The 144,179-nt window shown below is 34.8% G+C and overlaps 7 protein-coding genes across 9 annotated transcripts in view; 3 read left to right on the top strand and 4 right to left on the bottom strand.

The window, feature by feature from the left end:
- LOC138335869 (uncharacterized) overlaps positions 1 to 55,371 on the top strand; it is a 75,258-nt gene extending 19,887 nt beyond the window's left edge. The window contains exons 2-20 of the mRNA XM_069285037.1: positions 16,962 to 17,865; positions 19,392 to 19,579; positions 21,267 to 21,304; positions 26,815 to 26,928; positions 28,318 to 28,397; positions 34,098 to 34,264; positions 35,855 to 35,895; positions 36,745 to 36,843; positions 39,012 to 39,164; positions 41,200 to 41,295; positions 41,882 to 41,983; positions 42,976 to 43,092; positions 43,987 to 44,161; positions 45,371 to 45,486; positions 46,154 to 46,247; positions 47,276 to 47,358; positions 48,000 to 48,135; positions 50,755 to 50,852; positions 51,861 to 55,371. Coding sequence (XP_069141138.1) covers positions 16,962 to 17,865; positions 19,392 to 19,579; positions 21,267 to 21,304; positions 26,815 to 26,928; positions 28,318 to 28,397; positions 34,098 to 34,264; positions 35,855 to 35,895; positions 36,745 to 36,843; positions 39,012 to 39,164; positions 41,200 to 41,295; positions 41,882 to 41,983; positions 42,976 to 43,092; positions 43,987 to 44,161; positions 45,371 to 45,486; positions 46,154 to 46,247; positions 47,276 to 47,358; positions 48,000 to 48,135; positions 50,755 to 50,852; positions 51,861 to 52,067 — 3,008 coding nt within the window. The 3' untranslated portion in view covers positions 52,068 to 55,371. The remainder of the gene's footprint in view (positions 1 to 16,961; positions 17,866 to 19,391; positions 19,580 to 21,266; positions 21,305 to 26,814; positions 26,929 to 28,317; positions 28,398 to 34,097; positions 34,265 to 35,854; positions 35,896 to 36,744; positions 36,844 to 39,011; positions 39,165 to 41,199; positions 41,296 to 41,881; positions 41,984 to 42,975; positions 43,093 to 43,986; positions 44,162 to 45,370; positions 45,487 to 46,153; positions 46,248 to 47,275; positions 47,359 to 47,999; positions 48,136 to 50,754; positions 50,853 to 51,860) is intronic.
- Positions 55,372 to 55,446: 75 nt separating this feature from the next.
- Positions 55,447 to 70,358, bottom strand: LOC138335870 (uncharacterized). Its single transcript, XM_069285038.1, has 5 exons — positions 70,207 to 70,358; positions 61,934 to 62,187; positions 59,382 to 59,505; positions 58,290 to 58,488; positions 55,447 to 57,390 (listed from the first exon to the last, which is right to left on the bottom strand). The coding sequence occupies exons 1-4, from the start codon at positions 70,298 to 70,300 to the stop codon at positions 58,295 to 58,297; spliced, it is 666 nt and encodes a 221-aa protein (XP_069141139.1). The 5' UTR covers positions 70,301 to 70,358; the 3' UTR covers positions 55,447 to 57,390; positions 58,290 to 58,294.
- An 8,740-nt stretch (positions 70,359 to 79,098) lies between these two features.
- On the bottom strand, positions 79,099 to 101,719 carry LOC138336612 (host cell factor 1-like). Its single transcript, XM_069286132.1, has 21 exons — positions 101,519 to 101,719; positions 100,324 to 100,545; positions 99,975 to 100,062; positions 99,371 to 99,579; positions 98,768 to 98,959; positions 98,133 to 98,278; positions 97,474 to 97,507; positions 96,579 to 96,806; positions 95,710 to 95,787; positions 92,995 to 93,122; positions 92,572 to 92,743; positions 92,257 to 92,438; positions 91,622 to 91,786; positions 91,092 to 91,308; positions 88,099 to 89,955; positions 87,575 to 87,687; positions 86,869 to 87,039; positions 86,292 to 86,480; positions 83,688 to 83,988; positions 82,560 to 82,641; positions 79,099 to 82,207 (listed from the first exon to the last, which is right to left on the bottom strand). Exons 1-21 carry the CDS (start codon positions 101,676 to 101,678, stop codon positions 82,135 to 82,137), a joined length of 5,007 nt encoding a protein of 1,668 aa, XP_069142233.1. The 5' UTR covers positions 101,679 to 101,719; the 3' UTR covers positions 79,099 to 82,134.
- A 162-nt stretch (positions 101,720 to 101,881) lies between these two features.
- On the top strand, positions 101,882 to 104,154 carry LOC138336594 (transmembrane protein 187-like). Of its 3 annotated transcripts, none has more exons than XM_069286109.1 (2): positions 101,882 to 102,017; positions 102,798 to 104,154. In XM_069286109.1, exon 2 carries the CDS (start codon positions 102,876 to 102,878, stop codon positions 103,689 to 103,691), a length of 816 nt encoding a protein of 271 aa, XP_069142210.1. In that variant the 5' UTR covers positions 101,882 to 102,017; positions 102,798 to 102,875; the 3' UTR covers positions 103,692 to 104,154. The 3 variants fall into 3 exon arrangements, with proteins under 3 accessions (XP_069142210.1, XP_069142212.1, XP_069142211.1); XM_069286111.1 differs by having other exon boundaries at positions 101,966 to 102,013; XM_069286110.1 differs by lacking the exon at positions 101,882 to 102,017 and adding an exon at positions 102,024 to 102,162.
- Positions 104,155 to 113,957: 9,803 nt separating this feature from the next.
- LOC138336402 (uncharacterized) lies at positions 113,958 to 118,678 on the bottom strand. The gene is made up of 5 exons (XM_069285889.1): positions 117,280 to 118,678; positions 116,332 to 116,554; positions 115,962 to 116,044; positions 114,709 to 115,083; positions 113,958 to 114,195 (listed from the first exon to the last, which is right to left on the bottom strand). The coding sequence occupies exons 1-5, from the start codon at positions 118,189 to 118,191 to the stop codon at positions 114,145 to 114,147; spliced, it is 1,644 nt and encodes a 547-aa protein (XP_069141990.1). The 5' UTR covers positions 118,192 to 118,678; the 3' UTR covers positions 113,958 to 114,144.
- Positions 118,679 to 120,812: 2,134 nt separating this feature from the next.
- On the bottom strand, positions 120,813 to 128,488 carry LOC138336000 (uncharacterized). The gene is made up of 6 exons (XM_069285256.1): positions 127,265 to 128,488; positions 126,442 to 126,622; positions 125,876 to 125,959; positions 124,652 to 124,909; positions 122,987 to 123,084; positions 120,813 to 122,766 (listed from the first exon to the last, which is right to left on the bottom strand). Exons 1-6 carry the CDS (start codon positions 128,174 to 128,176, stop codon positions 122,554 to 122,556), a joined length of 1,746 nt encoding a protein of 581 aa, XP_069141357.1. The 5' UTR covers positions 128,177 to 128,488; the 3' UTR covers positions 120,813 to 122,553.
- A 109-nt stretch (positions 128,489 to 128,597) lies between these two features.
- On the top strand, positions 128,598 to 142,569 carry LOC138336001 (ubiquitin-like modifier-activating enzyme ATG7). The gene is made up of 19 exons (XM_069285258.1): positions 128,598 to 128,796; positions 129,455 to 129,509; positions 130,055 to 130,172; positions 131,898 to 131,975; positions 132,354 to 132,470; positions 132,856 to 132,996; positions 133,538 to 133,626; positions 134,296 to 134,417; positions 134,612 to 134,702; positions 135,077 to 135,221; positions 135,914 to 136,072; positions 136,273 to 136,324; positions 137,624 to 137,760; positions 138,138 to 138,302; positions 138,455 to 138,570; positions 139,157 to 139,241; positions 140,010 to 140,090; positions 140,789 to 140,911; positions 141,387 to 142,569. The coding sequence occupies exons 1-19, from the start codon at positions 128,658 to 128,660 to the stop codon at positions 141,432 to 141,434; spliced, it is 2,061 nt and encodes a 686-aa protein (XP_069141359.1). The 5' UTR covers positions 128,598 to 128,657; the 3' UTR covers positions 141,435 to 142,569.
- The last annotated feature ends 1,610 nt before the right edge of the window (positions 142,570 to 144,179 follow it).

The following is a 144,179-nucleotide window of genomic DNA, read 5'->3' as shown; positions in this document are numbered from 1 at the left end:
ATTTTTATTGATCTGTTTTTTCTAATAGATTGAAAATATTTTAATTCATACATTCTTTCTCGTGGCTTTTCAAAAAATGGCATGTGATAGTTATTTTTGTTTAAAATAAAAACCAAAAACAGTAAAATTGGATTAACAAAGACACTTGATTTATTTTATTTGCTAAATGATTTCCCCACACTCACATCATAAGTTGATACTGTTTGTTAAACTATCGAAACGAGACTTAAAAGGAAGCAACATGACCCTAAATGAATAATACTGCCAATAATTGACATGGTATGCTCTTGATTTCAGCTCTATGATTATCGCCTCTTCCCATTAAAACAGCGTGATACATATAATTTTCATAGTGTTATATACAACATTATGTGGAACATATAAATAATATAGTTGTTTTATGTTTAGTACTTCTAGAGACGTAGTGTTTTCTCGATTAATGATTCAGCTAACCGACGTTTTGTATGCCAGTGTAAACCGCTTTAGTTTTGCGTATACAATGTATTCTGACACCCATACAAATTGCGATCAAAAACTCTTAATAACAATTGTGCGTTCATATGTAAGTTTTATACGATTATTCCCGTAATACTTGAACTCGCGTTCGAGCACTTTCGCAAGATTACACTGTACGCGAAAACGTCCATCTCGCGAATATAAACTCGTTTACAATTATAAATGATATATATGTAGTGGTGTTTTTTTTATGCCAGGAAACGTGAATTTCATGTATTATTAACATTCATTGAATTATTTTTTGTAATAAATTCATAATCTTAAGAAATCGTTTCATTAATTGTTCCGCCATGAACAATGAGTTATTAATGGATGGAAGAATTGTACCTGTCACTTCTATTGCATAATCATGTAAGGTGATTAATTAAGTAATATAATTTTTAAACATTCGACTAAATTACATCATCTCTCTTCTTCCTTATGTTTCGCTCAACACCGGTCCATCTTTGACCTTTCATTGAGCATTCTTCTCCGTAAGAGATAGTTAAGTTTCTTTCTTCTGACAGTCTCGCTCTGTAGCAATGGACAATGTATGAATGTCATAAAAGCAACAAGACAAAGAAATTACGACAAGAAGAAAAATAGTTTGAAGAGTTAGGCAAATCTTAAAACACTTATCACCCTTTCTTTCTACATATCATACAAAAATAATAAAATCTGTTTTAGTTTTAATAATGACGTTAAAATAAACTTCATTGCATTGTGTTTCTTTTCCTACACACTGATTAAAGAAGGTAGCATCAGGTACTGATAAAAAGGAACTTATATCAATCCGTATTATTTATGGAACGTGCATGATGTTGACTGCAAAAATTTGATCATTAGTTTTAATCAGAACTGATATTTTTTCCGTAAAATACAACACTGAGAAAGTATCTGAAAAATGTTGACAATATGATTTGTTTAAATTACAAGACCCTTACAACAATCACTTGACCTATTTATTTTTTATGGGAAATTGTTCCCCCTCGGGGTAGGTCGACATTTTGTAAAAGTCGTTGTTAGTTTTAGTATAAAAAAACATTCTATGCTCTTTGCATCTCTGCATATTTGCCCTGGGTGCCCTGAGGGTATGCAATCAACTTGTAGCGTTTCCTTTTGAAATCCCAAGCTGATCTAGTGTTATTTCAGTTCTCGTTACAGTATTGTACGCATGCCAAAAGCTGTTTGCTCTGACAAGTTGTGTCAACACAAAACAATCGAATGTGAAGTACAAATACCAGAGTAAATACACGAGATGAGGGGGCTTATAGTAATAGTTCGTTGATACCAATCTCGGTCTCCGTGCATGACATTTCTATTATATTTCTACATTACGTTACGCACGAACTTCTATCGGAACAAACCGAGAATATTCAAACTCAAATCTCTGTCCTTTGAACAATGGTACTCCATTTTCATCATCACAGATTGACTGTGATATTATTAGTTTTTTCGTATGCGCATTTTTCTTGTTTTCATGGCTTGTTGCGGGCGTTAAACATGTAAAAATGAATATCATAATCCTAAAATATAACCCGTGACAACATTATTTGACATCACATTGCATTTACGAGACTCGATTTCTGTGATATGTATACTGACGGTATGTCCTTTCTGTATTGACATCTTTGATGGGTAAGCGCTTGTGTAAACACATGGGTCATCATTATAAACACTGTTGATAAGTAATAAGTAATTTACATTCGATCCATGCTCGCTCGAATCAGCTTTTTCCCTATACACCCAGTAAATACGGAATAACAAGATTATGATCTATGAACAATAACATTTAACATCTCTTCGGGTTAAAGGTCATGGACACTCGTGGTTACGTGTACTCTTACTGATTGAAGGGTAGATAACTCGTGCGAGTCATGCCTAGTTGCTAAAAAGGGATTATCGCCAGGAAAATTATTATTTCTCATTTCATACTCTGCATGTAAGTATATTTACACTTTTATAAATTTATATCCAAATAAGCTGGTAAAATGACTGTCAAATTCCATGTATCTTTGTTTGTAAAATCATGCTATATTGAAGACCTACTACTGAACTACACGATCATTGAAGGGGATATGGGCTAGCGCAGCATTAAATTGACAGAGATGATAAATACAGATCATGGCCACTCACCACTAACTAGAATAAGCAAGCTATTCGCAAAATCAGATCTAGGTCGAACTGAGAGCAGTCTTTCTTCTCTTTGCCTTTGTTTGTTGAAACGTTAGATCAAATGTACACACTTTTTAATGCACATTTTTTAATTCAACATATCCTTCCTTGACCGATATTGCTTTGTGAATTAGTTAAAGATCTGTATTTATGAAAACCCAATCTCTATATCTTTGTTTTGGTGATATTAAATGCCAATGATTGCTTACTCTCGTGGAGCTCATGGTCCATGCATCATTGTACTTCAATATGAGTTTCTGTACAAATCAGTAAATTAATATATTTGTCGACGTTTAATTCTTAAGACATTTGAAAGATATTTGTCTGTATATTAGAATTAATAATATGTTTATGACTATGATGATATTCAATCATCTATATCACTACACCATATTAACATTGTCATGTAGATGTTGCCCGCTGGTCTGTAATTCTTTCCATTTTACCACAATGAAATGCATTGATGATTATAATATCAGTTTTTGTAAATTGCTAACATATGTTTTGTCTGCAATATAATCAAGAAAGTGTATTGAAATTTTTAAAATGATACCCTACGGTATTATTCTCCTATCAGATGCATGAAAACAATTCTGTCACATTTGTGTTTGTAGATGGATAATATAGATTTTACATGATGTATAATCATTTTGCACTTTGTGTTGCAAAACAATTTATTGAAAATTTTGATGTAATACCTGGCGGTATTATTCTGCGATCAAATGCATGAAAAAAATTTGTCGCGTTAGCTTTTATAGATTGCTAACATATATTTTGCCTGATTCATAATGATTTTTCACTTTTAGCAAATAATACTTATTGAAAATTTTAAAATAATAAATGACGATATTATTCTACTATCAAATGCATGAACACAATTCTGTTACGTTCCATATGTTTTTAAATAAACCACAATCTTACATGTCATTGACGTCAACACCAAAAACACCAATCGTAGGAGTATTTTGTCGTTTCACATCGTAGCAAAATAACACACTTCATTTCCCATTCTGACGATCAAATTAACACAGATTTGGCTAATCACTGTCGTTGGCATTCTATTGTTATTTTTATTTCGCTAACGACCTTGTTATTTCTAACATACACTCCCATTTGACGAAATGTCAATGTGTTGACAACCCAGAAGCATTGCTTGTTAACTCTTTAGAAGTGGGGAAAACTCTTTATTGTATCCCCGAGGAAGCTTCTCTTCTATACTTACTGAAGAGATTCTTAAAATGTTTCAAGAAAATGTTATAGTAACGAGACTTTGGCGACATGTTGATTGCAAAAATGTTTCGCCATGCCTATATATAGTAATCCTCAGACATTTTAACCAATCAGAACAGGGAATTGTCAACTTCCGGGTATACTTCATGTAACAAAACATGACCTAAGAAATTTGAACCAATCACAGCAGAGAAAATGTTTCACTTCCTAGTATAAATCATTGCAGACAAATTGTGTGATAAATACTCAACTAATAAAGTTATTACACAATTACGAAAGAGACACAGGATGTGTACAGATATTCCAAAAAATAATGATTTGTTCCCAACTCTATAAATATGTTATGGTGGCTTTTATTTCTTATTGCTCTGACAATAATTAAGCCTTTTTTAATCAAGGATAAAGGATCACCTACGTTTGGATGCTAACATCATAGTGATAACATTTCTCATGGGTATGACACTTATATGTACGGTCACTGTGACTCTGTGACATAGATTCTAATTATGTTGAGGTTTAGATTTTTGAAAAATGTTATTTAGTTATGTGACACAAGTTCCAACCATAAAGGGGCCGCGGTGGCCAGATAGCTCAGGATGTATCATCATATTATCACAAGCCCTACACATCTGGATCGCGAGTTCGAATCTCATGTGGGGCAGTTGCTAGGTACTGACCGATGGTCGGTAGTTTTTCTCCGGGCACTCCGGCTTTCCTCCACCAACAAACCTGGCACGTCCTTACATGACCCTGACTGTTAATAGGACATTAAACTAATAAAACCCTACCATCAAAACAAAGTATGGTAAAGCACACTTTTTGGAAATTTCGATTTTTGTTCTTTTCATTGAAATAGAAAACAGATGATTTACATGGTACAAGCAAATCACAATCTTTTCAAAAACTATCATTAAAACTCATGCCACGAGATAAGATGTAAAATGCCACCTGAATACAGATTGTGTTTTGGGAAAGACTATATACTGCTTTATTTACCACGCATACTTTCCAAAAAACACAACCTTGAAATATTATCCTTTCGAACATAAAGTGCTTTTTGCAAAGATAGCATTATTTTTTTCATGGAATTTTAATTTTATGTAAAATAGATAGGCGTAGTCACAGTAAAAATAAATATGACGATCTGTACCTTACACTCCATTCCATTATAAAATATTTACTTATCGTATTCGCTTTTAGAGCAGTCGCTCTTCAAACGTCATGAACTTTTGAGGTTCAACCTGATAGTTTGATTTCATACCATTTCTATCAGTGTACTTTTTAATGAACCGTTTGTAAGTATACATTTAAAGCGATATATTAGTGTACATTTAAGTCACTGTTCATTATAATTTTAAATTACTGTTATTATGGTACTTCTAAGGCATCGCTGATAGTACAATTAAAAAAGGAACCGCTTAGTTCATTAGTTAGTATACATTTAAGCGCCATTTGTTAGTGTACTTTTAAGGCATCATTTGTTAGTGTACTTTTAAGACAGCATTTATTAGTGTACTGTTAAGTATCATTTGTTAGTGTACTTTTAAGGGAACCATTTGTTAGTGTACTTTTAAGGCATCATTTGTTAGTGTACTTTTAAGACAGCATTTATTAGTGTACTGTTAAGTATCATTTGTTAGTGTACTTTTAAGGGAACCATTTGTTAGTGTACTCTAAAGGCACCATTTGTTAGTGTACTTTTAAGGCACCATTTGTTAGTGTACTTTTAAGGCATCATTTGTTAGTGTACTTTTAAGGGAACCATTTGTTAGTTTACTTTTAAGGCACCATTTGTTAGTGTCCTTTAAGGCATCATTTGTTAGTGTACTTTTAATGCACCATATGTTAATGTACTTTTAAGGCATCATGTGTTAGTGTACTTTTAAGGCACCATTTGTTAGTGTACTTTTAAGGCACCATTTGTTAGTGTACTTTTAAGGCATTATTTGTTAGTGTACTTTTAAGGGAACCATTTATTAGTGTACTTTTAAGGCATCATTTGTTAGTGTACTTTTAATGCACCATATGTTAGTGTACTTTTAAGGCATCATGTGTTTAGTATACTTTTAAGGCACCATTTGTTAGTGTACTTTTAAGGCATCATGTGTTAGTGTACTTTTAAGGCACCATTTGTTAGTGTACTTTTAAGGCATCATTTGTAAGTGTACTTTTAATGCACCATATGTTAGTGTACTTTTAAGGCATCATGTGTTAGTGTACTTTTAAGGCATCATATGTTAGTGTACTTTTAAGGCATCATGTGTTAGTGTACTTTTAAGGCATCATTTGTTAGTGTACTTTTAAGGCATTATTTGTTAGTGTACTTTTAAGGGAACCATTTATTAGTGTACTTTTAAGGCATCATTTGTTAGTGTACTTTTAATGCACCATATGTTAGTGTACTTTTAAGGCATCATGTGTTAGTGTACTTTTAAGGCATCATTTGTTAGTGTACTTTTAAGGCACCATTTGTTAGTGTACTTTTAAGCGCCATTTGTTAGTGTACTTTTAAGGCATCATGTGTTAGTGTACTTTTAAGGCATCATGTGTTAGTGTACTTTTAAGGCACCATTTGTTAGTGTACTTTTAAGGCACCATTTGTTAGTTTACTTTTAAAGCACCATATGTTAGTGTACTTTTAAGGCATCATTTGTTAGTGTACTTTTAAGGCATTATTTGTTAGTGTACTTTTAAGGCATTATTTGTTAGTGTACTTTTAAGGCATTATTTGTTAGTGTACATTTAAGGCATTATTTGTTAGTGTACTTTAAAGGCATCATTGGTTAGTATAGTGGCATAGTGTAGGTTTGAGGAACCACTATTAGTGACTTTTAGTGTACTTTTAAAGCACCGATGTTAATTATTTTTAAGGCACCGCTTGTGGTCGCCGCATCTAAGCTAACCTTCCGGTATCGTATCGATTTTTGTTTATTCCTTTTGTTGTTTTGTCATCCTAATTGTGTTGTTTTCTCACTAACGTCGCGCGCTGAAGGTGTTATTTCTATTTTTAGCCGTTGGACATAATCTTCTCTTCATCTTGTTTACGCATTGTTGAACACGTCCAGTTTTTTTCCTCGGGAGTCTGTCCACCCACTGAAACTGGTGATAAATACAATTTGACCTATGCGTCATAATACAATATTCTAAACTTTTCATTAGTGTTATGAGCGAACGTGACTTCATCATTGTCATCGATTTGCCGGAGATAATCGTGACACTGTGTATTGAACATAGCTTCAGGTACCCAATCATATAGCCGTGGTGGTGAAGCTGAAGCACTTTTTGTGGCTAATCACATTTTTTATATATATATATTTTTAATAACAGAAAACAAACAGGGCTGTACACTTATTTACAACCATTGTAACCTTTTTAATCATGGTAATATCCTGGGAGTATTGTTTAATTGAATATATAGTGAAAAGTATTTCAGTCCCAACAAATCACCTAAAATATCTAATTGAATATTATAGTGAAAAGACTTTCAGTCCTAACAAATCACCTAAAATATTTAATTGAAGATATAGTGAAAAGTATTTCAGTCCCAACAAATCACCTAAAATATTTAATTGAAGATATAGTGAAAAGTATTTCAGTCCTATCAAATCACCTAAAATATCTAATTGAAGATATAGTGAAAAGTATTTCAGTCCCAACAAATCACCTAAAATATTTAATTGAAGATATAGTGAAAAGTATTTCAGTCCCATCAAATCACCTAAAATATCTAATTGAAGATATAGTGAAAAGTATTGCAGTCCCAACAAATCACATAATCTCTTTGTTTATGGATTTTTCATTTTTGACGGGACATTATTATAAAATACGGTTATCTTAATGTAATTAAGAACTAAATTAGTTAAACTTCCTTCTAATGCCCTGGAAGGAAGTACAAAATGTACATTAGTGATCTTAAGAAAACCGGAGTAGCCGGTGAAAACCAATTTAGATTAAAACGTTCAATGAATTGATGTTGTCATTAATTCTCAAAGATGTTTGATGTTTTAATGCATATTAATCAACTAAATAAATCTATCGTTGAGATGAGAGTTAAGACATACTTAGAAAGCTAGGTGATTGAAAAAGACACATTTGTGTATCTTTTTTTTCAATATTCCATAGACATTAAATTAAACTTCAGATTTTAACTTTACATCGATGTTTCATTAGCTTAAATATTAAAATAAGAATTTTAGTAATGCTTATTTATATCACGGAATCATTAGTGAATGTTTGATATTTTGCAGAAAGTTTGTTTCTCTTTCAAAATTTAAAACACGATCGTTTTTAAAGCTTTTACTGTTCCTTTACCTGTGTCCGATATCATATCCTATGGAACGCTGAAAACGAATTAGCTAATTCCTTAATTAAAAGAAAGTTGCGTTGAAGAAATGTTAGACAAAATCCGTAGACAAAATAATACTTGTTAGTCTTTGAGGGTAAATAAAACTGAAGTAGCAGAGTGGAAAACACGCTTTGTCCATTATCTGTTGATTCCCTCCTGAAGGTTATCAGCTTCTGACCCGCAGGCAGAGGTCTAACATTCGTCGTATATCAGACAACTTCATCACTTGTTCATGGTTGCCTTATAAAAGAGAAAACGCAATAATAATACATGATATATTCGGTTACTTTTGTCAATATTATGGAGCCGAGTAGTTTTATGTCTCGACATGTTATCACATAAGCCATCCACCCCTGAGTCGTGATTTCGAATCTCATGTGGGGCAGTTACCACGTACTGGCCGCCGGTTGGTGGATTTTCTCCGGGTACTCCGGCTTTACTCCACCAACAAACCTGACAAGGCCTTACCCATGACCCTGGCTGTTAATATGACGTTAAACTAATGAAAACCCCAAACCCTTAGATAATATACGCCTTACTGGGTATCTTAATGTGGGAAAGGAGACAACCATATCGCCATTTACAATGGGAGAAAAGTAAGTCAGCTCTGACATATCAATTATATAGGTTCGTCACAAGATCCGACGTCGAAGACCCTTGAGTCGTCTTTATTTGTCACAAACGACAGATTGGTGACTTGTGGGTTTCCGATGATACACAAAAAACATACCATATATCATATATGGGGCTTCTGTTAATTAAAACTATGAAATGAAAGGATAATAATATTTGCGAGTCCAATTTACATGTGATTTTATTTTCTATTTTGTTCATTTTTGCTTGATTTCAATACTTGTTGTGCGTTGTATGGGTGATGTTTCTCGTTCGTTGGCGACTGCTCTGAGCCTAAGCGATACTGCTGTAGAATGTCTCTGGCATTTCAGACTAAAGGTGATCACACCAGTGTGCTGTCTACTGTCTCTAGTATAAACGCCAGTATTAAAGGTGTTTATTTAAATGTATTGTCATGTCGGCTGTATGGCAATTAAATTCTAGAATGACAAAGACGATTTTATGAGATTTTCTGGACAATTGGCCGATCGCCAGACAGCATGTTGTCATACGCCTCGTGCTCTAACACCCGCATGTACCCATTTGATGTCGGAGCAAATAAAATGTAAAAATCACGTTTGATTGGCAGCTGGTTGTCCGACAATTGTCATATCATAGAAAAACAACCCTAACATATAAATCGTAAACTGAGTTCCAAATGTACGAGTTCAGTGACATATGTCATAAAGTGTCAAAACAGTAATTGTAAAACTGTCGAGTCTAAGAAAACCGAAAATAGCATTACTTTAATAGTAGAACTGACAAATCCTAGAAAGCCTTAAAAGATTGTATGATTTCAATAATACAAATTAAAGTTCTTAGAAAGTAAAACAACACTGAATGATTTTAATGAAACAATTGACTACAATATTAAAACAACGTATTATGTCATTTCAATACTAGGTAGTAGAAATGTAGAATAATTCTAAAATTGTTTTTAATAAACTGCATGATTTGAATGTATAAATGACGAGTCATAGACAGTCAACACAACTGAATGGTTTCAAAAATACAACTAATGAATCCTGAAAAGTCAACTCTGGTGTGTTTGTTAAGTCGAAGAAGCATACAAATAGTTTCATTTTAAAGACATAAAATGTTACAATAAATTAAGAATGTGATAGACAATTCTGGTGTACATTGTCATCATTATCTTTGAATAGTGTCAAGCAGACGATCGAAACGGACGCCTGATGTCTGGGACACAGTGAACCAGTTAGTCAATAAGGCTTAAACAGCTTTTGGTCATATATTCAAAGTTTATAGAAATAGTTTCTATTTGTTCTCAATGTGTCATCGTACGTTTTTTCGATATATGAAATTGAATGAAATTGTTGATATGCATATTGTGTACAGAATATCAATTTTGTTTTTGTTTGTGTGGACTATGTTTTTTTTTTGTTTTTTTTTTGGTTTTTTTTTGAGGGGGTGGGGGGGCGGGAGGAGTGGGGCGGAGGGGAGGAGAAGAGGTGGTTTATTTTCATAAGTATCTATTTATACCCACAACGATTTTTTGGGTTACAACCAGTTGGTTTTTTACATTCATTTCTTACTAATGACAAGATGAATATTCATCTGATTCATATCTTGACCTAATTTATTACATCATAACTATATTGACTATACAAGTTGTTTGATAGGTCCTCAGATGAAAACCCGTCAAAGCTTTAAAGAATGTAACATTATAAACATTAAAACTAAATGCTATTGTCTTTAAATCACCGTGAGTGTGTTCATCAATGATTAATTACACATTAACATGAAATGCACGTGCATATCAACAGATAGACCTTTGAGTGGTTTACGTCAATATTTGTTTTCCACTGTATGCTCGGATGATGACAGTTAGCACAGATTTGTGTATTTGCCTGATCTATCGGTTTACACACGGCTAATAGCTGCCTAATGGAAATGAAAATCAATAGAAAGCGGACGGAACGTCGACAGTTTAATCATCTAAAGTAAAAGACATCAGCAATAGTAAAGAGGAGATAGGAAAGGAGTGAGCGTGATCTCCGTACAAATGTGGGCGGTTTTAGGCTGCATCAGGTGCTGTTTTCGATTTGCATTAGATCACGATGCTTTCCCCAGATAATCTTTTTCTTTCCATTACTGTAGATTTACATAATTTAAAAGTTAATTCATTTAAGCATTGATATCACTATTTTTTAACTTCTTCGGGGTATGAAAGAAATTTTGTTTGCAAACTACGTGAATCCACATATTTTTTTTTTTTTTTTTTTGTAATAAGTAATCCCGATAATTGTAATTCTTTCACATTTCTACACTGTTAAAACATAAAAAGAAAAACGCGAAAAACAAACCTAACCAGATCGTTTTGTCAGTATCTTATTTTAACTCTTTTATCTTTCTTCTTTATCTTTTATTTTAACCAGAAACTGTAATCCCAAGTCGCTATTGCTTGGTTTTGAGAAAATGTGCTCCTTGGGACTCTTTGTCGGTTTTAAATTGAAAAATATGCCCGTTGTTTTTGTTTTTATGGTTTCTCATAAAACAATTTTAAAGGATTCCCATAGCAACGATCGGCTTTAATGGTGGCTATTTTGATCCAAGGGACCATTCGGATGCCTCATACAGCCCGTAATACTAAAAATGTAATCATGTTAAATATTTAGCAAACTTCCACCTTGTAGGCTGCTTTATGCTTTGAGGATTTTAAATTATCTTTAATTCAATGTTATATCTGTCATCATGTTGTAAACGATTTTTTTAAATCCAGTAACGATATAAAAGAAGTTTGGAACGGCACCCATATATTTCAAACAGTGTTCCTTAAGTACCCGAGTGTTCAAGAATCTATATCTGTGACAGCGTTATACCAACGGTTGATCTTCCATTGTATCGATTTCTGTTAATGAGGTCAACCACTCATCAATTTATTTCTAATTACTTGTTTGAATACACTTATATGGATTGAGGAAAGAAAAGGTCATGTGATTTTTCTAAATGTCCTGCTATTTCTTGTAGTTACTATAAATAGGTCTTACAGGTAAATTGTCGATTTCAGTAAGAAGGTTTAATATGTGTAAAGAAATGATCGAGTTTTAATTAAAGAATTAGGATTAAAGTTGGCACGTCATATATATATTTCATTGAAATTCGCATATTCCATATGCATTCAAACTTGTCTGTATCTATTACATACCCAAGTGGTCTTTATAGATAGTGAAATGTACTGATATTGCCCAAATGGAACCCACAGAAAGAGTAGGTATTGAATAAGTGGATTTCGTACAGAGACTCTTTTTCACTGTACTTGTTTCAGGAATGGTCGATGTATACATTGAAGCACGTGTTTCACTGCATGTGTAATTCCGTGGTTGTTAATTTTGTTATAAGTAAATTATATCTAAGGAAATGATATCTCTGTGTCAAAAAGCGAAGGAAAGATATTTACAATTTGTTTTCACACTACTCATAATACAATGACGTCATTATTTTATTATACCACGTCATCCATATCAAGATCGTCATCAATTCCATATGGCATTGTGGTGTATATGACGCAATGGCAAATCTTCCGAAACTTTTCGTGGAGAAAATTATCAACTATGAGTCTGTCTCATGTAATTCCTGAAGTATGAGTTTTGATTGACTGACGAAGCTTCCCATGCTTATTTACAAACCAAACATTAAAACGATTGTGAATTTTTCACTCAGACAACCCCATGTCAGGTTATATAAATCCGAAACCTCTACCCTGTGTACCGAACGACACCAAAACCCGTCGATGCAATAATCATCATATAAAATACTATGACACCTCCCCTTTGGGCAGCAAAGTGCGTGTGTTCTATCTAAGATCAGACTCAGCATTACGTTTGAAAGAAACGCTGTTTTAGTTTCTGGTCTGTCAAGCACACTTGTAACACTGACTCTACCCTGTCAAGTAGTCTTGAAACATAGTAAACTAATCACCACGTCAAAGTAAGCCTTATCTATACAATATATAAATGTTTGTATAGTATTTTCATGTCATTTGTGTGCAAACGACCACGCGTTTATTTCCAAAGTGTTGTGTGGTAACAACTTAATCCATTAGTTACTTACCTATGGTTTACTGTTGAAACATTTGACAACGAAGCCATCATTACAGTAAAGTTGATACAGGTTGATTGGATTGACAGTATTGATAATGATAAATTGAGGATCTTACATGAGTGGCTATGTGATATGAAATTTATTTAACGAGTTTGATAAATTTCATATCACATTGTCACGAGTGATTTATCACATAACTTTTATTCATAGAAACATAAGCTAAAATTAATATTTTTCTTGTCTATGTCTCTATGTAAAACAGTAGAAATCCGGCTCGGATATGACGTTTGCGTCTACTCAAACAATCATGCGACGTCATATATAGATTATGACGTCAAAACTACATGTGACGTCAAAATATTGTTATTACACATGTGTCTTACGATATTTATGACATGGCCGTATGACAAGGCTGGACGGACCAGTTATGAGATAGATAAATTTTGTTTTGGGGTTCAGGTGTTGGGATTATGCGGAAATGTTGATTAAAGTACATATACAAAATGTCTATATATACAGTAAATAGCATGTGAAATATAGGCAAGCAATCCAATATCTTGGTACTTTGTACTACAACAAAAATGCAAGGCTTCAAAATATATTTATGTTTGAAGCCTACCAAGATTGGGGCCTTAGGTATTCATCGTTATGAACTGTTAATGTTCCATGTCATTAGTGTTAATACCAACAACGCCACGGCTAATTAACTCATCTTGACAATACCAAGACATCTCCATTCAATAAGAGATGGGAGATTGATGTAAACAATATGACGACCTAACAAACGCTCCACCATCGGTGAATGGTACATTATAGACCAATTAGCAAGGGTTAGGGGTATGAGGGTATACCATAGCAAAGTTAATACATCACAATGGTGTTATGATAAACAATATTGGATTCCTGTTTTGTGCTCTAGTTTCACAGTATGATAAATATAAAAGGAAACTAGGTCTTTATTGTAATTATAATGTTTATCAAATTCCATATGATGAGGTTATAATGATTACATATATGTGATTAAATGTTCACATAATATGCTCATATGAAAAAAAACAATTCATGCCTTATCTGACATCTCAAAAGTCCAACACCACTTACAGTAAGGGGCTTTGAGTATTTGATATTGTTTGTACGTTAGTATATGATTATAAGCGCAATTTGTAACTGTATGTAATGTTAATTAACTTAATATGTTGATGAGAGCATCTAGTAATGGTTAAACTACAATCCACTAAAAATAAAGAAAAAAATGAAATAAATACTCCAGTTATATTGCAATATAATAATACAACGAACTAGGTTGTTTCGAAAATCATCAAACAGGTCAATAGCCTTGTTAAAACATTCAGCCTTCAATCCAAACCTGGGTCATATTGACCACACTGTCTTGCCAGCATTAACGAGTATATCCCCGTATTTTGTCTAACTCGCCATGTGTTTCAGACTACTTACAGAGTCCCAGTCAATCGCCATCTGCATGTTGCAATAGCGATGGGATCCTCACAAACGTCAATGTTTAAAAATCGCTCTATCTTTTGTAACATTCTACACAAACGATTGCACGGTGGTCACTCGTGGGTTTCCGAGGATTTCCAAACATGTTGAGTTGAGGGATAGTACCAGCATTACGATTTCCTCATCACTATTTGAATGGAATGTAAAGCACTTGGTAGAAACATAATTATTCCAAAACGCAATTAGGTGACTTTGTAATTAGGTTCTACACCTATACATGTAATTAATAAACCTAAATAATAATGTATATGCATTTGCAAATTTCTTTAAAATGGTGATGACAAGAAATTTTGTATTCTGTATTTGCATATTAGAGTTATCTAGCCTTGATTGTAACGTCAAGTGTTTGCGAATAGCGTAACGTCATACTTGTCAGGAAAAAAACCGTGAATTTTGCTCACAAAATGATGACGTTGCAATCGATACCTACCCGCAAGGGGAGATAACTATGTGGTATGCAAAGACGGAAATACGCGGTCATAAAGTTGTTTACGATATCCTTATCTACTAAAGATAAACAACATACCTTTACAACATACCTTTACAGTATACAATATAATACAGTTATACAATCAAGATAATACGCTCATTTGGCATCGTTCATTTTAAAAATATAGTATTGATTCTAAGTCGTGTAAAGGAGACACAAAATATACGGTTAGAAGTTAATCTGTTTATCTGCAAGTCAGAAATGCTAAGCTAGGCATTTTAGTGACGAATGTCGATGTAACACTACCATCGTTGCCTTGAAGGGTCGTTGTGATGGTTGTCAATCCGGTCTGATTACTGGCTCCTGTGAATTTTATCAAGTTATGCAATATAACTTATTTATATAAGCTAAAACAGCGTGTAACCTATTTGCATTACCATAGTCATCGGCTGCGAAAATTGGTAAATACCATCTAATTTATATTCTGGCAGAATTTAATTAAATTATGTAGCTTCACCGAATTCTCTATTCTTGAACTTTTTATTAATAATAAATAATGAAAAGAGGATTTGCAAAATGCTAAAATAATATTAAGATTACGATGACTTAGGATTGATTGGGTTAGGAGTTTGGTAAGAGTCATATCCGTGTAAATTTTGTGAAAGTTTATGTGAAGGTTGCAATGATAGGTAGGTTGTGTTGGTCTTAATATGAAACAGGTTTTAATTAAACGGACATATGCCCATAAATTCAGAAAACATTAAAATGCCGTGTTAGAAATGCTTTACATCATCTCACAAAAAATAAATCTGTTGATGAGTATTTGACGTCACAACTTTCATCACATCCAATAAAAACAAACTTTGAACCGCTTTGTATCCATTACGAATTTAAACTTTTTTCACGTTTTGAAATAAAGTGTAGCATTTTTAAGTAATTGCTGTTAATTATGTATTTACAAAACCGAAAGTATTTTGTGTGAGACAAAAACAGTTAATTGTGTGCAAATTATGTTCCAATTCAATAGCGTTCATCGATAATCGGTTTATCAAATTGACTGTGAATAAGTTTGCTGTAGTGGAACTCGAAAGTGCAAACGAGCTCATTTTGCAGCATGCGATGTAATGATTAACACATTACGAGATGTGTCCTTTATCTGCATTTGTCACACAATTTTAAATTTTGGTCACAGCTTATTTGGGATTTTAATAACTTTGATTTTTATATTTCTCTTTTCATGTCGAAAGTGCTAATCTGCTTTTGAAAACAAAACCTTTTTAAAAACAAGATAATATGACAATAAAGAATTGGATTATGTGCTACTTTCTAAACTGAACAAGGCAAAACAATAAACACCTAAGAATAAGAAGAAAGTTATAAAAATTAATTATTGTTTCAAGGGTCATTTAAATCTATTTCAGCAAGATACGTTACCATTTTGACCAATTTTTTACAGGATTTTAGTTCTATTAAAACAAATAAAATACAAAAGTAGCAAATATTGAAAGTATCTAATTATCATAAGTATGTTGAGGCCTGTAAATTATTATTCAGAAGTGCTCTTTTCGGAAGAAAGACTAAATAAATCTAACAATATCTTTGAAAATCGATAATTTCCAAATATACATGATATGTCAGCCACGTAAGACAATAAAAATAACTCCGACAATGAAGAACTAATTTTGTTTTTTTTAACCAAAACAATTCACGAGTTATAAATCTACACAGACATTAGAATGGGGAACATGAGTCAGTAATGAAACAGGAATTGAAAACAAAGCCTACTGAATTATAAAACTAATGAGACATTCTACCATACTATCTATAGTCAGATCTATATCCCTAGCTCAGAACCATTTTATCCAGGAATGTCTCTTCCCCATCATATCTGCTCATGACAGCCATAATGAATATCTGTGATAGGTCCCTTAGATCTTGGCAATCTCAACCCCTGCGAACACTACGGCTTTATGGAAATTAATGAGAGCGAGTTTGTATTTTGAGAGAAAATGAGTTGTGCGATATAAGAGCACCTGCTGTGCTATTTTCCTTCGTTGTGCTATATTTAACCTCCCTTTCTTTTATTTGCTTCAGAGAGCGACCATTGTCATGATATCGACGGGTCCTTGGATTATGTCGACCATGTACCTCCCCTGCCCACGAGGAGAAAAACATCATCCGGTTTGGGCCAAACATTAATTAAAAGGTCAACCCTTGACAGGGATAAACGGCACAGAGCATCGCTTCCGACACAAGTCATCAGTGAATATACCATACAAAATGGAAGATCCCCGGCGAAGCGCAAAAGGGATAGTTTCTTAAAACGTCGGCATAACTCGGCGTCTGCAATACAGTTGTCGGTATCTAACAGCTTGCCATTAACACTTGGAAGCATGTCGGAATGTAATGAAGATGTTTCTGGACAGACGGACGATGTTCATATATCCAACACCAACGACCCGCAATCACAAGCTTTCATCCGCCTTCATTCCAACATGGACGACTCGACTTCTAAATCCGGTAGGAAGGAGCACCCTGTGCACAGCAACAGTTGTCCTCAAATCGAGACATCGTCTTATCAGATATTCGATATAATTGGTGATGAATCCGGGATTAAATTTCCGTGGCAAAGAGATGTGTCAACGCAATGTAATATTCTAATAGAACGAGTGCAATATTCCAAATCAAGCAGTGTGGATACTTCTCCGTCTTCTAGTTCTAGTCTTAACACCCCCAACAACCTCTCGCTGTCATACCTAGACTGTGGGACCAGGGGTGGAATAGTCCGACCCCATTCTATCGGGTGTCTGGAAGGAACAGTCCACGAGGGCGAGATAGAGAGACTTCGTCAGGAACAAGCCCGAAAGGCTAGGAAGTCCGATTCTTTCCTTCAGGTCTCTCCCAGATCATTACGGAAACGTCCGTCCCTAGCGGTGTCCGACGACCATGGATCTGTATCGGATCTTGGGTCTATATCGGAAAACCCCGATATTGAAGGGTAAATATGCTTTACATAATCGATTGTTTATTTTAAATAATGTAAATTTCAAAACTATTTTCTATTTTTTGACACTGGTGGAAAGTAACAAAAGTCTTATTCCTAATAATTTAGGATTTTAAGGGAGCTCAGTTGCCTTTTTTCATATTATTAGATCAATAATACTATATACTGGGACCCAACCAGTAGTCGTGATTGAATAGTAGTCGTAATATTGTGCGCATATTCTACTGTGTGTCCAGATTTCCGAAATCTTTTGCTACTGACGAATCTTAATGATGGTGTTTTGTTTATGTGGAAAGAATATGTTTTATGAGATGCAAGCAATTGACTTTTTCCCAATATCATGACTACTGTTCTTTCACGACTACTGAAAGGATTCCAGAGCCAAGTTTCATGAACATTCCTTAACTTTAAGAAATTCCTTAACTTGAATTACTCCATAAGAAAGCATTACAAATTTTGAGGAAGGCTCCTTAATTTAAGGGGTTTGCCTTAACTTCCGTAATGCTTTCCTATGGTAATTTTAAGTTAAGGAGCTCCTTAAAGTTAAAAAATGTTCATGAAACTGGGCCCAGTAACGATAGCAAAGTATCACATTTCATTGTTGTGATATGAGATTCGAATAATTGATATATTTCGCCTGGTCTAACTTCTGATCTATAGTAATTTAGGGACATGTTAGCCTTTTTGGTTTTAGAAAGACCGGAGTTCCCGAAAAAAACGACATTTCATGTTATGGTCAATCAGTTCTAAACAATAATCAATTGTATACGTAGAGCATTACGTGTTTATATCTCATCAATTCCATCCCATAATGAAGTGCAATACTGTGAACAACTGTATTTTGGCGAGATTCAAATATTCCCGTTCTTTTGCGAGATAATTCAAACGCGAATTCAAATGTTTTGCGAATAACTATATTTACGTAAACATGTGAATACATCATTTTAATAAGAGATCTTGATGATCGCGAATTTATGTATTCGTGAATAACGTAGAAAATAATGAAAGACTCGAAATTTTGTATCCGCGATAAAAACATGATTTGCAGTATGTCTAGATACCTTAGTCACTCGGTCACCACGACTTGAGATGTAGGACTACCTCTAGAGTATTAGGTATCAGGAAAACTTAGCCACCACGGACCAGTGGTCGATAGCTATTGGTAACATGTCAGAAGCATGTACCTTACATCAACCATATGGCCCATGTAGGGTGCGGGGGTACTTGTAGAATGTTAGACATGTACCATCCACTAAACCACCCCGTGTCTAGAGGTGCAATGCCAGAAGTCGACTGTCAAATACCTGAAACTTATCAGTTACCGCTTAGGACGCCTATAAAATTGCTATTTTTACTGTTCGCTATGATAGCTTAATTTGTGTTCACCTCATTTTATCTCTGAATTTCGTTCAAATTTTAAATACTCAAGTTCAGCACCAATATTACCAGATCATGTTCTTCAAAACACAAAGAAATGCTTTCATTTTTATGATGACCTCTTTATTTTTGCTTTCCTTAAGTCGAGATTTTGGATTGGAAGAAAGTCACATGTCTGATTTGTCATCTGAACTTCGTCGGATCGCACTGAAGTCAGCTGAACAAAGTAGAGATATTAACATTCTTCCATCGCCCCGCGTTTCACCAACAATTTTTAATGGAAGTCATTCAAGAAATTCCGGGTCGGATTCGGACGACTGTTCCGGACCAGGTAAAGTACCATATTTAAAACACTTAATTTTTATCGTTATTTACTTTTTATTCATTAGAGAGTTAATTTTTATGCTTATCTTGTTGTTGAGTTACACACTTCAATTTTATATTGATTTTCACGATGGCGTTGTCTTTTCATGATACGGGTTTGCAGAAATTTTGCACAACCATTTTACTTTTTTTGGCCAAACTGTTATGGATTTTTCGGTTCCATTCTTACGTAATTGTAATAGTGTATCCCAAGGGTATACCCTCATTGTTATTAATGATTGTAATAACACAGAGCAATCTTAAATATTCATGATCAACGATTACAATGCAACGTGCTTACATGAATTATGCAACGATGACCAGACACTGACAATTAATTGATCATAGATTTTGATGAACTATATATGACTGTTTCCACAAATCCTGCCCAGGGGACAGTAATCTGAATCTGTCTGTAGCTTATTTCAGTATAAAACCAAATATCCCCCATCAACGGTCAGTATGTTTTACATTTCAATCCGAATCGCAAGTACGCTTAGGTCTGCAGTTGAGATAATGTCACAAACAGACCAATGTTTGAATCGCAAGGGAGTCAGTATGTGAAAAAATGGTGTAACAAATATACATAACAAGATTTGGTTCCAAGGCAAATCATTATAAAGTGTAGAATAGATAGTGTAACAACTGCGTTGAATGATTTGACAAGTATTATCTTTTCATGTCAATGAGAAACTCTCACATCCTGTTTAGTCACGTGATGTAATTAATCTCTTTCATTCCACGCGCAGAAGCTCGTGGGATTATCCGTCGATGTCATTCTGTCGCTTACCTATTAATTATAAGAAGCTTATATAAAGCCAATGTAACGCATACAGTTAAAACACGATATATCAACATTTAATCATTTGCGCGTGCAAACCGTCAAGATGTGTCGATTTCATGCTGGGATAATCGACCTTCCTTCTTTATCGTGACCCACTTAGACCGACCATGATATCAATTATGTCAAAACTGTTTACTTGATTTCATAATAAACGTAGCCATGACTTACTTATTTGATTTAGAGAAGAATCTTTAGACAGATGTCGCTTTCCATGACTGGGCGTTTATGGTAAATCAATTTATGCCAACATTAGCGCCATAATTTTTAGATTTGCGAGATGTAGAAATGACAATCGGAGGAAGCAATTTTACTTCAATGTCATTTTAGCGTTATTAAGAAATGATTCTATTTTGGTCGTGTCAGATTTAGTTGATCGATGATAATTACAATATTTACCGAGGTGTATGAAAACAGAATGACTTTGACAGATGACAGAATGAGTTATTAATATAAATGAACTGAGATCTTTTAAATTATCTTTTGAATTTCTTATTCTGTATTTGCACATTCCAGAGGTATCTGCCCTTGCGGATAGGTACTGATTGCGATATTATCGGTTTGCGATCATTATGTCAGACTTTTTTTAAAAAAAAGAGTTTGCTCACAAAGTAATGACGTCACAATGAATACCTGACCGCTAATCAGGTATATTTCTAATATGCATAGACGGAATACGCAAACGAACTGAAGACATCTTATAATTTGAAAAAAATATCGATAATACTCTACATCAAAGGATATCTTGCAGTAATGATTGAATACAAGCTTACTTTTTTATTTTTATTTTTCAAAATGTTCAATTTTGTTTCAGATACACATACAAGAAAATACCTTAATATTCCTAGAAAAGTAAGTACAATTTAAATCCCAATACCTTGTCTAATTAACATTCTTTCTTTTTATATTCATTTCAAGAAAATCTCTATTTTTCGTCATGCTTTTTCCTTTTTGTTGTTATTGTTTTTTTTGTTGTTTTTTTTTTTCAATTTTGTGTGAGTGTGTGTGTTTTTTCCCTTTCATTTAAGCAACTTTTCATCCCAAATAGCATCTCCCTATACAATATTCGTGTTGTAAGTGAAACAAGAAACGTTTTTGCCAAGAGAGCTGAAAGCAATGTCATATTTGATTAACGTTTTATGCCGTATTAATGAAAAGGATTCGAGTTATTCAGAGCAATTATTATTTCTTCTTTCCGACTTTGAATATCATATTCCAAAGACATCATATATTTCTTTTGAATACATTTTACTCTTTTTAATTCAATAAAAGAAAAAGACATCCAATGTTAATATACCAATCTAATAAGTAGTGTCCTATTAAAGGTATCAGCCGTTATTTTTGTCTTTCTCACAAAATAAGAAGAACCAACCGGGGGTAAAAGGCAGCTTAAGAAAATCCACTGGTTATTTTCGAGTCAAGAACAACCCCGCGGCAACATCTGAGAGAGAAACTAACTCATAATGTTCCCATGGCGACGTTTTAAAAAGCAGTTCCTTGAACATTGTTTGTCATTTTATTGAAATCTCTACTTTCTGTTCTTGCTCGTTATACTTCACAAAGAATTTACCTCAGGAACTCTCGCATATAGGATCGTTTCGTTCGGTTGCCATGGTAACCGATTTTAGAGTTCATTCTTGTATTTTATGGCATGTTGTGTTACGTAAAATATAACAGTATTTTTGGTTTATAAAGACAAACATGAGCTTGATACGTAACTTATGACCTCAAATATGGAAAGAAATTCAGCATGATACGCAATAAAAAAAGTGTAAAACTAAACATACTAAAATGTAAAAAAATACTTGTTAAAGTGTAAAATTAACATATTAGATAGTTCAATTTACAAATTAAAGTGTGAAATTTACATATTAAAATGTCCAATTTACAAATTAAAGTGTGAAATTTACATATTAAAATGTCCAATTTACAAATTAAAGTGTGAAATTTACATATGAAAATGTCCAATTTACAAATTTAAGTGTAAGATTTGCATACTAAAATGTCCAATTCACAAATTTAAGTGTAAAATTTAAAATTAGAAACTGGATTTAAAAAATCATGACATATGGCACCAATACGCCGAGTCCGGGATACAACATTCAGTCAGTTTGGGCATGTGACTTTCATCACCACGTGACTTAATTTAGGGACCATTTGAAACAAAATGGCGGCATATGTAATGATTGAACACGGGTGGAAAATTACGTATCATGATAGAACAATTAACATTAATTATCGGAACATATTTATTAAATTTAATCTAAATATGCACGAAAATTGAATTTAGACACTTCATAAGGAAATGACATGTAAATTACGGCATCAAATGGAGCTGTCGCCTAGCAGTTGGAAATCAGCGGCATCTGACGTCTCACTCACAAATATTTCATAACTTACCTTGGTGCATTTTCCCAAAAATCAATAACAAATAAGAAACACAAAACATAACATTTTATCTTAGTTCCGTTATCGAGCAAGTATTACCGACTATGACCTTTACCCGGACATTGGTATTCTCTGCCTATAAGTGTCACTGCCATGACGGAAAAATGTGCCCTAAATTTTTCGCGGTCACATGACCAAATCAACGTTTTCTACCTCCCACCCAGAAGAGTTCCTTGCATCCCGGAATCGGCGTATTTCACCAATATGCTTCCGTACGCAACAGAAATCACCAATATGCTTCCGTACGCAACAGAAATGATATACGAATACCAGTTAAGCACCCTTGTTATAACAAGAACTGTAGCCCAATGATGACACGTCCTGTATCTTTTTCGTCGTAGATTTTAAAATACCATGTATATAAAGACCAGTTCTCGGCATAAAGACGTTATGCTTTTAATGCTTTGATCATTTTTGTGTAATCGTCAGCTACTGCCTTGCACAATGAATAGCCGCCATTCCTTCAAATTTTGAAAATGCTATGAGGTAGATTTTACGAGCAGAAAAAAACGTCAAAATATTACACCATAGGAAACTATTTTTACGTAAATGCTATTTATATCGTCTTTTTCGCTGTTTAAGTTATAAATAAATTATTATTGATTGCAGGGATAATAATTTGATATATCGATGTATAGAACGAAAAATGCACTCTTTATGAACAGATTTTAATGCACTCTTTAAGTACCAAGTTATTCTCGCGTTCAAACCTCAAGTGTAGCATCGATGTCTACTCACGTTATATGGCTATGAATAAGACAGAGATTTCTTGTTTTTGCGAGAAGTGTCCTTGAATCATCGTGGAAATCCATTTAATTTTATTTAATTATGTTATGGCACTTTCCAGTACTTATCCCACGGCATTTATTTATCAAATCATAGAAACTCAGTTTAGCAATATTCTAAAAAAAATGGACTACAAATATTTTAAGTAACAACTACGTACATGTTATAATTAAAGAAGATTCCGCCGATAAACAAGTCACGAAGAAAAAATAATAATAAAAATATATAATGTTGGCTCTGAAAAGCTTTGAACATTAAGTGCTGTTTGTGAGTATCAATAAAGTTAACATTCTAATTTTATATTGTTTTCGAAAATGTAGAAAACTAAAACTCATTTCGAGATAATTAATGTATCATCCCTTGTCGTGTGATTCAATAATACGTCAAACATCGTTTATGTCTTGTTCTCAATGTTGGTTCAATGTGCCGAGATGGTTAGAACAGGCTTATAAACCATTTGTATCTAGGCTAAGACTTACATGAATCGATGTGGATCGAAATACCTATAAAGATTGTTTAAATATTTCATTTCTCTTAACATTGATAGCCTGATAAAATTAGGATACATTGCTGTTTAGTTGATTAAAAATTACCATTAACTAATTAGCGCCATTTGCGTAAACTACGCCATTAATTTCATTAATCACGTCACAGAATGCAACATTTTACGTTTAATTTCACTCCCCATGAAGAATTCTGCGCAAGAGTCAATACAATTAGTAAGAAGCAGTAAATCAAGCGTCTTGCATACGTTCAGACTTCATAACAGTCAACGTTTACTGGGCTCTTGATATTCGGGAGATATTCTCGTGTAATATATTTTACGTGAAATCACGTGGTTTATATGCTTGGGATAATAACACAACTGCCTTTTGCAACACACATACTTGATTTGCTTAACCATCTTCATTTGTATGCAGCAGTTGAATGCGTGAAGGCGTGAAAGACGTTTATATAAAATGACATCTTTAAAGATGCTTCACCGTTGATAGTATTTTTCTGAATAAGTTACAGCAGATGACGAATAAGTATTTTATTTTTCGTCAGCTGCAAAAGTTACGTAATTAATTTACACCATTACCACCATTGAAAAATTTGAGCTTCTTATTTTACTTCGAGATACAAAAATTAAAAATAATTAATTGCATCCCGAAAAATTTCCTGGCATTATGTTCTATATATAGAATGAAGATTCCTGACTGCGCATGCACCAAAAGCAAAATACATTATTTCATATTATTTTGTGTTAATTAGACATATATATATATATATATATAGGATTAAACACCAATATTATTGTTCAAATGATGAGGATCGTTTAAGCTCTGTCGGTGGTGGAGCATCTTTAACTATATAAGGATATATGTTACGCAACCAACGGACATTACATATGTAATGTTTCGATGAATAGTACTATGCATACACTGTCACATTCATCAAATGAGAAGACATCATAAGTACACAAAGATGTAAAACGTGTATGAGTAAAGAAAATATGAGATCAATGCTCGATGTCAATTTCGCAACAGCTGACAGCATACATGGCACATCCACCGGTTGTGTAAAAAAATATCGTTACATATGTCATTATTATACCCTAGCCCCTTGTATATACTACAAACTAAATTGGTTGTGATTCGTTTGAGATGATATTAAACATTTTAAACTTCTCTCACTTGTATTCAAAAACATGTTTGACTGCGAAATGGGATGCGTTTTTGAGAAGAGCTATTGTAAAGAAAATAGGCGGCTGTGTGATAATGGCTTTGTAAAAGGATGGATTTTCTTTTTAGGAGAAACTTTTTTGGAGAGTGAATTTGTATCATATAAAAATATATTCATAAAATATTTCAACCATTTGCATTTTTTTTGAGGGGGGTGGGTTACTTTTAGTAGTTTTTAAATATTTATCAAGAACTGATGTTCGATTCCAGCCATTGTATTTTAACAATCATGCATGTCACGAAAATTGCTTATTTCTTAAAGAACGTTTAGATATTTTCTGATCGTTAGGCCATTTAGTTGAGAGTCAATTCATCATTAGACCATTGATAATTGATCAATTGAACATTAGAACCGACCCATCATCTGGAAACATGACGACCACGGATGACTAGAGGGCTTTAAACTCTATAATATACAACAGGTTTCATGGTAAAATGGCGACAATTGATTTTTCACTCCGGCGACAAGGAGCGGTACTACATTTACTGACGTTGCCCGTTCACCTGTTCTGTAGGTTCCCGGGGGCGTCTTTCCACGCTTCTGTCTCTGCGATTTCAAGCAGTACTACTCAGTACGTTTCCGTAGATCGGCAGTCACTGTCAACAGTATCCGTGTTACTGTTAGAAAACCCGTACCAATGCCATCATTTCATATTGCTCATTCATAAGCGTTTGCGCGTTGTCGTTGTCATCAATTTTCCCTCTCTTTTCTGTCAGCTATTTTGCTAATCGCTTCAATTTCGGGATGTGACGTGTGACAGCGTTCGTTTGTTCTAAACGACCATGGGATCTGAGTCCGTGATAGAACTGCTTCCATTGCGGTTGGGATTACTACACTTCTGCGGATAAGACGGTTTGACGGTTATCAAAATGTTAGCCCTCGGTGGATGACTTAAAACGATTCACAAAAGATATGCACGAGTCATTGTATTGGACTAAACAGGTCTACAAGATTTCAATATGCTGACAAAGCAAAGCAAACTTGTATAAATCATTCTCGTCAGTCAGAATTGTAACGAAGGATATTTTTCGTACAATGGTCTGACGTAAGGCTTTGGAAACATCCAGCAGAAGCGCCAGCGCAATGGCGACTATACCAAGGTCTAAAACAAAACACAGGAGACGGAGAGCCCTCTGGCGGGCTTACACTGTTGACGTCACTTGTCACGTGGCACATCTACCCGTCCTTGGCGAGGGTTCGGTAGGTTTTGGATTAAGTGAAATGCATAAAAATATTTATTTTTCCTTTACCTCAAAACAGTATCTTATATATGAAAATATCATCGATTACGAATTCAGGAACTTTTTTCCATGCTTGCAAAATCACGCTTATTGCTAAATGTAAATTGTTCCGTTCTATTGCTGCTAAAATAATAATGTAAAACTCCTCTTTTCTATTTTTAGAATTCTCGTCGGCGTTCGTCGCTGAGTCTAACAAGTGTATCGGACGAGAGCGATGTTGAACCTTCCCCTCCCGTCGCCAGACGAGGACGACGCGCTGCAATCGTCGACACTAAGGTAAGACTGATAAAATAATTAATATTTCTTACAAAGAACATTTTCATTGGCTTTTATCTTCATATCCTAAATGATGCCGACTTTTGTAATGTCGCGTCTGATTGGTTAACAAAACAATGTAGCGATATCTTTGAGATATCCAGTGGTTGGTTGTTTCAGTAGTTGGTTGTTCCAGTGGTTGGTTGTTCCAGTGGTTGGTTGTTCCAGCGGTGGTTTGTTTCAGTGGTTGGTTGTTCCAGTGGTTGGTTGTTCCAGTGGTTTGTTGTTTCAGTGGTTGGTTGTTTCAGTGGTTGGTTGTTCCAGTGGTTGGTTGTTCCAGCGGTTGTTTGTTTCAGTGTTTGGTTGATTGTTCCAGTGGTTGGTTGTTAGCAAGTTGATTGGTTCTTTGTTTCAGTGGTTGGTTGTTCCAGTGGTTGGTTGGTTGTTTCAATGGTTGGTTGATAAGATAGCTGTTTCAGTGGTTGTTTGATTTGTCGGTTGTTCCAGTGGTTGGTTGATTGGTCTGTTTAAGTGGTTGGTTGATTGGTTGTTTATTTCAGTGGTTGTTTGTTTCAGTGGTTGGTTGATTAGTTAGTTTAGTAGTTGGTTGGTTGGTTGGTTGGTTGGTTGGTTGGTTGGTTGGTTGGTTAGTTGGTTGGTTGGTTGGTTGGTTGGTTGTTTGGTTGGTTGGTTGGTTGGTTGGTTGGTTGGTTGGTTGGTTGGTTGGTCCAGTGGTTGGTTGGTTGGTCCAGTGGTTGGGTGATTGTTCCAGTGGTTTGTTGTTTGTTTCAGTTGTTGGTTGGTTGGATATTCAAATGGTTGGTTGACGATACATATGTATTGTACAGTTTGATTTATAATATTAATGGTTTGTCTTTCGTATACTCTGTCGAAATAGCAGATGGTAGATACTAGGGTGATTGAAGTCTTCGAGGTTTTACGTTCTTGCTGCGCTTTGAAGTTACATCTATGTTAATTTTTTCTTATAAATTATTTTTGCAGCTATAAATTTACTGAAACTTTTTTCAAACTTCTTTGCTTCTTCTAATTTATCGATCAAAATGCGTTGAATCTACTCAATGATCCAATGAAAGATGACGTTAAAAAGTAATGCCTAAAGTCATCATATATTTATCTTGAAAATACGCAAATGAAGCAATGAATTGTCCCTGATATCAATCAAATTGTTTTGTCGCGATGGAGTCAACCAATCGAGGTGGACTTGGGTTGCGTTGCTATAGGCAGTTGTTACTATGGTGACTTCAAACGGTTAACGATTACTATATCATAAATCAAATTTGGAAGGTCATTTAGATAGCAAGCCTTACTACAGACCATTTTTTGTAGAGTCCTTGTGTTTCTCGAAAATGAACTGATTTAAACATCCATCTTTGTATTTCCTGGTTGTAGAACTTCGGCGATGTTTCCCCAACAACGCTTTCACCGGAAGTATCCCCCAGCAATTCATGTGATGAAGGTGATAATGCAAGGTAATATTCAATTTTGTATTTACACATTACAGAGTGATCTGCCCTTGCGAGTAGTTATTGATTGTGACTTCATGTGTTTGTGAACGTAACGTCATACTTTACGGAGAGAGAAAGCGACGTAAATTGCGCTCATAAAAGAATTACGTAACGATCGATACCTACCCGCAAGGTAGCTAACTCTGTAATATGCAAAGAAGGAATAAAATCAATCTTTTACGTTTGGTAATTATAACAATCTGATTCGATGCACTATTTACTTTATACAATTACTGTAAATCTCTAAATTTTTGCGATATATTAATTTTCGAGTAATTTCGCGAGAGTACTAAAAACGCAAATTCAATTGTTTGAATGATTTTATTTTAAATGCAATCCACCCTACAATACAAAATTAGGACAGTAGATGAATTCTAAATTATTTCTCCATACTTCACATGGATATCTCGTGGTTGCTAGGGAAAAGATAAGTCTTGCTCACACAGGGGGTTCCTACATAATTGCGCGACGAAATAGCTGGAAACAAACTAGAAACTCAGCTTTTTTTTCTTAGTATTGGAGAAAAAAATCTTACATGGGTCTGTCAAGTGAACAGGGATATCTCATCCCTCGTGAAAGATCTTGGCCGTCAACCCTCGGGTTGACAAGCAAAAATCTTTAACTCGGGTTGAGATATCCCTGTTCACAGACCTATGTAAGATTCTATTAATCTATTTCAGAAATTTATCATACGAAAATGATAATTATTCACCTCAAACGTTTGAAACATTAATACCCAATCAGCAGGCTCAAAAAGATTCACCTCTCTATGAAATATTGTGCTATTTTTCCTTACGCAGGACGTTTAGGGAAATTAGACTGTGTACGTATCGGAAAACAATCTAGAGTAATGCCATTGTAATGTGTTATATGATGATCGTATTAAATCAATACATTCTTGACCAAGGCCTACTGTGTATAAGTGACTTGACCTTGAACTTAACCTGCCCTGTATTCTTGACTTCCTATGGCCATAATTTGCAGCATCTTAACATCTGACCATATTTACAAGGTCGTCGAATGATACTTGCAACAATGCCATATATTTCCAGGATTCTTGATATGTATCAATCATTTTGACGTTAAATCGATTTTCGAGCTTGCGTTAAGACCTGCGGGGAATTTAATTAATGGATATGAGATAAGCAATTCAGCAGGATATTGTATCAAAAAATTAATATTTATATTAGAATCATAGCTGCATGTTTGACCTAGAAGTGTCTGTAGTTAATGGGGGCAATAAAAGAAGTTAGAGCATAATGTATTATAAATAGCGTTCGCAATGTTGCAAAGCATTGACGTGGCCAAAATAAAATGTAATCCAAGAAATCATTAGACATTGTAAAGTACATATTCTGTTCCATTGGATTCATTAAATCACTTAAAGCTGGTGTTATACCATTGACGGTTAGGTGTTAAATTGCACAAGCTTCATATAGGGATGGGAAAATGAGTGTGAATCCGGATAAAAAAAGTTACACTTTCGTAGAATACGACGAGGGCATGCCTCATGAGAGTGATCATCATTTCATCAAGTTTTTTTTCTGTCCCAATTGCTTTTTAACTTAATTGCCAGTTTTAAGGCGTGAAACTCGTCACATTAAAATAATATCTCATAACAACCCGTTCTGTTACTATCATCTAAAACTAGCATTTTCCTAGATCTATAGCGCAGGCGTTATCAATGAAGCCGACGACGTTTCTTGAGCATCTGGCTCTATCTTGATTGTACCTTTTTTAGAAGTCTAAAAAAATCAATCGATTTTGAGTGTGGGTTACAAATTACTTCAATTTCAGTTTTAATTAGATTAGTCTGCACATTGTGTTAGCAATTCGAGGCCGTGGTGGCCGAATGGTTAACATGTCCCCACATATTACAACACGCCCTCGACCAATAAATGGTACATTCGAAGGAAGAATCAATTTCAGGTCTTTGGACCTCTGGATAATTTTCGCTGGTCAACAGATGTATCCGATGTGGGAAAGTTGCGAGCTACAGATTGGAAGTCGGTAGTTTTTCTTTTGGGTACTCCGGCTTCCTTCCACTGTCTAATCCTTGCGAGTCCTTAAATTACTCAGAATATTCATAGAACGTTGAATCATTCGAGCCAATCCAAGTGAGAGCAATTCAGTAATGAATGTTAAACCTGCTAACACAGTTTCAGACATGTTCACAGATTTTGTGTAAATGGTGACATTGTTCTTAATGAATTTGGTCAGAAACGTCCTTGGGGAGATTTGTTTATAAATGTTGACTAATTACGTGAATGGGGACCAAGTTTGGTCTAAAATTAGTCGCCATTGTCATCATTGAAGAATTAATTAATTAAAACAACATTTTTTTTAATTCTTCATGCTCTTAAAAACGCAGTCATTGCAATATCAAGGTAACCGATATAGGACATCTTGGACTCTTGGATGTTTTTTCTATGATGCTTTGTGAAACAGGATTATTCTGGAGGACAGATTTGGTGTCACGTTGCATAATCACATTGCATACTCACGTTGCATAACCTTGGTTTGTCTGTTTGTGTCAACGACCTCTACGCCCATAAACAGCGACTACGAAGCTTTATAGTCACTGAGGTCTACTACTCCTCCTCCTTTACCCCGATTCTGCCACTTAATTCTTTTATTGATTTTTGCTTTTCCTTAAGCTTGAAATTATTCAACACTAAAGTGTTAAAATACTGACAATACAAAATATAAAAAGGAAATATCGTATTTTTTAATCTAAACTAAAAGTTTGAAATAAGCAGTATTTTAAGTATTTAAAGATACGTGTAATGGAATTAGACAACTGACGAATGGTCTATATGAAACAGATTGAGGTAGAAAGCAATCGGACAACGCTTAATCCTTCGGACATACTGGTTCTGTCTCCTGTATCTTTGGAGGATTTTTAATACAATTTTATTATTTCAGTTCATTTACATGTTTCCTATATTGCATCTTCTTTGAAATTTTAAATTAGCTCTTTCGTTCTTGTACTCTTACAACTTATAATTCAAATACAAATTTGAGAACGATAAACTTTCTTTTCCTTAAGCATGTTTTTTTTTTCGCAAGCTGTTATGCAAGATTAACAAAGTGTAATGACAGTTCGAGACCTTGACACATTTTTCAGTCGATGCAACCTTGTTTTGTATGACCCGCATCTCTGTAATAACTACGGGGATGTAATTCTGAAATGCGATTTTCACTATATTTATAGATCAATAATTTGAGAACGTGACTATAATGACAAACATTTATTATGTCTGGTTCGTTGCAGGACGTAATGACGTAATACAACGATAAGGCTGTCAATATCATCAAATTAACAAACGCACTGTAAACTTCATCCGCTTAACTATTTTGAGCCAATTTACAAAATGTTTCACATCCAAAGCATTTTATTGATAATTTTGATATTTTGTTTTAATAATTTGCATTCATGTATATCCCGTAAAATTGATTTGTTTTTCCTAAATTAAATGAAGTTCCTGGTAAAAAGATTATTGAAAAAATACTTTATAGCGTCAAACTAACAATACATTGCTTCTATCGACCCTACATGAAAGGTTTATTAACTCGATGGAGTCCTCAGGCGATTAATATAATATAACACTTAGCATTCCGTCCGGATTTACATGCCCGTCACAAGGTCTGATATTAGTATGAGTGTTGTGTAAACAATTTTCATCGCAAACGGCGATTGTCGCTCTTGAAGTCTTTGCTGTTCAATTTTGATCTGATTGTTGTTTGTGTACAGTTTATAACTCTTCATTAGAATGAGAAAGACGCGGTTCAACTTCCGGGTTTCTGGAAATGGATGGAGAGTTGTGTTTTTACGTGTTTGCTTTCGGGTAAGACCCATCCCCGATACTCCAGGGGTTCCGATCACTTACGATCTCGACACCTATGGACTATCTCATAGTAAAATTGGAGGCAAAAGAACAGGATTTTCAGTCGTTTGATGTACATCAAAAGAGCCGTATAACGGTACACTGTGGTTGGCTGTGTGGCTTTGATGTTTAGCATCGCTCTCTATAGTCTTCAAATGAAATTTATGCACGCCTGTGATTGGTTCAGCTGTTTTCCACTGAACTGCATCCGATTTTTGAGATAGTCCAGGGGTGTAGAGATCGTAAGTGATCGGAATCCCTGGAGCATCGAGAATGGGTAAGACCTAGGTATTTTCTGTTGATGAAATGTTTTGCACGCATGTCGGGAATGATTGGCGATTTTTATTGGTCCATAGCTTTATCAAGTGGTGGCTTTATGCGTGACATGATGTTTTAATCGCATTTGTGTGGAAAATATAGCATGAGGTTACAGATGGCTCTCGTGTAAATATGATTTTATACTAGTATTTCATTATAACGGTAAATCGCGGTTACTTGAAAAATGACAATTATTGTAATCATGAATAATGATTAATTTATCAGTACATCATTATTTTTTCTATTAGCTATTGTTCTCAGCATGTCTTAAGCGCTATTTCACAACGGATTATCGAGACGAAAACTAATTGCCAGAGATTTTTCATTTAATCATAACCACAACACTTTATTTTATATTTGATTTTTGGAAAATGTTATTATTGCTGCTGATTAAAGATAAATTTTCACAATATTCGCGGAAGTAATGGTGAGAATGAAAGAGATATTTGAACTAATTGAATAGGCAAATATCTTAATATTTAGAAGCTCGCAACTTCAGCCGATCACATATTGTTCATATTTCGTGTAAGGCAGAGTAATTGTTCATTGTCTAAAAACAAATCTGCAACTGCTTTGCAGCAGGAAATCCAGATTGGCATTGTTTTCTGAATACGAGAATGAATATAAAGAAAAATAATTGTTTTGATATGTCGGAATGCCTGGATGTTTTATTTCATACTCTGCTGTGTTAGCAATATATATATAAATGTATTTCAGACAAGCTTTAAACCTACAGAGGGTAATTGTCTTCCATTACTATCAGTTCTAACTCTAAGTACTTTATCAAACCAGTACAAGAATAACTTCAGCAAAGGCAGAATGTAATACTGATATATAGATAAACATTTGGAAAAGTGAAAAGTTTTCACGTGGCTATGAAGTATTTGTAAAAATTCGGAAAGAATTCTTTTTAACTAGAAAACTTCAACTTCGATTATGGATGTTGAACTCTAATTTCAGTTCTTTGGAATACGATTGAAAATACGATTGATGTATTTATTACTTCGAATCGGTGGATATTGAAGCACTTTTCGGAATCAATTCATGTGGGGTTTCTTTACCAAGACTCGATGTTTTGATATTGAAATCGTTTGAATACTTGATTTATATCACTTTTAATTCTACCAGATATATTCACAATCAGACATTGTATTTTAACATTTCAGGTTGAATCTGGATATAATTGGGCCAATTTCACGAGCATTTCTTAACTTTTAAGGAATTTGAAAATCATCCATAGGAAAGCATTACAGATTCTTTGAAAGATTCCGTAGCCTTTTTCCTTAATTTCTGTCATGCTTTCCTATGGGGAATTTTAATGGACTCCTTAATGTTCAGGACTCTTTGTGACCCTGTCCTCATGGTAGAAGACTGGGATCGAATGTTATGTGTCTTTCTACATAAATGGATTTTCATATGAATCCGTTTCCTCATAATAGTTCCCGGTGATTTATTTCAGTAACATTGCGGAAAGGTTACGACGGAGAAAAAGTTCTGTTGATCTGACAATGAATGTTTATCCTGGGGATTTACTTGTGCACGATCATCATCGGAAACTCATGAAGCGGAATACAATCGCCGACCTGTATTCCCAGAAAAACGGGTCCTCGTCCAACATTGCGGACGGTAAGTGTGTCTTTCTTTGTATTTATTCATAGAATAAATATAAAAAAGTAATTCATTGTTAGAATTCGTTAATGCATCTTCAACAAATAATCTGATACACCCATGTATTTGACATTTCCTTGAATGACCGTCCATTGTGATTTATTTGATAAATATGTATGTAGGTCATCATGCATTTTTGTAACAATTCCGGAAATTTATTGATTTCTTAAGCAAGATTTATTGTCAATTTTTAAAAGCTGCAGTCATTTTTTCTTACATATTTATTTTCTTAACTTTTTCTTTAATTCCTCAAAATAGATACATTTTACAATTATAATGAAAGATGACCTCACCTATTATCAGTAGGATAACCTCAGTAAGTTTAAAGATGCTCCACCTAATTAATATAAAAAAAATATATTTTTTACATTTGGTCCATGCGCAACCAATGCTTAATTCCATATAGGACATAGTGCCACGATTTTTTTATGCAATTACTTATTTTTAATATTTTTAAATCTTGAAATAAAATTTGAAACTCAAACTTTTCGATTGTAGTAAAAGTGTTAAGTAAGTAACTTTTGTAACTAAAGAAAAATACGAAATCGTCTGCTTTTGTTTTTGATAGAGAAAAAACATCATTTGTCAGCGGTGAAGCATCTTTAAAATAGGCAACAGTAGGATTCAATCAGCATATTTTATTCTATAAAGACAAACTATCATGGCTTAATACTTTCCGTATACTGTATGGCTGTTTAATTTAGCGAGCAGAAAATTTGGCGGATTTAATGTTCGCGTATTGTCAATTTTTAACGGAGATAAACCTGGACTTTTTTTTCTTTAGAATCGATCAATTTTATTCACGGGTAACTAATTTCGCATGAATTAAACTGACCGGGAATAAAGCAAAATAAAATCCTCGCGAATAAAACCAACTATACAGTACAACGGAAGTATTTTCATAATCACCATAGCTGTCTATAAAATGCTAAGCAAAATGAAATAAAAAAAACTTGAACAGGTATAAAAACAGCTGATAGAAGACAACATTTCTCTAGAGACATAAAAAATATATGATTGATGGACGGTGGAAAAAATAAAAATATTGATGTAACATACATATATATGATTTGTTGAAAAATACATTTTTTAATAAAATACTGGTGATGGGAAGAAAGAAAAATACTGTAATGTAACATATTTTGTTGTTTTCCGATGTATTTTTACCTGTTGGGTTGGATGCGCAGTCGTCTGAAACCTTCTTAGCATGGATAGTTTGTGTTATTGTTGTTGTGTTGGTTGGGCGACCATGCGATTTAAATGTATTCTTTGACCTCAGGCGTCCCCTTGGCTGACAATTTATCATAACGATAAACGTTATTTCATCTCTATAAATTTGTGAGTCTCCTTACAAGTGGGCGACTTAGATTTCTAATTGCCATTTCTTTATTCTAAAAAGAGAGATAGAATGATCTAGTTCGATTTACGTCACCGTAATGAAATATTTCTGTAAAAGTTTAAAATTTACCGAAAAATAACAATCTTCAATATATAACTAGATCTGACGTCATGAAGGTGAAGACCCACGTATCTGATTGTTTATTTCAGAACACAAAAAAGGAAGGCAGTCGTTTTCTCTGAGAAAATTAGTAAGTAATTTTTATATAGTAAATAGTACCATTTGTGGTACAAAACATGATAGATACATTGATGGAACAACGCCATGAGGCTAATTCTCTTACATGTACATAGCCTCGAAGCGGAAAATGGCATTAATATATATTAGTAACCTTTAAATAGCATTCGAGTTACTTTTCACTAGATACATGTATATAATACTAACTTACATAGTGACAAATATATTGTAAACAAACTTATTTTTGTGTTTATTTTCACTCTTGCATACGTAATTACTTTTAAAAGCACGTGGTTTGTATATCTTCCTGAATTTTCGAATTTTTTTTTGCGGCGACTAATTTCGCGTTCAATAAGCCCCCTATAAAGGAAGATAATCGCACTCGAAGATAAGTTTACTTGTATCACGTGTCTTTTCCATTGTTACTATATTAGAATGAAGTGAAATCGTTTTATGTATCCAATAAGTTTATAAATTGCGAATGAATTTGAGTAGGTTAGCTAGCGTTTCAATCAACAAATCTAGAAGAATTTCAATCTATACGACGCATTCAAACTTTTTATTGGAATTGTGTTTCAAAACTTATGATATATTTATGCTGACGTTAAGGTTATTTATCAGTTTTATTTTGCTGGTAACTTATGTTACCAGTTTAGAAGAATATCTAACTATACCTCACATTCACACTTTTTGGAATCGTGTATCAATATTAATGATATATGCTTACGTAAAGGTAATTTATCAGTTTCATTTTGCTAATCACTTATATTACATATGAAGAAGACGCATGCACACTTTTTGGGAATTATGTATCAAAACTAATGATATATATTTTGCTGATAATTTATGTTACCTGTTTCAGATGAAAACAAGAAGTAAAGAATCCATTCCACGTCTAGAAGATGTACTTAGTCAAATGAAGCCATCAGAATTCCGAGATAATCACTTGTCAGCTTATAAGGTAGGGCAATTACATTAGTGTCATGCTTTATCGTCCACACCGGACTAATGTGAAGGGGCAATTTTATCTTAATTTGAGTTTCAGTAACCATGAAGAGTTTCCTAATGTGTGTGGCTTACTAAAGTATGATCTGTTTGTCTTTCAAAGGAAAGTGTAACTACAAAGTGAAATACGACTTTATAAACATATTTTACCTTTTTGATTCGCTTAAATAAGTGATCATTTACTCCCCGTTATTTAAAGAAGCTCCATCGCTAAAAAATGGTATTTTTCTCGATCTGTCATCATAAACAGGAACAATCGATTTAGTATTTTTCTTCAATTTCAAAACTACCTACTGTACACCATACCACCATTGAAAATTGTTAGCTTCTTATTTCAATTCAAGATAAAAATATTAAAAATAATTAATTGCGTACCGAAAAAAATCTGTGGCAATATGTTCTATATTGGATATTAAATTTATTTCACACGAGTGAGTTATTTTTCAAAAGTTAAAAATGACACGAGCTAGAGCGATGTTTTTGGTATTTTGGTAAAAAAATAACTTATGAGTGTTAAATAAATTGAAATTTAATAACCCCGACCTGTTTCTCCCACAATGAAATCATCTACAAGTAGGTCAAAATAAGGTAATGTTATTTGCCGACATATGCAAATAAGGTGTAGTGATATCATCATAAGAAAATAGGCCCTCATTAATATTCAAAAATCTTAATTGCTTAAAGAATGTATTAATAACAAATTGTTTAATTATGAACAACTATTCCATGTATTCCTACTTACCAAACGTCTTTTTGAATCTAGATTTATTTAGATACTTGAGCAATAAACGAATCGTTGTCGAACTACATGCGGACATGTTTACGGCACAGTGTTATCTCATTTCCGCCAAATAATTATCAACCATTGTAACCAAGTTCAAGTCCGGTCTAGGAACGTTAATTTTACTGAAACCTAACCCGTGTCCTAGTAAGATATACCACTGGAAAAAAAAGACTAATATTAATTTTGAGTCGAAAGTTTATGCTACGAATGAGAAACATGAACGATTCCGACACCGTTTTACGCCCGGTTTCAACAGCAGTTTGTTCTGATCGGAGTACATTGTACAGCAAGATGATGTCATTCAATATTTGATGATATGAACAATTTGTGACATCACAATGAGAAAAAAGTAGTTAGGATCAAAGTTTAAAATCTCGACCAATCAAAAGACCGGAAGGTGTTATTCCAATAGTGGAATATCAATATATTTATCCACACCCAACACATTGATGCAATGGCCTAAGAGTGGAATATCATGGTATATTGTGGTAGAAAAAATCATGTTGCCAAGTGGTTAAGATGCATCAATCGTTGATAGTTTCCATTTATAACCATAGGTCGGTGAGTTTTTTCCGAGTTCTTCGATTTTCCTATACCTTCTAAACCCGACACATCTATAAATGACCCTGAGTGTTAATAGGACATTAAACGAAAACAAGTACAAACATACTTCAAAAGAATTAAAAGAAAATTTGTGTACTAGCGCTCAGAGACACTCGTAGCGACATATTCGAGATCAATGTTCGTAAAACTCCGTGAGGAAGTGAAGGGATAATCAATTCGATTAGTGCTTCTCAGTCCATACCGTGCGAAGCTACTAATTATTATGTTTGATTGTCGGGTGTGGTATTCTCTTTGTCTTCAGTTAACCTTTACTTGAGAAAACATGGAATTTCCTTCTCAGTATTTACCAGCCGCCATGATGAATAGTGTGTGTTAACTGCAGTACATGTACTTGGTATCTTCACTGCGCGTTTGATTATCCGTTCCTATAAGTTTTACTGAATTGACATAACACTTTAATGTGACATGCTATTGGATCTAAATGAGTTCAAACGATGGCGGCACCTTTATTCAAGAAACGCTTCAAATAGCAAAGGTTTCTTCCTTCCAGATGACAAAGAATATAGCTATGCGATAAAAGCAAATTACTGTATATATATAAACGAGACAGTTTAGCCAGAAAACAATCGGAAAATATATTTTGAAAAATGTCATTTGGGTTGAAATTGCATCACAACCCAAAATAATTTGTAAAAAGAAAAAAGAAGGGGTCGAAATGAAAGGAGTTTTGAGTTTAATTAACTAATTGCTTAATTTTGTTTCCTTGTTGTTGACAGAATTTACACTGGTCAGACTTAATAGCCAGTTCAGATAAGCAGACGGATACAGTGAAGTTACCGGAAGTAGAAAGGAAACGACGTGAGGCAGTCTGGGAGCTTTTTAAAAGCGAATGTGTCTTTCTCATTGATCATCTAATGGTCCTAAAGCATGTAAGTATGTTATCTATTGATTAATGAACATTATATCATATCGGGAAAGGCCATCTCATGTTTATCTGTGGCAACACCAAATCGCTATTAGAATGACCAATGTAGTAGTTGCGTGTGTAAAAAGGAGCTACGGCCTCAGCCATATTAAATATGTGTTCATTATCGTTAATGGTTTCCATATTTCTAACTTAAAAGTTCAGTTAACTAAAAAACTGGATATGGACATAATTTAGATAACTCAAAATAGGAAACGGGATAAAATGTAAAAAAAAAAACATGTGGATTTGAATATGTATTTGTATGATTTAAAGAGTACAAGAAAACTAGAATAATGGTCTCCGGCAAATTAACCACTCACACCAAACATACATTTATTTAAGAAACAACACTTTATTTGCTTGTGTATGTTATGGTTTTGTTAATGCAATTTTAGAGTTGATTCCCTTTGGCACTTCCGTTTCCGTCGCGGTGACGATCTACCGTGTGGAGTATATTCAGTATTACATACATTAATTTAATGTGTACACTAAATAAAAACCAGAGGTTACCACTCACACCCAACATATATATTTATATTAAGGTCAAGTATATAGGTCATTTCTGCCATATTCAATCAACAGTTGACCTCTACAATTCAATAAGGAATTTAACGGGTAGGATAAAGGGTATTAATGTAATGTGTAGTACATCTTTGTGCTTCCAGGAATTTTTAGTAAACATTCAAAATTATCATTTTTACGTACAAAATACTGACCAGACTGTTGTTGTAAACTTTAAACCTGTTTACTTTTCGTGTGCGTTTTAATTTCGCGTTTTTCTCGGCCAAGTAAATATCGCGAAAGTCAATGACCGCTAAAAATGTCGAAAGAAGTTATAGCAGATCCATATATAACTCGCAATTTCGAAATCAAGTTACATCGAAAAATCTTAAATGAAAACGCGAAATTAAGTTGCCGCAAAATTTAGTTGGCTTACAGCAACATAACAGATAAATAAAGTTTCATATTGGTTCAAATATTCCGTCTTTGCATAATACAGAGTTATCTGCCTTTGCAGATAGATATTGATTGTGACGTCATGTGTTTGTGAGCATAACGCCATACTTTTCATATTTGAAAACGATGTAAATTTCGCTCACAAAGTAATGACGTCACAATGGATACCTGCCCGTAAGGGAGGTAATTATGTAGTATATATTCAGACGGAAAACCCTAATGAGAAAAAAGAGTCAAATAAACCTGCAGTTCCGATGCCGCCATTTACGAATTACTGACCTTGATCGGCAGAGAAAAAACATTTATCCCTCCGTTATATAACTGTCTGATAGCCGATTACATTTCCTCGGCATGCGTTCGTTCCACTAATAAACGCGAAGACCAAACGCCACACCACCCAAGTCAATTTATAACGCCTTCAGAGTTAACACGATATCTAGAGCTGCAAAAACAGATCTTAACGAGAAACTCGTTAGTACTGCTTTTTTATCTTGTTCATGCACTTCGTTTCTCTTTTTTGTGAGTCGGCTATTGATGAGTCCGTTGTGTACAGCGTCACTTGATCATGGGTTTTATTATCACTAGTGTTGTGTAAATCACCGGGAGATAATTGTCACTCTATTACACTTTAACACATTGATGATTTAGTCAAATCGACTTAATTCACTAAAAAAAGAATAAAATCTGGCGTATCACATTATACTGTAAACCAAGTTATGTTTTCGGTGACCCAATTTCGCGATTTTTTTTTTTTTGTTGTTTTATTATTTTTAGTAAAAACAAATTTCTTTTTGTTTGTTTGTTTGTTTTTTTGTTGTTTTTGTTTTTGTTTTTTGCTTTTTTGCCTGACGACTTTTGACGACGACTTAATTTCGTGATTTATTGTCTTTTAACGTTAACAATTTTAGCAGCCGGATTCATTTTCGAAATTTCTATTCGCGCGTAAAAATAACATGCTCACGAAAATAAGTTGGTTTGTAGCATTCTATGAGTTGTATGATATTCATTATTTACATACAGTATGCCTTTTCCCATTAAAGTGTTTTATGGAGCCCCTTAAGAAGGTCCAAGTTGAAGGTCATGTCATGTTTGCCGAACCACAGGACATCTTTGGTAACCTAGATGAGCTTTGTTATGTAAGTATTTTATATCAATATATGACATTATACTAAATATTAATATGATATATTATATAATGCTATATTATATTATATTGTATATATTAATATACATAATGTATGTTAAATATAAAGTTGTTCGTCATTTATTGAATGAGTTTGAAAATATATTTGAACAAGAAGAATACAGGGGTTTTAAGAGATATATTCTTCAAGAATCCCACTCATAGATATGGAGTCCTTATTCCTGACAATACATGTTAAAACATGCATTTGAGAATACGATAAAATAAATGAAGCAAGATATATTTTTTAAAAATCGGTCTGAGAACCCTTTGTTATGAGCGTGCCATATCTAAGGAAGTGGGTATCTATTTTTTCTTTTGCTCTGCATGGATACTAATTTTCTGACCAACCATTACATAAAGCACGTGAATCCACACTCATGCGTTCATTCTAAAACTGTTTGTTTCACCATTACTTTAAAAATGGCTAAGATGGCTTAAGAGGGATTTGTCTGATACCAACGCCATTGACATTTTGCAATAAAATTAATTGAAATTAACGTCATTTTATAAGTAACCATAATTCAATGTGTTTTCAGGTGAGTTACACGTTTTGTAAAGACTTCATCTCTGCCTTACTAAAGGATATGAGCTCCACTGAGTTCGGAAGTACAAGTGTCTTAATCAGAGCCTTTGAGCGGGTAAGTTGTAATGATGAGCTCCACAACGTTCGGGAGTACAAGTGTCTTAATCTGATAAGCTCCACAAAGTTCGGGAGTACAAGTGTCTTAATCAGAGCCTTTGAGCGGGTAAGTTTTAATGATGAGCTCCACAAAGTTCGGAAGTACAAGTGTCTTAATCAGAGCCTTTGAGCAGGTAAGTTTTAATGATTCTTTGAACGCGTTCGTCAAATAAACGGAACAGTTTACACCCTAAACATTTTCGTATACAAGTTATCGTTTCATAGTATGATAATATACATATGATGCCTGACTGAATTGATATTTGAATGTTTACAGTTTGCACTGACATGGACTCAATTACCATGTTTTTTTGTATTATTATCAGTATCAGTGTATAATGATAATCCAACACGTCCGGCGATTCTGTTGTTACGGGAATAGTCGCTGGCGTAACAACGTAGGGTCATGACCCCCTTTTGGTGGGAACATACGAATGACTCGATTACAATCTGCTGTTCAATCGAATTCGTTGACGATGACTGTAGAGAAAAAAATATGGCTTTTTTTAAATAACTGTCGCGAGAATAAATAATATTTATTTGCGTAAAAACTGTAAATATAAGGATATTATGAGGGTATAATGATAATTGACCCCGTGTAAATTTTATGTAAGCTGCACCGGAGTTACATAATTTATACGTGCTCCATTATCATTATACCCTCATAACCGCAACAAAATAAAATATATTCCTTAATTGATACTGCAAACGTACATTGTACACAGTTAAGTGGCTTTCCCATTTTAGCATTTTTCATGCGCATATTTATTTTCTATACATCTTCTTTTATAAGCATAACGATTGCGTGAATTCGTCGATTCGCTAAAATGTTATAACTGCAAAATAACTACTTTTACAGAATATCCGTTATCATCCTGATTCAATTAAAGATGTAATAGATATTGTCAAAGCTAAATGTTAATCTCAATCGAAATTGTTTGTACTTTACAGTTCACAACTCACTCACGAGATGGAGGAGTGTACCATATCTATTGTCTTAACTATGTGAATGCCTTGACTTACCTCGAACAGTTGAGACGACACGAAGATTTCACCGAATTTGAGAAGGTTTGTATCAACAAAATCCGCACAAATACAACTACCACTACCATCATCACCACTACTACAGTCATTTTCAACAATAAAACGTGTACTAGTTAACTAAATAACTTCCACAAGGCGTCTGTATTAAAAATAAAATGTTACAGACTAGGTCATTAAAAACTTGTTCTTCGATCAGAACTCGATCCGCAGTTAGTGTTAGGTTCATTCGGACGTGACTTAAAGGAAGAAGAAAGAGGAGAAAGGTTCTAAAACAACTTACCTAAATCTTCTCTACACTGAATTCAAAGACGAGCGTCGGCACTTTTAGTAGATTGCCCTGCTGATGAAACATTAACTTAGCATTCAGATATTATTAGTTACACAGTTTGTTAGTGACCTAATACGGAAAAATATTGGGTCTAAATTTGTTTGCCTCGCCCGATACATGTTTAATTTAGACCCAATATTTTTTTCCATATTAGGTCACTAACAAACTGTGTAACGAATTTATCCCGTCGAAGACCCTTAAAACTATTAAAAACACGTAAAACAATTTTCACCTCATTGAAGACTCTAATGCGTTGTCATGGTCTATTTCTGTTAAATAATCCTAAATAAGTGTTGCCGATTTCGGTTTGCTTTGAAAGTGGTCATCAGCGCTATCTTTCAAACATTTTATCTTCATCTCTTTGAGTGCCGTCGTCGCAAAGCGTTTCTTGACCGCCATCTTGTTGCTAATGACGTGAGGAGCAAAGAACGATAACTCTATCGTCCAAACCTGATACGATTTCTACTTACCTGATACGACTATATCTTGGATATCACGTGACGTCAGCTAATTAGATAATTGTTTTGATATACAAAGAATATAGCGAAATTGGTATACCCTATATTTATAAAAGTATATCTATTTTTCAGTGGTGTACTCAAGATCCTCGCTGTAACCGTCTCCAGTTGACCGACCTGCTGGTAGCTCCAATGCAGCATTGTACCAAATTTCCATTGTTGCTCAACAACATCAAGAAGTATACTGATAATAGCGCCGAGAGGAAGTTACTCGCAGAACTTATAGACAAAGTGGGCGTGTCACTACGTAAGTACATTGTAAGGACTTTATAAGTTAGTGGGTCAGTCGCAGCCTAAAGTAGATTTTAGCGGCTCACAATCATAGACAAATTATGTAGCTACATTTTAAGGACTTTATAAGTTAGTGGGTCAGTCGCTGCCTAAGTAGATTTTAGCGGCTCACAATCATAGACAAATTATGTAGCTACATGTTAAGGCCTTTATAAGCTGAGTGGGTCAGTCGCTGCCTGTGTAGATTTTAGCGGCTCACAAGCATGAACAAATTGAGCGCGTCTCTACCTAAGTACATTTTAAGGACTTATTAAGCTAACTGGGTCAGTCGCTGCCTGGGTTAATTTTAGCATCACAAGCATAGACACAGAGCACTCATTTACGTATATACATTGAAAGAAGTCGCCAACTGTTTAAGTGGGTCAGCTGCTCCCTGGGTAGATTTTGGCGGCTTCGTCTACAGAAGTAAAACATGTTGCGCTCTTTCTTCATAGACTATGCTATCATTCAGACAATGGTAATGGTTGTTGATCCCATTATAGGTAGCGCAAAACGATTCTTTCTTTTGGAAAGTGACGCATTGTAAAGGAGGATATTTTCACGCGATGGGTTTGTTTGCTTAAAAATGTTCACGACATGCTGTGGATCTAAAGTAAAATTATTAACATTTATTTTTTAACTTGATAGTTTGTTTGGGTGTTGGTATATAAGCTGAGATTTGCGAAAACGAAAATTACCACACCACCAATAATTCCACTTTTACAGTAATTTCATATTAACTATGTAAGGATTATTAATTTGAACGCAATCATAACTGAAAGTAAAACATTTTAGTTCAAAAGAAATTTGAGCGTCGAAGCCCACTGAAAGATTAAAGAAACCACTGTTTATTTCAAAACTGCGAGGAAATGAAAGGGAAATGGGATTCTTAAAGTTTCCTCATATTTAAACATTTTATCGACCTATTCTTGCAATGATCATTAAACTACCCATACATATGATCAATTACGCGTTTGTAGTATAGAAACCAGATGTCTAAGTGACACTTTCTACCTACCTACCTTTTTATCTCTTCAGGAGGTCGCCGTGGCTATTGTGGGTTTTCACGTTCGTTCCTAGACGTTGTTATTGAGAATATAGAAAATCAATTTCCATTAGAAAATGTTATTACCCATTAAGCCGAGGACAATGATCCGGTGTCATAAACTGTGTTTTACTGTTACAGAAAAAATGGAAGACAAAATGAAGTGGGCGAAAAATTATGAGCGTCTCCAAGAAATTCAAGGCCAACTTGTATGGCCATCAGTGGCAGACATTGACCCTCGAGCCTTTGTCCCCGACGTGAGTATGACGAGACACGTCATTAAGAGCACTTTTCATCTTTTATGAATAGCAGATGATTGAAAACTGTTTCAATGACTATTGTTACGGAAAAAATGTTCAGACCTGGTGGACAATTAGTTGATATTAATACGACCAGGATGTTTGTTTCTTTCCAAGAAAGTGGTTAGATTGTTTGATGATTGTTCTTTTTTATTATGGTTCTTTTTATTATTGTTTAATGATTGATCTTTTTCTTCTGATTATTAGTTCTAGGAAAGTAATGTAATATGACGAATATATAGTGCGAGTAAATTAATTGTCTAGTTTTTTTCTAACTACAGCTAAAGTAGATTATGTTTCGTTGTTCTATTAGACCATTGGTCGCCAACTCATATAACTGTCCCCGTTACAATCGGGGAGCGTTCTTTTCAGCTGCCATTAAGATTTTCGACAAATATCGAATATTCATCACTGATTTTAATTAAAACCACACCACTAATAATTTATTTCTTCAACTATTCTAAAGAATATTTTCTTTTCGGAAATATACCAAAATTAGGTATCGTTGATTAGAAACAGATAACAGAGATAAATCCTTTACGCATCAAGGGAGATAACCCTCGTTTTAGCATGAACAATTTATACTATTCATGATTTATTGAACGTTTCGGAATTCTCTTTTCAGTTCCTAAAAACTGCCTTAACGAAACAACCGTGCGAGAGGATGATATGTAGCCCCAAACGACAGCTCATGCACGAGGGATATCTGACACTAGTTGGTGAGTGAGAAGTTCTGCAGTAAATCAATTTTAGTATTGTTTCGTTGTTTAAGAGAGTTTGGCGCTTTGATACTGCCGATGCCTTTTATTGTTCTCGGCGCAGGTGGGTAAAGTGAATGCGTAAACTTCACAGTTAGACACGTTTTTTTATCTCTAAACTATCACAATCATAGAAAAATTCTAACTAATATTTGTCCCTAGACATTTCTAATTCTAAGAGTTTCAAACAAGGGGGGATAATCTAATGTTAGTATTCTGTTTATTTATCTGATCAACAACTAGAGTCTGGTTGCCAGTCTAACCTCGCAATTTGCGTTACAATTATGTGGAATTCTAAACTAAGGATACAGGGGTTTTTGTATCTGCGCTGATCCTCCAAAATTGGATGCCTGTTGGTGCTCATAAAAGTTTTCGATCTTTTGATAATCAGCCTATTTCCTACGAAACTGTGGCAATAACGCTGTACATACACTACCCCATCTGACACCAGTTTGAGTATAATGGTAGGGAGGTGCTTGTTATAGTACAGAAGGTGATTGTTTTTCATTAACTTTTGATGTTCTGTTTTATAAAAACTAATCTTAAGGGCTTGCAGATTTGACAGAGGCGAGCTGTTCCAGTAGTATGCTGTTAAATAAGCTTGTGAATGAGTTTTTACAAATCACTAATTGGAAAAAAAACTTCATGCGACTATATACAGATTTATTTGAGACCTGGCATTAGACTTCAAAATGGAACATAAAAATATTAATCGCGATGTACGTAATCAGTCAGATAATATTTTATGTATTGGTAAACGATCCAATATGTTAAAAGTTTAAAAATGTACTTCTGTTTCGATCTTCTGAAAAGATTTATTATTTTAAAATATATCGAAAGCTTGATTGTCTAATTGATAGATATTATATCTGTAAATGAAAACAGATTCCCACTTGTATTAATCACAGTTCAGTTTAAAGCCGTTTATCGGTAGATGACTATAATCACCGATGTACCTGTTGAGTATATGTCTCTCTTTTTAATTCCAGAATCTGCCAAAACTTCAGATGTGTACGTTTTCCTATTTGATGATATACTACTTATTACAAGAACAAAGAAGCCGCAGAGAAAGGTATGAAACACAAATTGTTAACGTTTATAAATAAAAATTGATAATGTATGGGTTGAGTGATTAAAATATGGTATCTTTTTCACCATATTTATGATATAATAAATGAACCCAGTGTATGATGTCGTCTGCAAATCTCCAATTAAACAATAAAAAGCAGATTACATTAAATCGGCATGCTGGAAATGATTTTACGATTGCATCTGGATGTTAACTATTTAAACATATATGAATTATATAACGTTGATCATTGATATTCTGCTGAAACTATCTCTTCAACAAACTGAGCACCAATTTCTATGAATCAGCTCTGTAATATAAGAGAGAATGTGAAAATGTACTTGTTAAGGTGACTAAGTGGACACCTACATAACCAATAGCTTATCGTATCCTTTTTACCTCATTATCTCGACCCCTTTCTTAAACCAATTTGAAAAACCCCATATTGATTGGTTGTCAAGTTATTGCTGTTTGCATAAAGCATGAATTCCATAATGGTTGCCATGGTAATGCGGGACTAGGACAAGGGTAGTTATAGTTACGGAGTTGACAGTTTCTTTGTTGCCATTTGTTGTTTTTCTTTAATTTCGGACGCTTTATCTATAGCTAATGAAGCTATATTCTTCTATTACTTATTTTGTCAGAAACATTCAATAGACAGTGTCCATATTAGGCTCCAACAGTCTGGTCAATCAGAGAAGATAGTACATACTGTCTACAGACAGCCTGTGGCCTTGGACAGGCTGAGTGTCCACGATATAACGCCATCCGACGCTACAGGTAATATAACGTTGAAGAAAGATTGGCTAGAGGTTTTCAAAACTATAATACATAATAATATATATGATGATACATATCATTATTCGTATTGCTTTGAAACGCGTTAACTGAAATTGTTCTTTTCTTTTAAATGTCATAACATGACATAAATACAAAGGAATATTGTCTTTTTTATTTAGTGTCCGTCATATTGTCTTTGAAACGATAATCATTTCCAAAATTGTACTTTATCTTCTTTCAACAAATGGTTCCTATTTTTTACAAGTTGATATGCTGTCTTAAGTTCCAAGTCGTAAATAGGACTATGCGAAATTAGAGAGAATCGAACAAAATGTCAATAAAGTAGAATGAACGTAAACATGAAAATCTTTAATGAGAGATTTCATACAGCTTCGTATATGTAATTTCGACGGAATTTTTTAGGTATATTCTGAAGTACATTATATTTTATTCAACTTTAACAAGAGATCCCAGAGGGATCTTGGCGCCCACCAAAGAATGATCTATGTCTGACAACAGAAAGAGGGATCTTTTCCCTGCTTTTCAAACTTTTACTACATACTATATATGAACCTTGAGAAAGATCCTTTCAGTACTTTCTGAGATATGTAGCAGTAACAAACTTCAATTATCAAAATTCAAGATGGCTACCTGTTGATCATCTTGCTGACCGATCTGTCCCAAAATGCAATATGCACAACTAGGGTCATAGGGGAACCTACATATGAAATTTGAGAAAGATTCCTTCAGTACTTTCTGGGAAATAGTGTTAACAAACTTTAACTATCAAAATCCAAGATGGCCGCCGGTCGGCTATCTTGTTGACCGATCACTCCCAAAATGCAATATACACAACTAGGGTTCAAGGGGAACATGCATATGAAATTTGAGAGAGATCCCTTCAGTACTTTCTGAGAAATAGCGGTAACAAACTTTAACTATCAAAATCCAAGATGGCCGTCAGTCGGTCGGCCATCTTGTTGACTGATTGGTCCCAAAATGCAATATGCACAACTAGGGCCCTAGGGGAACCTATATATGAAATTTGAGAAAGATCCCTTCAGTACTTTCTGGGAAATAGCGGTAACAAACTTTAACTATCAAAATCCAAGATGGCCGCCGGTCGGCCATCATTGTTGACCGATTGTTCCCAAAATGCAATATGCACAACTAGGGCCCTAGGGAAACCTACATATGAAATTTGAGAAAGATCCCTTCAAAACTTTCTGAGAAATAGCGGTAACAAACTTTAACTATCAAAATCCAAGATGGCCGCCAGTCGGCCATCTTGTTGACCGATTGGTCCCAAAATGCAATATGCACAACTAGGGCCCTAGGAGAACCAACATATGAAATTTGAGAAAGATCCCTTTCTGAGAAATAGCGGTAACAAACTTTAACTATCAAAATCCAAGATGGCCGACTGGATTTCAATATTATTTTTGGTTTTTGACTTTAGCACATTTACTTTTAATACAAGAGATCCCAGAGGGATCTTGGCGCCCACCAAAGAATGATCTATGTCTGACAACAGAAAGAGGGATCTTTTCCCTGCTTTTCAAACTTTTACTGCATACTATATAAATATATATGAAACTTGAGAAAGATCCTTCCAGTACTTTCTGAGATATTTAGCAGTAACTTCAAACTTCAATTATCAAAATCCAAGATGGCTACCTGTCGATCATCTTGCTGACCGAAAATGCACTTTGAGGAACCTGTACATGAAATTTGAGAAAGATCCCTTCAGTACTTTCTGAGAAATAGCGGAAACAAACTTTAATTATCAAAATCCAAGATGGCCGCCATTCGACCATCTTGTTGACCGATCTGTCTCAAAATGCAATATGCACAACTAGGGTCCTAGGGGAACCTACATATGAAATTTGAGAAAGATTCCTTCAGTACTTTCTGGGAAATAGCAGTAACAAACTTTAACTATCAAAATCCAAGATGGCCGCCAGTCGGCCATCTTGTTGACCGATTGGTCCCAAAATGCAATATGCACAACTAGGGCCCTAGGGAAACCTACATGTGAAATTTGAGACAGATCCCTTAAGTACTTTCTGAGAAATAGCGGTAACAAACTTTAACTATCAAAATCCAAGATGGCCGCCAGTCGGCCATCTTGATGACCGATTGGTCCCAAAATGCAATATGTACAACTAGGGCCCTAGGGGAACCTACATGTGAAATTTGAGAAAGATCCCTTCAAAACTTTCTGAGAAATAGCGGTAACAAACTTTAACTATCAAAATCCAAGATGGCCGCCAGTCGGCCATCTTGTTGACCGATTGGTCCCAAAATGCAATATGCACAACTAGGGCCCTAGGGGAACCTACATGTGAAATTTGAGAAAGATCCCTTCTGTACTTTCTGAGAAATAGCGGTAACAAGAATTGTTAACGGACGGACGGACGGACGGACGGAAGGACGGACGGACGGACGGAAGGACGGACGGACGACGGACCACGGACGAAAGGCGATTTGAATAGCCCACCATCTGATGATGGTGGGCTAAAAATATGGAGTAGAAGCAAGTTTTGTTGTTGCTGTTTTTTTCACTGATATTTATGGAAACGCTAACAGCTCAGCGATTGATTTCATTTTCTATTGTAGCAAATGGTCTAAAGCACGCTTTCGTCTTAGTCCAAATTAGTCGGTATCAGCAGATCATCGGCGTGTTCACGTTGCAGGCAGTAACAGAATCTCATAAGGTACGTTCACTCTTCCCGAACGCCTGGGCTGTATTTTCCAGCCCATACTTAGCTTTTATTTTCATAAGAGAAAAAACATGTTTTGTGATATGTAATTTAATGATTTGATGAGTTTCGTAGACTTCAAAAATGTTTATGATTAGAAAAGCAGCCTGAAATTTGAACCTAGTGTTTTTCTTCAGACATGAAAATGGTGCTTTTATTACGAGTGACGTCTATGTGTTACTTTCCCTCTATCCTCTGTAAATATATGTTTGTTTTCTTCCCATCTTTTATCAGATTTATGTAGAACAATGATATCGATATATCGCGTCAGATAAATGGTATTTTATCGACATTTTCAGCTCGGTGCATTTTCAAATCTTTCCTCAAATGATAACTAGTGTGTCTCTTAATTAAGATGACGTCGTTTCTGTAATTATGATATACATAATAAGCGATATTTAGAAGAAATTCAATGGTCTAATCATCTTTTTAAAATTATATGAATAACCAAGTCTAAATACTACAAGCCTATATATTTAGTATTGTTGGATTTTTAGTGCCAGAAAGGATGTATATGTGCTAAAATAGTAATACGCCAATTTATCATTGCATCAGCTTGATTTTATTTTGCCAAAATAATTGCTTTTACGCTATTCCGTCTTTGCATATTACAGAGTTAGCTCCCTTGCGGGTAGGTATCGATTGTTAGGTATCATTATTTTGTGAGCGCAATTCACGTCGTTTTCTCCGGAATGTATGACGTTACGCTCGCAAACACGTGACGTTACAATCAATACCTTCCCGCAAGGGTAGGTAACTCTGTTATATGCAAATACAGAATTGTGATAAAACAGTTTCTTAGTGATGAAGCGAAAGTAATTTCAACTGCAAAAGTCATAATGATACAATGTACATTGAGTTAGGTCAGTCGACAAAGATATATCTTGAACGCAGCAGCAATTAAGATTGTTGATAATACTTATAATAATAATAATACAAAACATTTCAATTATATAATTGCAGGCAATTTGGGTCGACAAACTATCAAACGCAAGGGAGAAGTTTAACTCTGTGCCAGATATATTAACGAATCAATTATCTTCAGAAGAAGATCACAAAGATGGACTAATTTCCTCCGACATTGTCAGAGCAACTAAAACAAATCGACGTGCTCCATCTCTTCGGAATCCTCATGGGAAATCACTGTCGATGGATGCTGTGTATTTGTAATTCATATGGATGCAGATCGTTTTGTTTTCGATTGCTTGGAGACATTGTGAAATCAGTATAAATAATGGAAAAGTTACATAATGGATATTGATAAGTGATTCGAACGGATGTAGATATACTTTCCAATTGTCTTGTTTTAAGAGCATTGGGAGGCAATTATCTATTAATAGAAACATGGAAATCGCCGTCAATAACCGACATATATCTGTGATTACCCGGATTTAAATTTTGTCTTTCTTGGTTATTCGGAGCCAATGGAAACAAATACTTATTTATAGACATGGAATATCCCTTTTCTGGACGCCTCGCTATAACGTCTTTGTTTTGAGAACCATTAGAAATCAGTCTTTATTAATAGCAAAGGGAAATCTTTGTCAATAATGAACATCTATCTGTGATTCGCCCTGTTGAAGTTTTTGTCTGTCTCAAATTCTAGAAAGGTTTACAAATATCAGCACCGATGGGATATTGTAATCCTGAATACCTATCTCTGTTATTGATGTGCCTCTCGTACTGGAGAGCTCAAATTAAGAGGATTTATAAACAAAGATGCATATATTGGAAAAAACAATTCCCAACGCGGAACCCTGAAAAAGATTTCCTCTGACATATTTATATTTATAGTAATGTAAACCAAATTCCGAGGGCATTTTTTTCATTACTATTATTAATTTATTTTACTTTTGCGATCAAAGAAAATTCGTGAAAGTCTATCTCCGCGAATCAATATCCACATCGCTCGTGCTGGAAGGTATTTCACTTATCTTTTGCGAATTCCTAAAAGCTAATCTCAACAAGCAAAATATGAAACAGCTTTTGCGAAATTCAATATTCGCCAAAAAAAACATGCTGGTTTGCAGTAACAAAAATATGTGATCTTAGAATTCCTAAAGCATGGTATGTGATACAGAAAGCAAAGCTTTCTATCTACTTTAAATGGAATATATGTAAATGTTAATTCGATTAATTTAAATAGTTTTTGTTATATTCTGAATTTACAAAAAAAGGCTATTAACTGCTTTAAGAAATTAGCGACGATATCTTATCTTTCCTTTCAAATCGATATCTATGTACAGTTTATTTGATAGATACAAGAATGTATAACTGTAAAAGGGGACACTTTCGTGGAGAGGGGGGAGGTGTACATCACAATAGCGGCATAGGGGCTATTTTAGCGACTTACCGTAAAGCAGTTTTTCGCGGGGATGATATTTTCGCGATTTTGTGGGACAATGCTATGATCGTGTAAAATCATCCGCAAAATATTGAAAAATGATTGAATCATTCATATCCAGAAAGACCGATCACAAAAATGTCGCTAAAATGTTTATTTTCTTGTTATTAATTAATATTGCGGAAATTGTTACCCGTGTAATGAGCAGCTATACGAAATACGTATATCATATTACATATTTGCGATAGAAAGAAAAGTCATCAGTACGCAATATGTAAATTTCGTAGCATTATAGTTTTCAAGTAATTAACGTAAAATTGCCCTCTCCTAAAAAATTATCCGTTAACATTATTAGCCCACCATCATCAGATGGTGGGCTATTCAAATCGCCTTTCGTCCGTGGTCCGTCGTCCGTCCGTCCGTCCGTCCGTCCGTCCGTCCGTCCGTCCGTCCGTTAACAATTCTTGTTACCGCTATTTCTCAGAAAGTACTGAAGGAATCTTTCTCAAATTTCATATGTAGGTTCCCCTAGGACCCTAGTTGTGCATATTGCATTTTGGGACCAATCAGTCAACAAGATGGCCGACCGGCGGCCATCTTGGATTTTGATAGTTAAAGTTTGTTACCGCAATTTCCCAGAAAGTACTGAAGGTATCTTTCTCAAATTTCATATGTAGGTTCCCCTAGGACCCTAGTTGTGCATAGTGCATTTTGGGACCAATCAGTCAACAAGATGGCCGACCGGCGGCCATCTTGGATTTTGATAGTTAAAGTTTGTTACCGCTATTTCCCAGAAAGTACTGAAGGAATCTTTCTCAAATTTCATATGTAGGTTCCCCTAGGACCCTAGTTGTGCATATTGCATTTTGGGACCAATCAGTCAACAAGATGGCCGACCGGCAGCCATCTTGGATTTTGATAGTTAAAGTTTGTTACCACTATTTCTCAGAAAGTACTGAAGGGATCTCTCTCCAATTTCATATACATGTTTCTCTTGAACCCTAGTTGTGCATATTGCATTTTGGGAGTGATCGGTCAACAAGATGGCCGACCGGCGGCCATCTTGGATTTTGATAGTTAAAGTTTGTTACTGCTATTTCTCAGGAAGTACTGAAGGGATCTTTCTCAAATTTCATATGTAAGTTTCCCTAGGACCTCGGTTGTGCATATTGCATTTTGGGACCAATCAGTCAACAAGATGGCCGACTGGTGGCCATCTTGGATTTTGATAGTTAGAGTTTGTTACTGCTATTTCCCAGAAAGTACTGAAGGAATCTTTCTCAAATTTCATATGTAGGTTCCTCTTGAACCCTAGTTGTGCATATTGCATTTTGGGAGTGATCGGTCAACAAGATGGCCGACCGGCGGCCATCTTGGATTTTGATAGTTAAAGTTTGTTACTGCTATTTCCCAGAAAGTACTGAAGGAATCTTTCTCAAATTTCATATGTAGGTTCCTCTTGAACCCTAGTTGTGCATATTGCATTTTGAGACAGATCGGTCAACAAGATGGTCGAATGGCGGCCATCTTGGATTTTGATAATTAAAGTTTGTTACCGCTATTTCTCAGAAAGTACTGAAGGGATCTTTCTCAAATTTCATGTACAGGTTCCTCAAAGTGCATTTTCGGTCAGCAAGATGATCGACAGGTAGCCATCTTGGATTTTGATAATTGAAGTTTGAAGTTACTGCTAAATATCTCAGAAAGTACTGGAAGGATCTTTCTCAAGTTTCATATATATTTATATAGTATGCAGTAAAAGTTTGAAAAGCAGGGAAAAGATCCCTCTTTCTGTTGTCAGACATAGATCATTCTTTGGTGGGCGCCAAGATCCCTCTGGGATCTCTTGTATTAAAAGTAAATGTGCTAAAGTCAAAAACCAAAAATAATATTGAAATCAAAAGTGCTTTTTGAGTCACGTGACCCAGGTGTGACGTGTATTGTTAACGATGTTAACAGGAACACTGGCTGGTACAGTTGTTCATGATATTAAATTTGTATATTGTTCTATTTTTGTAAGCTTTCATTGTAGAGCTGTTTGTGGTGTGGTTTCCATGGCGATGTTGTGATATTTGAATGATTACATTTCATTTTTCCCAGTTATGGTATTACTTTTAAAGTAATACTAAATGTGCATATATTATATAATTACTTAATAAATTAAAATATTAACATACAATCACATGAAATCCTTTTAACATCTAATTATATATTCACAACAAATGCGTTTTATTTATTATGTGACCAATAAAAATTTGTTACAATATTTGTTGGTTTTCATGGTCATATATACACAGACTATTTCAAATGATGACGCAATTATTCATCTGCGTGTATGACGTCATATGCGACGTGATGTTAAATATCATGATCATGATTGAATCAGCACAGGATATACAAACAATTACGATGATAGTGTATTGTGCATCAATATTCATATACAAACATTAAAAAAGATCATTAAATCAAAACACGTATTACAACAAAACAAAGCCAAAAATGTTTGCGAAAAATGATCGCTTTGATTTTAGTCGGTTCCTAAACTCATCCCATTGTATATGATCTTGCAACGTAGTCTTCATTGATAAAAACAATCCAAGTAAACAGATCAAAACATATGAAAAGTCACTGATACTTTGCTGATAAGAGAAAAAAAACCAACGAAATACCCGAGAAATCATTATTTAGATGTTTATCAATAGGCACATAGCATTAAGACTAGTAGAGAGTTTGAAAATAGAATTAGCGATAGGAACATATCTCGCTAAAGTCTGTAGGTTTTTATGAAATATATGCTATCTAGAAATGTTATACATACTAAATCATACAATTTTATGATTTAAAAAAAATGAAAACTGATAATATTTACAATGCTTCAAATCAAACTTGCAAAATAGTACTTTACAGTTCGTATTGAGTTTAAACAAGTTTTCACAATTGTAAAATATTTCTTAAAGATGCTCCACCGCCGACAGAGCATAAATGATATTCATCATTTGAACATTATTTGATGTTTAATCGTGTATGTATATGTCTAATTAACACAAAAAATAACATAAAATAATTGATTTCCCTTTACTTCATTCCATATAAGATATAGTGCCACGGAATTTTTTCGGGATGCATTTTAATTATTTTTCATATTTTAAACATGAAGTAAAATTAGAAGCTCAAATTTTTCAATGGTAGTCATGGTGTAAAGTAAGTAACTTTTGTAACTGAAGAAAAATACTAAATCGCCTACTCCTGTTTTTGATAGTGAAAAAATACAATTTGTCAGCAGTGGAGCATCTTTAATTATATAAGCAACGCGAAGAAATACCGTTACAGATATTTGCATATTACCGCGTCAGCTTTATGGTGATAATGGTGAAAGATAATACACACCAGTACATCAAATAAGTATTATAAGTAACAGATTAAAACAATGAAACAGCCAAAAACCGCCACCTTAAGTATACTTTATGTTTTCAGAAACAACTTGAAACGGATTGTGGTAGAACAACTGTTGTATCTGCTCACAGTGAATGAATCATCATCAAATAATCATATTACATATGATAATATTCATCCTTTTTACATTTCGTGCAATTTATGCTTGGGAAAACAAACATTATATTTTGTGTTACAAACAAGTGAGTGCTATTTTCGAGAATAAATAAATAAATATATATGAGGCGCATTTAGAATCTTTTGCTAACATTAGCTGATCACATTCAATATTACGAGTATTTTTTTCTCAGTTAAAGCACAAATAAGGGACATAAAAAATAGAGATTACTTATGTGAAATATATCCGATGTACACAAATTGATATAAACTAAAAATTCTTATCCATTAGAGAAAGATACAGTAAAATTGTAATTCGTCAGAGCAAATTAATGAAAAGTCATTATTAAGTATGCTCAGACAGGTAAAAAATAGGCCTGTATCACTCTCGGATGCAACTTCAGTGGATCAATTTCTGTTTTCAATTCAACCCCTGTATATATGAAAAAAATATGACTTATGGTGATTTACATATGCAGTCAAATATGTAAAAGGCACATATTGGCCCTAAAATTACGCCCAGAATGTTTTTTCCCAAAGCTGTCTGTCAAATGGGTTTTGATCAACAAGCCTTTTTTATGTGTTGACTGTTCTGAAATCCTAGAAAAAGAAAAGAAAAGAAACCTTCAAAGGTTTGTGTGTAAAATCGTGCCCAGGCCCCAGGATCATGAAACACTTTTACACTTAAATTTAGACTTATCCAATCATTAATGACATCACTTTTTGTAACATTATCTTTGATTGGCTAAATCTAAAATTAAGGCTCCTTTGACTTGAGACCGTGTCATGACCCTGAGGCCAGAGTTTATATGTGTATTGATATATCCACAACCGGACAATAACTTCCCGGGATATTCGATAAAAAATACAATCTATATGCTACTTACAGTTGGGTTTGAAGATGAAATGAGCTAATCCAAGGGAAATGAATCATACTCTCTCAGTGTTTTCAGATTCGACTTGGCGTATTCCTCTGTTATATTCAAGTTTAGTAGTGTAACTAACCACAGGGAGCCAACACAATGAAAAAGGATGTTGTCATACATTTTTTTGTATTTGGTGGATGGACTGATGAGTATATATGACAGTCATATGATGGTTTTTTTCAGAAAAAAAAACGGGATTGGAAAATTATTAAAATTCGGGATATTTACTATAAAACAGTTTTATAGTAAATATCCCGATTTTTTAAATCATTTTTTAAATCTCATATTTTGAGAAAAAAATTACACGACTGTCTTATATACTCATCAATCCATCCACCAAATACCAAAAAATGTATGAAAATATCCATTTTCATTGAGTTGGACCCCTGTGTAACTAATAACCACTTGTACACGACATCGTGGTATATGATAACTTTCAGATCCACATTCCATTTATAGTAAACGCCAATAACATTTGAAATGCTACATATAATCACATCCAAAAAATAATTTCAGTCGAAGATATTTCTATGTTTGCGGTATTTTTTTTTATATTCATGACGGTCTACTTACCTATTTTATTTACTTTCCATCTGATATTCCCCGTCGCCCGATTTTTGTAGTGAACTAGTCACGTCAAGTGTTTGTATAGAATCGTCACTGCCTGGTTTGCGCTTGCGCACACTCCATGTGACAATGATGATGATGAAGATGATGATCGCCAAGGAAGCAATACCGATACCAACACATGCTACCTTGGATAAGCTGATATCTGGCAAAGAATAATAGATATTATATTTTAAGCAACGAATACAAATATGTAAAAGAAATGAGTGTCTTTGGATGACTGCGTTTAACTTTACACGTTTAACTTGTAAATAATAAAGTGATTTTTCAAATACCGTAATGCCAAGGCTATTTATAAAACTAAAAACTTATTTTTCATTCATATATTTTTAATGATTGAAGAAAATAATTTTTCATTCATATTTTTTTTTATAATTGAAGAAAATAATTAAACATTCTGAGCGAAATTTGATCATATTTTATGTTTATCTTGCAATATTTATCGAAAAAACCTGCAGATCAACGATAGGTCGATTGGTTTATGATATACAGCATAACGTTATGTAATCTCGATACCGCTTGTGTTACTGTCACTATCGTTATATGTTAAAGCTGAAGGCTCTGTGCGTGATAACTGATGTGTAAGATGAAACATGATAAAGTTTGATCATTTGGTGTACATAACAAAAATCAGTTGATCCAAAAACTACACAGTCAAACTTTCAAAACTGAATTTCAGGTCAAGATTTCATTTTTTCGACATTGATATTAATCCCTGGATTATTAAGAACGGGCTCTATGTAACGTCAGTGATAGTAACCCCTGGAATATTGAGGAAGGGGTTTATGTAACAACAGTGATAGTAAACCCTGGAGTATTAAGAACGGGGTTTATGTAACGACAGTGATAGTAAACCCTTGAGTATTGAGGACAGTAGATATAAAGATAGAAGGAGTATCACCAGGAGTACCAAGGATTGTGTGGATATAACGACAGTGATACTAATCCCTGGAATATTGAGGATAGGGTGGGTATAAAAAAAACGGTAAAAGTAACCCCTGACGAAATACCATAAAGCGTATTATAAAGCTATCCAACCTGCATAAGCGACCACCTCGATCCTAAATGAGGTGTTTGTTACTCCCAATGTAAACAGATACAGCATGGCTTCCTCAGTGTCACTGCACCACTCGTCTGGGACGTTTTGACCGCACGTGTAAATCTGTGGAGAAAGGAAACGATTTGGTTAGGTGGATAATGACATGTTATAACGTAAGGTAAAGAGAGAAAAAACATCACGGTAAGGATTTATTTTGGTTTGTGTAATGTTCCATCAATTTTTGTGTATATGATTGCTGCAGGGACGGGGGAATAGTCATGATGGGTCTCCTTGTGATATTGGCATTCTTTGTCCACTTTACAGTGCTTCTTCACTGAAACATACGGTCAAAGATAGAGAGCAGGACACTTACTCTGTCACATTAATTTTTGATAACGAATGAACCAGTCGTCCTATTTCAAACTGTTTTCTTTTTTTTATTGTTTCTTCATACCGCCTAACTGTTAGTCTGAAGTGGAGTAAACAATTCCTTGCAGAAGGCTCTGGATAGGGTAAACCATTGTCTATAATTGCCTATAAGGTTTCTACTTTTATTTAATGCTTACATATTAAGGAAGAGGGACGACTGGATTTCCAAGCATCAACCTTTCGTTGGGATTATTTTCACGGTAGAGATACCTTAGTACTTTTAGTAAGATAATTCATACATTGAAAATCATTACGAGTAAGGGAATTTTCGCGGTAATATGGCATTCACGTAATCACAATTCTCGCTAAAATGTCCACATTTGCAGTATACTATAGTGTCAAAACACACACTCTCACCCGCGAAAATTTTTTATTATACAGTAACATCAAAACTTACATTTTCGTAACAGTTCTTCGTTTGCCTAGTTACACAGTTCACATTCGTATATAACTGCAATTTAACTTATTTCCGCGGCAATTTAAATTCGCGTTTTCATTTTCACGGCAATCTAAAATGTTGCTATTCAGACGCACATGGTTCTAATGTACCTTTGCTGAAACCTTTTTCGTAGAGATAGTTTTTCGCAGAGAATGTTTTTCGGGAAGATTGTTTTTCGCGGGAATTGTTTTTCCCTGAGATTATTTTTCGCTGTTTCCAATCCGCCAAACCGCAAAATCTAATCGCAAACGAAGATTAGTTGGTTGACAGTACACCATATAACCGGTTATTTTCGAAGCCCAAAATTCTGGCGTTTTGCTCTAAAAACGAGAAAATAGCTATTTCAAATTTTCGCCATATGGATTTTATAGGAAGATATCATTCAATCATTTTTCAATATTTCGCGGATCAAATTTTTGCGATCATAGCAATTGTGCCGCAAAATCGCGAAAATGTCATCCCCGCGAAAATAACCGGTTATACAGTATATTTGTACGTATCAATTATATATCAAGGGGGTCATAATTAGAAAGCCGTGTTATCTTTTGTTCATAGTAATAGAACAATTTCATCTTTTCTTCATAACCAATGGAGAGGTTAACACACAGACCGTTATCAGTAATATCTCCCATTCAGACTTTACCCAATCTTATATAAAGTATATATTTGCACATTTATTTCAATTATACATCAAGGGGGTAATTGTCATAATGAAGAAGGGACGTGTTAACTATTGTTCACAGTAACAGCACACAATCCTATACAAATGTATTTTCTTTGTAACCAATGAAGAGGTTAACACAAAAACCACAATCAGTAATATCTTTCATTCAGACTCTACCGAATCTTTGAACATTATATAAAGAACAGGAACTATGAGATGTTTCGTACTTAATGAACTAGCCACTTCCTGACGTGTTTAAGTGTGTTTTATCGTCTAACAAAAACATTTCCAGTTTACTGCTATCTCCTATAGCCAGCAGGGAGGGTTTCGAGAGCACTACTAGTATAGGCATTGAAGGGTTTCTGGCCATATAACCACCACTGTTTTATTTTTTATGACTTATCAGAAGTGTCCCGCTAAAGCATTATCATAATGTCCAGAAATTTTAAGTTGTGCTTTTTTGTGTAGATTTGTAAATGTCTGTTGACTTTATAATGTGATATTTGTTACGCCCCTATTCAGCTGAAATGAGCATTGTATACAAACATATTAACTTTGTGCGGTAAATGTGTTACAATCACAATCACTACATCTCAATGGTAGGCTTGGCAGAGTTATTTTCAGAGATCTCTCGAAAAACGCAAACAAAAGGATAAAAAGCATATTACCTACTCATTTCAACTTCACATTTTCCATGTGCTAAAACTGTAAACTTCAGACGCATTTAACAAACGATTTGATTTGAAATAAGAGAAGAAACGCGACTTCTTAGTGAGATCATTTTAGAATTTACTTAAGTGTGTGCCACGGAGCTGCCATTCCGGCGGCCAATGCGCTATCAGAATTAAACCCGATGGAAATCATAGGTCCCACAGATCATACTGCTTAAATCGCGAAGAAATAATGACGTTTTATTATACTTTGCCTGTTAAATAGCATTATACATAAAGCTAATATTTATTTAAGCTAACATATAATTAAGCTAACAAGTTTTGTTTATAGCGTCCGTGAATACTTACAATATCTGGTTTGTAGCCGTCCTGGTATGTGCTGTAATATTTAAGTTTGACACCGCAGTCTGTAAAATTGTTGTTCTGTAACATCCTAAAACACACTTTATAGTTCGTATCAACATTCGCAGTATTTTTGGCCTCAAACATCACCAAACATATAAAAAAATCTTCGCCATCCCACGTGACCAGATATTTCTCGTACTGCGTGAGGAAATGTGGTCCACGCTGATCATTCGCTAAACAGTCTTTCGTCATAGCAACTGTAACACATAAATAATGGCAATGAATATGTCGCCATAGCAACTGTAACATATAAATAAAGACAATGAATATGTCGCCATAGCAACTGTAACAAATAAATTATGGCAATGAATATGTCGTCATAGCAACTGTAACAAATAAATAATAACAATGAATATGTCGCCATAGCAACTGTAACAAATAAATAATGACAATGAATATGTCGCCATAGCAACTGTAACAAATAAATAATGACAATGAATATGTCGTCATAGCACCTGTAACGAACAAACAATGACAATGAATATGTCGTCATAGCAACTGTAACAAATAAATTATGATAATGAAGATGGCGTCATACCAACTGTAACAAACAAATAATGACAATGAATATGTCGCCATAGCAACTGTGTTAGAAATGAACAATGACAATTAATATGTCGCCATAGCAACTGCAACAAATAAATAATGACAATGGATATGTCGTCATATAGCAACTGTAACAAATAAATAATGACAATGAATATGTCGCCATAGCAACTGTCACAAATAAATAATGGCAATGAATATGTCGCCATAACAACTGCAACAAATAAATAATGGCAATGAATATGTCGCCATAGCAACTGTAACAAATAAATAATGGCAATGAAGATGTCGTTAGAGCAACTGTAAAAAATAAATAATGGCAATGAAAATGTTGCCATAGCAACTGTACAACTGTAAACAATAGCTGTTGGAGAACAGCAAAGCTCGCCTATTCAGAAGAAGTTGATGTTCAAGTATTTACTATTTAAACATGGAAATATGACAAATCAACAGACTCAAAAAAGCCTAAAGGGCCCCAAATTGGTTGTATTATCACGTTCAGTCTCCATACACATTAGGAAAATAAAATCATAAACATTTATGATGACTTATGCTTAAACAATTGACAAAATAGAAACTTGCTCAAAAACTTTAACATGGAAATATGACAAATTAACAGACTCAAAAACCCCCTAAAGGGCCCCAAATTGGTTGTATTATCACGTTCAGCATCCATACACATTAGGAAAATAAAATCATAAACATTTATGATGACTTAAGCTTAAACAATAGACAAAATAGAAACTTGCTCAAAAACTTTAACATGGAAATATGACAAATTAACAGACTCAAAAAAAACCTAAAGGGCCCCAAATTGGTTGTATTATCACGTTCAGCATCCATACACATTAGGAAAATAAAATCATAAACATTTATGATGACTTAAGCTTAAACAATTGACGAAACAGAAACTTGCTCAAAAACTTTAACGTGAAATGGGACGCCAACGCTGACGCCGACGCCGGGGTGACAACATTAGCTCCCCCTATTCTTCGAATAGGCGAGCTAAAAATAAATAATGACAATGAAAATGTCGCCATAGCAACTGTAACAAATAAACAATGGTAATAAAGATGTTGTAAATAATAATGACAATGATATATTGCTCTATCAACTGTAACGTCATAATTGTAATGCAAACAAATAATGGTAAAGAAGATTTAATGGCACATGGAAGTTACATTTTTGCCCATCGTCAGCCAAGACCATCAGACAGTGTGGAAGAAAGGAAGCATCTCTCTATCACCTCTTAGTCAATTAGTGCCTTTTATGTGGAGTATATAGATGACATTGTGTAAAGTTCCGTCGCATGGATTTGTATCTATTTATTTATTTGTCTGTTTTATTTTCAAGAATACACCATAGACACTCAATGCTGCATGTTTTTTAGATAATAAAAACATGTCAGATAAAAATGTATTACATTGAAATTGAGCCAATATCATTTCATGTTATCTAGTCTGCGTTTTATTCATTCAATAATTAAGTAGCATGAAGGAACCAGAGATTGATATGTAACAAAATACACAATGTATGTGGTTAGATTGAAATTCGCGTAATTCAAGTATGAAACTTGGCATTCAAAGGCTACGAATCGTACGAGGTTAAGATAGTGAGGTCTCGCTTTATCTCTGCTGTGTATAATTATCAAGATTTTCCAGCCTGTTATCACCGACTCTAACAGGACACAGTATAGTTAATTAGCTAGATATCGATATTGACGACAACCAGACCAAGTCTATCAGCACCTTAGGCAAAATTACTGTAAAGGTGGATGTTTTCGTGAGTGGATATTTTCGCTAAGCCAGCTTTCAGACTTCGTGATAATAATTCTCGCGCTGTTCATCCAAAGTTTTACTAAAATTTAAATGGATGTGTACTTTAATATACACAATTTCGTTCGCTCATACTTGCGTGTTTTTAATTTCACGGATATCTAATGAATGCAAAATAAATTAAAATTCCCTCCATGTCCCAAATAATTCTACTTTCACAGTAAATGTGGTGCAGGGGTTCGCTGTTTTGGTCCCTGAGGGCAACGACCAGAATATAAATAAAACACATCAAAGAATACGCGTACATATAGACAACTAACGGAGTCGCGTTCGCTTCGGAAGATAATTGTTTACTCTGTTCGTGAACAAAAACATCTGTATTTTAAGTAGCATAACATCAGTTTGTAAAAGTCTGCAATATGTTCTGCATAGACATTTAGTATTGATTTTGTGGAACTCGGCCGTGTAACTTCTATTAGTATAATAGACCTATTGTGTACTCAAGCGTATTAATGTTGAAGTTGAAAATATGGTTCTATATAAACTGGGTGGGTGAGGCGGACATGTAACATGCCCTATCGAGTGTGGGGGGGGAGGTAGTTGTCATGGAAATAGAGATAGGGGAGGGGGAGAGGTGGAAGAAAGGTATGAATTATTGGGTTTAGCCGGGTTTTTGTTCGGCTAAGTTGGATATATAATTTCAATTGACATTAATCATTGATTCGGACCGAAAATCTGTGTGTTCATAACCAAACGCCATCCAAATGACCACATAATTTTCAAAGACTTTGCATAGATTTGTCTATCGTCTTTCAAATCTACAGAACTTTCGGCCACTCGGGGGAAAAACAAGAGAACAAAAGAGCAAATGGATTCTATTATAGACAAGTCGATTTTCTGTCTAATATATCATTCGTGTCATTGTAGATCTATAAGGGATATTCTTACAACAATATGAACATTTAGCTAGATGGAAATGCTTACATCTAATCTAACAAGTCTTGTAACAGTCCCGGTTTTCAATGCGTAGAATTACGTAAGTACGGCTGAACAACCGTTTATGGCAGTAGTAACTTCTTCCGATGCCATCATACTGGCTGAGTGTCAGAGATACCGCGCAGCACACCCCACCCGGTCAAATTATATTGACAAAGGGTAAAAGAGACATCCAGGTCCCACTCCGATTATATACAGTAGTAGCTGGTGGCTATTTCATAAGGTAAGTTCCATGCAAACGGTGGATAACGGTGTAACACCGTTCTATATCTGGAGAAGGTCATTAGACTTTTGATGACCGAAGATATTTAGATTCTGTGCTTAGCAAGAGTTCAGTGTAAGGTCACCTAAACATGATTGACCTTGTACTGTGGCTTGGCAAACATCTGTGTACGTTATAAATAAGTTGCCTCCAGGGGTTTGCAGTGAAGCACAATTGACACAACATGTTTCATTAGGTAGGCTCTATACAATGCGTTCGTATGGACCAGACGATTCGCACTAATTGTCGTCTGCCCAGAATACTTTCCGCTAAATCAAACATCTAGCGTATATATATATATATATATATATATAACAGTCACAGGAACTTGGCACACAACCAAGACCACGTTCGGAATAATTTAGATTATTCGTTGTAGATTAGTATCAACTCCCTGTGAAATCGTCAATAAATAATGAACCTCTGTTTGGAAAGTTTATGTCCTTGCTATAATATTGATCGTTGGTAGTAAATTAATGTAAATTCCATGTTTTTGACTCAATAAAATAATAATAACTTATGACCGTGGTATTAAATTTCATGTCGAAACCCTGTGTTGACGTCAGTGCTACAATTATCACTTTTTTTTCTGCTATCACAGACACACTTCAGAAACGTCTGCCTGGTTTCGGTAATTAGACTTGTCCATGCACTGCCTTCTAATGAGCAGTATACGGCTGGTAATTGGAGAGAAGAAACGAGTCCAACCCTGCAGACAAGGCATAGAAGCGCACCATAAACTATATTTACTTGACTATGGTGTTTCTGAATGACTGAAACCTTTGGGTTTGGTGTTAGCTTTTGGTCTAGCACACCGACATTTATACCGAACTGAAACAGCAGGTGCATTTTTTTTCAATTGAATGCAACTAGTACCTGATGTCTACTTGTATCCTGTCAAATGAGACAGATTTTGCTTTCCTTTTTTTCTGAATTTCTTGCTCAATGTCAAATAGTCGATAACAATGGTGATAAGATTAAGCGACGAAAGACTGTGTTGATTTCGCATATTTGTTAATCCATTTAACTTTTAACTAATGATATAATCCCGTCTGGATTGGAGCAGACTAGGCCTATCTTTATTTGTCCTCTCTGTGGTCATATCCGTCCAACGACTTCGTGAAGAAATTAGCTAAAGATAGGTAGAAATAATCTTGTATGCGTTATCATTCAGTGGACGTCACTCCTTTATTAGTTCGCTAAATTGATTTCGATCGATTCGCTATAAAAAGAAACGTGACTACAATGTGTAGAACCAGATTTATAAATGTCCGTGTAGCTAGTATAAGCCAAGTACATGTATACCTTGCTTTATCCTGCATTAGTATTCTTTTTCTTCCTACGAAACCAGACATAGTATTATCTTTCCTCTTATGAAATCAGATACCCATCAAATGTCATTTCGTCCCTGATGACGATGAAATCGATATCACAATCAATTCCTTTTTATGGACGTGCCAGGTTTAGGGGTTGGTGCACAGGGATAGGAGAATAAGTTACAGTTTATATAATTATGACACTCTGGTGGGTCAATATTTAAACTGTAACTAATTCTCAGATCCCTGTGGGTGGAGGGAAACCTACTATCGGAGAAAAACAATCGACTCGCGGTCAATTCCTAGCGACTGCTGTCGAGCGTAGTATTCCAATGGTAAAAAGATCGAGATATTTCTATAAACGTGCATATTCATGATATATCTACTACTTTAATTTCGCAGATGATTTTTTTTTCGTGTAAAATATCATCCTTGCAAAAAATAATACCTTTGCGGAAGTTTCTTTTACGTGTTGTTGGGGTAATTTATACACGTGCATGGTATCAAAAATGAGGAATTTTGATAAAATGATTAGATGACAACCGTCCCACGTGGATTTCGAACTAATTATGACTAATTGTGATGGAACGCCAAATGTCGGGTTTCAGGACGATCTAACCGCTAGATCACGATCCCAGACTCATACAGATCGATATGTCTGAATGCCACGAATTCTCCATGATATTTGGGACTCCCAATGACGATTCATCAGGTACTGGGAGTTTGTCGGAAGATATGTACTTAAGTTACACCTGATTTTCTGGAATTTACTCGTCCTTTTGGCGAAGGGTCGCGATGGTCCAGTGTTTAAGGTCCTATTGTATCACTCGCCTTTCAGATTTGTTCCACCTACAACTAGACGTGGTGGCATGGAGGACATGTTGGGGTCGGTGGTTTTCTTCTGGATACTCCGGTTTTAAACCGCCTGATAACCACTGCACGTCGTTAAATGACTCTGGCAATTAAAGGGACTTTAAAAAAACCATCAACTGTGTAAAATTCCCTCGGCATCCCGTTGTGACTCTCCGGCTCTTAATAGTGTATGCCGTGCCAATTCTATTCCATTAGACAAACATATGGCTTGTATCGGAGCGCACGGCGAGATCTGGATCGTTCCCGAAGGAAAAATAAACTTCCCATTTAGATATGTGTACTAGGGTGTTGATACGCCGCATTCCATTGCATTAATTCTGATTTGCTCAGATAGAGAAACGTCAATCGTAAATAAACAAAACTCATCAACCGGTTCGATGTATTAAATTTTATCAATACACTTCAAAGCAGTGCTCAAAACTCAAGTGTTTAATCTTTCTGTCAATCGTTGATATGGTAACGATTCTTCATGCTTTTAGTGCAATTAATTACTATAGAGACGCGTCTCGAAATAAAACGTGATTCATTATCGTCAAATGGACCTTGACGTAGAACCCAATTATACATTTTCCTAGAACGAATATACGTACCCGGCCTACTATACCTTTCGGTAGGGTACGAATTGGTCCCTATGTGTCGTAGTGGAGCACTGCCTCCGAAAATCACTCGGGCATCGTTTTCTTTAGTTTTCTGTAGGTTTCCAATTATTTTATGCGTAAACATGCATTTACATATGTTTTTTGTCCAAAACAAACATAACTACCATTCTTAATATCTACCGTACCGCTCACAAGACGTCAAATTCAAAATTTGTGGACTTGCCGTATAAATTCCCTTCAGAAAGACCTTCATATGTATTATGTAAAAAAATAATGCCTCGATGAGAATTTCATATTTCATGGGGTTCAGTTTTATTGCCTAGAAGGTAAGCGATATCAAACAAGTACAATAAAAATGCAAACAAACGTTTTATAATGGTTTGCATAATCATTACTTTGCTCCATTAGCAGTAATAGGCACCAATTGTAGCTCTAAAGACGACACCGTTTTCTGTCAAAAAGTCTTTTGAGCTACAATATTGCAGATCCATAACATTAATTATCCGAGGTACAGCATGGGTAAAAACGCCATAAGATACCACTCTAAGAAACTGTTTTAAATAAAACAGCATTTTTAAAGAAACTATTTTTGCTGCACGTGTGTCACTCTATTGATCGCGAAACATCAGCATCCATTTCATAGCGCGGATAACGGTGTAACACCGTTCTATATCTGGAGAAGGTCATTAGACTTTTGATGACCGAAGATATTTAGATTCTGTGCTTAGCAAGAGTTCAGTGTAAGGTCACCTGAACATGATTGACCTTGTACTGTGGCTTGGCAAACATCTGTGTACGTTATAAATAAGTTGCCTCCAGGGGTTTGCAGTGAAGCACAATTGACACAACATGTTTCATTAGGTAGGCTCTATACAATGCGTTCATATGGACCAGACGACTCGCACTAATTGTCGTCTGCCCAGAATGCTTTCCGCTAAATCAAACATCTAGCGTATATATATATATATATAACAGTCACAGGAACTTGGCACACAACCAAGACCACGTTCGGAATAATTTAGATTATTCGTTGTAGATTAGTATCAACTCCCTGTGAAATCGTCAATAAATAATGAACCTCTGTTTGGAAAGTATATGTCCTTGCTATAATATTGATCGTTGGTAGTAAATTAATGTAAATTCCATGTTTTTGACTCAATAAAATAATAATAACTTATGACCGTGCTATTAAATTTCATGTCGAAACCCTGTGTTGACGCAATTATCACTTTTTTTCTGCTATCACTGACACACTTCAGAAACGTCTGCCTGGTTTCGGTAATTAGACTTGTCCATGCACTGCTTTCTAATGAGCAGTATACGGCTGGGGTTCAGTTTTATTGCCTAGAAGGTAAGCGATATCAAACAAGTACAATAAAAATGCAAACAAACGTTTTATAATGGTTTGCATAATCATTACTTTGCTCCATTAGCAGTAATAGGCACCAATTGTAGCTCTAAAGACGACACCGTTTTCTGTCAAAAAGTCTTTTGAGCTACAATATTGCAGATCCATAACATTAATTATCCGAGGTACAGCATGGGTAAAAACGCCATAAGATACCACTCTAAGAAACTGTTTTAAATAAAACAGCATTTTTAAAGAAACTATTTTTGCTGCACGTGTGTCACTCTATTGATCGCGAAACATCAGCATCCATTTCATAGCGCAAGAAACTGTGCCAGTGCTTCCTCACAAACGCTGTTAAAAACGGGCCGATCATGTGACTACACATTACTCGGCCCGACCTAGGCTAGTGAACGAATGCGTGTGCAATAAATTATATTATGTTTCAGACTGCGCTACAAACGTTATTTTTGAGGAACAAAAATGCTTGTGCATACTTACAAACATCCTTGTACTGGTCAGTCGAACTGGACTCCAAATGTCCGAAATTCACCAGGAATACTATGAATCCAGGTAGGAGCATTTCGTCTAGCATCCCGCGGCTTGGTTGGACGTACAAGGGACGCAACTCGTGGTGGCGCGTTTGAAATTGTTGAAATACGTCAATAAATATTCTATTTTATGTTTTTGCCAATTTCATGAGTTGTTTGATGGGAGCATTGATCAACGAACGGGTTCTAAATCTCTATGGATTTTATTTGACTAAACTTATTTCACCACTGTCCACTTCACGCTATGAAAGTATCTATTAAGTGGATAGTGGTCAGGGGTTAGGGGTCATAGGGCCAACAGTTATTCTACATATACTATCTTTCTTTCCAAGAGATTAAAGCTCTATGTTCAAGTTTTATAAATCTCCTGAGGTTTTTTTTATATTGTGATAGAACGGGTTTCTATCATTGTTGCATTTATTTGTACAGTATGTATATTTGTTATTGCACTCTTCTAAGTCTTCACTTCAGTGATCTGTTTATGTATCTTTGACCCAGTTCAGGGAGATACCATGAGAACAGGTCTTATCTATGGTGTGTTTGCTGTTTAGCAGTCACATTCATCAACCTAGTTGTCCTCATGATCACCCCGATGCTGACCGCTGACTGCTGGCCGGAGTACACGTGTGGTCCACGTGGGGGTGTTTATCAGTCAGTTGAGCCATGTCATGGAAGTTATATTGAGTGTGTAGGTGGGTTGTTGTAGCAACGGTTTCACCTAAATATGGTGCTCTGTCCGGACTCAGACCAATCAGTGGTCACTTTGTGGTACTGGGTTGATGAGTTGTTATAAAAGGGGCTGCTTCTAAGGAAGCTTGGGTCTTGACTAGGGAGAATGGGTTAGGGACAGAACCACGCCGTGCACTGTCAACAGTGCAACACTTGCGGGGTCTCTGAACTACCATTTGGGTTTATACTTAGAGCTACATGACCAAACAAGGGTTTGTGTCGTTCTAGGGGATTGTCAGGGGCTTAGGGCTTAGACATCCATAGGAAACCTAGTTCGCACAGTATAGTAGGGGATCGTCAGGGGCTTAGGGCTTAGACATCCATAGGAAACCTATTTACGCAGTTAGTGATGTCTCTTAGAGTTGGGAACATTTGGTAAGTCGGTTGTCTCCCGTTAGGTGTTGTTGGACTGTGTTTGGGAACACATGGTCTTGTTGTTCTGTAGCTATATAATTAGGGTTTTGCTTCATATAGGATAATTGTATACTTGTTTCTCTTACTGTAAGTTGTCTTCATCAGGCACTATTGTAAATATATTCTTTATCAATTCTGTATTACTTGTCTTTTATATAATAAATAGTTATTTGTACCTGTATTTACCTAGTTGAGTTATTGGATTAGTGTCAGTGCTTCCGCTACATCCTAGAGATCGAACCTGTTGAGATACAGGCCTGTAACCTGTGGAGGAAACGGGATCCGGAGAGGATTTGTGACGACTGTGGACTCTGTTGTATACTAAAAATACTATACGATCACGATTTGGGACTTATACATATAACGGGAGCTACAGTCGGATTGCCCCTCCGGGTCTCTTGTGGAAAACCCATTCTATTACAATATTTTAAAATGGACTCAAATTGCCAATATGACATTTTGTCGTTTAAATCGCACACTCAGTCTCTTGAATGAAGTTCAATGTTATTTATTACAAAAAATCGAGAAATCATTCAACCAAGTATGCTGCATGCCCATAATAAAATTTCATGGTATCCCAAAGAAAATCAAGAGTCCCAGAGCAATATGGGTCTGTATCGTTACGTGACATTATATTAATGAACGTTTGGTTTGGTTTGATTAGTTTAACGTCCTATTAACAGCCAGGGTCATTTAAGGACGTGCCAGGTTTGATGGTGGAGGAAAGCCGGAGTACCCGGAGAAAAACCACCGACCAGGCCAGTACCTGGCAACTGCCCCACATGGGATTCGAACTCGCGACCCAGAGGTGGAGGGCATGTGGTAATATGTCGGTACATCTTAACCACTCGGCCACCGCGGCCCCTGTTTTTTAATGAACGTAGCAATGCTATACGTATGTTCTAAAATGCTGTCAAATGATTTCTTCTTGAAACTTTTATAAGTAATCATTATGGTTATTTATCTTAACAAACCTAGATGGTCAATGATATTTTATTAAAAGTGTCACATGTTTCAAGTGTATACAAGTTAATGAGATGATTAATTAAAGTATTAGAGCTGACTGGACTCTAGTGTCCTTGTGTCCTTGGATGAAGGTCAAGATCACGACCATTCGTTTGATCAAATGTAGAAAGAACCTTGTGCATCATACTTCAGTCCTTATAATATCAAGACGGAGTGCCTCTTGGTTTTTTTGATAATTTACAGATAGACTTCAGCTGAATTCACCCCAGTGACTTGCATAAAGGTCATGGTCATTCATTTGACCATATTAGGAATACCTTTATCCCACCATGCTACAGGCCAAAAAAGTACGTTTATAGACCGTTTTTTATTAAATTAGAGATCACAGCTTTCTGCTGATGGTCCATAGCTTCCAAAAAAGCTGAAAATCCTAAATATCAGGCTGAAAGGCAGTAGAGTTTTTGCCATCCCCGATACTCCAGGGGTTCCGATCACTTACGATCTCTACACCCCTAGACTATCTCATAGTAAAACTGACTTCTTGGCAGTCCAAAGGAAAAAGAACCAATCACAGACCAGCAAAATTTCGTTTGAAGACTACAGAGAATTCATAGCCATACAGTCAACCACAATGTATCGTTATACGGCTCTTTTTGTGTAAACTTACTAAATCATAGGTGTTTAGCACGCTGGTACGTCAAAGACACACTATAGACTAATATATATTAGTCTAGAGTGAGTCTTTGTCTTAACAGCGTGCTAAACACCAATGACTTAATTACCTGTTCTGTTGCCTCCAGTTTTACTATGAGATAGTCCAGGGGTGTAGAGATCGTAAGTGATCGGAACCCCTGGAGTATCGAGGATGAATTTTTGCTTCCTTGCTGTGCGTTTTCTTTAGTGGAACGTTTCGGCTGCTCCAGTAATTCGACGTCCCTCTAAATGTTTAACCGGAAATCCGAATGGACTGGTTTGTGCGATATAAAACATATAGGATATGAATGTCAGCATGCTGCAGAACTACCCAACTGTTTTGTTTCCATGTCAGAACATTTTTTGTACTATTTAGCATTTTTAAAGAAACTATTTTTGCTGCACGTGTGTCACTCTATTGATCGCGAAACATCAGCATCCATTTCATAGCGCGAGAAACTGTGCCAGTGCTTCCTCACAAACGCTGTTAAAAACGGGCCGATCATGTGACTACACATTACTCGGCCCGACCTAGGCTAGTGAACGAATGCGTGTGCAATAAATTATATTATGTTTCAGACTGCGCTACAAACGTTATTTTTGAGGAACAAAAATGCTTGTGCATACTTACAAACATCCTTGTACTGGTCAGTCGAACTGGACTCCAAATGTCCGAAATTCACCAGGAATACTATGAATCCAGGTAGGAGCATTTCGTCTAGCATCCCGCGGCTTGGTTGGACGTACAAGGGACGCAACTCGTGGTGGCGCGTTTGAAATTGTTGAAATACGTCAATAAATATTCTATTTTATGTTTTTGCCAATTTCATGAGTTGTTTGATGGGAGCATTGATCAACGAACGGGTTCTAAATCTCTATGGATTTTATTTGACTAAACAATGTCTAGGTATAGTGTACGTAGGGTAAAGGGAGTTATTTCACCACTGTCCACTTCACACTATGAAAGTATCTAATAAGTGGATAGTGGTCAAGGGTTAGGGGTCATAGGGCCAACAGTTATTCTACATATACTATCTTTCTTTCCAAGAGATTAAAGCTCTATGTTCAAGTTTTATAAATCTCCTGAGTTTTTATTACAATATTTTAAAATGGACTCAAATTGCCAATATGACATTTTGTCGTTTAAATCGCACACTCAGTCTCTTGAATGAAGTTCAATGTTATTTATTACAAAAAATCGAGAAATCATTCAACCAAGTATGCTGCATGCCCATAATAAAATTTCATGGTATCCCAAAGAAAATCAAGAGTCCCAGAGCAATATGGGTCTGTATCGTTACGTGACATTATATTAATGAACGTTTGGTTTGGTTTGATTAGTTTAACGTCCTATTAACAGCCAGGGTCATTTAAGGACGTGCCAGGTTTGATGGTGGAGGAAAGCCGGAGTACCCGGAGAAAAACCACCGACCAGCGGCCAGTACCTGGCAACTGCCCCACATGGGATTCGAACTCGCGACCCAGAGGTGGAGGGCATGTGGTAATATGTCGGTACATCTTAACCACTCGGCCACCGCGGCCCCTGTTTTTTAATGAACGTAGCAATGCTATACGTATGTTCTAAAATGCTGTCAAATGATTTCTTCTTGAAACTTTTATAAGTAATCATTATGGTTATTTATCTTAACAAACCTAGATGGTCAATGATATTTTATTAAAAGTGTCACATGTTTCAAGTGTATACAAGTTAATGAGATGATTAATTAAAGTATTAGAGCTGACTGGACTCTAGTGTCCTTGTGTCCTTGGATGAAGGTCAAGATCACGACCATTCGTTTGATCAAATGTAGAAAGAACCTTGTGCATCATACTTCAGTCCTTATAATATCAAGACGGAGTGCCTCTTGGTTTTTTTGATAATTTACAGATAGACTTCAGCTGAATTCACCCCAGTGACTTGCATAAAGGTCATGGTCATTCATTTGACCATATTAGGAATACCTTTATCCCACCATGCTACAGGCCAAAAAAGTACGTTTATAGACCGTTTTTTATTAAATTAGAGATCACAGCTTTCTGCTGATGGTCCATAGCTTCCAAAAAAGCTGAAAATCCTAAATATCAGGCTGAAAGGCAGTAGAGTTTTTGCCATCCCCGATACTCCAGGGGTTCCGATCACTTACGATCTCTACACCCCTAGACTATCTCATAGTAAAACTGACTTCTTGGCAGTCCAAAGGAAAAAGAACCAATCACAGACCAGCAAAATTTCGTTTGAAGACTACAGAGAATTCATAGCCATACAGTCAACCACAATGTATCGTTATACGGCTCTTTTTGTGTAAACTTACTAAATCATAGGTGTTTAGCACGCTGGTACGTCAAAGACACACTATAGACTAATATATATTAGTCTAGAGTGAGTCTTTGTCTTAACAGCGTGCTAAACACCTATGACTTAATTACCTACCTGTTCTGTTGCCTCCAGTTTTACTATGAGATAGTCCAGGGGTGTAGAGATCGTAAGTGATCGGAACCCCTGGAGTATCGAGGATGAATTTTTGCTTCCTTGCTGTGCGTTTTCTTTAGTGGAACGTTTCGGCTGCTCCAGTAATTCGACGTCCCTCTAAATGTTTAACCGGAAATCCGAATGGACTGGTTTGTGCGATATAAAACATATAGGATATGAATGTCAGCATGCTGCAGAACTACCCAACTGTTTTGTTTCCATGTCAGAACATTTTTTGTACTATTTAGCCTTTTTAAAGAAACTATTTTTGCTGCACGTGTGTCACTCTATTGATCGCGAAACATCAGCATCCATTTCATAGCGCGAGAAACTGTGCCAGTGCTTCCTCACAAACGCTGTTAAAAACGGGCCGATCATGTGACTACACATTACTCGGCCCGACCTAGGCTAGTGAACGAATGCGTGTGCAATAAATTATATTATGTTTCAGACTGCGCTACAAACGTTATTTTTGAGGAACAAAAATGCTTGTGCATACTTACAAACATCCTTGTACTGGTCAGTCGAACTGGACTCCAAATGTCCGAAATTCACCAGGAATACTATGAATCCAGGTAGGAGCATTTCGTCTAGCATCCCGCGGCTTGGTTGGACGTACAAGGGACGCAACTCGTGGTGGCGCGTTTGAAATTGTTGAAATACGTCAATAAATATTCTATTTTATGTTTTTGCCAATTTCATGAGTTGTTTGATGGGAGCATTGATCAACGAACGGGTTCTAAATCTCTATGGATTTTATTTGACTAAACAATGTCTAGGTATAGTGTACGTAGGGTAAAGGGAGTTATTTCACCACTGTCCACTTCACACTATGAAAGTATCTATTAAGTGGATAGTGGTCAGGGGTTAGGGGTCATAGGGCCAACAGTTATTCTACATATACTATCTTTCTTTCCAAGAGATTAAAGCTCTATGTTCAAGTTTTATAAATCTCCTGAGTTTTTTTTATATTTTAAAATGGACTCATATTGACAATATGACATTTTGTCGTTTAAATCGCACACTCAGTCTCTTGAATGAAGGTCAATGTTATTTATTACAACAAATCGAGAAATCATTCAACCAAGTATGCTGCATGCCCATAATAAAATTTCATGGTATCCCAAAGAAAATCAAGAGTCCCAGAGCAATATGGGTCTGTATCGTTACGTGACATTATATTAATGAACGTTTGGTTTGGTTTGATTAGTTTAACGTCCTATTAACAGCCAGGGTCATTTAAGGACGTGCCAGGTTTGATGGTGGAGGAAAGCCGGAGTACCCGGAGAAAAACCACCGACCAGCGGCCAGTACCTGGCAACTGCCCCACATGGGATTCGAACTCGCGACCCAGAGGTGGAGGGCATGTGGTAATATGTCGGTACATCTTAACCACTCGGCCACCGCGGCCCCTGTTTTTTAATGAACGTAGCAAATGCTATACGCATGTTCTAAAATGCTGTCAAATGATTTCTTCTTGAAACTTTTATAAGTAATCATTATGGTTATTAATCTTAACAAACCTAGATAGTCAATGATATTTTATTAAAAGTGTCACATGTACCAAGTGTATACAAGTTAATGAGATGATTATTTAAAGTATTAGAGCTGACTGGACTCTAGTGTCCTTGTGTCCTTGGATGAAGGTCAAGATCACGACCATTCGTTTGATAAAATTTAGAAAGAACCTTGTGCATCATACTTCAGTCCTTAAGACTCAAGACAGTGCCTCTTGTTTGTTTTTGTTTTTGTTTTTTTTTTATAATTTACAGATAGACTTCAGCTGCATTCACCCCAGTGACTTGCATAAAGGTCATGGTCATTCATTTGACCATATTAGGAATACCTTTATCCCACCATGCTACAGGCCAAAAAAGTACGTTTATAGACCGTTTTTTATTAAATTAGAGATCACAGCTTTCTGCTGATGGTCCATAGCTTCCAAAAAAGCTGAAAATCCTAAATATCAGGCTGAAAGGCAGTAGAGTTTTTGCCATCCCCGATACTCCAGGGGTTCCGATCACTTACGATCTCTACACCCCTAGACTATCTCATAGTAAAACTGACTTCTTGGCAGTCCAAAGGAAAAAGAACCAATCACAGACCAGCAAAATTTCGTTTGAAGACTACAGAGAATTCATAGCCATACAGTCAACCACAATGTATCGTTATACGGCTCTTTTTGTGTAAACTTACTAAATCATAGGTGTTTAGCACGCTGGTACGTCAAAGACACACTATAGACTAATATATATTAGTCTAGAGTGAGTCTTTGTCTTAACAGCGTGCTAAACACCAATGACTTAATTACCTGTTCTGTTCTGTTGCCTCCAGTTTTACTATGAGATAGTCCAGGGGTGTAGAGATCGTAAGTGATAGGAACCCCTGGAGTATCGAGGATGAATTTTTGCTTCCTTGCTGTGCGTTTTCTTTAGTGGAACGTTTCGGCTGCCCCAGTAATTCGACGTCCCTCTAAATGTTTAACCGGAAATCCGAATGGACTGGTTTGTGCGATATAAAACATATAGGATATGAATGTCACCATGCTGCAGAACTACCCAACTGTTTTGTTTCCATGTCAGAACATTTTTTGTACTATTTAGTGAACCCGTCCAAATTGACACAACTTGATGTTCCGGCACATGTAATTATCACGGTTGTCTGTTTGAATGTTTTTCTCAATAGGCCTAAAGCCTACCAGTAGTAGGGCGACACCCACCTTGTGAGTTGTGTCTTCGGTGCAAATACACGAAGAAATGAAATGTTCGGGGGTCATGTGTTCGAACCTCCATCAGGTGTTACATTTTCTACTCCCCTGTTAAATTAGTAATTGTTTGAAATTCATCTTCACATATACATAACTCAAAAATTTCTCATTTTTTCATGATCTGATAAAAGTATTTATTTCATAATACACAATGAATATGACTGACAACTTCACTAAAACAATTACTGAAGTAAAATCGTATAGTGTTATGATTTGTATAAATTTGTATAGCTTATAGCAACAAGAGTAACAATATTCAACTTTTTACATCTTATTCAAACAGACTTTGACAAAGAAAAGGATTGTTGTCCATTTTTCCTTCCATGACAGTTTCAAAATACAGATGCACTTGACATTTAAATAACAGAATTACAATTTTTTGCTTATACAGTCGATACCATAACTGCAGTAATAGCACCTTTCTTCCTTGCCATTTTGGTATTGCAATTATATCTGAACAATCTTGACACCAGGTTTTATCTGTATAAAGGCTGCGAAATCACATTTTTTTTTTATTTCAGAAATATGAAAATCAACGTCACAGAAACGTTTTACAGTACTTTCAGAAATATTGATTTTATCTTGTGATAATTTTCAGTCCAGATCTTGAAATTCTAATAAATTCCCCATATGAATTCAATTTTAATATTTAAACACCCTGAGAACTATTAATTTACCCAAAATACACATCAGAAATAAATATTTTAGTTACGGAACTGCCTGTTATTAGAAGTTACATTACATTGAACACAGAAGACAAATATTATCAATAAATATCGAGACATTTTCAAAAATAAATATCGGAACACAGCTGTATTTCACCGTAACAGATACCTTGAAACAAACGTCAATTTCACATCAAGAAATGAACATTATTCCAATGATTAACAGATCTGGACTTTGATTCTTTGTCTTGTGGAAATTACTTAGTTGTAGAACTTTCACTCAAAGTTTCAAAATTTGTTTGGCTTAATTATTAAATATAAATACGTCATAAAAATACATTTCCTCCGATAATATTCTTTGGTATATGTAACCTAAAGCTCAGCCGACAAAGAAAATGTGTCTTTTGAGATTTCTTTCTTCATCATCAGGAATTGAAAAGATAATTTCATATGTGAAAAAAATTATATACATGAAAATTGATTACACATTGCAATAAAATCGGGATAAATCATTGCCTTATGTAATAGACTTTTTAACAGCTGCCCGATGAGCATTTTGATGTGATTTTTCTCCTGTGGATTATGTAATTATATGAAAATTTGATTTTAATTGCAGTAAAAAAAGATTTAAACTACTGTATGATATGGGTATTTCTTTCAAACATAGCTGTGAAGTTGAGCTGATGTCGCTATAGATTATATTAAATGTTCTCCATAATTTAATCAAAATTTGAAAATTTTTCTTTTATTCAAAAGAATGTTTTATTTTAAATCTTGCCAGTGTAATGATTTACTGATATCAAACCCTGGTCGATAAGTTCATAACTTGTCCAATAAAGGAATAGAATAATTATGATCAATGAAATGACAGATTTCATAACAATGAAATGACAGATTTCATGAGAAGTAGTGTCTAAATTTCCTGTGATGTTTTGTATGTCAACAATATACAAGAAATGTTTTTATCTAATATAAACAGTTTAATGGTAACGATTGAGTATTTACATCCTATAAGTCTATGACTAAATATTCACAAAACTATATCAGATCGGAAACACTATAATGCTTGTGAAACGGCAGTTTTCAACCATAACTCTACATTTTAGGGATGAAAGCAGGTCGAAAATGAAATGAAAACATTAGTGCAAAAATATACATTAACACTATCATTTTCATAATTCCATTCAATATTCTTATCGTAAATCTGCCATTATGCCATCTTTTTAACAATAATCAACAAAACTAGTCCTTCAACATCTCCGCTCTCGCCTGGTGATGTAACAGCACTATAAATGACGCACCATACCAGATCAGAAACGGTCATTCTTCATAATAAAAAAAAAAACAACAAAAAAATCTTTAGATAGCATTAATATAGGGGGCAAACAAATTGGTTAGACATCTTGTAACAAAAAAGGTCACAAAATTCGCAAAATCGAGAATTCTGTGGGCTTGAATCATCAATTTTGCGACTAGGCTGGTATTTGTATACAATCCAAATTGCTATGCGATATAATTAAGACTTAAATTCAAGTTCATGTGGTTTTTCCCAGATCTCTAGTTGTGAGTGCCCTCCAAGGTTGCTTGCTATGTGAACCATATTATTTTGGAGTTTGGTTGACATTTGAGTAAAATGTTTCTGTGAAATTTCATTAAAAATGTTCATTTTTCTGATTGAAGGGAGCAAATTTATATTTTAAGGACAGAGTAAAGAAGACTTTATCTCTGGTGACCCAATATTTAACAAAATACAGTACATATTTACTGTAAAAGTGTTCATTTCTTTAACAAGAAAAACAAATGAGTTCTTTAACAACGATACAATTATGAAAATAGATTTATAACAAAACTATGCCATTGTTTTCCTCGATTATTGCAACTTTTTTCCACAAATGGAACTGTACATCGCCAAAAATATTTGTTTTAAACAAAATTTAAGTTACTGGCAATTACAGTAAGTGAAATTTTAACATATTTCATAGTATAACATGCTTTGTGAACAAACTCTTTCCATCCCCCCCCCGAAAACTGAAAAGCTGTTGTTTTTAACCCTGAATTTACTTCACTCTTGCACCTATATCCAATAATAATACTAGCAATACAGCAGTACTCAAAATGATTGAGCAAAAGGGTTACCAGCAAGAGCTAGGTGAAAACACAGGAGAAGTTAATTAACCAATGGGGGTGTCTGTTACAGATCCAAACACTCAGATCTTATCTAAGGTCAAAGTTACCTCAGGTCAAAAGGTCAAAGTTACAAAGTTCAAACAACAAATCAATCAATCCATTAATATCTAATCGCCATAATTAGAATAATTAACTTCATAATACTGTATATTTTATAAGTTGTTTCAATAATTTTTGTTTAACTACAGGGGCAAGATTTGTTTTTATTGCAATATAAGGCAAAAAGTATTAGACTTTTCTTACGTGTTCAAAGCATACATTTTTCTGTCAATATTTTAAAATCACCTTTTGACACAAATTTTGCAGAAGTTATAATCTAATTGAAATTAAAACTAGTAATTCTGCTCCACTATCATGCTCTACGATACGCTCCAATACAAGATCTAACAACTACGTGTTTGGGGTCACCTCAGCATGACCCCTATGGTTAGCCAATCAGTTTGTAGCCTATGAAATCTTCTGTGGTTGATTCTTATGGAAGTATAAAAGGCTACTAATACGTCCCGAGATGTTCCATTTTTAGGCCAAAGGTCAAGTTGAGGTGAATAGGCAGTTGTAAGATCTTGTATTGGAGCATATGGTAAAGCAGTAGTGGAGCGGAATTACTAGTCTAATTTGAAGTAGACTGCGATAGTTATAGTACATAATTGCATCTTGAGAACAGTTGAAATTGATTCAAATAACGATAGTGAATTGATTTAGGTATCAATGGGGAAATTTAACAAATAAGTCAGTAATAATGCTACAAACATAACAGACAATCCTACAGGAAGAGAACTATTACAATCATGAATATATATTAGAGACAAAAATATTTAAGTATGGAAAATATGACATCTAAATCTCTAAACAAAATGAAGCATAATGAATAGTTGAATGCGTTACATTTGATATGTGTTTGTACAAAATGGACGAAAGATGAACTATTTACAAATGAAGAATCATTATGACAAAATGAATGATTAAAATGGCTATTTCTAATGTTGTTTATCCTTGACGTTCGTTTTCTTCTTCTGTCTTTATCTTCTTAATGGGGCCGATACCTTGTAGCTGTTGTCTCCTGCAAATCAAGCAAATACAGTTAGATATATTTCTGAGATGCAGATATGTTTATTCATTCGATTTACAGCAATAAAATTGCAAAGCATTTCTTTTGGTTTTAAGCATCCATTCCCCTAGGAATACTTAAGTGCTTTTTGCACCAGACATTCTGCACGAAACTATACTTGTGGTAAATTGAATGTTCTGTATAAAATTGATAAAGAAATTCTCATAAATCTTTTTCTAAATCAATTTTTGCCCAAAATATGATTCCACCAAAATGAGTAGATTTACGGTGTAGCTGGAAGCCTACAGATACCCTTGTTTTACATATAAACAGGAAGTTGAGTTTGTAAAGGGAGATAACTTACGCATCTCCTGCTGTAGTTGTTGCTGCTGTTGCAGGAAGCGTTCTTTTCACAGCAACTTTAGGACCTGCTGGACTCTGAGCATCTGTGGATTGGCAAATTTATATCAATATTAAAGAATATCAATGACATACAACATTATTCAAACTCGGAGACAAGACAATTTACAAGATTTTAAAATTCTATATCTTCAATCATTTCAACATGTCAGTATGCCAGTGTAAATCAACTTGTTTTCACTCCAACTTAAAGGGACAATTCACTCAGGCTAATTCTTTTACATAACCAAGAAGCAAAATATGGCATAAATGCATTGTTCTACATTTCTTATGAAACATATAACTCAATATATTGACAAAGTCCACGCTATTTTTAAGTATTTTATATTTAATTGATACCGTTGTAACTACAAATCGTTGATCAATACGATTAAGTAGGTACAGTATGTACTCTGTACCCATTCCCGAGCCAAAGTCACGCACGTTAAACAAATGAACTACATAACCACTGAGGAGGTAATAAAATGATTCTTAGGCAAGACAATTTATCTAATAAGGTAAACCACTACTGCCAGAGCGATTTGAGCAGTTCTAGACAAAAAATGCATTACTCTACGAGCAAGGAACAGGGTACGGCATATAAGATGTTCGACCACAATGTGTAATGGTGGACAGCGAGCGAGTTTGAAAGTTTCACACACATTTCACCACCATGGGCTTTTCGAGCATATCACGGTAAAACCGACTGATCTAATTTCCATTAGAACCGGTTTTTCCCCCCGATATATGTACAAGTTTTAATGTTGTCTTAGATTGAATTGTCCCTTCAACTTTGCATTTTCAAGACTAACAATGTTTTCATGACAATTTAATTTCATAATTTGAAATTAAAGAGTTCTATTGAAATTGAATCTTTTTATCTTGCCCACTAAACACTTTGAATTCAATCACATGTGATAATAAGTTGATTCAAATTACAGTATTTGAACTCATCTAATATTCTAAATTGGTAAATTGGTAAATTGCATACAGTGAATGTGTTATAAAAATTCATATTCAAAATAATTTAATATTTTTCTTACTCAAGTCCTAAATGATGAGTAAGTATTCAGAATTATGACTCATGACTCACCTTGCAGCCACCGCACTTGTGTAGCTGGTCCATATCCCTTCTCATTCCTGGCTGCGATTCTGAAGATGATGGCTGGCTTAGTTGTGTAGTCGATGTGCGCTGAAGCGAGACTTGCTGTAGTCACAGTGCATGTAGGCAGTGGACCGCAGTAGACTCGCACAAACGCCAACTGGGCGGGGGTACCGGGTTTCTGATCTGCTTGTGATGCTGCGTTACGTACGGCAAGATAGACGGAATACTCTGTGATACGACCGGCGGTGTTCTGGGGCGGCTCCCATGACAGATGAGCTCCTTCGGCACTCTAGGAAAACAGCACAAACCAGGGCATGCAACTTTTACACCAAAGAGATTTCAAAACAAATATCACAGTAAATATACAAATAGAGTGAATCTTTGAAACAAAATCTAATTTACAAGAAATAAAAATCTTTCAAAGGACATATTTTGTTACGCTTCAATATATGGCATATCAGTTCTTTAATAAATAACTTTTTCAAATCAATCACTTAAAATTACTTGTTCACTTAATATCTGAAACATACATAATTATTTGAAATAAAGTGAGAATTTTTCACTGAATTTTCTTGACATTTAATTTCTCTGTGGATTCATGAATTATCTATATAGATAGTTATTGAATAAATACATACTTATAAATTGATATTTATCTTTACCCGAATATAAAAGAATTTCTTTGCAAAGGCAAACAAAAACAACAAAATACAGATTTCACTTCAGAGCAATTTTTCCTTCCAATCTTTTATTCTGAAAGATTTTTTTCCCCAGCAAACAGTGGAAAAAAAATATAGTTCAAATAATTCAATAATTTGCCTGAAAAAGTCTGTAGACACAGAGGAACTTGCACTGAAATGTGTAATTTGTTGTTTTTAAATAAAGGTGTGTATTTAGAGGTTAGTTCTGGTATATGGTAGAACAGAGTAGAGAATATGCTAGATTATTTGTGCAAGAAGAGAATGTTTGAAGCAATTCCTAATTTTCCACTATCCAAATAGTCAATCTAATTAAAATTAGACTTGTCATTCCGCTTCACTACGAAGCTCTATGTTACGCTTCAATACAAGATTTAACAACTCCCTGTTAAGGGTCACCTCAGCTTGACCCCTGTGGTCAGCGACGTGCCAAGTAATCTTTTGTGAGGTTGATTCTCTCAGAAGCATAAACAGCTAATGGTATGTCCCGAGATGTTCCGATTCTAGGCCAGGGGTCATACTGAAGTGACCCCGAATGGGGTGTTGTTAGATTTCGTATTGGAACGTAACGTAGAGTATCATAGTGGAGCGGAATTACAAGTCTAAGTTTAATTAGATTGTTCAAATATTTTCCGTTTTACATTACATATACACATACATGGGCATATTACCCAAATAGTTTTCTTTATTTGTAACTGTAAGTCAATGACCTCTTCCAGGTCAACATTTGACACAAGTTTTAACATGAGTTTTAAGAGAAAGTGACAAATAGCAAAGCAGATGGAACCTAGAAAGTTTTTCAAAAATTAGGTCACAGTGACCGTTTTTTGGTATCTTACACATTCTATGACCTAAATAGACTGATATATGATACAGCCTGAAATGCTACTGTGTAACAAGGAATATTCATTGCCTTTATATAAAGGGTTTTACTGTTTACTAAACAAAGTTTTCTGTAATCATACTCGTGGTTGCCTAGCAACCACAAAGGCAACCACAAGACAACGCAAGTGTCTACACAATGAAAATTTTATATAATACAGTAAATGACAATAGATGAACCTGGACGGATCAAACATTATCTCAATTTTTTTTATTAGTACACTCCATGTTATGTTAGATCTGCTTTCTGAAAATTTCTTTAAAATTTCCCTTAAAACAATGCCCCCAAAAAAAACCTAAAGTCATACAATTTGTAGTGTTAGAGATTAAGACCATACAGAGTTTACCAAAGATGAAGTTATGGACAGCGGAAAGATCTGCCAAAGTTAGGAAATTTAGTGAGCTGCACAAATTAAAAGATTAAATATCAATATTAGTAATTGTTAAGTCTCGGATATTCTGTATTGCATTATACAGAGTTATCCACCCTTGCAGGTATTGATTGTGAAATAATGTATTTATGAGTGTAATGGCATACTTTACATAGCAAAATGTAATTTTTGTTCATTAATAAGTAATGACCTCACAATCAAGTACCTAAATGCAAGGAAGATAACTCTATCATATGTAAGGACATGTTATGTATAAACAAGGTATATAGTTTTGATATATGGGTGAAAATTTCCATTATTCCATATTGAATACAGTGGTTTAATATTAGATTAGTAAATATTGGTGCTTTACCATAACCATGGATTAATTAATATGCAAGTGCCGTAGATGTCAGGATTGTAAATTTCTACTCACAGACAAATTGCAAAGGTTCCATTAAACACAAGTAAATATAGGCAGACAAAACTGCGAAAAACATTAATCTTAATAGGATTTGCAATGCGTGTCTGCAGAGCAGAAATTTTCAGCCGCGGGAAAGAATATACTGTTGGTTTGTGTTAGTATAAATGTTCCCAAAATGGGGAGATAACTCTAAACCGTTCCTCACTTTTAAGCCCACCTTGCTGATTTTGATGGCGGATGGGGCACCAGGATATCCAGGTAGGCAGGTCTTGAACGCTGAAATCTCGCTGAAGGTTCCACGTCCACAGGCGTTTATTCCCGCCACGCGGAATTTGTACGCCGTGCCGGGGAGAAGCTCTTGCTTCTTCAGGACACTGTGATCTGGTATGCTGACCACATCAATATCCTACAATGTAACAAAATCTCATAATATTCCATAGATACAGTTTTATGTCCTCAAACATACCTTTTAATTGTTTGTGGTATAAGCATTTTTTATTTTGAAATATACACCTCTTGCATAGAATATTAAACTTTACTAATGTATCCTGCAGATAAAATTATTTTCATCCTGGATCTGGATTTCATAAGCAATTAAATATCACGAAATTAGTTAAATTAAACATTTAAATATAAAGGCATAGCAGATACTGGAAAATCTGCAAAGAAATGATAACATAATATTTAATGTTAAATTCTTTCCTCTGTAGAAATTAAGCTTGAAGTGATAAACTACATTAAATTCATATCTCTGAAAGATAAGTGTTGGAATTAATCGTGAAGTGAAAATCTACCTGTTTTGTATTGACGACATCGCCGTTGCCCTGTACATTGTCAGACGATAGATAATAATGTGCCACAACACACGACGTGCCTTTGATGATTCCGACGTCATACCACTGATGTGCGTCTTTTTTCACCGGTGTTGTTGGCATCTTCACCGACGGACTTTCTGTCTTATTCTCCTACAGCGAGAAATTACATAAAAATATTACAACCTTGATGGAAATTAAAAAAAACACCCATCAACCGTGAAATAATTTATATCCTATGAAATACCAGGACCAGGTTTTAGAGGTGAAGAAAAACCAAAGTGCCTGGAGAAAAACCATTGACTTATGGTCAGTACCTAGTCTGTTCTATGTGGGATTCGAACTCCAAACCTACAGATGCAATGCTAGCTTTAATATAATGAAACCACTCAGCCACCATAACTTCATAAAAAGCTAAATTTGGAATGACAGTTTGGACTGGAATTCATATTAGGTATTTGTCATTGAAATAATCTGAATTAGGCATTTGAGTAAAAGACAAGATTTTGAATTTAAGATTATATAAAAAGCATCTTTACTTTAATAACTTTGCCTCTGATTTTCATGATTAGCGTCAAAACATTGTTTTCACTATTTCTGAGGGACTACTTCTCAATTGTACACTGATAATTCATTTACCCATATTAATGTAATTTATTTGCTATTTTTCAAATGTTTTCTCACTAACCTGTTTTATATCCGTTTCTGTCTTAATTCCCACAACTCCTGGTTCAACTTTGACTTGGGGAGCTACTGGACTGGCTGAGGAAATAGCTGCACTGGCCAACGTAGCTAAAGGATCTGTGGAAAGACAAATGTAAATAAATTTCATCATTCGAATTCGAGTTAATCCCCTTACATTCACCCCTGAAATTCCATAATGGACTGTTCTAGACTTTGATTTAGAAGAGTTCAAATTTGTCTTCAGGGGTGCATGAGTTAATACTTATGAATATTTATTCACAATTCACAATGTTCAGTTTTCAGTTAAGAATCTTAACAAAGAAGTTTCAATACAAAACATTTCCATCTGATTTTCTCTCTGATCATTTGGTTTTGGGTTATTTATCAAGTAATGTTATGCCCCCAACTCCAATTTTATGGTTGGGGCATGAAAAGTTTTCCATCAATCTTTAAAATAGCTAAAAACTCTATGGGACACAATATCTTCATTACGTGCTAAAATATAATCTTGATACATTGCTATCTTACCTGATACAGAGTTGGCTACAGCAGCTAAAGCGTCCATCCCTGCTAGTGTGTTGGCAGCGGCGGCCGTGGCCAGAGACACAGCGTTGGTAGCACTCTGTTGGGACGACAACGCTCCCAGGGAGCTGGTATCCAAAATGGGAGTAGCAGCAGGCAGGGACAAGGCTGCGGCATTAGACAATGTGTCCATCGGCTCCTCTTTTGGCTCTTCAGTTGGCGGAGGCTGAAGAAGCTGTGCAGGTGGCATGGGTGATGCTTCTGTGATTGAGGTGTCCATGGCTTCAGGTTTTGTGTCGGACTCTTGTAGAAGTGCTGCGGGTAGATGTTCTGGAACATTCACTGTGGAGGCGTCCAGTGCTGCCTGACTCATGGACGTGGAAGTTTCCATTGCCGATTGGCTAAGTACTGGTGTGATAGCTGCGGGATCTGTCAGCGGAGCAGGGTTTTCTACGGGAAGGTTTTGGCCTTCCAAACTAATACCAGGCATTTGTGCTGCATCTTCAAGATTACTCTGGCCTTCCATATTCACATCTGTTAATTGTGCAGAAGGATCCTCTGGATTGCTTTGACCTTCTACTGCACCAGTCGGGTTTTCATCCCCTGGGCAATTATGTCCATCTGTGCAAACACCTGATGCTTGAGTAGGTGGGTCATCACCAGGGCAATTATGTCCATCTGTGCAAACACCCGTTGCCTGAGTTGGTGGGTCATCACCTGGGCAGTTATGTCCATCTGTGCAAACACCCGTCGTTTGTGTTGGTGGGTCATCCCCTGGGCAATTATGTCCATCTGTACAAACACCTGTCGCTTGTGTTGGTGGATCGTCGCCTGGGCAATTATGTCCATCTGTGCAAACACCCGCCGCTTGAGTTGGTGGGTCATCACCCGGGCAATTATGACCATCTGTACAAACACCCGCCGCTTGAGTTGGTGGGTCATCACCCGGGCAATTATGACCATCTGTACAAACACCTGCTGCTTGAGTTGGTGGGTCATCACCCGGGCAATTATGTCCATCTGTGCAAACACCAGTTGTTTGTCTTGGTGGGTCATCACCCGGGCAATTATGTCCATCTGTGCAAACACCCGTTGTTTGTGCGGGTTCATCTCCAGGGCAATTATGACCATCCGTACAAACACCCGTCGTTTGTGGTGGTTCATCTCCAGGGCAATTGTGCCCATCGGTACAAACACCCGTCGGTTGTGGGGGTTCGTCTCCAGGACAATTATGACCATCGGTACAAACACCCGTCGTTTGTGGCGGTTCATCTCCAGGGCAGTTATGACCATCAGTACAAACACCTGTCGTTTGTGGCGGTTCATCTCCAGGACAATTATGACCATCGGTACAAACACCCGTCGTTTGTGGCGGTTCATCTCCAGGACAATTATGACCATCGGTACAAACACCAGTCGTTTGTGGTGGTTCATCTCCTGGGCAATTGTGCCCATCGGTACAAACACCCGTCGTTTGTGGTGGTTCGTCTCCAGGGCAGTTATGACCATCAGTACAAGGTGCCTGCTGAACCGGTCTAACAACTGGGGTGGTTGTCATAGGCTGTGAGATGATAATTGGACTTGCTCCCACTTGTGTTGTATTCTGTGGTGCTGCAGGAGTAATGGTTATCTGGACTGGCTTCTGAGCTCCGGGTAAGGTGCTTGCTGCCACAGCCTGCGTAGTCATAGTAACCGGGGCATGAGAGATGGAGGGCTGGGCGATGAGAGAGATGGTAGGAGTAGATGGTGTAGCACTAGGAGTGGTTGTGGTGTACAGGAGACTCGTGGCCGCAGTTGTGGCCGAGGCTAGGGCCGCGGGAGAGGCAGTTATAGTCTTCAGTACTGTACCACCGAGCTGACTGGCTGTAAAACAGAAAATTAGCATTTACATTTCACAGTCTCATATTTCGATGGAGTTTTAAAAACCTTTATTTTGGTTTCAAATTAATGTTTCGCATAGCCTTTTGAAATGTTTCATGAATTCAATATTTTGCTTCTCATAAATGATGTGAGAAAGATTAAGAGGTTAAAGCCTTAACTACAATTGTTTGAATCAGTTTAGTTTGGACCAACATAATACTTAAACAGAATGTTTGTGTTAACTTAACATACAAGTTTACCCGGCAGTAGTTATCAGTCAGTATGTGGGAAAGTTGCAGGATAAATATATTTAACAATGTTTAAATGTATTAATATATTAACCCTTAGGCTGCTGCAATGGTTTGTATAGTAATGGCTCTCAGTGCTGCATTAATTTTGTAAAATCCAGGGAAATGATAACTTAATTTGAAATGATTATATCTTGAAAACTATTTGCATTATGTAAATAAAAGTTATATGAAAATTGTTTGTTATTGCCTGTAGTTTATATTGATGTTGTTTATTCCGCAAATATACTTCTCGTTAAGCATACAGGTAACAATACAGGTGACTAAAGGTAAAAATATTAGGTTGTATCAAATAATAACAAGAAAACTCAGTTAAAATTATGAAATAAAACCAATTTAATAGAGTAACCTTAGTATTAAGAAGCATATGACTTCATTTGGTTATTAAGTCTTTGAAAAAATCCAGGTAAAAACTTCTAAAACTAATTAATATTCACAAACAAAATCTTGATAATTGTTCATGAAGGAAAGAAGCTAGTTTCCTGTTTAATTTCTGGTCTATCGTCACATAGTGTATGCATTTGCATTATGCACCACATATTATCTCTATCTTAGACCAAGTTACCCTTAAAAGTATTGTTATAGCTCAGGTGAGTCCAGGTAAGTCATTTTCAGTCAGGTGAAAGGTTGTTTTTCTTAATTAGACAATCTATGGACCAAATATCAAAAAAAGGTGATCCTAAACAATTTCTGAGAAATTGTTTTTCAAATGCATCATGTCTTGACCAACAGTGGTGTAAATCACTTAATCTGGATAAAACCCATAGCCGTTATCAACGTAAAAGAAACACCTGCATCTCATAAAACGACATTCCCAGTGTCATTTTTTTCCAATGAACTGGGTGTTCCCTGTTCCCCCGCCGATCTTTGGTACTGATGTGATGATTTTTGTCGGGGTTGAGTGGAGCCCTCCTGTGGATCCCTTGGGGGCTGCTATGACGATGGTCTTCTGACCTGCTTGTGTTGTGATGGTAGCTGAACCTGACCCGCGAGCCATCGACAGCATGGATGAAGGGATGGTCTTTATGATAGTTTTAGTGACTCCAGTCTGAAAATCACAACAAATTCCATCTTTCATAAATAATTTAAATCACCAAACTTCTAGCAACCCACAAATAATAAGACAAAAATTTTACCTAAGAATAACAGCTCTGCAATTTAACAACAATTTATAGACATTTAAACTCTATTATTTACAAAAGCAAAAGTAATATTATAGTTTGAACTCATTCACCCCTGAAATTTCACAATGGACTGGTCTAGACTTTGATTTAGAACAGTCTAAATGTGTCCTCAGGGGTGATTAAGTTAACACTTGTAATGATATGCATATTTTGGCCCACTCATCAAGGTCGACTTACCCGTGTGGCAGTGCCCTGCGGCTGGACGCTGCTGATGCCCAGTATCGTGGACGGAGTTTGACCGGCCTGTGTAGTTGTTAGGATGGCCGTTGGTTTTCCCGTACCTCCTCCCTGTGTGGTTACTAGTTTTACAATCGTAGCTCCTTGAGGCAGTGGACCTTTTGTCTACAATATCAGATAATGAGCAAAATACAGATATACTGTATAACTGTTAATGTGTGTAATCAAACACGTGTAATCTCTTACGTAGCAACTCTTTCAAAATTAGAACTGTGAAGCTGAGGAATAGTCTATCTGAAAATAGTCTCTATAAAACTTGGAAAACCAGGAGATAGTAGATAACTACAAGGTCATCCTTAACCACAATATGAACTTTATCAACTGTAATTGTTAATTCCTTGAGTCTGGTGAAGAGGCTGAACGTGAAATTATCTATATCTATATATCTATGCTGATTGAGTACAAATGGAACAAATTTACAACTTCCAGAGATTCTTCTATTAGATCTCCACATGAATTTCCAATAATTACAGTTTTGCCATTCAGAATGTCTGTCCCACTTTCATACGCAATAGACAAATACACATTTAACTACATAAGCATTTTTTATGAAGATATGTAAATAGGCTACATACCGTAGCGACTTGCATGCCCTGGTTTGTTTTGACGAGGGTTACAATCTGAGGTTGACCAGTGGTAGTGCCACCTCCTGCCTTGTGTACTGTGATGATCTGCTTACCACCGATGGTCTGTTGGATGCTGCCAGGGGTCTTAAGGATGGTGGACCCGGGAGTGGCCACACGTACCGTCTGTGTAGCTAAAAATAAATCATTGCATGTTCATATGAAAATCAAGCAGATGTCTTTATTTTAAAATGATAAATCTTCATTTTATGAATCTTTGAAGTAAATTTCTGAATGAAAATAATTAAGTAAAATACAATACTGTACCTAGTTTTCCAGGGACTGGTGTGACCTTGACCCCTTGTGGTGTGACTATAGTTGGGGTCACGACCTTAATGCCTGATACAGGTGTTGTGGTGGTACTAGATGTCCCGGGAATCTTCTGAGTGGCAGCAGCCGCAGCAGCTAGGGCCGCTATACCCGTCATCTGTCCGCCACCCTAGGGACACAGAACAGCCAATCAGCAATCAAAACACTCACAGCCAATCAGCAACCAGGACATTTATAGCCAATCAGAAATCAAATTTAAGGATTAAACTGAAGATATGAAAGGTTGATCTCATGGACTGGCCTCACTAATATTAACAGCTTGCAGTGTTCCGGGCTGGTTATTTACCGAAGATACGACGGGCTAAACTCTCCAACTAACCTGACATTTTAAACTTGTGATGAAGTGTCCCTTTTACTTACCGTGGATACAACGGGCTGAACTCTCGGGCTGGCCTGGCTGACATTTACAACTTGTGGTGTAGCAACGCGGATGTTACTGGTTGGTGTCATGGTAATCGGTGCCTTCTGGCGTGCAGCAACAGCAGTTACTGTAGAAAAACATAATGACAATTGAAATCATACAGTTACAATAATTCACTGAAAATATGACAAAAATTAATTTTACATAGTTATTTTATATTGGTGCTTTCAAATTAGAAGCAGTGTGTACAGATATGATTTTTTTCGCTATATACTCCTTGAGGCCATAACTAAAATAATGGAAAAATTAATTATTGTGCAAATATTTTTATTAAAGGTCAATATGTGCAAAAGTATATACTAAATCATATAATTGCATCAAATTTGTTCTTCAGTTCACAGAGTTTTATCAATTCAATACCAGTCTTGCTGAAATCAGAAATCATCAAGTCTACCTGAGGCTATCGTAACATACAATCCACATTGTAGAACTTAGTTGTTGACTTCAAACTCAATTAACTTTTTTAACATCATGTTCAATTTCAAGTAATTTGTTGGTCGAGGCAAAAAGAAAAACTTTCCATATTTACATATTTTCTACACACATGTATATACTTCACTCGAATAATAAAACCAAGATTCAACATAGAGTCCTAACCCTGCTACAGTGCATTACTGAAAATATTTACTGATAATATATGGTCCTGCATATAAATATATATATAATATAGGAATATTAATATTATTTTAGATCTAATTCATCTGGACAGCTGTCTAAAAAGTCCATTCATTATATATACATTCATACATTCAAAGACACACACATTCAAAAATGGGAACTGACTCAGGATGAATATAGATAAACAACTGTCAAATAAATAAGTCAAATGGAATTACAACATATAGAAGGGTTAGTGGACAAGTCCTATATAAAATATTTACATTAATTGGTCAATGTGGTCATCTAAGTTTTGAAATATTTCAGACAATCTTAAAATAATTCCTATATCTTATTCTTATTTTAGTCATTTTGACTCTTTCAAACATGCTTTCTTGGGACTCTCGAAGTACCAAAAGCTCCATGCAGTCCACAATTTTGGTTGACCAGTGGTCTGTAATATTTTTTATTGAAGTCTGTCAAATTTTCTTTTCTAAATGAAATTGAAGGAAAGAAATAATTTATTCAAGTTTGCTGCGAAATAGTTTTTGCATATTAAGGGATTAAAAAATATGTGTGCAAAAGTATATACTAAATCATATAATTGCATCAAATTTGTTCTTCAGTTCAAAGAGTTTTATCAATTCAATACCAGTCTTGCTGAAATCAGAAATCATCAAGTCTACCTGAGGCTATCGTAACATACAATCCACATTGTAGAACTTAGTTGTTGACTTCAAACTCAATTAACTTTTTTAACATCATGTTCAATTTCAAGTAATTTGTTGGTCGAGGCAAAAAGAAAAACTTTCCATATTTACATATTTTCTACACACATGTATATACTTCACTCGAATAATAAAACCAAGATTCAACATAGAGTCCTAACCCTGCTACAGTGCATTACTGAAAATATTACTGATAATATATGGTCCTGCATATAAATATATATATAATATATTAATATTAATATTATTTTAGATCTAATTCATCTGGACAGCTGTCTAAAAAGTCCATTCATTATATACATTCATACATTCAAAGACACACACATTCAAAAATGGGAACTGACTCAGGATGAATATAGATAAACAACTGTCAAATAAATAAGTCAAATGGAATTACAACATATAGAAGGGTTAGTGGACAAGTCCTATATAAAATATTTACATTAATTGGTCAATGCGGTCATCTAAGTTTTGAAATATTTCAGACAATCTTAAAATAATTGCTATATCTTATTCTTATTTTAGTCATTTTGACTCTTTCAAACATGCTTTCTTGGGACTCTCGAAGGACCAAAAGCTCCATGCAGTCCACAATTTTGGTTGACCAGTGGTCTGCAATATTTTTTATTGAAGTCTGCAATTTTCTTTTCTAAATGAAATTGATTCAGGAATTTCAAGCAAATGAAATACATGACGACAGACAAAAAGCAGTTACAAACGGTCCCTCAAGACTTCGTCTGCGAGCAACTAAAATCAAAAGCTGGATATAAATGCATACAAAACCATACACATACTACAAACAATTACCATCTCAATCTAAAGGATTTAACACATTGCCTGAACCAGAATAAAAAAAAATCCAGCATCTTTACTCAATCCAGCATTAAAATAAATTCTTCAGATTTTACAATCTTTCTGACCTTTGACTCCCAAACTGTATGTTTCATTAATACTGTGTTATCAATTGTGGAGTCAGACAAGGAGGTGTTTTTATCCTTTATTATTCTGAGTCATAAGAATGTGTCAAGCCCCTGTGGTATCAATAAGTGGTTTTAATCAAGCAGGCATTATATGGCAAGGGGAAAATAAAATAAATTCATATCTATACCACACATTAAAAATAAAATATTAATAAATGCAGCGAAATGTCATACCAGCACCTAAAAAAGGATATGCAATGCCAAAAATTTCCCAGCAAACAAAAAAATAAAAAATAATGCAAGATAATTAATACAATATTGATGCTCTGAGAAAAATGAAAGGGGGAATTTACATCCAAACACCCTGCTACATATTTTATAACATGCTGATGAAAATTAGCGGTTCTACCTCGGATAGTTTGCGGGGAGTTGATCGCCACAGAACCCAGGGTTGATGATCCCGCAACAGATCGAATCTGGGTTATCCCTGATAGAAAAGCACAGTAAACATCAAGGAATGGTTTGCAGAACAGATATTGCGTAATCTGTTCTCCATTTCCAAGTCGCTATGAAATTAGTGGTAGTTCCCTAGCCCAAAGCTATATAGCCTAAATTTTCTTGGGTTATGAAAGAGAGCGACTTAATTATGGGGAAAATGATTATAGTAGAACAGTTGAAACGGAATTTGAAAATTGAATCAACAGCATCTTAAAGATAACCCATTTATTCAAAACAACAACACATGTCATAGAATTTAACAGTAATTGATGAAGAAAAATAGGTTAAAATGTTAGAAATAAGTTACTTTTATATGAAATGTTAGCAAGTACAGATTCTATTTTTTGCAATATTGGATCACTGCACCAAAATACTTGAACTGCAAGATAAACACTAATGAACTTATCACATAAAATGACCTTAAAAGTTTGGACCCTTTAAAACTAGCGTAAAAAAATCACTTCTTAAATGGGAAAGTTTGTTTAGAACTAAAATCTATGACTGGAAGTTTGTAAAGACATATATATACACAATCAACAGCGGATAGTTTTTTGAAAGCTAAAAAAACATCTATGCCTCATTTTTCTGAAGCCTAAAACTACCTATACAGATAAATGTATTATTTACAACTTTTGGGAAAGTTTGCTGAAGGTTATTCAAAACTTCAAGGACAAAGACTTTTCAGCTACAAGAAACCTATACATAAAAAGTTTGTAAAAGCCAAACACAACTTATTTGAAAATGTTTGCCAAAAATCTGTAAAGTATTGGACTATCTTACCATGTGTCGGGGTTCTTATAATGTTTGGAGTGGTTGGCGAGGCGATGGCTTTCACTAATGGGTTGGTCTGTGGAACGGCTGTTGGTGTCATGGCCTGGGCAGGTGGAAGATCATATTTCTGTAGTTGTAGGAGGTAGGCGTCCGCCGTTGGAACGCCACCCCAGCAAACTTCTAGGGTATTGGTGCTGGCACGGACCAACTGGACCCGAGATGGTGCTGGAGGTTTCTCTGTAAAAAATAAAAAGACATTTTAATTATTTTCCTCATCAGATACGGTTTGATGTTATCAAAGATTCTGGTCTGTATTTGCATATTACAGATTTACTGGTCCTTGCAGGTAGGTATTGATTGTGACATCATGCATTTGCGAGTATAACGTTGGACCTTTCAGAGAAAACGACATGTATTTCACTCACAAAATAATGACGTAACAATTGATACCTACTCGTAAGGGAGGTAAGTTTGTGATATGCAACGACGGAATAGTTGGTTCAGAGCAGACATGAAATAGAAATGTTTAAGACATATATTCACCCAATATGACATGACCTATATAACTACACTAGCCTTCCCAAGCCTTCCTTCTTGGTCAGGGCATGAATTACGATCTGAAAAGTCAAATTATTTTCCAACATCATTTAATTCATGGCAAGAAACTTATTTTGAAAACCACTTGCCTGAATTTAATATTTCAGTCTAATTTTACCCAAAACAGGTTAACATTAAAACTGGGCAAGTTTACAGCAATTTTCACTTGCCAGGTAGCATATTTTACTGGTCTCTGCCCATTGGACCTGGATATTTTCAACTCTTTAAACTTTTTCATTAGCTATTAAAGTACAGAAGCAGTTTATTGGAAAAAATGTTTTAAACAAAGCACAGCTTTGATAAATACCTGTTTCCAGAAACCAAAGGTCTTTGAAGCAAACCTGAAACACAGCAAACAGCAATATGTATTATTATGGATCATAAAATTCATTTTCTTATAAACATCTTTTCTAAATTCAAATAATGATGGGCTATTTAAATCCAGAATGTAAAATTTTTAATTTTTTTTTGTTATTGGATTTTATTTGTTTAACATCCTATTAACAGCCAGGGTCATAAAGGATGTGCCAGGTTTGTTGGTGAAGGAAAGCTGGAGTACCCAGAGAAAAAATCACTGACCAGCGGTCAGTACCTGGCAACTGCCCCACATAGGATTCGAACTCGCAACCCAGAGGTGGAGGGCTTGTGGTAATATGTTGAGACACTTTAGCCACTTGGCCACCGCATTAATGAAAGCTTGCTACCAGATTTTTTTTTCTTCATCTGCTTTTGCAGGAGATGGCCACCTTAATACCATATAAAATATGTCTCATCTCAGATAATTTTGTTCTGCCGTGCCCCAATTTCTCACATCAAAGAGAGATATTTCCTTATGTGATTTATTTAAAAACTTTGACCAAAGTCCATTTTTAACTTCAGTTTGTTTTTAAGATCTGGGCTAGGACTAATGAAAACTTCACATTAATATTAAACAAACTGGACATTTTATCATCATGAGCTCCTCACTTGATTATTCCACGCCTTCCTGTAGCCATCGCGTCCACTCCAGATGTAAAGTCGTGAGTGTATCGACACGGAACAGTGACCAGCTCGAGCTCGTGGTAGGGCGTCTTCAAATACTTCCATTGCTAGCGGCTCCCACATCATCGAATCTGTAGGAATATTTTCAGAATATGAGAGTATAAATTTACTGATTTATTTATATATAATGCTTTCCTTTGGAGTAGTTTAAGATAAAAACATTTGCAAGTTAGACCATGTTGGTGAAAATGGAACCAAATCAAAATTGATTAACTCTTCTATCCTTAAACAGAGATGAAAATGGAAAAATCTGAAAAAGGCTGAAATTTATGTTTTGGGGGGAAATTATATGGAATTAAATATACCAGGAACATATTTTCTGAAAGTCAAAAAGACTGAAATCAGCCAATCGACTGAACATTTTCATCCCTGCTTGAAAAACATTTACAACTGTCTACCAGGAGGTCAACTTATTGAAATTCATTTGTTAATTTGCTTTCCTTTGGCAAAAAGGAAACTTACATAATATGTAAGTATAAAATTTAATGGGGATCAGTCTTTTCAAATTGAAGAAAAAAGAAAATAATTCAGATTAAACACAAATTGAAGATTCCTTGTACCTAGATTGAGTGAGGCCAGTGTGTTTGTACATTTCCATTCTTTTTCATGTGTCGCGACTTTCACGTCGTCCATCACCAAAGGAACCCATCCGCCGAAAACAAACATCCTGTTTCCTATAACGGTAGACGAGTGCAGACTCCTTGGGAGTGGAGCCACACCTTGAACCACCGGCTTTGTCCATGTGTAAGTGTCTGAAACGGATGATGCAGATAAATTATCAGTGTAATGAATCTAATATATCAAAACATCGGTGGGTATCTCTAAATTGTGACAAGACTATAAGTTAGCAAAACATTTTACGTTGAAGTAAGAAAATCTCAAAGAACTTGTATCTCACCTCTGGATCATTAACCCATCTGAAATCATCTTACTGTAAAGTTTGTCTTAGCCAATCACTGATGATAAAAAATTACATCATCATTAATTAGCTAAGAAAGAGGTAAAGTTTAAGGTTGCCTATAATTGCAGTACCAGAACTTTTAACTATATTTAGCATAGAAAAAATCTCAAAAAATTTCTAAGACTACATACTTAAAAATGTGAAATTTCTCTTTGTTCTACACTTCTTAAATTTTCTTTCTAAAATATTTCAGTTTTCATACCTATATCAAGCTGCCACAGATCTCCCAGACGACAGCCACTCATGCCACCGTAGATTATCAGACGTGGCCGCTTTCCATCTTTTTCTGCATAGCCCACACAGGTATGAGATTCCCTGGGGGGTGGGGGCTGGCCGATTGTTACAGGTAAGTCCCAGGACAGCGCAAACGAGTTTGGTTTTAGCTCCAGCACGTACAAGTCATTTAGATACCTATTATAGATACAAAATACTGACTTATACGTATACTAGCAAATCATGTAGGTATGATAAATATATACTCATCAGTACACCAACTTGACAAAAGAAAATTTTATCCATCCATCAGATTGCATATTGTTCATTGCAATTATGAATTTAGTTTATCATCCTCGACATCAACATTTGTTGTTTTATATAACTCTTTTTCCAAAATTATCACATCTTAAATGAAACCGTCTGAAAATTGTGTTGACAAATGATGCTCCCTAGGGTTTCATTATTTCAGCTAAATGTCAAAGTAAAAGCTTGTTTGTGAAAACAAAAAGCACAGATAGATTAATTTGTTGCCATATACACGCTGATTTTTCTCAAAATTATAAACTGTATTACTTCAGATGTTTACTTACCTGGGAATATTATTTTTTGGATCTTCACTGTCATTGGCCAAGCCACCGAAAAGATACCCACTGTTTCCCAGCAGGGTAAAACAATGTCCTAAATTAAAAGACAAAGTTAATGGTAAGAAAATGTAAATTGATATAAATTCTGACATATTTGACAAAATGATAAAAAGTGAAACTTTTTATTTTTCAAAAGAAACATTAATGGAAATCTAAATTTAAATCTGCAATTAAGTCTTTCATTTTGGACAATTTGGAACAAAACACACTTAAAAGCATAATTTTTCAATAAATATTAGTGTAACATTATTATTTCTTTCTTCATCTTTTTTCTTAATAAAAAAACAAATCAAACCTAATCTTGGACAGGGAGGAGGTCCATTTTTCGGAGGTTTTGGTTTTAGTCTTTTCCATTCCCAGCGGCTGGCTTGGAGTTCATAAAGTTCATTTGAATATTTTCCATACTCGACCATTCCACCAAATACCAGAATTCTGGTACCATCACAAATAAAGCCATAGGCAGCACATCCTGGTGGGATGTCGCCCCGTACTGCTGGCACAAACCATTGGTTTGTGGCTATCAAGTGGGAGAGAAAAAATAAAATAAGTTTTGCGAGCATGAATTGTTTTATCTTTCTATTTCAAACATTAATATAAGGTAACAGATAAACATTTACATGATGCAAGAAAAAATTGTTTAATAAAAAGAATCATATTTTTTTCAACAGAAAATTTCTATAATAAAAGCAAATCAATTTTTTTCAGATTTATACATCTGCAAAAGATTATGTCAATATTATTGTACTTAATGTAATTCTTTAATTACGTGAAAGTTCATGTTTGCAAAATGTACTTTTATATTTTCCTTATCAGTAAAATAAGAAAGGAATAGAAAGTTATCGTTCCTTATACAGAACAGTGGTGGCGCCACAACTTGCGTGACATTAGCATAATTTATATATTTACTTTCCAAAACGTCAACTTTTTTAACAAAATTGCTTTATGAATACGAGAGTATTGCCTTAGACAGAGTACACTAAGCTTCATCAAAAATTATGCAAATTGGTAACAATTTTTGTAAATCTCGCAAATCCGTTTTCTGCAATGGCCGCCAACCGGCCGCCATATTGGCATCTTAAGCGTCTAAAATCGGCAATGAAGTAAAGTTGGAATTAAAACGAGCAAAACAAAATCGACCCCGTTCAATTAAACCAAATCACATAAATGAAATGTTTTCCCAATAAATTGAAAATTTATTTACAAAACTCGTTTAAAACACATGATTATTTACATCACTTTTGACAGTAGGGCGCCGCCATATTGGATCTTTCGGAACAAGCAAAACAAACACAAAATTCATCATGGAAAAGGGTTTACAAGTTGCATTTCGTGCAAAAAACTTACTTTTTGTCATCTTGCTATCTTTTCTTTATTTTTTCGCAAATGCTTCATTTTATTTGACTGTCATTTTTGGAAAATAAAGGTGGCGCCAATGTTTGACATTTCGTTTAGTAATGGCGGCCATCCTAGAGAAATAATAACAAACCAACCTGTGTTGTATACGTGCAGCTCGTCAACGATTCCTTCATTTCCACCACCAAAAACAACCATTAATTCCTTGATTGCAACTGCCCGATGTCCGTGCCGGGGTCGAGGGCATGGCCCAGAAACGTTGGTAAGGCGCTTCCATTTCAAGATGGGTGCCGCCATCTTTGTTTTACCCACAATGCTGGTCCTTTGCGCACACTGTCCGCGCAGCAACCTGCTCTTCAAAACATCATTTACATATCACATGATCTATGTAATCAATTTTATGTTAACCTTTATTCTTTTTTATCACATCTCCTCCAAATTATGTTTTGATGGAAAAAAACGAAAACGACAAAATCGCCGATAATTTAAAGACCTTAATGGAAATAGTTTTAATTTTATTACATGTCGGAATGTTTCGGATTTGTACAATCTATGATAACATAAATCTGAAGTATTCCGAATGACATCGAAAAAGAAAGTAGAGATAGGCATACACTATCTCGTCATTGGATGTAGGTAAGCATGCTATTGAATATCTTTTATAAGAAAAATTACTAGACATCGTTAATATTGAATACATTCATACAGATGCTTAAAGATTAGCACGCGATGACATTGCTGCCTTCAAGTTCAACAACAATTTTAGTGGTTTAACCACAAGGTACTGACTTTTTCAAAATGTGATATATTTTCCGCTACAACAGTAGCTATAACCACAACTTTGTCAAGGATATGTATTATGTAATATAATGGGTCAAATACTTGTGCGCATTTTCCCGTGTAAACGAATTTAGAATGACTTTAGATTGTAGATAATAATACATGCCTAGTAGATCACAGGGCCTCGTTACTATGAATCATTGATCAGTTGATGATATATATAAGATAAGTCACGTCTATTAACATACATTACAGTAGTAACGAGGCCCTGTGCCTGGATCTAAATTTAATACAGTTTTTATTGGCTGCGAAAACACATACTGTTAACCACTTCATTTTTCGTGAGATACAAATTTTGGCATAATTTCGCAAGAAAGCTTGAACGTAAATTCAAATCAAATGTTTGGCAAATAATGATAATATAAAATGTCAAATGAATGCATGCGTTTGTCGATATTAAAGAGCCCTTAATCCCGAATTTATGTATACAAAGATATGTTGAAAATAATGATGCTGGGAAATATTGTATACGCAAAAATAAATTGCTGAAAGAAGTGCTGCCTCATCAAAATGTTAAATTTTGAATAATTTTGAATTACCGGTAATGAAATTCATTTGTGCATTTTACAATTTCAGATGATGTCGGGTCTGTGAGGTTCTAAAAGAAAAACAATCTTCCTCAAGTATTAAGTAAGGAAGAAAAACAGAAACATCATGGCACCTATTCTTCTTCGTGCCTTTATGACGGTTTCTTTAACAACAGCGGTGATTTGTTTTCTTGTTTTCAACGGAGGATTCGACGGGGCTTTCACAGAGACGGGTCTAAAACACTACGCTGAAAGGGCAAGCCCCATATTGAAGGCTGTGCTTCCCAAATGGCTAAAAATGCCACTTAATACTGTTGTAAACTTTGGATATGTGATTATCGGTGCGTATTGGCTGGCAGTGATTTTTCATCATCATGGTCAGAAAAATATCGGGGAAATTGATGCCTATACATTTTACGTGTTTAATTTCATGGCGTGTTTTTACGGCCCGATACAAACAATTCGTATCATTATGGATAAACATCGTTTTGCAATCCTGGACCAGTGGGTGACACTACCGTTTTTCATGTGGGTGTTCGTGTGGGGACGATATTTAACCAATGGTTGGAGCAATCTTCGAGTCCATACTGCCATCACCTTTTCAGTATCAAGCTATGTTTTAACATTGTACTATGATATCGGATTTGAAATTGCACTCGGACTACACATAATACTCGGTGTAGGTGGAGCTGTTTTAGCATATAGAAAATACTACACACCTGATGCACAGACACCATTTATTTGTGCTATACTTTGTTGTACTGGATTTGTTGTTTTGAAATTATTAGATCTACATCTTGCAAAGATTCATCCATTTTTCACCAAAGTGTCTGGACATTTTTTATCAAAAATAGCAGACTTTTTACAAATACATTATGTCAGCAAATTTTTCATGGCATTAACTTTCAAGAAAATTGAATGTGAAACAAAGAAATCCAATTGAGATATGAAGTGCTGCATTTTTGTATGGTATTGATATATTTAATTAAATGACAATCTACCAGGATTAACACATGATTTTTTTTTAAATTCAGGATCATCGTCTCAGTTTTCTAATTTCTATTGTACTCCGGCTTTCCTCCACCAACAAACCTGGCACGTCCTTACATGACCCTGGCTGTTAATAGGACGTTAAAATAATAAAACCATAACGTCTCAGAAATAGATTATTGATCAAAAATAGCAAAATATGATCAAATAAGTGATTAGAGACTTATTGCCCTTTGTCCAATTTACTTGATTTCATGGTGACTTGATTAAAATAGATAATTGTATGAAATAAGTTATGCAGTTGAATATAAAACTTTTATATGTCTGTAATGCTCAGTTGTTGATTTGCCTTTTGTATTGATTTTGATTAACATTGGATTGTGAACTTAAATAAACATTAACATGTTTTAATGAAATTCTGTGTACAGCCCTTTGTCTATTATTACCACTTTTGATCAATTCTGTGGTCAGTGACAAAAATTGACCCTGAACCTGAGTTTGCAGAGCTCCTTCCTGTTCCTATGAGTTTACGAGGTCTGACATATGAGTTATCAGAAGTATCTTAGTTTTGACACATTAGATATCGCTGCTATATGAGTTTTGACATTTTAGATATCGGTGCTATAGGAGTTTTGACTCATTAAAAATCAGTGCTATATGAGTTTTTACACATCAGATACCGCTGCTATGTTATTTGACACATTAGATATCACTGTTATATGTGTTTTGACATATTAGAAATCGCTGATATGAGTTTTGATACAGAAGAAATCGCTGCTATATTAGTTTTGACACAAGATATCACTGCTATATGTGTTTTGAGACATTAGATATCACTGCTATATGAGTTTTGAGACATTAGATATCACTGCTATATGAGTTTTGAGACGTTAGATATCACTGCTATATGAGTTTTGAGACATTAGATATCACTGCTATATGAGTTTTGAGACATTAGATATCACTGCTATATGTGTTTTGACAAAGAAGAAGTCGCTGCTATATGAGTTTTGAGACATTAGATATCACTGCTATATGAGTTTTGAGACATTAGATATCACTGCTATATGTGTTTTGACAAAGAAGAAGTCGCTGCTATATGAGTTTTGAGACATTAGACATCGCTGCTTTATGAGTTTTGAGACATTACATATCGCAGCTATATGAGTTTTGACACATTAGATACCGCTGCTATGTTATTTTGACACATTAGATATCACTGCTATATGAGTTTTGACACATTAGATACCGCTGCTATGTTATTTTGACACATTAGATATCACTGCTATATGAGTTTTGACACAGAAGATATCGCTGCTATATGAGTTTTGACACATTAGATATATTAGATATAGGAGTTTTGACACATTAAATATCACTGCTAAATGAATATTGACACAACATGTATCACTGCTATATGATATTTGACACATCAGATATCTGCTATATGAGTTTTGACACATTATACGTATACATCACTGCTATTTGAGTCCTGACACATTTTATATCATTGCTATAGGAGTTTTGACCCATTAGATATCAGTGCTATATGAGTTTTGACACATTAGATATCGCTGCTATATGCGTTTTGACATAAGATAACGCTGCTATATGAGTTTTGACACTTTAGATATCAGTGCTATAGGAGTTTTGACACATTAAATATCAGTGCTATATGAGTTTTGACATATAAGATAACGCTGCTATATGAGTTTTGACATATCAGATATCGCTGCTATATGAGTTTTGACACATTAGATATCGCTGCTATATGAGTTTTGACACAGAAGAAATCGCTGCTATATGAGTTTTGACACAGAAGATATCGCTGCTATATGAGTTTTGACACATTAGATATCGCTGCTATTGGAGTTTTGACACATTAGATATCGCTGCTATTGGAGTTTTGACACAGAAGAAATCGTTGCTATATGAGTTTTGACAGAAGAAATCGCTGCTATATGAGTTTTGACACATTAGATATCACTGCTATTGGAGTTTTGACACATTAGATATCGCTGCTATTGGAGTTTTGACACAATGTATCGCTGCTATATGAGTTTTGAAACATTAAATATCACTGTTATATGAGTTTTGAGACATTAGATATCGCTGCTATATGAGTTTTGACACAGAAAAAATCGCTGCTATATGAATTTTGACACAGAAGATATCGCTGCTATATGAGTTTTGACACAAGATATCACTGCTATGTGAGTTTTGACACATTAGATATCACTGCTATGTCATGTGAGTTTTGAGACATTAGATATCGCTGCTATATGAGTTTTGACACAGAAAAAATCGCTGCTATATGAATTTTGACACAGAAGATATCGCTGCTATATGAGTTTTGACACAAGATATCACTGCTATGTCATGTTATTTTGACACATTAGATATCACTCTTATATGAATTTTGACACAGAAGAAATCGCTGATATACGAGTTTTGACACAGAAGAAATCGCTGCTATGTGAGTTTTGACACAGAAGATATCGCTGCTATATGAGTTTTGACAGAAGAAATCGCTGCTATATGAGTTTTGAGACATTAGATATCACTGCTATATGAGTTTTGACACATTAGATATCGCTGCTATATGAGTTTTGACACATTAGATATCGTTGCTATATGAGTTTTGACACATTAGATATCGCTGCTATATGAGTTTTGACACAGAAGATATCGCTGCTATATGAGTTTTGACACAATGATATCACTGCTATATGAGTTTTGACACAGAAGATATCGCTGCTATATGAGTTTTGACACAAGATATCACTGCTATGTCATGTTATTTTGACACATTAGATATCACTCTTATATGAATTTTGACACAGAAGAAATCGCTGATATATGAGTTTTGACGCAGAAGATATCGCTGCTATATGAGTTTTGACACAGAAGAAATCGTTGCTATATGAGTTTTGACAGAGGATATCGCTGCTATATGAGTTTTGAGACATTAGATATCACTGCTATATGAGTTTTGAGACATTAGATATCACTGCTATATGAGTTTTGAGACATTAGATATTACTGCTATATGAGTTTTGACACATTAGATATCGTTGCTATATGAGTTTTGACACAATGTATCGCTGCTATATGAGTTTTGACACAGAAGATATCGCTGCTATATGAGTTTTGACACATTAGATATCACTGCTATATGAGTTTTGAGACATTAGATATCACTGCTATATGAGTTTTGAGACATTAGATATTACTGCTATATGAGTTTTGACACATTAGATATCGTTGCTATATGAGTTTTGACACAATGTATCGCTGCTATATGAGTTTTGACGCAGAAGATATCGCTGCTATAGTACGATTTAGTTTTTACACATTAGATATAGGAGTTTTGATACATCAAATATCACTGCTAAATGAATATTGACACAACATATATCACTGCTATATATTTTACACAACATATATCACTGCTATATGAGTTTTGACACATTAGATATCGCTGCTATATAAGTTTTGACACATTATACGTATACATCGCTGCTATTTAAGTTTTGACACATTTAATATCAATGCTATAGGAATTTTGACACATTATATATCACTGTTATCATCCTCGATATTCCAGGGGTTCCGATCTCTTACAATATCTACACCCCTGGACTATCTCATAATAAAAGCCCCTAGAGTATCGAGAATGATGTCTGCCATGCGCCCTTTGAAATGAAGCGAGAATAAAAATGCCTGCACAAAATTGTACTGAGTTACTGTTTTGATGAATATTTACTTAATAAAAAAGTTTTCCGTCAAATTTTCAGATTGATTTTAATAATATAATTTGAGATCTTTCTGAAAGTAAGCGATGGTCCAACAGTTAATATGACCAAGGTGTAATTTATCAATTAGGAATAATCATGAGCCAGCGCTATTGTAGTCAAAATATTGTCAATCAGTGTTTTTGTTATGTTTGTAGCACTCTTCATTAAAATCATATCATACAATCTCAATATGCTTATGTTCATAAAAATATCTTTCTTTTCAAATGCACTAACTAATGAATCTAAGACATACTGACAAGAATTAGCTTCCCAAAAAGCCAAGTGGGCACATGGAAACTTAACAATTTCGTTGGAAAGAATATCTTCTTTTTTATAATTCATTTTTTTAAATTTCTTTTTCATGTGCAATATACTACAAATAACTAAATACTCCCATTCTCATTCACATTCATCATCATCATCATCATCATCATCATCATCATCATCATCATCATCATCATCATCATCATCATCATCATCATCATCATCATCATCATCATCATCATCATCATCATCATCATCATCATCATCATCATCATCACAAGCATCATCATCATCATCATCATCATCATCATCATCATCATCATCATCATCATCATCATCATCATCATCATCATCATCATCATCACAGCCATCATCATCATCATCATCATCATCATCATCATCATCATCATCATCATCATCATTATCATCATCATCATCATCATCATCATCATCATCATCATCATCATCATCATCATCATCATCATCATCATCATCATCATCATCATCAACCATCATCATCATCATCATCATCATCATCATCATCATCATCATCATCATCATCACATCATCATCATCATCATCATCATCATCAACCATCATCATCATCACAACCATCATCATCATCATCATCATCACACAACCATCGTCATATCATCATCATCATCATCATCATTATCATATAATCACCACCATCATCTTTATCAATCGTTATCATCATCATCATCATCATCATCATCATCATTATCAACATCATTATTTCCATCATCATCTTCATCATCATCAACAACATTCATCGTCACATCATCTTTATTTTCACCCATACTGTCACTTACCACACTTTGTTGTTAGTAAGGTATTGATAGTAAATTACTGCTCTTATAAGTAGAGCAGAAAGAAAAAAAGGAAGTTTAACAAAGGGTAAGATAAAGATTAAGAAAGAAGGAAGGTAGGCTAGCAGAATTGTGGTATTCGGCCAAAAACAATCTTATATACATGTCTGGCTGGAAAAAGAATATGGCAATTTCAAATGTTGGAAATGAAACCACGATCCGCATATTGGTACAAAACCACGCTCTCTGTAGTAAAACGTAGTAAAACAAGTCACGTGCTTAATACCTCAATCCTGCCATTGGTCGAAATTATGGAATTGTGTTACGGGTAACTAGTGATCACATGGTTGTGTGTTTACTTCCAAATATAGTTATTTCTCTGACCTGTATTTAGTATATATAATTTAACCTTTAGACGAAGATCTTCTTTTTTATTTGTAATATTTATCTGTTCTGAAACCTAAAGCAGGTAAATATATATAAATTTAATAATTCTACGAATTAAGCCGGGAGTAGCCGATCTTCGCTGATCCTAGATTAGACGGTTAGACCGAACGAATTTGTCAATTCGTATTATATCATTTATAGATAAAACGTGGAAATGACAGCTTCATAACTTCTTTCAGTCCATTATTTATAGTAAAACAGTACACATGTACAAGTCAAAATGATATGCATGCAATATATAATAACATTTTGGAGTCTAAATATTTTCAAATAAATCAATTTTTCCGAAAAAATGGCAAGCAAACTATCACTATATTTGGAAGTAAACACACAATCACGTGATGACTAGTTACCAATAATACATTTCTATATTTCGGCCGATGGCCTGAATGAGGTTATGAGCACGTGACTTGTCTTACTACGTTTTTACTACGAAAGCGGCGTAGCAATAAAAACAATCCTTATTCAAGATCATGCCATGGAAACTTCATAAAGACGTATAAATCAACAAGCAGATAAAGTGTGAATGTTTCCTTGACAACTATATAACTTCTCATTCACATTCATCATCATGATTACCATCATCATCATCATCATCATCATCAATCACATCATCATCATCATCATCATCATCATTATCATATAATCACCACCATCATCTTTATCAATCTTTATCATCATTATCATCATCATCATCATCATCATCATCAACAACAACATTATTTCCATCATCATCTTAATCATCATCAACAACTTTCATCGTCACATCATCTTTATTTTCACCCATACTGTCTCTTATCACACTTTTTTAATCATTCAAGAACAATCACACTATTCCGTCCACATGTTTAAAAGAAGCATATCACATAATCATACATGAAGGCGGTTATTAGTAAATATATAAGGTGATGATAGTAACTTACTGCACTTATAAGTAGAGCAGAAAGAAAAAAAGGAAGTTTAACAAAGGGGTTAGATAAAGATTAAGAAAGAATGAAGGTAGGCTAGCAGAATTGTGGTATTCGGCCAAAAACAATCTTATATACATGTCTGGCTGGAAAAAGAATATGGCAATTTCAAATGTTGGAAATGAAACCACGATCCGCATATTGGTACAAAACCACGTTCTCTGTAGTAAAACGTAGTAAAACAAGTCACGTGCTTGATACCTCATTCATGCCATTGGTCGAAATTATGGAATTGTGTTACGGGTAACTAGTGATCACATGGTTGTGTGTTTACTTCCAAATATAGTAATTTCTCTGACCTGGTATTTAGTATATATAATTTAACCTTTAGACGGAGATCTTATTTTTATTTGTAATATTTATCTGTTCTGAAACCTAATGCAGGTAAATATATATAAATTTATAATTCTACGATTTAAGTCGGGAGAAGCCGATCTCCGCTGATCCAAGATTAGACGGTTAGACCGAATAAATTAGTCAATTCGTATTATATCATTTATATATAAAACGTGGAAATGACAGCTTTATAACTTCTTTCAGTCCATTATTTATAGTAAAACAGTACACATGTACAAGTCAAAATGATATGCATGCAATATAAAATAACATTTTGGAGTCTAAATATTTTCAAATAAATCATTTTTTCCGAAAAAATGGCAAGCAAACTATCACTATATTTGGAAGTAAACACACAATCACGTGATGACTAGTTACCAATAATACATTTCTATATTTCGGCCAATGGCCTGAATGAGGTTATGAGCACGTGACTTGTCTTACTACGTTTTTACTACGAAAGCGGCGTAGCAATAAAAACAATCCTTATTCAAGATCATGCCATGGAAACTCCATAAAGACGTATAAATCAACAAGCAGATAAAGTGTGAATGTTTCCTTGACAACTATATAACTTCTCATTCACATCATCATGATTACCATCATCATCATCATCATCATCATCAATCATCATCATCATCATCATCATCATCATCATCATTATCATATAATCACCACCATCATCTTTATCAATCTTTATCATCATCATCATCATCATCATTATCAACATCATTATTTCCATCATCATCTTAATCATCATCAACAACTTTCATCGTCACATCATCTTTATTTTCACCCATACTGTCTCTTATCACACTTTTTTAATCATTCAAGAACAATCACACTATTCCGTCCACATGTTTAAAAGAAGCATATCACATAATCATACATGAAGGCGGTTATTAGTAAATATATAAGGTGATGATAGTAACTTACTGCACTTATAAGTAGAGCAGAAAGAAAAAAAGGAAGTTTAACAAAGGGGTTAGATAAAGATTAAGAAAGAAGGAAGGTAGGCTAGCAGAATTGTGGTATTCGGCCAAAAACAATCTTATATACATGTCTGGCTGGAAAAAGAATATGGCAATTTCAAATGTTGGAAATGAAACCACGATCCGCATATTGGTACAAAACCACGTTCTCTGTAGTAAAACGTAGTAAAACAAGTCACGTGCTTGATACCTCATTCATGCCATTGGTCGAAATTATGGAATTGTGTTACGGGTAACCAGTGATCACATGGTTGTGTGTTTACTTCCAAATATAGTAATTTCTCTGACCTGGTATTTAGTATATAAAATTTAACCTTTAGACGGAGATCTTATTTTTATTTGTAATATAATTTATCTGTTCTGAAACCTAAAGCAGGTAAATATATATAAATTTATAATTCTACGATTTAAGCCGGGAGAAGCCGATCTCCGCTGATCTTAGATTAGACGGTTAGACCGAACGAATGTGTCAATTCGTATTATATCATTTATATATAAAACGTGGAAATGACAGCTTTATAACTTCTTTCAGTCCATTATTTATAGTAAACCAGTACATATGTACAAGTCAAAATGATATGCATGCAATATATAATAACATTTTGGAGTCTAAATATTTTCAAATAAATCAAATTTTCCGAAAAATGGCAAGCAAACTATCACTATATTTGGAAGTAAACACACAATCACGTGATCACTATTTACCAATAATACATTTCTTTATTTCGGCCAATGGCCTGAATGAGGTATAAGCACGTGACTTGTCTTACAACGTTTTTACTACGAAAGCGGTGTAGCAACAAAAACAATCCTTATTCAAGATCATGCCATGGAAACTCCATAAAGACGTATAAATCAACAAGCAGATAAAGTGTGAATGTTTCCTTGACAACTATATATATATATACACCCCTGGACTGTCTCATGGTAAATATGATGGCAGCTCAGGTGAACAACAATTACAGACCTATGCCTGCAACAAATTCGACCTATAACTGGTCCTTTTTTTCTACTGAAAAGCATTTAGTTTTCCTATTAGATCGTCCAGGGGAGGATATAACGGCAGTGATCGTAACCTCTGGAGTATCGAGGATGCGGCAGGACTCGACTACGTCATGGGTTCTAGGTACCTGGCTCGTTTAAAAAAAGACATATTGTAATACATAATATATGTACCAGCCGGGACCTATGGGTCAACCATTTACAACCAGACAGTTCATTTTTTGAAGAGAGTGAAAAAGACTGTTGATGGACAGCACACAATGCTATCATAATATATTGTCAAGATCTCGTCTTCATATATTAATTCTAAAGCCATCTACACGTACCATCCATGGAAATCATCTTTACAAATCATTCTCAGTGCATCGTTAAGACCATCCGAGATGTTCCAGTAATGTTTGTTCAGAGATTACAATTAACGGCTTTCAGACGTGGATGTCTTGGAAAAGTCAGGACTACATTTGGTTGATGGTGATGCAATTTTGGATGGTGTTGTGTTGAAACAATTTCTAAATGGCACACACTCACGGGCATCTGAGAATTAGTTACAGCTTATATCGATATAGAACCACCAAAGTTTCCAATAGACTTTGTAGGTGTCTATATCAAAAGTGGTCACTCTGGTGGGTCCATGTTGATTGAATCTGTAACTAATTCTCAGATGCCTGTGCACACACTATACTCTATGGGAAGTCGCTTGCATCAGAATCATATATAAGAGAGATTGGAAACTCCTTTATTGTCTTTGCTTATTTCTTGTTATAATATTAAAACGATTATTTTTTTTTATTAAGTTACCAAGTTTATACATTATGTTATGCTATGCCTTTTCCATTTTTCCATTTGTCGACACCATGGTCATTCAAAACTCGAAGTGCATTTTGTTTTATTAATATATTTTCTCTCAAAATCTGTACCTACTAAACACCATCTGATTTTTTTGGCTGGTTTTTGTTTCCATGTGCTTAAGGACTACCAGGAGGCCAGAAAATATAGTTGTGGACCTAAAAGTGAACCCTGGTGTACACCTCGGGATAGCAACATTAAATCATCCCTAGCACAGGCCCCTGGATTTTTTTAAAGATATCTTACAGGTTCTCTGTCATAGTACTACAAAATGCACATGGGTTTAGCTAATTTGGTTCGAGGGCAAAATTCAATGGTAGGTGTAACAGGTCCTTTGTAAAAGAAGAGATATTTGTTCAACAAATTGTTGAAAGTTTATTAAACTTTATCAAAAGTTGGATAACTGTATAGCAGTAGACAGAAGTACAAATGTACAAATTGTACTTCTGTCGATTGTAAAAGTGCAGGAGTTGCCAAATATCATAATGTTTCTGCTTGCACAAGTAGAAGAATGTTTTATCAAGTTTGAACGAATCAAATCCAGTTCTGCCCTTCCGGTATTCCGGTTATTATATAACCTTGGGTGGGCAGCTGTGTTATTCTCTTCCAGTTACCGCAGGACAATAATTAGGACAGCGGGTAAAATTATGATTCCCTGCAATCAGCACAGAGAGTTAGCACTTTGTAATATCCCATTTAGTTTGAAACTTTGTATAAAATTTGACAAAAACTCCAAATGTTATAAATAAACCAAAATTTTATTGTCAAACAGACGAAGCTGCCTTTAACAGTAATGGTATCAGTGTTCACGCTAACCACTACTTTCATTCTACCAAATTTCTGCGCCATCGATCCACAGTCAAAAGTACATAATGGACATCATGATCATCACATATATTGATAGTCACTTCATGAATTATATGTTTAAGTTGGCGATTCCCGGGGACTTCTTGACCTCAATGAATATCTTGATGGCTGGAAATATCAAGCAAAATAACGTTTACTAAATAAAATTCGTTAGAGTGAGTTTTATATAATCGTTTCCCTTTCTGCTTCGATCTTGTCAATTTTCCTGAATATTAAGATTCGTGACATATATGACATAATCCATTGGCTGAGTTGTGCCATTTCGTTCTTTCGTTATTTTTCGGCAAGAATATAGAATAGCAAACCCTTGTCCTTTGCCCAGAAAAAGACGAAAAGATGAGTTTCAAGCACGAAAAAGACTAATTTGATAAGCATCTTTGATTCAAGTCTTTTTGCATTCACTTCGTCTTGTATAGGAGGAAAAAAACAGATTAACAAACTTTCATTTCAGGTGTCAATAGACGATTTGGAAGACGAGAAATTAAGGTTTAGATTTACTTTCTTTCTTTTCGGAGCGAAAAGACAACAATTAGGAATAAATTTATAAGGCGCATCAATATCGTCCTTTGAAGACAAACTAATTAGATGGTACACACTTCATCAGTCATCATGGTTAATTACCGGAAGTGTTTCTCCTGAGGCAGTTTCCCCGGTCGCCGGGGTCTCAGTTTCGGAGATACCGGAAGTCGATGCCATGCTCTCGGCAGCGGAAGTAGATGTTGGTCTCCCTGTTCCGGAAGTGGATAACAATGGTCTTCCTGTTGGAGTGTTAACAGTTTCCTCTGTATATTTCACGATAGGACTACTAAGCAATTTCTCTGAAAGGCGAATAGGTTCCGGTGACTCGGTCCTCGCGATGGCTTCTTTGGCACCGGAAGTTGTAAACATTGTATCTGTACCGGAAGCGGTAGGGTGTTCCACATCCAATTCTGTTTCTTGATGATCTCTCTCTAATGATTTGACAGAAGACGGATCATCGGAATTTTTAAAGAATGGCTAGATAAAATAGACAAAATGATATAATTATTAATTTATTTGGACAACGAAATAAACAAAAGCCAGAGCTCGCCTCTGGCAGCCGTTAAAGACCTAAGGGATTATCATGCTAGTATAATTTTGTCTATTGTGGGCCTCTTGGAATTCTTAAAAACTCCTAAAATGATTGCCTTTATCGATATCCACATAACCATATGTAATCCTATGCCCCTATATCAAAGTAGAAATCAATATCCATCGTAAAGTTAGTACCTCGAACATCTTAAATTCACAAAATTCTAAAAAATGTTTCAAAATATTTTTCATACCAAAACCAAGACTTATATTCCAACATATATTCAGTAACCATGTCAGTTGTCAAAGATAACAGCATTTCACAACTTGCAGCAAAACCTGGTAAATTAGGCATCTAGAAATTCTCCAAATCCAGCATTTTCTTTCTTAAAATTATAGTTCATACATCACAACACTTTTGATCCTATATTAATGTAGAAAAAAACCAATGTCAGTTGCTACTAATAACAGTATTTCAACACTTGCACCAAATCCTTAAACTATGATTCAACACCGTCGCCAGGGTGATCCCATAAGCCCCTCTCTCTTCGAGAGGCGAGCTAAATTTGCGGAGTTCCTAGATGTAGTTCGTATCATCTAGTCATCGATATTTACATACATGCACTCTCAAATAATGCACGTTTTTCAAACGAGAATTCCATAAAATTCCAGCTTTCATTTGCCGTGATTTACCATTTGCTTTCACTTTGTTTACTAGTATATATGCGCCACTCGATCAACGACAGCTCAAAAACGCATTTAAACCATATAACAGTGTGTAATAAAGTTCGACGTAATAACAAATATATTGGAACATTAGTTACCCGCATAGAAAATTTCGATTTCGTTGAAGTCTTCGATTGAATGGACTTTTTCTTTGTTGATTCCTCATCCGAATCGTCTGAATCTATAACATCGAAAACAGTATATCAATCCGATGCTTTTGTCAATAACTCTCCTTTATAACTTTGACATATACAATCCGTATTCTTAATTTTGTACAGATGAGTTTTTGTTCTTTATTTCAAATTAAAAAAAAAAATATTAGTATTACCCAATATTTTCCATTCGAGAATTTCGTAATAAACGTAATTCGGGAAATTATATAATATATACCAATCTCGGTTATATCAAAATGTATTTTCATTCAATAAGATATCATCGAAAATAAATCTTCGCCATGGATTTGATTACCTGTGATGGGTTGATTCATGACGTAATGTCGTAGGATAGATAGTTCCTTTGAAAGTTCTTTCATTTGGTGTTTCAGTTCCGAGTTTTGTTTCTTCACTTTCATCAGTAACTGGTTGTTGATGAGACTGAGGTTTCTGTAGATGTATATATAGAAGAGGAGGACAAGCAAAGACAAAATGGCGCTTATCTGTCGAATTAGCCATTGATACGCGTAAACAGTTTCCTTGAAAAAAAGAAATATACACGAAAACATTAGCCATTTCATTGGCAACGAAGTGCACAAGGTAAATAAACGTTATCAAAAACTTTAAACCGGGATTTCCCGTAATCGTAACAAACAAGCAATGTCCATGGGAATTTGCTCAACATACAGTAGCTGTAAGCAGTAAAATATCGGTAAGTACCGAAAGCCGGATGCGTCTGCTTCTAGTTTTGGAAAAATACAATAACTTACCCCTACTATATGTAGGGGTCATCCTCGACACTCCAGGGATTTCGATCACTTACGACCTCTAACCCCTGGACTATCTCATAGTAAAACTGAAAGCAGCTGCTCAGGGGAACAAATCTGAACCAATCACTGGCCTGTATTCTGTTCTTTGAAAACTACAGAGAGAGCGACGCCCAACTTCAAAGCCACAGTCAACCAGTGTACCGTTATACGGCTCTGTTGATGTACATCAAAGGACTTGTATACCTTTTCTGTTCTGTTGTCTCTAGTTTTATTACGAGATAGTCCAGGTATGGTGAGATCGTATGTGATCGGAACCCCTGGAGTATCGATGATGAGAAAAGAAATTCAAAGCTTTCTCTAAAGACATGTCTCTATTCTATTACGCCTATCAATAATTTAGGGTATATATGTAGATATGCAATCCACTTATGTACTTGAAACTTGAAATATAATCATAAATTTATATTATCTCCGTAACATTATATTGCACTTACTTCCATTTCCGCCTCCGCCATTTTATTGCCATCCTTAACGGGGGTTGACCCGCCATAGTAAAACAAAATCAACCTCTCTACGATGATGTTGATTGTCATAATGGCCAGCAGCCAGAACCGCGCTCCAGATGTTCTTCTGGCAGACGTCAGCAAACAGGACACAAGAATGGACAAAGTGTAGTAGATAAGAGAATAAAATCGAGAAAATCCTCCAAGAACTGCGCTCTGTAAGTTGGCAACTTTGTCAAAGATGTCGTTCATCATACGTCGCTGGTCAAATGTCGTCTGCTCAAAGGAGGAGATTATTTCGAGAACATTTGTGGACGCCGTGGCTACGACGTTACTTAGGTTTGATGCCTTTAATAAAATCTTGTCTTGATTCTCCAAAGTTACGTTTTGTTTTCGTACTATCGATTCTTGTAAAATGGCGCTTTCTTCCAAAACTTCCACCATATTTGCAGAACTTGTTGCCAATTTCGATATTGTTTGCTCGGCTTCATTCTGCCAATTTTGAGCTTCAAGAAAATAACAAATACTGTGTGTTTGAGTAAAAAATGTAGCATATGTACTTAAATCTGTATTAGTCATATCCTTTGTACATTCGGTAACGGATTTTTCTAAATCACACGTATACACCGCCTTCCCGCTCACACGCAGAAAACAGTTCAAATATAACAACGCCAATTGACTTTGAACAACATCGGTTAATTCTCGACAACCTGTCTGGATTTTCACAAGTGCGTCCTTCCAACATAGGCCATACATTGGTAGCTTAGTCTTGCCATTTATAATTTCATACTGACGTCTCCCCTCTTCATATTTTGTCTCGTCTAAATTTGTAAATCCATTGGAGCACATTGATAAATTGATAGCACTAAATGCAACAATAAACATCAGTTTTAAACTATACATGGTCTAAAATATCCAGAAAAGCGGAAGACAAAATCAGTAAACGTAAACAAACACACATCTGTCACCAGTGCTAATTATATGACGCTGAAATAGGATCTCATCACTTGATTGTTTAATCCATACATTGATTATCCGCTTTACGTACCACGGACATATAGAAATAACATTCAATTCAATATAAAGTGCCGGATGCTTTTCGTATTTCATAAGTATTTTCCGTGTGCAATTTAATTCATGAGTACTGCGCGTGTCCGTCCTTCGATTATATTGTCGGTTATAACTTGCTCTCGCTAAGACTATACCATGAATATATAATTTATCATAGCTGTCAGCATTTAAAGATCTTGTGCAAACTCCGGGACAAATTAGGGCACTCGATCGCCAGCTCACTGTATAGTTTCACCAAACAAGAATTCTTAAATTTACATATCGATGTAAAGCCAATCTGGAACAGGTCGTATATGATCCATCGAAAACTTCATTGATTTCAAATTAAAATAAATATGTTATCTGCGCATGTAAACTTACGCAGCATACGACACGAAATCGTTAAATCTTATCTAACGTGCACACTGCAAATTACAGCTTTATGCACACATGTACATGGCTGTCTAATACATGCTGTTATCATTGGGCGGTGTCATATTCAACAGGGCTTGAGTTCAATGACCCGCTTTCATTCAGTGTTAAGAAGTTGGGATTGTTTGCCCTTAGAAATATCAAAATGCGTTCGTTTCAATAACTGGCAATTTTAAATACCTCGTTTTTTGGTGACATCTCCAAACTAAAATGTAACTTGGACAAAGCAAGAGGCCCATTCAAACGACCCATGGTTCTCTTTATTGTAGGAAATTCCAATGACTTCTGTAAGCATTCATTTTAACCGAAATTTTCTTTATTTCATTCTAAAATTCTACAAAAAAAAACCGAAATTTTCTTTATTTCATTCTAAAATTCTACAAAAAAAACTTGTTCTCAGACTCTCAAAAAAATACTATTGAACTTAATATTTGCCCCATGTCAACGTTGAATTTAAGGTATTTAAAATTTGACTACAAAAAGTAGTTCATAAAAACTCATCCCAAGTCCTTATAACTACCGTCAAACTGACTAGGATCAAGGTTATTTATTAAAACGAACTGAAAGTCATAAAAACGGCATCCTAATATCCATTTAACAAGAGGTCTATGGGGCGTTATCGATCATCTGACCATTGACACAAAACACAGTCACAGTATAAGGTAGTGCCTAATAGTTAAGGCAGTACAAGGAACTATTTAGTTGAAGTTTCGATATATTTGATGTCTCTGACCTCTAAATTTGGTCAAGGTTATTCATTTGATAACCCTTTATCCTAGTATGCTACCCACCCAATATCGGCACCCTAGACCTACTAGTTTTTGACAAGAAGTTGTTTAGATATTTTAGCCTTTTTGACGCATGTGACCTTGAATGAAGGTTAAGGTCATGCATTTCAACAAACTTGGTAGACCTTCATCTAAGCATGTCACACGCCTAATATCTGGTCTAGGACTCTTAGCTATTGACAAGAAGTCATTTAAAGAATTTAACATGTTTGACCTGTGACCTTGAATGAAAATAAAGGTCATTCATTTGGACAAACTAAGTAGTGCTTCCTCCATCAGTATCTTACAGGCCCAATATCAGGTTTCTAAGCGTCTTAGTTATTGTTGAAAGTCATTCAAAATGTGTTTGCGTTTTTCCCCCTATGAAGGTCATCAATTCTTTCATTTGGGCAAACTTGGTAGCCCTTCTTCCCAGCATATTTCAGGGCTCTAGGCCTTATAGTTATTGAATGAAAGTCAAGGTCATTCATTTGATCGCCCTTCTTCCCAACATGTCACATATCCAATATCAGCTCTCTATAACTCTAAGTTAATCACAAGCCAATTAAAAGATTTTAGCCTATTTGATCCCTGTGACCTTAAATGAAGGCCAAGAAGGCATTAACAAATCTCTGCATGTCACAGGCCCAAATCAGGTATGTAGGCCTCTTGGTTATGAAAAAAAGTTGTTTAAAATACTTCAGCTCATTGGATCCCTGTGACCTTGGATGAAGGTCAAGGTCATTCATTTGGACAAACTTGGCAGCCCTTCATCCCAACATTCCATAAACTGATTTTCATGACTCTAGGCCTCCAACTTTTGGAGTAGATTAAATGGAAAACCTGACATCAGATGGCCATATGACAGATGGCACACCAAAACATAAGCTCACTTGCCCTTAGGGCAGGTGAACTATAACCAAAACTGGTAGTTATCTGTATCATTTCATGAGCCAAATTTTTAGATTGTTTCTTGAGAAGAATATAGCAAACTTGATTATACTAACCTTCATAGATCAACATCAATCTTTGCAACAAACTTGTTAATTCATGCATTCATTGCTGTAAACAAGTTAGAAACTGTTTGAAAAAAGTTTGACCCTTGTAAACAGCTCAAGGACACTGTATCTTGGCTAGCTAGCTAGAACAACATGGTTATATTGAGGATTAATTTAAAAGTGTTTGAAATTTGTTTCTAGTCATGACTGTGATTTAAACTAAATACACTATGTAATATACAATTAAATTAAAAAACATCAAATGCATGTAAATGGTTATCAAAACATTTAATCATCATTTTAAAATATTATCACAATAAAATTCAAACATAATCACCATTCTTGTTAAAATAACTGCATTTGTACCTGCATTTGTACCTACTGGGATAATAAATATTCTTGAACAAAAGCACTTTGTAAAACAGTTTGTACAACATTCATACATTTATTTTGTTGAATAAGTAAAATATTGTTAATGCTTTGAGCACTGAGTAAGATATTCTTTAAATCACTATTTTCAAAATAAACAAATGATATATTTTTCAAACTATACAGAATAGTAACATAAATAAACCTTTTTTAAACTTAAAATAATGAGACATACATAAAAACACAATACAGAACTAAAAACAACATATTTCACAAGCGTTCATAAAAACAAAAGGCATGTGGAGAAAAATAGAAATTTGATATCAATATGCTTTTCAAAACTATAATATAATATCTTAAGTTTGCAAGCAAGCTGTTAATTGATTACTGATGTACCGAGGAAAGCTGTTTTAATATCGTTGATGATAAAATTGGTTGAAAATTTCACACCTCGATTAATAAATATTAGCATCCATTTTCCTTAATGAGATACAGAGGGAGGAAACTGATTTATTACTATTTTGATGTATGAGAGTTACTCCACTTTGCTTCATTCTGTCAGTACTGAAAAATGCTGGAAATTACTCCGAGATGTTGCCATTGACCGACGGCACTGGCATGGTGAAACAAAGGGGAATAACTCTGATGAGGTACTATGAATTCAAATAATAATGGTAAGTCAGAGTTTAATACCGGTATTTAAGATTTTTTTAGGACATTATGACTTACCTCCCTTTAACATTTGATTAGTTCTTTACATTGCTATTTGCGAATTATCTTTGCAGTATAAACAAAACTATGATTTTGATTGATTTTGTGAGATATTTAAATTTCACTAATTTGGATGAATCCACAAATTAAGTAAGATCAGGACCACCATCAATATTAGGAACCATACAGCATTACCAGATTTGTCAAAAAGAATAAAAGATTCTTAAAATATTGTTTCACCACTACAATGACCTGTCTTGCATGAACAACTGTACCAGTGCTGCCATTATCCAAATATTGGACACACATTGACCTAAAATTCCTAATTAAAACATTTGCATCTAAATATAGACTTGGACGTCCTTATCACAAATTTACTAGCCAGTGCGTGCAGCTTTCAGAAAAAAAAACCCTGTGATACAGCATTTTATATTTAAAATGTACATAAGAATAAATTTTATAATAATAAAACTATGCATATCATGGAGATTACATATCCTGAATATTGAGCCATCTTCCAAATCCAACTATCATACTTAAAGATGCTCCACTGCTGACAAATGGTATTTTTTCACTATCAAAAACAGGAGCAGACAAATTACTTTTTCTTCAGTTACAAAAGTTACTTATTTTACACCATTACCACCATAGAAAAGTTTAAAAATAATTAATTGTGTCTCGAAAATAATCCATAGCACTTTGCCCTACATGGATTAAAGTAATGATTGTGCATGCACCAAAAGCTAAAAAAAAAAAAAAAAATAAGATATGCAGAATGCAGATTTGTGTTCGCTAGACACATATTAGCACAATTATACATCAATTATTATTCAAATGATGAGTATCGTTTATGCTTTGTAGTGGTGGAGTATCTTTAAAGTCCTTAATCATAATATATTGCTAAAATCTGCCCATGCTGCTGTGTTGACTCACAAACGTTAATCACAATCCGACACGTCAGAAATGTAACTTTTTCTTTTCACAGTGTAACCTGTTGCTAACATACTATTTTTCATGGCTATCCGTTCCAGTTGTTTGACGACGCGGGAGAATGATCTCGGAGACTCTGTTCTTGTGACTGGATTATCGTTCTCTCGCCTTGCTCGGGGTCTGAAGGAATATCTGGAAGCTGAGCAGCTTGTGCTCTGTACCTGAAACAAATGGTGCACAAATTGATTCTAAAATATTTCATAACATAATATTATTTCCTTTGGAATGTGAACTTTACTTGACCCATTGACCCCTGAACTTTTATAATGAACTCCTCTAGCATTTGAATATTAGAAAGTTCGAATGATAAATCTTCTAGTTAAGCTGACTGCAATTACTCGTTTTACCATGGTAGCTATGGATGATCTGAGAATGACTCACTTTTTCACAATGACAAACTCGTTTGGGAGTCAGTGATCTGTGTCTTTGTTTCACAGACTCTACAATGGATGATGAGTCGAGGTCCAAATTATCCTTTTCTGAAATCAAAAAGATACATATATATAAGACTACATAATAATTGTGAAGGACAAAGGACATCACCTTGATTAACACCTTTTTATAAACCATTATTTCTGACCTTTAGATCGAAATATATGATTATAAATTACACTGCCCTTCATCTATGGGTGATTCGGGTATATATAAAGATTAATAGAACCTTAAATGTGGACAGGAATATCTCAACCCAAGTGAAAGATTTTGGCTTGTCAACCCGAGGCTTGATAAGGGTTAATGATAAAAATTTTTCATGAGAGTTAAGATATCCTTATCAACTCGACAGAGCCATGTTTAATTACTTTCTCTCATACTTAGTAGAAAATGATGAAATTTCAGTTGCTTCCCAGCCTTTTCATTGTGCTATTATCAAAGGATTGTTGTTATACATTGAAATTAATGACGTCATTGACAATGCACGTCATGGTTACACCGCCTGTATTGATGATGTCATGTAATTGTCTAGTGTGTCAGAGATCAATCTAGCTCTGATTTATTACCGTTTATGGGTACATTTCCCCTCAAGGAATGAATTCCCCTGTGGCCTAAAATTCCCCCTGAAGATTTAAAAATCCCCCATTTGAAGCTAACAAATGACCATTTTTGTAACACAATTTCCCCTGTGACTTATTTTTCATTAATGTTTTAAGACTTTTGTTTGCAAATTTCTTCATATTTATCATACAGCTACGATAAACTCAAATTTTTCATTATTGAGCTTAAAATCTTGCTTTATTAAATCTAAAAATAAAATTAGTTGTTTTACAGTACTTTTTCGTCAAAATGAATATAATTTTGAACCAAAATAAGAAGATTCAAATTCCCCTTTATTTCGCAAAACTTTTCCCCTATTTTGAAAAAGGGTAGTTTCCCCAAAAACCTAGATTGATCCTTGTGTGTGTGAGGGGTCTTACACCCACCACCTCCTGTGTAAGAAAGTTATCTTCTCATTGTTTTCGTTAGCAATCACAGGATATCCCTGTGAACTATGGAAGAAAAAACAGAATGATACAACTAAACTTTGAATTCCATCAAGATGCAAAGTAAGACAAACAAAGTAACACTACATAATTCAATAACATCTCAGAAGAAATATCCATTCTGATTAAATTTCAAACCCTTATTCTCACTCCATTTTATAGAGGTTCTAACAATATCCCATTAGGGGTCACATTCTGGTGACCTTTATACTTTCATCATCATCTTGTGAACATTTCGTCACAGCATGCTTATATATATGTGAGTAGTTATATCATATTCTTTGGGCGAAATGACCACATATACCAAAATGATTCTCACAGCTTTTGCAAACTATATCGACTTCACAACTTGTCAAGAAATTTGGAAGAAGTAATATTATTAGTTTATTTAAATTCGAAAGGTCATCGAAATGTGACCCCTAATGGGAGGATTTCAGATCCTCTATGAAAGAGAATGGAAATAAGGATTTGAATATAACAAGATTGTCCCTAAACTTCCAACCCTCATATGAATGAGCCTTATAATCTTTGATAACTTTTAGGCCAATATTTAACAGAAGTGACATACTTGGTGTCGAATGTCTGTAGTAGCCTGTCCTAGCCCATGTGTCTATATTTAAATCTAAGTCAGGGGTAGGTTTTCGAGTCATTTGTTCAAAAGTTTTGGAAAGTTCAGATGACATGACGGATGTAAAGCTTGAACTCTCCGAGTCTTCCCAGTTGGTTAGTGCTGGCTGGAAAGTACAGTCCGTTCCTGTGGTAACAGAATCTGTATCCGTAAAGTAGCTACAGTCACTCACGGCAGAATCTGTCTCATATCCAGTGGCTAAAATTATAAATCAAAATATATTCAATACAGGCTTGAAATTAAAAGGGAGTATTAATATGTAACAGATGTTCCCAGTGCAGAAAACAGAAGGAATTTAACCTGTTAAAATATGAAACTTCTGTAGTATTAATAGTTGAATAATTGATGAATCAAAACTGAATTTTCAACTTTTGGCAAAATAAGGCTTCACACAAAGTATAGTGGATGTGGACACTATCCAATTACCAGGTATTTACTCTATGTATATATATATCATACCATGTCATACCATGTAGATAATAGAACATATATCAAATCAGAGTCATACATTACATCTCCAATCCATTAGTTAAAGATGCTCCACCGCCGACAGAGCATAAATGATATTCCTCACTTGAACAATAATTGGTGTTTAATCGTGTACATATATGTCTAATTAACACAAGAAATAATATAAAATAATTTATTTTGCCTTTGGTGCATGTGCAATCAGTACTTCATTCCATATAGGATATAGTGCCACGGATTTTTTCCGGGATGCAATTAATTATATTTTGTAATTTTAACATGAAGTAAAATTAGAAGCTCAAACTTTCCAACGGTGGTAAAGGTGTAAAGTAAGTAACTTTTGTAACTGAAGAAAAATACTAAATCGTCTGCTCCTGTTTTTGATAGTGAAAAAATACCATTTGTCAGCGGTGGAGCATCTTTAAATGGGATAGTTAAAATTGTACCAAATAAACTATAAATGGCTTTTCTTTATATTTAAAATAGTACCAAATAAACAATTGAATGGATTTTCTATAGATTTAACAGGCACATGTAATTTAAGAATTTCTCATAGAAGGGAGATAATTAGTACGTCAAAATTCTGATATCATAGGATTGTCTCCCTTTGGTTTATTCTAAATCTCTACATTTATCTTCCTTTTTTAATCATTTGCTTCTGCCAAATTCACAATAATAAAAGTAATATGTACTTACAATCAGCAGCCACTGCCATTGGAGATGAGGATGACAAAATACTATCTGTAGGATTCATCTCCTGGCTTTGTATACCCAGGTTACCTGAATAAAATAATTAGTCACTTATAAATTAAATCCACTTTCCTTCCTTCATTATCTCCCCTCACCCCCTTTAAAGTATTACTTTCTTCACCAGATTGTTGTTTTAATTTTTCCTTTACTTTTTTCATATCTAGAAACTGTTTTCTCCTTTTTGCATATTGTACCATTCCTACAAGTATTTTCTCAATTGATACCTCGGACTGCAACACAACATTTAAGTTTAAACCCAAAAATGCTAAGAACTCATAACTCATTTATATATATATATATATATATATATATATAGTTCGCTAATTTTCAAATTTTGGTAAGCCCAGTACAAAGAGATATAAGACGGTTCTAAAAATTTTGGATATTCCCAGAGGAAAAGCACGAGTTCTGCACTCGGCTATACGAGTCCCGTAAATCACTGGGTATCAAAGATTATCAAGGTTTTACGAAGACCAAATTATTTCTTTTCCTCAAACAATCAATATACTGACCTGTTGGGGTAGTATTAAGGAGATATTGCCTGAGCTCAGAATTTTGTCTTTTGATGTCCATAAGGAGTTCATTATTAATGATGTTGATATCACGGTAACGATAGGCAAATATTGCAAGTACAAGCAATGCTAAACTTCCGCATACTTTTCTGCAAAGCCATTGGTTGCTATATACCATCTCCTGAAACAGATGATAAAAGGAATAAATTACCGGTACTGGTATCGTTGTATTTTGTATTTGATTTAAAAATTGAAATCCTAGGTTTGTTTATGAATAGCCAGGGCCATTTAAGAATGTGCTAGGTTTAGGTGCATGGAGAAAAGCAATTGCAAGGACCCAGATAAAAACCACCAACCTCATACATTCATTTTCTAACAACTGTGCCTTATGTTGGACAATAAGCAGTGGAGACAAAAAGTCAAAAGTGAAATTTAGGCACGTTTTAAGTACTTTTTGGCAATTTAAGTACCCAAATTTTTTCCCATCTGCTGAAAGCAGCGATGAAAATAAGTAAAAACAAGTATAACGATAAATTACCATTATAGGTACAACCTCAAAGTACCTGTTTGCCTTGGGCATACAGCAAAGCATTAAAGAATATTTGGAGGTTTGACAGGATTCCTTAATAAATAAAATTATAAAAGAAACCATTCTGAATTTCTCTGTATGACTTATTTGCTATAAACTGATAAATGTCAAGAAAAATTCTAGGTTTATAAGTTATTTTACTGTGCCCTTGCCATGCCTAAGCTTAATTGCTATATATATATAGATCAATTGTTGTGGCACAAAACTTAAAACAAGGATGAAATAATGATTTACTTCAAGATCTTTCTCCAGTGGGATATAGTCTAAGAAGTGCAAGTACGATGTTCCATTAAGGACGGAAACCATTAATCTTTCAGCAATTATTCCAATGGTAAATATACCAAATAGCCAAAACCGGGCACTTGCTGTCCTTTGTGTTGATGTCAATAGGTAAGCCATTATTACAGATAAGGTGTAATAAATCATGGAATAAAATCCTGAAAATTCCCCAAGAACCATCGTCTGTAGCTTGGTAACTTTATCAAACATATCATTTATCAATATTTTCTGTTCGATTGTTGATTTTTTAAAGTCTGTATAAAGTTGATGCATGTTTTCCGATGAAGTTGATATTATGTCACTCAAATTTGTCGCTTTATCTAAAATGATTTCCTGATTATGCAGTGTCAAATTTTGCTGTCCAATCATCGCTTCTTGTAATTTGCTGCTTTCTTCAAGACGATCTGCCACATCTTCCGAGCTGTGTGCCAATCGCGTTATCGTCTGCTCTGTTTCCTGGTGCCAAACTTGAGATTCTAGAAAATAACAGATGTTTTGTGTGTATGTAAAAAATGTCGTAAAAGATCCTCGATCAACATCCGACATATATTTGGTACAGGAAGAGACTGGTTCATCTTCACCACACGGATAGGTTAAGCGGTCTTGGTCCTCAAGAAAACAATTCAAATAGGACAAAGCTAGTCTACTTTGCATTACATGTGTTAAATGTTTACAACCATCTTGGATGACTGCTATAGCTCCCTTCCAGCACTGTCCATATTTGGGAATCCTTGAATGGCTGTTCATAACTTCATAACGTGTTTTCCCATCTTCATATTTACTTCTGTCTATGTCAACAAATCCTGGTCCACACATGCACATGATAAAAGTGTTTAAAAACAACAAAACTGCACAAAGTCGAAGCATATTTTGGCCCACCACTGATGATAATCCTGGTGGCTGACAGTTGATATCGGATCTGTCAAAATCTCCTCACACAACGTTTTCAACTGATGCTTTTTGCGTTATTGTTTGAAAAACCCGCCGCCTTTTCTATTAACATTGGCTAAGGTGCAGTTTAAATAAACTTCTCGAAATTAATGATGGCGGAGCTTTGAGAGTTTGTTGAAGCGGCCTTTGGACGTCTAAATCTTGTCTCTACTGACCACTGGTCAAGCTGACCATCTCATTCAAGTTTTGACGAAATATTACGTGCAACTCAGTCGGAATGTCTCGTATATTTACCTAGTTTACGAATGAACATTGGTGATACCCGAGAGTATCCGAAAGACATGAATTCAATCTTATCCAATCACAAGAAGGCACATCTTCACTGCGTTTAACCGGAAGTATTTGTACGCCATCACGTGACAAGGAAAAATTTTGTTTCTAGTTTCACTTTTGACAGATGGCAAACAAACCTCTCCAGTTTGCTCCATTTAGCAGTTTTCTTGATGCTGGATTTTGGCATAAGTTGTCAGACAATAAGCTAAATATTTATGGGCTCGATGAATCACCGATACCTATACACGGATTTTATTTCAACGGTGAGTATATAGAAACTTTAATTTGATACATGTGAACAGAAACATTTATACATAGTTATGTATTTAATTTAGATTCTATGTTTCTGATGTGAACAACAGATACAATCCCAGCAGATATAAGAATACATCTCTGTACGATGCATGTGTACATGAACAACATGATGGGTGTATTTATATTCTTCTTTATTCTTTAGTTATTCATAGGGGGAATTCACAAATGTTTCTGCTCACCAGGTTTTGTAACAAATTATTTAGTAAATAACAATAATCAAAAACCCTAGCTGTACTATAGATCAAGAGCATGATGTTGTAACAGGAGAGAAGAACATGTAGCAGTCAGACCAGGACCTCCGCACACTAGCCAGATGCTCTACCGATTGAGCTACCTGGTGAGGATGTTAGTTGGTTTAACGTACCGTCACATAATCGTTTCCGGGTACCTGATGAGTAAATGACCCATTTATTTACTGACCTTTGTCGAACCTCAGTCAGGTCACTTTCATTTTCTCCTCTCCTATTGCAATAGTATATCCATATGTTTCTCTTGAAACACTCATGCATAGTCTACAGTTGATCAATTTACTCTTATATGATTCATAAGTAGAACTACATGTATATCATATGATGAATCCTTCTGTATGGATTCTTTTTTGTTCAGGCGATCCTGTTGGTGTCCCATGTCGCATGAATGTAGAATATACATCGTTTGATGAGTGAGTATCCACATACATGCCTACTGCTCCAACGATGACAAGTCTATATACTATGCTTGACATTGAAACAATTTTACAATAATTATTTCCTTGGCTCAAAATGTTGGTTAACATCCAGTAATAATTATTTTTCAAATACGACTAAATGATTGACAGAAATTTTTTTCTTTAAACTGCCATAAAGAAAAAAAAATTTGAAAATAGCACGAAAACTTGACGTTGTCATAACGTCACTATAGAGACCGTAGACGTTGACGTTGCCTATTGATTTAGAAAAAAAATCCATTGGAAAATCAATAGAATAGTATGTATGTTAAACGTATCTTTAGTTATCATGTAGTCTGAAAAATTGATTATAAGCATTGATGTAACTATTTTTTAATTTCATAGGATTATGAAATAAATTTTGTTTCTAAACTTTTGTGAGAATCGGCTACGCTGATGTTGAAAATACAATTGATTTACAGAGATTACAATAGACTTACATTATATTGCTTGATAATTATTGATCAAAGTGCTTAATTTTAGTTTTGTACCATTTTCAGAATTGTTAAAACACCAACCAGATGCTTTAAGACTGTAGGAACGCTCCACAATAAAAATACCATTGACAGTTTTAAAGAATGTGATAAAAAATGTCTACTGGAGCAATCTGGCAAGCAGGTAAAATTGTTTTAATATTATGGTATTGTAATTTAGATAATATACAGAGTATTTAGTATTTTACAGGTAATTTGTTTCGTTATTTGAACATTAACAACTATATATTATTTAGATATCAATGACTCTTTGTTTGTGATATTGTATATAGAATGAAACATATTAACATTTATTATTTACCAATACATGCAATGTAATTAATTACCAACGATGACAAGTCTATATACAGTTTTGTAATGCTTGACATTGAAACAATTTTACAATAATTATTTCCTTGGCTCAAAATTACGTTGGTTAACATCCAGTAATAATTATTTTTCAAATACGACTAAATGATTGACAGAAATTTTTTTCTTTAAACTGCCATAAAGAAAAAAAAATTTGAAAATAGCACGAAAACTTGACGTTGTCATAACGTCACTATAGAGACCGTAGACGTTGACGTTGCCTATTGATTTAGAAAAAAAATCCATTGGAAAATCAATAGAATAGTATGTATGTTAAACGTATCTTTAGTTATCATGTAGTCTGAAAAATTGATTATAAGCATTGATGTAACTATTTTTTAATTTCATAGGATTATGAAATAAATTTTGTTTCTAAACTTTTGTGAGAATCGGCTACGCTGATGTTGAAAATACAATTGATTTACAGAGATTACAATAGACTTACATTATATTGCTTGATAATTATTGATCAAAGTGCTTAATTTTAGTTTTGTACCATTTTCAGAATTGTTAAAACACCAACCAGATGCTTTAAGACTGTAGGAACGCTCCACAATAAAAATACCATTGACAGTTTTAAAGAATGTGATAAAAAATGTCTACTGGAGCAATCTGGCAAGCAGGTAAAATTGTTTTAATATTATGGTATTGTAATTTAGATAATATACAGAGTATTTAGTATTTTACAGGTAATTTGTTTCGTTATTTGAACATTAACAACTATATATTATTTAGATATCAATGACTCTTTGTTTGTGATATTGTATATAGAATGAAACATTTAATTTATTATTTATGTACAGTTTATTGAGAAACTCTTCTACATTTGTAAATCTATTTTTGATTCATGGTCCTCAAACATATGATCGGTACTGAAAACACTCAAAAGTTGTTTCTGATGTGGACCATCATATATTCATCCGTGTGGCTCCAAATTGCACGTGACATACTCAACCTATCGAGAAATAATGTTGAGTAGCATGTGGTTGAAATCAACAGGGTCTGTACTATCAATTCACCGCTGACTGTAAATAATATTAAATAAATACAGAATGAAGTATTTAATTTATTATTTATGTACAGTTTAACAAGTCCCAACATCAAAGATATCAGAGCTCTAAAGTAATCATTGTGTCTGTCCGTCTGTCCATCTGTCCATTCACAATTGTTTGCAGAAATTTCCTGGAAAACTATAATTAGCTGATTGTTTTGAAACTGCACGTAATGATAGCAAATATCACATGATATAAAACATATTGTTATAAGCCTTGTTTAATTTCATTATATATTGGAACTCGGTTAATTCAAACTCAAAGAGAACAAGTTATTGTAATGTTTGGTACAAACTTATTTATAATTATTTGAATTTGTTGACTTAAGCTGAATCAGAGGATATTTAACTTTATTGCTATGAATTGTCTAGTGTGGTAGATCATCTTTGTTTGTATACAAGGATACCCACAAGCTTAGTACATATAATCATTTTGAATTTTCGTTTCAGATATGGGAGGACATCGTCAGTGGGAGAGCCATAGAGGATCCGTCTCTGTTATCGCGATTTCTTCTCCTGACATACGCTGTAAGTTGTGTGTGTAAAAAGGGACTGATTACTTGATGTGAAATTTGATTTTAATAATTCATTATTGAATGAGATAAAAGTTATTCATTTTACATGTATCAAATCATCATTTTTACACTGTTTTATTTTTCATGTGATGTGTCCCTATGAATGATCAACCATATTACTTTTTTTAACTAAACTTTGAGAAAACTTTACTAAACCTTAATTCATTAGTATTGTAGGGTATTAAAGACACTATATAGAAAAAAAAAACTAGGAGAAGTTTCTTCATAACAGTTATCAATGGAATTATCAATGTTTTCAATAGATAATTTGATTAATTCAGATTTTGAGAAAATAAAATCTTTAATAATTCTTGATTTCTTTTTATTGTAGGACCTGAAGAAATATGTCTACTATTACTGGTTTGCATTTCCCTGCTTATGTCCGCCTCTTGATATTACCATGGTTACGGCACCAGTGACGCTGGATAAGACATTCACTTTAGAGCAGGTTCTATTTTATGTTAACATTTATACTTGGATACAAGGAGTGAAAATCAAACAAATTCTTAGCTATGATTTATGATTTTGCTCAATTATTTTATTAATTTTCTGATATATATTTTTCTACTCAATTATTATCTAAATGTCAAACTGCATGTACCGTTAGGCAACAAGGTTAAATACTTACAAGCTTGGCCAAATTGGATTGCCATCTTTGTTGAAGTTTGAGGCTAAAATAGTGAAAATAAATAAGTGAAATAACCCTTTTAATGTACCTATCTTGAAAATGAAATGATGTGTATATTAAGTTTGAGATATTTCAGTATATACCAGAAGTGACAGCAGTGACTATATAGGAAAGTTCTTGTGATACTTATCCCATTATTTTTCAGATTAAAGCTCTGGAATCTTCATATGATAGTTTTCAGTCATCACATTCATCATTCGTTGGCTATTTCCTTGTTACCATGGATACAGATATCAAAGTTCAAGAGGTCAAAGGCATGGACAATTATATAGGTGATTCCAAAAAGGTATATTCTTTAATGTCACAGTGATTCCAGAATAGTGATAAAATTCAGTTACAAAAAAAAAAAAAAAAAAAATGAAAACCTGCTGATTTAGAATTCACATTATACTATATTTGTTGAGCAGTATCTATAATACTATTATCTCTTTTTACAATTATATCAGTATTATTAAAAATATACTGAAGTCTAAATTCTACATAGACAACTAACTTTTTTCATGCAGATTTACATGTACTTTGCAAATTTCACAATTAAAATAATTTCACGAATATCTCAGCAAATTTTTATCTAATCTATACTAAAAGTAAATTCTATTCAGCTTTTATTCCATAAATGACATTCTATGCAAACATGTTTTTAAGTAAGAAATCATAAAATTTTCTCTGCAGCTATAAATAGTAGTCAGAAAAGAAAATCAGTTGGATTTGAAAGCTCAAATTTTTGTAAAAATATGTACCCGTATATGTAACCAGTGTTTATATGACATTTTAACATTGTCTCACTTTAAAAACGCCTCTGAAACCCCTCTGATTTTGTTCAATAGGTGATGTTTGCCTTTGCTGACCCCTGTACTTTGGACGGACATCCAGGATGGCCCCTGAGGAACTACTTAGCTCTGATAGCTCATAGATGGTCAGTTATCACAAACCAACGTAACCATAGTTGTCCAAATGATGATAAATTGCTAAAAAATAAGGTTATTAGTGGAATGATAAAATCAGACATTTACAGGTTATAGAATTGCTGTAAGACAGCTAAACTATACTGTGATTACATGTATAATTTCAACAACCTAATGAATGAATGGATGAATAAATTAATGAAGAAATGAATGGATGAATGCATGAATGAATATATACTTAAACAAAATAATAAAAAACTAAATTAGGAAATGAATTCATCAAATGTAGGAATTGAATGAATGAATTAATGAATGATTGATTGAATGAATGAATGAATGTAGGAATTGAATGAATGAATTAATGAATAATTGATTGAATGAATGAATGAATGAATGAATGAATGAATGAATGAATGAATGAATGAATGAATGAATGAATGAATGAATGAATGAATGAATGAATGAATGAATGAATGAATGTAGGAATTGAATGGATGAATAAATGAATAATTGATTGATTGAATGAATGAATGAATGAATGTACAATACTGTATAACAAAAGAATGAAAAAATAAAGAGTAAATGAATTCATCTAATATAGGTATGGAATGAATATTTTCTTTAAGATGTCTTCAATGAAAAAAATTGCAAATCATATTTAGCGATTTTTCACTTTGCAGGGGAGATTATCTGAGTGAGATCCAGGTATTATGTTTTCGAGACCGCAGCAAAGATGGAGTTCGGGATATATCTAGCAGTCTCTTGTTGACAATAAAACTCTCATCAATGAAAGGTTTGACAGGTATGTGGATGCTTCATCCATTTTATTAACAAATTTCCTGACATTTATAATCTTTGACGATAGGTTTGGCCTAATTTAAATTAAGTATGTGGAGAAAATGCTTAAAATTGTCTTTTAAAATGTGTCAGACAAAAATTAAAAAAAAACAACTTAACAATTTATAGTTTAACATCTGCATTAACTCCATCTAACAGAATGCCCTAAGTGTGTTGGATGGGAGAAAAACGAAAGACAAAAGCTTGGACCACGGACAGTGAACCTGAGCTCCAGTATGGATCCATCAAAGTATGAAAATATTCTACTTTTAGTGAAATCAGTAAAACTTATGATAGAATCGGTTTCATCATAGAACTATTTTATCATTTACATGTCATGTACTTTTAATTGCGTTTGTGATATTTGAGACAAGTCAATTTAAATAACCATTGTTCTTAATCTTCTTTTCACCACTGTCTACTTGTGGAAGAAACAGAACGGTCTGTGCTGTCCTGGTTATAACTGAAGAGGGTGTTTTAACTGGGTGATGAACCCAACTAGCAATTTAATGAAAACAAACAAACAAACAAACTGTAAACACTTTAAATTATGTGACATAATGAAAAATACAATAGAAGGGTTATTGATTTTTGTGAAATATTGCCGAAATTTTATTTTTCTAGGCTCGCAGAATCAGCCGTTGACCTCAATTTAAAGCTAATGAGATGGAGGCTGCTGCCAGAGCTTAACCTTGGTGAAATCTCAAGGACAAAATGTCTTCTGCTCGGAGCTGGAACTCTAGGATGTAATGTTGCAAGGTGTCTGTTGGTAAGAACATTTATTGAAATGTAATACATGTACTTCAGAAGGTATTGTCCTGCATCTCTGTCTCATAATAATTTCATGAACTATGTGATGCAGTTGGAAAACAGTGGAGTGTAGGTTGATGTTTTTTTCTCTGGGTACTCTGCCAGCCTGCAGATTCAAAAAGTTTTCATTTTCATATCTTTAAATGAGCTTAGCTATGAATAAAATGTATATAAATAAGATGAAATCAAACCGTTGATACATATGTTTGAAATATTTTCAAGACAAATTAATTATTGCATAATCTGATTCCCCAAATGATCATCCTCGATACTCCAGGGGTTCCAATCACTTATGATCTCTACACCCCTGGACAATCTCATAGTTAAACTGTAGGCAACAACAGAAAAGGTAATTTAGACCTTTGATCCATATTAAAAGAGCTGTATAACGGTACACTGTGGTCAACTGTGTGGCTTTGATGTTAAACGTTGCTCTCCCTGTAGTCTTCAAAGAAAGTCTTTGCAGGCCTGTGATTAGTTCAGATTTGTTCCCCTGAGCTGCCATCATTTTACTACAAGACAGTCCAGGGGTCTAGAGATTGTAAGTGATTGTAACCCCTGGAGTGTCAAGGATGCAAAATGATATGCAATTCTTAAAATACAACGTCATGTACATATCTTGTACAACTGTTACATGTTTTTTGTTTATAGGGATGGGGAGTGAGAAAAATCACACTGGTGGATAATGGAAAAGTTTCCTACTCAAATCCGGTCCGACAGAGTTTGTTTGTGTTCGAGGACTGCATGCAGGGAGGCAAACCGAAAGCTGAGGCTGCGGCACAGTCGTTACAGAGAATATTTCCAGGAGTAGTAAGTCACCCAACCAATCTTCAGCCGTTAAAATATTACAGTTATCTGATTTTCAAAAACGACATTTTATTTTATGGTTAATTCAGTTTTGTCAAAAAAAACACATTGCTTTTATAAAATGTTGTATATTCTCGGAAGCAGATCTTTGGATATGACCTTTTTATAGAATAACACATTAATTTTTTCTGCAATTTTAACAGGATGCGCAAGGAATTTCCATGTCGATACCAATGCCTGGCCATCCAGTTTCAGGTAAGATTTCAAAGAGAAATAAAGTTTGTTCATCTGCAACATTGTGGTATTTAAGTGATAGCTAGGCTGTTGCATTGTCATCAAACAGTCTTTGCACAGATTCATTGTTATATTCTTGTACAACTCATTCTCCATTATTCATTCAGTTTGTTTCATGTCTATCTGAGCTAGTACTTAGTTGTGTAGTACAAGAAATGATATCTGATAGTGCCACCTAAATGGCAGCTTTAGATTTGAGAATTATACAGTAAAACCCATCCTCAATCATGAAGGGGTTCTGATCACATAAATCTCTACACCCTACTATCTCTGTAAAATTGGAGGCAACAGAATAGAACAGGTAATTTAGTCCTTCAATGTACATTAAAGAGCCGTATAACGGTACACTGTGGTTGACTGTGAGGCTTTGAAGGTTGGGTTCGCTCTCTCTATAGTCGTCAAAGAAATTTTTGCATTCCTGTGATTGGTTCAGAATTGTTCCCCAGAGCTGCCTTCAGTTTTACTATGAGAAGGTCAGGGGTGTAAAGATCGTATGTGATCGGAACCCCTGGAGTATCAAGGATGAGTAAAGCCTTTCTATAATGAATCCCATGGAACCAGAAAAACAATTTGTTTTAACAGAAATTCACTATAGAGTTTTTGAAACTATAAGTTAATTAAAGTCATAGATGATTGTACCCCGAATTGATGGTGTTACGAAGCTAACTTACAAATTCCATAGTCGGCAACAAGGTATTCTTTCTTTGACATATTTTCCTTTTTTGACATTTAATTGTATACTTGTTTGATCTACGGTAATTGTTTTTCTATCCATCAATTTCCTTTGTTTGGCCCAAAGTTTCACTTTAACACAAGGCTACATCCAGCACTTTCTGAATAAAATTATGGAAAATTTGTTATAGAGCAATCTACTTGACAGGACCATGAAATCACTTTGTATCAAAAGATATTATGCTATAAGAAAAAATAAAAAGGCCAAAACTGGGGATTCGAATTTACTTCGTAATAAGCAGAAATTTGCATCGAGCAGATTCGTCTTAAGAAAGTTTAACTGTATTTGCAAGATATGAAATGCCCAATTAACAGTTCATATATTCATCATTTAACATATCTGTTCAAAAATGATGAACCACATTGAGTCTGCTGTATTAACTCATTCACCCCTGAAAATTCATAATGAACTGTGCCAGTCTTTACATTTGAAGAGTTCAAATGTATCTTCAGGGGTGAATAAGTTATAGTTTTCACTGGTATTTGATGTAAATTTGTAAGTCAACGAGCTTTTCTTATCTTAAACAGAAGGAGCATTAGCTGGCACAAAGAAGGATGTACAACAGCTGGAGGATCTGATTAAATCCCATGATGCAGTGTTTCTCCTCCTGGATACGAGAGAGAGTCGATGGTTACCAACTGTCATGGCTGCTGCTTATAAAAAGGTTAATGAAGATCAATTGTTTATATATTCTAGAATTTTTATTATTTTTATATTTCTTATCCTATAGTTGGAGTGACTAAAGCTCATTTTGATCTTATTGTTGTCAAAATTGTACATTTTTTAAATATGCATTAAAAAAGTGAAGTGTTTTTTATCCCAAATTAGATCTCTCCTTATTTTTCATTGAATCATTAGTTTACAATAGTTCTCAAAACTGTTCTCCAGATTTCTTATGCTGAAATATTATGCATATTGTACACCGTTTTACAGAAAAATGCAAAACTGAACTTTTGCACTGAAGGTGTGGTCTTAATTGAAGATAAATTCTGTACTGCACTTTTATCTTAAGTGATCAAAGGAAATTTTATCTTTTCCCAGATTGTGATTTGTGCAGCCCTGGGGTTTGACACATTCCTGGTGATGAGACATGGTATGAAATCTGACGACGCCCCGCCCCAGGGGCAGCCAATGTCCAGCTATATGGTGATCCCTGGGGACCAGCTCGGATGTTATTTCTGCAACGATGTGGTTGCTCCTGGAAATGTAAGTTTATCAAATCTACTCTTGATTACCCTATTTAGTCAAACACCGTGAGTGGCAACTCAATTTGCCTTTTTATAATTCTAGAATATAATTTCCCGATGCTCAGTTTGTGGCCATTTCTATTGAGATTTTTTTTGGTTTTCTGTTTCTAGTCCACACGAGATCGAACTTTAGACCAACAGTGTACAGTATCACGTCCTGGGATGTCATATTTAGCAAGCGCTCTGGCTGTAGAACTTCTTGTTTCTCTATTACAACATCCCAATGGGTGAGTGTGACTCAAGACTGTCTTTGAGAGTAACTAGTACCTTGCCCTAGTTCTTATCATGTTACTTACACTTTTTTTTAAAATTTTTATATCTAAATTAAGTTACCATTAAGTTGCATTACTCTTAATCATGAGCATCAATGATTCAGTATCCTGTCCTTAACAAAATTAAGTTTTCTGATCAAATTCACAAAAATAAGTTTTCTGATCAAATTCACAAAAATAAGTTTTCTGATCAAATTCACAAAAATAAGTTTTCTGATCAAATTCACAAAAATAAGTTTTCTGATCAAATTCACAAAAATAAGTTTTCTGATCAAATTCACAAAAATAAGTTTTCTGATCAAATTCACAAAAATAAGTTTTCTGATCAAATTACCTTGAATATAAAATATACTGTATTGATTTTATCAAAACATGCATACTTTTGTCCGAACTATATAACTTGAGTATTTGTTTTTATTAAAATTTATTCTCTTAAATTCCTATTGCTCAAAATAAGTTGATTGACAGTGTACACAATGATTTAGATGTTTATTGAAATTAAACCCACTTTGTTTACGATGACGTACCAATGTTGTTATAGTGGTAGAGCTGAGGCAGACACGAGTGCTAAAGACGAACATTTGACCAAGGATCTCTCCTGTCCCCTAGGGTTGGTACCGCACCAGGTAGGTCCTTAGGTGTGGGTTATTAGATAAGAGTTATTGCCCTTGGGTAAGAGTTATTGCCCTTGAATAAAAAGTATTGTCCTTAGATAAAAGTTCATGTCCTTGGATAAGAGTAATTGCCATCGGATAAGAGTTATTGTCCTTGGATAAGAGTTTTTGCCCTTGGATAAGAGTTATTGCCCTTGGATAAGATTTTTGGCCCTTGGGTAAGAGTTATTGCCCTTGAATAAAAGTATTATCCTTAGATAAAAGTTATTGTCCTTGGATAAGAGTAATTGCCATTGGATAAAGTTATTGTCCTTGGATAAGAGTTTTTGCCCTTAGATAAGAGTTTTTGCCCTTGGATAAGAGTTATTGCCCTTAGATAAGAGTTATTGTCCTTAGATAAAAGTTAGTGCCCTTGGATGAATATTATTTCCATGAGGTGATGGCTTATAAGATGGCACAGATAAGAACGGTTGTCCTTGGGTGAAGTTGTGGCCCTTATGTAAGGGTTTAGGCCTTATTCTATATACACAGTTTGATACAATACATTTGACAAATTGAATGTAATTAAGAATTGTATAATATTACATAAGTTAACCTTATAATAACATGAATGTGGCAACAGATTGCATGATATAGAAAAATCTGTACTGTGTATCATGTGAGATTTCCCTGTCAGAGGTGCGAGAAAAACTTAGAAATCATAGTAATTAAAGCATCCTGAAAGCAAACTTAGAAAATCAGTTTTAGCAAAGAAATTTTATTTGTTTCTGTTTCTCTCAGATTCGATGTTTCCTGTCCAGATACCAACAGGTGCTACCAGCCTGTAGAGCATTTGACAAATGTACAGCCTGCTCCAATACGGTTAGTGTCTCAAAAACATTGATAAAAATCATTTGTAGATATGACAACTTTTATTAGAAATTAGTTTTTGACAATTTTTAGAGTCCCATATATTAATTGGTTTAGGTTTTGGTAATTTGTTGAAGGTCGTATTAATATATAGGGTCATCAGGATATTCTAGATTTAAAAGATGGATGAATAAAAGACAGGGTACCCAGAGAGAAAAAAAACCCAAAGAGCTATGGTCGATGCCTGGCAACATGAATGGCCACTAGATAATTTTGACCTTCTAAAGTGTAGGATTGTTAACCTTTGACCTACATTTTTATGTTACTGGATTACCTTTACTTTGATTACTGTTATAACCTTTGACCTATATCAGAGCGTTACAGTGGATAACCTTTGACCTATAATAGAGTGATACATCATTTAGTGGAAAGCATTGTGCAACCTTTTACCTTTACCAAGGTGACACAGTGGATAAACTTTGACCTTTAATAAGGTAAATGAATGGATATTCTTTGATCTTTATCATTGTGATAAAGTGGGTAACCTTTGAACCTTTGACCTTTATCAAGACGATACAGTTAATAACCTTTGAACTTTATCAGTGTGATTGAGTTAATAACCTTTGTTCATCTTTAGTGTGACACATTACCTAACCTTTGACCTTTATAAGGTGATACATTGGTTAACCTTTGACCTTTTTATTTTACAGGTTGTAAATGCTTACAAGAAAGATGGTGTAGAGTTTCTCCTCAAGGTATTCAATGAGCCGAGTAGCTACCTAGAGGATCTTACAGGTCTTACACAGATGCATGAAGAAACACTCAATACGGAGGTAAATAGATAACTGATTCTCAAAAATGCAAAAATGGAAAATTTGCTGAAATTTCCGTTTAATACAATGAATGTGTGCTAGGTCCTGTCATTGTGTGGTGTTGTGAGAACGTTATACGTGTATGTACTTCAACCATAGGAAGTGAATTTAGTTTTATGTTATATTCACTCATTTTTTGTGAAAATATTTAAGTTTGGTAGTCTTAGATTCATTAAAACTTAAAACATAGCCATAGTTCACCTAGGTGATAACGCATGGGAAAAACTAAAGCAGATCCATGAATTTACATTTTTATTTAAAAAGGTTTTTTTTATGAAAACCTCCTTCAGTAACTAAATATCTTTGATTATTAATGTTGTTACTTATGTTCATAGTGCCTCTTGCAGTACTTTCACCTCTTCCTTCAGTACTTACAGTACTTTGATATTTTATTTACCGTTTCCTTCAGTACTTACTTTGATCATTGTTGTTACAGATCCTAGACTTCAGTGATGATGATGACAGTTTTATGGACATGTCTTGATACACCCAATACTAGAATGTCCAATCAGCAAAAGCATTGCATCAAACAGGTGGACCAATTAGTGGATCCGTTGCATCAAGCACGCAACCCATTCTTCAAATTGACCAATCAGTGAATGTGTTACATACATGAAATTCTTAAAGATGGACCAACCGAATTGTTGATGTAACTGTTATTAACAAAAACAGCATATTTCAATACTGATATTGTGTTTGTTGAGTTGTCAATGGACAAATGAGATTACTGAAGTTTACTTTTTGAAAGTTTATATAAATTTGAACTTATGAATGCGTTGATGACAAGAGTAGAATTGATCCTGATTTATGTAAATATTATCATCAAACATATCTAAAATTCTAATTGATCTCCAGATACTACGCTGAGTATTGAACAATAAGTACAGTATACTGTTACCAAACTTTTTGAACAAATAATTTTGAACAGGTTAGCACAATTTTTGTCACCATGATAATGGCTTTATATGTACAGAAAATAAATTAGTACATTCAAATTTGTAATGTGAAAATGCTGCCATGATAAGCGCCAAAGTAAGATAACCACTAAAATATATAACATGATATTACATTTATCACAAATTCCTCCTGATGTCCAGTGATTTTTTTTTGTAATATTTTTGCATATGTCACTTATGCAACAATTTAGATGAAATTTTATGAAACTTGACGTATGAAATGAACACTCCTTTAAAATCCTATATTTATGGTATTACATCTGCATAAATATGGCTTCCAAAAGCAGCACAGAAATATTTACTGTATTGAATTTCACAAGTGAAGATTTTATTTATAGTTATGAGTTTCAATGCTAAGTCTGTCACATCTTCAGTTACATTTATTTAGTCTGGTTTCTGCCTTAGTTACCTCCCTTGGGTATGCTTCAATGAGCGTAGCCTGGCAGAAAGGAAAGAACTACGGAAAGAGAACCAGTCAGATACTTGCTCGGCTTCTCTGTGTTAGAAGCTCTCCACCATTGAGTCTGCACAGGTTTCCTCTAAACAAGCATCATAATATCTATTGTATGTAATAGGCTCCAATGGTAGGACTAGACAAATGTTCATCTGTAGTCTGTATTTATTGTGATATTTGTGCAATGAAAATAAAAGTAGATCACTCAGTGTTGTTTTTGTTACTAATAATATATGGGTGTGATAAGAAAAGTTTTAAGCACTAATAGCCGACTATAACCAACTTTCTTTCATGGCTTTTTTCATTTTGTGATTTTCATTTCAAAACGAATTTGCAAAGATTTGTTTTCGCGGATTTAAGAAATAGTGAAAATACATTACAATATATTGAGGGAGACATCAATTTGCAGAGAAAAAACTTTTGCAAATTCACTTTGATTGCCAAATTCACGAATGTAAATTGGTCTTCGTGTGTATTTGCATGTGCAGTATTGGTACACCCTAGACGAGCTTATTAGTGTTATTGCATTTTGTGATATTGCTGATAAGTAGCCATCTTGAGTATTGTCTCTTTTTCAGAAAGTATTGAAGAGGAAGAAGCTTCCTCAAATTAAAATTTGTCATGTCCGATTGGTCGGGGATTCTGTGTATCCATTTTGTAACTAACCAAAATATCTGGCACAATATGCATTGCAGACAGTGGCCATATTTAATTTGACAATTTAAGTGTGTTGCTAATAAGCAAACTATTTTTTTGTAATTTTTAATTTCCTAACATTTTCATGTGAAGTGTCCCCATGTGTAGTCAATATTGCAAAAAGAAATAAAGAGAAAAGCAGAGAAAATATCCTTCTTTCCGTTGTCTGAAATAGATCATTCTTTGGTAGACGCCAAGATCCCTGGAGGATCCCTGTTGGATCCCTTGTTAACAATTTGTGGGGCCACGGTGGCCGTACCACAAGCTCCCAACCTCTGCCAGGTTACGACTTCTGAATGACATGTGAGGCAGTTGCCAGGTATTGACCGCTGGTTGGTGGTTTTTCTCCAGGTACTCTGGTTTTCTTTCACCAACAAACCTGCCATGTCCTTAAATGACATTGACCGTTAATAGGACACCAAAACCAGTATTATTTTGTTATCATAGTTTGAAAGCAACCAAGAAAAATAAATTACACATCAATTCATTATTCCAGTAAATCATTGGGATCAATAGTTTATCTGAATCCCCTTCCCCCCCCCCCAAAAAGAAGAATATTTGGTAAATAAAAGTAATGAACAAACAAAAGACAACATCTAAAGTAGTAACAAGTAGACTTCCAATTTTATTCATATATATATACATTAAAGTTCTTCAACATTATCCAACAAATCTATGATAATAAAGTGTCTCATTCATCAGGGAGTATAGATATATCTATAGGAACTAAATGGATTTGTGTATAAAAATTGTAAGTATAACAGTCAATGGGATGTATTCATTTGGTGTACTCGTTGGTTGGATTTCTCTTGCAATTAATATATTTACGTTGAGCAGGCATTAAAATGAATATATAATGATGTATACAATGATAGATTTGGATGTAAAATAAATGGAAATACATGTATGTATAAAAGGTTTTTGTCAGATAAACTGTTGTAAGTCGTCATTAACCAATTTAGCATGGATATTTGGGTCTTAAAATAACCAAATTCTACAATGTTTAACTCTATTATGATATCAAAACTGGACTTCATGATAATATGACACTCTTTTTCAACAACTTTGGCAATTTTTCCTACACCTTAACTCATTCTCCCCGAAAAATTCATAATGAACTATT

The sequence above is a fragment of the Argopecten irradians genome, chromosome 12 (genome assembly GCF_041381155.1).
Source record: "Argopecten irradians isolate NY chromosome 12, Ai_NY, whole genome shotgun sequence".
NCBI classification, from domain to species: domain Eukaryota; kingdom Metazoa; phylum Mollusca; class Bivalvia; order Pectinida; family Pectinidae; genus Argopecten; species Argopecten irradians.
This window is presented reverse-complemented; position numbering and strand designations above follow the sequence as displayed.

Excerpts from the sequence above, each read along its gene's own strand:
- LOC138336000 (XM_069285256.1), bottom strand. The coding sequence starts at position 128,176 with ATGCTTCGACTTTGTGCAGTTTTGTTGTTTTTAAACACTTTTATCATG. Across the intron at positions 126,623-127,264 it reads CACTGGAGAAAGATCTTGAA|GAGATGGTATATAGCAACCA; the intron begins GTAAATCATTAT and ends CATCTGTTTCAG. Across the intron at positions 122,767-122,986 it reads GAGTTTGTCATTGTGAAAAA|GTACAGAGCACAAGCTGCTC; the intron begins GTGAGTCATTCT and ends CATTTGTTTCAG.
- LOC138335870 (XM_069285038.1), bottom strand. The coding sequence starts at position 70,300 with ATGCTAGACGAAATGCTCCTACCTGGATTCATAGTATTCCTGGTGAAT. Across the intron at positions 59,506-61,933 it reads ACGGCTACAAACCAGATATT|ATTTACACGTGCGGTCAAAA; the intron begins GTAAGTATTCAC and ends CTTTCTCCACAG. Across the intron at positions 58,489-59,381 it reads CGAGGTGGTCGCTTATGCAG|ATATCAGCTTATCCAAGGTA; the intron begins GTTGGATAGCTT and ends ATTCTTTGCCAG.
- LOC138336001 (XM_069285258.1), top strand. The coding sequence starts at position 128,658 with ATGGCAAACAAACCTCTCCAGTTTGCTCCATTTAGCAGTTTTCTTGAT. Across the intron at positions 131,976-132,353 it reads TTCTTCTCCTGACATACGCT|GACCTGAAGAAATATGTCTA; the intron begins GTAAGTTGTGTG and ends TTTTTATTGTAG. Across the intron at positions 134,703-135,076 it reads TCCAGTATGGATCCATCAAA|GCTCGCAGAATCAGCCGTTG; the intron begins GTATGAAAATAT and ends TTATTTTTCTAG.
- LOC138336612 (XM_069286132.1), bottom strand. The coding sequence starts at position 101,678 with ATGGCGGCACCCATCTTGAAATGGAAGCGCCTTACCAACGTTTCTGGG. Across the intron at positions 89,956-91,091 it reads AGGGAACACCCAGTTCATTG|CCAGTCAGCTCGGTGGTACA; the intron begins GAAAAAAATGAC and ends TCTGTTTTACAG. Across the intron at positions 87,688-88,098 it reads TGTAGCCAACTCTGTATCAG|ATCCTTTAGCTACGTTGGCC; the intron begins GTAAGATAGCAA and ends GTCTTTCCACAG.
- LOC138336402 (XM_069285889.1), bottom strand. The coding sequence starts at position 118,191 with ATGTATAGTTTAAAACTGATGTTTATTGTTGCATTTAGTGCTATCAAT. Across the intron at positions 116,555-117,279 it reads TGGCGGAGGCGGAAATGGAA|GAAACTGTTTACGCGTATCA; the intron begins GTAAGTGCAATA and ends CTTTTTTTCAAG. Across the intron at positions 116,045-116,331 it reads CATGAATCAACCCATCACAG|ATTCAGACGATTCGGATGAG; the intron begins GTAATCAAATCC and ends TCGATGTTATAG.
- LOC138336594 (XM_069286109.1), top strand. The coding sequence starts at position 102,876 with ATGGCACCTATTCTTCTTCGTGCCTTTATGACGGTTTCTTTAACAACA.